At 40.1% G+C, this 144,179-nt stretch overlaps 2 protein-coding genes across 4 annotated transcripts; both read right to left on the bottom strand.

Annotated features, from left to right (window-relative positions):
• Positions 1-15,559: 15,559 nt before the first annotated feature.
• Positions 15,560-23,577, bottom strand: SAP30 (Sin3A associated protein 30). The gene is made up of 4 exons (XM_070948546.1): positions 22,619-23,577; positions 18,847-18,969; positions 18,035-18,133; positions 15,560-15,712 (listed from the first exon to the last, which is right to left on the bottom strand). The coding sequence occupies exons 1-4, from the start codon at positions 22,955-22,957 to the stop codon at positions 15,590-15,592; spliced, it is 684 nt and encodes a 227-aa protein (XP_070804647.1). The 5' UTR covers positions 22,958-23,577; the 3' UTR covers positions 15,560-15,589.
• A 27,159-nt stretch (positions 23,578-50,736) lies between these two features.
• On the bottom strand, positions 50,737-125,646 carry GALNT7 (polypeptide N-acetylgalactosaminyltransferase 7). 3 transcript variants are annotated; one of them, XM_070948269.1, is made up of 13 exons: positions 124,980-125,646; positions 81,953-82,416; positions 70,139-70,305; positions 66,260-66,390; positions 65,984-66,063; positions 63,524-63,706; positions 63,188-63,370; positions 61,479-61,596; positions 60,840-60,962; positions 59,090-59,308; positions 57,086-57,184; positions 55,436-55,564; positions 50,737-53,719 (listed from the first exon to the last, which is right to left on the bottom strand). In XM_070948269.1, the coding sequence occupies exons 1-13, from the start codon at positions 125,103-125,105 to the stop codon at positions 53,582-53,584; spliced, it is 2,160 nt and encodes a 719-aa protein (XP_070804370.1). In that variant the 5' UTR covers positions 125,106-125,646; the 3' UTR covers positions 50,737-53,581. The 3 variants fall into 3 exon arrangements, with proteins under 3 accessions (XP_070804370.1, XP_070804369.1, XP_070804368.1); XM_070948268.1 differs by lacking the exon at positions 63,188-63,370; XM_070948267.1 differs by lacking the exon at positions 63,524-63,706.
• Between the last annotated feature and the right edge of the window lie 18,533 nt (positions 125,647-144,179).

Here is a 144,179-nt window from a genome sequence, read left to right as displayed (position 1 = left end):
CCAAGTAGCTGAGAGGATGAAGCGCCAGAATAGACGCCTAGAGAGCAGTTGGAGATCTAGTCGCTCCGAATCCGACCGAACACTGGTAAGATCTTATATTAAGACCTACCTAGTGGTGATAAAAGTGGCAAAATGTGATTATTTTGCTGCTCTTATCGCATTGGCAGATAACTGCCCAGCCGCCCTGTTTAGGGTGATCCTCTCCCTCCTCCACCTGGGAGCGCGGGAGGATCCCTTGCAGGGTCGTGCTGAGGATTTTGTTCAGTATCTGCACGATAAAATCACTCAGATTCGGGAAGACCTGGTCTCTGACTGGGTAGGTACAGGCGGGATGATAGGTGCCGGTCTTGAGAATGTCATTTGGGATGAGTTCGATCCTGTTGCTCCTGAGGACGTGGACAGGATACTGGGGCAGCTGAATGCGACCACATGTTTAATGGACCAGTGTCCCTCCTGGTTGGTGCTGGCCTTTCGGGAGGTTACGCGAGGCTGGCTCCAGGGGATTATCAACGCTTCGTTGAGGGAGGGTGTCTTGCCGTCCGCCTTGAAAGAGGCGGTGGTGAGGCCCCTCCTCAAGAAGCCTGCTCTGGACCCAGCTGTTTTGGCTAACTATCGTCCGGGCTCCAACCTTCCCTTCCTGGCGAAGGTTGTTGAGAGTGTGGTGGCGTGACAGCTTCTTGGGTACCTGGATGAAGCTGTCTATCTGGATCCGCTCCAGTCTGGCTTCCAGCCTGGGTACAGCACGGAAATGGCATTGGTTGCCTTGGTGGATGATCTCTGGAGGGCTCGGGATAGGGGTTGTTCCTCTATCCTGGTCCTGTTAGATCTCTCAGCGACTTTTGATGCCATCGACCATGGTATCTTGCTGCACCAGTTGGAGGGGTTCGGAGTGGGGGGCACCGTTTTGTGGTGGTTCTCCTCCTATCTCTCTGACCGGTCACAGTCGGTGTTGGAGGGGGGCAGAGGTCGACCCCGAGGTGCCTCGTTTGTGGGGTGCCACAAGGGTTGGTCCTCTTGCCCCTTCTGTTCAACATTTATGTGAAGCCACTGGGCGAGATCATCCGTGGCTTTGGGGTGGACTTCCATCAGTACGCTGATGATATGCAGCTGTACATCTCCACTCCAGGCCATCCCAACGATGCCCTTGAAGTGATGTCCCGTTGCCTGGAGGCCGTGCGGATCTGGATGGGGAGTAACAGGCTCTGATTCAACCCTTCCAAGACCGAGTGGCTGTGGCTTCCGGCGTCCCGATATAGCCAGCTGGTGCCAACGCTGGCTATTGGGGGCAAATCATTGGTCCCCACGGATAGGGCTCGCAACTTGGGCGTCCTCCTGGATACACGGCTGTCTTTGGAAGAGCATATGATGGCCGTGGCCATGGGGGCTTTTCATCAGGTCCGCATGATTCGCCAGTTGCGTCCCTTACTTGATCGGGACTCCTTACGCACAGTCACTCAGGCACTCATCACTTCCCGCCTGGACTACTGCAATGCTCTCTACATGGGGCTCCCCTTAAGGAGCACCCAGAGGCTCCAATTGGTGCAGAATGCGGCCACGCGGGGGATTATGGGAGCAAGAGGGCGCTCCCATGTGATGCCTTTCCTGCATGAGCTGCATTGGCTTCCAGTGGTCTTCTGGGTGTGCTTCAAGGTGTTGGTCACCACCTTTAAAGTGCTCCATGGCATCGGACCTGGGTATTTGCGAGACTGCCTTCTGCCGCCGATAGCCTCCCACCGACCAGTACACTCTCACAGAGAGGGACTCCTCAGGGTGCCGTCAGCCAGGCAATGTTGGCTGGTGACCCCCCAGGGGGAGGGCCTTCTCTGTGGCAGCACCTGTCCTCTGGAACGATTTGCCCCTGGAGATACGAAGGATACCAGATCTCTGGGCCTTTCGCCGTGTCCTAAAAACTTTTCTTTTTCATCAAGCAGGGCTGGCAGGAACCCCCCCCCTTTCTTAGCTCTTTTTAGCTTTTTAAGTGTAAATTGGGTTTTAACTGGATTGTTTTAAATTGTGGGCCAAAGCTGTATAATTCTTTTAATTGATTTTAAATTTTGTATTGGTATGTTTTTTATCCTTGGCTGTGTACCACCCTGAGTCCAATAGGAGGAGGGCGGTATATATATTGAAATAATAATAATAATAATAATAATAATAATAATAATAATAATAATAATAATAATAATAATAATAACAGATAGTGCTCAATTAGCTGGAAAAATAAAGCACCAAATGGAAGATGATGAAAGAACACGTTTGCCAAAGCTGAACCAAGTGAACCGGAAAGAATTGAGAAATGTACTAAAAAAGGTCAATGAGGCTGTGCAAACTATTCGAACCACTACATTAGCCGAAACTAACCAACTGATGTATGCAGCAGCTGTCATAACCACCAAAGAACTGGGGTTGAAAATACAAAAGAACCAAAGAAGCAAGAAGGGGAAGCCTAAGTGGAAAATTCAGTTAGAATTGAAGATGAAAAAAGTACGTGGAGATTTGAGCAACTTGAAGAACCTAAGGCAAGGTCAGCTAAAGAACAAGCAGATCAAAAGCAGCCTGGAAGCAAGATACGATCTAAGGAATAAGGAGATTGCAATAGTAATTGAAGAGCTGAAGCAGAGGGTTGTTGCCATCGCTGAAAAGATTAAAAGGTATGAAAACCGAGTAACTCAGTTCAAGGAAAACTCACAGTTCAGAGCAAATCAGCACCAGTTTTATAAGAATTTAGAAAATGGAAATGGAGTAACAACAAATGAAAAGCCTGATAAAGAGAAAGCTCTGAAATTCTGGAAGAATTTGTGGGAAAACAACAAGAAGCACAACAGAAATGCAAAATGGATCAAACAGGTTGAGGACTCTATTAAAATGCATAAAATGGAAGACGTGAAAATAACAAAAGCAATGGTGCAAAGACAGTCAAGAAAAGTGAAGAACTGGAGTGCACCTGGACCGGATGAGCTGCATGGCTTCTGGTTAAAGGCACTTACAAGTCTGCACAAAAGATTGGCAACCCAGATGAACCAGATCCTAAAAACACCTGAAAATGATGGATGGATGACAACTGGAAGGACATTTTTGATCCAAAAAGATAAAGAAAAAGGAAAGGACCCTGGAAACTATAGGCCAATCACCTGCTTGCCAACAACATACAAGCTTCTTACTGGTATCATTGCAAACCAAATCTATGGATACCTGGAAAGAAATAACTTGCTTCCTGTAGAACAGAAAGGATGCTGCAAAAACTCAAGAGGAACAAAAGATCAATTGCTGATCGACAAGCTAATCCTAAAGAACTCAAAGAAAAGACGAACCAACCTGTTCATGGCTTGGATAGACTATAAGAAAGCATTTGATTCAGTTCCCCATAACTGGATCAAGAAACGCCTGGAAATATTAGGCATCAGCAGCAACATACAAAAATTCATGGAATCTTCAATGAACCTCTGGAAAACAAAACTTATGGCTAATGAAGAAGAACTGGGTGAAGTTGAAATTAAACGAGGCATTTTCCAGGGCGATTCCCTTTCACCCCTACTTTTTATACTCTCAATGCTACCACTGACAATCATTTTGAAGAAGATGAACTGTGGATACGAACTTGCAAAGAAAGGACTGAAAATCTCGCACTTGATGTACATGGATGATTTGAAGCTGTTTGGTAAAACAAAAGCTGAACTGAATTTATTAATTGAAAACACAAAAGAATTCAGCCAAGACATTGGTATGCAGTTTGGAATTGACAAATGTGCAACAATAGCAACCAAAGCAGGCAAGATCATAGAAGAGGATGGAATAGAACTAGAGAATGAAGAAATGATAAAGGCAGTAAAATCAGAAGAAGGCTACAAGTACTTGGGGATTTTAGAAGCCTCTGACTTAATGCATAATAAAGTCAAGGAATTAACTTCAGCCAAGTACATTCGACGAATTCGTAAGATATTAATGTCCAAATTGAGTGGAGGAAACATCATAAAAGCCATAAATACCTGGGCTATACCTGTGATTAGATACTCAGCAGGAATAATTGACTGGACCCAGATGGAGTTAGACAATTTGGACAGAAAAACAAGGAAGCTTATGACAATGAATCATGCCTTGCACCCTAAAAGTGATGTTGACCGATTATATTTACCAAGAGCAGAGGGTGGTCGAGGACTCCTACAAGTAAAGCAGACTGTGGAAGAAGAAAAATGCAGCTTGAATGGTTACATCCAGAAAAGTGAAGAACCAATGATTAAGGAAGTAAATAAGGGAGGCCTTTTAAAGACAACTAAAACAAAAGCAGAATATAAGAAAGAAGTAATTGAGCAGCGAGCTGAAAATTGGAAACACAAAGCTCTGCATGGCCAATACTTGAAAAGTATTGAAGGCAAAGCTGACCAGAAACTAACTTGGAACTGGTTAAGATCAGGAGTACTGAAAAAAGAAACAGAAAGCTTTATTTTGGCAGCTCAAGAACAAGCCCTAGCCACAAACTGTATGAAGGCAAAAATTCAACATGTTACCACCAACAGCAAATGCCGCCTCTGCAATGAAAAAGAAGAGACAGTTGACCACCTGATTAGTGAGTGCAGCAAAATTTCACAAACTGACTACCTACAATGCCATGACTGTGTTGCTAAAATCATTCACTGGAAATTGTGCCAGAAGTTTGGATTTCAGTACAGCAAAAACCACTGGGAACATCAGGTTGAGAAAGTTTTAGAGAATGAGAAACTCAAGATCTTGTGGGACTTTAGGATTCAGACTGACAGGCACTTGATCCACAACACACCTGATATAACAATAGTTGAAAAGAAAAAAGTATGGTTCATTGACATTGCAATACCTGGTGATGCACGAATTGAAGATAAGCAGCAAGAAAAAATCACAAAGTACCGGGACTTACAAATTGAAGCTGAGCGACTGTGGAAAAAGAAATTGTGTGTTGTCCCGATTGTAATTGGAGCCCTCAGAGCAATACCCAAAGGGCTACCCCGCTATTTAGAAATTCTAAATTTGCCGGACTTGAACATTTTGACTCTACAAAAAACCACCTTACTCGGAACAGCTTACATCCTCTGATGATACCTTAACAGTTCCTAGGTCCTTGGTTAGGACTCGAGCTGCTGAGCTATTAACCAGCCTCAAAGGCTGTGAATCTCACTAAAGATTAACCAATAAATAATAATAATAATAATAATAATAATAATAATAATAATAATAATAATAATAACAATAATAATAATAATAATAATATATTTAGCAGGAAAATCACACAAACAAACAAGATGCAGCTAATGATGATACAATGGGAGATGATGGGCCTCTCAGGTGAAATGGCACTCAACATGCTACTGAAGAAAAGCAGATGATCTTTCAAAATACTAATGGTGTTTTATGAGGCAATTAAATTAAACCCCACTGGACATATAGTTGCTGATGTTGCCATCCAGGAAAAGAATATCCTGAGCTGCAAAGATAGAAATGTGGTGGGATCATGGAACATGAACAGAGAAAACTCACATAGTAAAAATGAACACCAATTGATTCCAAACTGACACCATAGACATCAACTGAATTGGAACTGGACATCTTTGATTGGAAGACACAGTAAACAAAGTTGTTTTCATAGTCAGGGTGGATATAACAAAGAAAATATTTAGGTATATTGCAGAATGGACCAAATAATATCAATTAGATATCACAAGCAACCCTTTAATACAACAATTATCCAAGTTTATGCTTGAATCACTGATGCAGAGAAAAGGATGTTAATGAGTTACATAATCAAATTCAATCTGAAATCAACAGATCTGGAAACAAGATGGGTTGCTTGTGGCTGGTCTGGAATGCCAAAGTTTGGAAATTTGTAAAACCGAAATTTCTGTCTTTTATTGAAGTAGTCACAGCTAATTTTAAAATAAATATTTAAAAAAAGTTGTAGTGATTCATTGCCTTTTGACTGTGCTGATCATCTAAAGCATAGAAGAGTCCTTAGAAAAATTAGAATCCCAGAATATCTAATTTTTCTTAACTGAAACCTGTACAAAGAACTGTGGGCCAGAGTCTGAATAGAACAAGCTGAAGCAGATTGGTTCCAGGGTGACAGAGGAATGGGACGAGCCTCTATGCTTTGTGTTATTCACAATTTATATGCTGAATATACAGTATATTGAGAGATGCTGGATTGTAAAAACATGAGTGTGGCTTTAAAATTGGAGGACAAACAGATCTAATGAACAGATCTGTGCTATATTGGTGACCTTACTCTGATAGCTGGAATGCAAATAATCTGCAAGCTCTAGCAATGAAAATCAAGGAACACATTTAAAAAATGGGATAATTAAACATAAAGACTAGAAAAATCAAAACAGGTTCAGCAACCAGGCTCAAAACTGAGAATGAAGATACTGAAGTGATCAATATTCTCTGCCTTTTCAACAGTAAAAGAACCAGCAGCAATAATACACCAAAGACTAAAATTCAACAGGGTAGCAATAAAGACTTCAGAAAAGATCAGTGGTGGGTTTCTACCGGTTTGCCCCGCTTTGGGCGAGTCGTTAGTGGCAATGGTGAGCTGAGAGCGAACCAGTTCGCTCCAACCATCAACTGGGCCCTCCCGCCTGCCCCTGCACTATACCTATCTATATTTGTTCATTTTTAGCCCAGCTGATAGGCGCTACAGAGCGGATTGCCGCGCCTCAGCTGTTCTGAAATGCAATGTGCGCGAAGCGACCCGGTTGTAACACCAGTTGAAACCCACCACTGGAAAAGATATTCAGATACTATGATGGGTCTATGATTACATAGATCAGAATCCTACAGGAGGTAGTTCTCCCTGTCCACCAATGAAAGCTATAGTTGGGCTTTGAAGAAGCTGGATAAAAATGGTACTGATACTTTGGTGTTGGAGAAGATTCCTATGAATAGCCAAGAAAATTAATATATGGACTATAAAAGAAGTTAAACCCAAATTATCATATTTTGGATAAATATCTAAGACTCTTGAATAGCCCATAATGATGGGAAAGATGAAACAAAAAATAAGACAACCAGAAGCAAGATGAGTGTGAACAGATGCATCATTGGAAAACTAGAAGGGTCAGTTTGACCACAGATCATCCTGGAAAACTATGAAAATAGTTGGAAAACATAGGAGACTTACAAATGAAAAATGTCTAGGTATCCTATAAAAATATTTGGCAAAGGTAAAATGATTGCCAAATACAAGATTTCAGTTAACAAAACTCATGTAATGTTCTTCTTAACATATAACCTACTTAGTTTCAAAGATTTATTTGATAAATGCTTAAATATAGATTGTTATTATTATTTATTAAATTTATGTTATCTGACTCCCAGTGATTCTGGATTCAATCCACTGCAGCATCTCATAAAGCTTACATCATGACTGTTATCCAAATATTGTTTTAGCAGTGAATGGATTAATAGATTCAGTGGATGGTTATCAAATACTATTTGAAGGGATAGATAGATACATATTAGATCAGTTCTAGTTCTGAGGGCACACACTGGGTTCTGTCATTGATGAAGCTAGATTTGGTGGGCTTTAAATGGCAGGCTTTCTCACACAATGGCCATATTGTGGAATATCCTTCACCTTGAAGTTAGGTTGACATGGTGATGGAAAAATTATAAAATTATACAAAATTATAAAATAAGATGAAAATACTTCCCCTTCACTTTCTGCCCACACCTTTGCAGACTTTTTCCCCTTTTCCTCTTCTGTCCCTGCTCTCTCCACTTGCAGAGTCCCAGATTACTGCATAACCCAACATAGCCATGTTTTCATGCTAATGTAGCCTTTTAATTTATAACCAGGAGAATAATGAAAATGTCCTCATCAAAAGAACAGGAGGAGGGAACAGGAGGAGGGAAACCACAGATATTCCATTCTAATCCTTAGTGGCTTTCCTTTACAACAGAAAAATATATTTTCCTTCCTGTTTAAATATCTCATCTATTCAAAGTGTCAGCTTCTTTAGATTTCCTGCCTGTTAACCCCAAAATACATAAAAAATCTCCAACTTTCTATTGTTCAGAGTCCCTTTTTCTTGGAAAGTTGGCACCCAATGACAATTGAATAAAGTTTGGCAATTTCCCCACAGCATGTGTTCCTTTCTTTGTCAAAGAATCCACAACAGCATTTTTCCTGACTTTCTGAAAATCTTCAAGATCTGGTTGGGTTATCAGACTTGAAACCCCAGGGAATCAACGAATTAGTGAGGTTGTGCCATTATTATTCACCTATTATTTATTCTTTGTATTTTTTACAGTTTTTAATGTTTTTAACAGTTGCTATTTATGTATTATTGTTTTTTTAACTTTGTTGTACACTATCCAAACTCATTTGCTTTGTAAAATGGATGGGTGTATAAATTTGAAAAATAAATTTGAAAAATAAATAAATTGACAAACCAATTTGCAAGAGCCTAGTTTAAAAATAGGCACATCAGAGGATTAAAGAATAATAGAAGAATTCATTGAAAGAGAATATATAAATATTTCGGCTGCATGAATACACAACCTTTGGGGTGTGGTCAAAGGATACATGTGGCTGCACTTGCCTTCTTGAGATTTCTTTTTCTCCTTCTCTGTGGATGTTCCTATTGTGGAATGAACTGGGGATGCCTGAGAAATAAGTGTGTGCGTGGGAAGAGAATTACAAAGCAAAACACAGCATGTCCAGAACACAAGCCACCGGTTTTTTTTACACTCCATCCATTTTCTTAAACCCTCCCTTTTTCAGTTTTATCCAAGTCTAAAATCATTTTAATTTATTAAAATTGGTGGCAATGGATGAGAGAGCAGGAGACTGCAGAAAACCACAGAAGGCTACATTTAGCCCCACGACCATAGATTTTACATGGGATGTAAAGACAGTCCACAAAAGAGTGGCAACCATGGTTAGAAGGCAGCCACAGAAATATTAAAGAGGAGGACAGCACAGACTTGGTATGCATCGTCCATTATTCACACATAAGCCTTTACCCTTTAGGTTAAGAAAATGAGTCACAAAGTGAAAATGGGATGATTAATTAGATTCTATTCCTTAAAAGACATAACAGATTATTGCCGGACAAAAGGTTGATTCAATTAAGGTAACATTTTATTTAATGCCATAAAGAACAAAGAACAGTTTCTTGTTTAAATTTTTCAGTTTGGGGAGACCTGCAGCAAGTAACTATATTAGTGAGCCCATTTGGAATTTTGAAATCATATTATGGCCATTTTTACAAAATAGCAGAAAGCAAAAAGAGAGCACTGGACAACAATTACTCTATTTTTTGGGCAATGTGGTTATGGGTTAAGTATGAATAGTTGGAAATAAGGTCCATATTTCAATATAATGCTTCGTTTGGAAGCATACCCCATAGACTTTTAGCTATGCACTTTGGGATAAACACTCTTAGAATGGTGTGGAGTGTGAACAGATTTCCAGAAAAATTGCAGACTACAGGAACCATTTCCATTTCAGTTTCAGATGCAGACAACACAGACTCATCTCCAACAGCCTACGCTTGTGCTCAACAGTGAAGGGACACAGGGCAGAAAACAGCCAAGAAGGCTCCACACCCATTTGCGCTACTCAGGTAACCCTGAGGACACAGTTAAAGCTCCAAGTGGCCTCAACGACTTTCTAAAAGAATGCAAATGACCAGCCATCTGCAAAGAATATAAATCCTTCCCTTCCTCACCATCCGGTCAGAGCTGAAGAATCTTCTTGGATGAGAAGCGAAATGTCTTTAAAGAAAAAAATAAAGTCTAGTTGCCTCCTGAAAAAGCACCTTTGGGACATACATCAGAAATGGGGAACCTGTTGCTTTTCAGGTACTTCATCATCCCTTCTTACCTTTGGCCATGCTGAGGTTCCATGAGAATTGTAGTTCTCCAAGGTCTGAAAGGCCATGGATGTCTCCACCGTGGCAACAGTAACCCATGAACTCATCACTATGCAATTAGATGAGTATACTGTAATGCTCTCTATATAAGCCTGACTCTGAAAAAGATTTTAAGCTATCTTTGGGACAAAATGTAGCAGCCAAGATGTTAGTAGGTGATATTCCTATTCAAAATGACTATTTCATTACTAGCAGTGCTGCTTTTGAATAATAAAGTCCTATTTGGCTTGGTTCCAGGTTAACTAAAAGAAATCCCCTTCAATCTATTGGATGTCTATGAATGTTTCTCATTTTGAAGACATTTTGCTCTTCTGAGCACATCACAATCTCCATTTGCAAGTACCATGTTTTTGTTGTTGCTTTTCATTAATTCCCACTTAAAAATCAGAACAAAAGAATTTTGGTTAAACCCTGAAGTGCTTACAAGCATCAAGTTTCTATCCTGAAATGATAACATTTCAATAACTGCTTGGAATTTAAATAAAGGGATAAAGTATAAAACATGAATCAAAGCATTATATTAACATTTCTAAATATAATTAAATGAACTTTATAATTCATTTAAATATAATGCAGCTTGCAATATTGTTTTGAAAACACTTCAGTATTATTGCATCTAATAATTTAATTCAAATGTTGATTCTGTTTTGCTCTATTTTAGGAAGAAGTGGAGAGGTTAAGAACAAGATCTGCCATATCTTAATTGATTCACTATGTTAAGCTAATTGCAACATAAACTAATGAAAATCTCAGTAGCAGTCAAATTATTGCATATATTGAATACTATAACAATTCAACACATTTGATTGTTTTACATTCCCGTCCTATACATCTTAAGTTGGGCTCTGTTGAATTGTTTGTTTTGAATAGATATACTGTAGATTCATACTCAAATCTCGTATCAAAGTCAGAACTGATCATTCATACTGTATTAGCACTCATCATGATTAGAGGAACAAAAGGAATCTTAACATGTTTCAGTGTGAACAATTGAATATGTTTCTTTACTCTGGAGAAAAATAGCTTTATAAGGAGAAAAAATAAAGTATCTTCAGTATTTTTAAAAGCTTTATGAAGTCCTTTTTCAAAATAAAAGTTCTTAGTTCTAGCACCGATAGACTAGGTTTAGACATTAGTCCATCAGTATAGTTGAGTTCATCTGAAATGTTCAACTGTAGGTCTAATGAACATTCATGAAACAGAAAGCAAGAATACACTATTTCTACGTGTATATAGGAAAGCTCTGAAGGAAGCCTGCAACAACAATCCTTAATTCTTATCTTTGGAATGCCCTCACGAAACATCCTAGATTCCTGATATTTCAAGATTATTTCTCTGTTCAACAGGATTTCAAAAATTATTGCCATCAAAAAACCTTCCTTCTTATAAGACTGCTAATTTGACAAATTCTAACAGTAGTTTGACAGGTGAAGACATTCATGCAAAGCAGCTTTTGATCACTGTATCTTTTTAGCTGCTAAAATGTTTTTATTGAATTTATTTTTAGGTCAAGTAGGAATATAATATGCAGTCTGCTTAGCTTTTTAGCATGGAGTAGGAAGGCTACTATAGGCAGCTGTCTTGTTAAAAACACGCTGTTGGGGAAATCATATGCATGCTTATGTAAAATAAGTACCACTGGGTTCAGTAGGATCCACTGCCAGAATTAGCTTTCCTTAGGCTGGCTCTTCCAAATGTGATCAAGCCAGGAATTTAAAACAAAACAAACCCATAGTTGTGGGCCCTCCTAATTTACATGGTACCAGGCTGAAAGCGTCTTTTATTGCTTTTTATATTTTTACATTTATAAAAATGTAAATAAAGTCCACTGTCCCCTGCTAGGTAAGTATTTTTATAGTATTGTTCTATTTTTTGTCTAGGATCATTCTGAGAGTAAACAGAAAGTTTCCTATGGATGTCTGCGTATGTTTTACATATCCCACTGATGCTTAACTAAGGCAGATTATACCAAATAGCAACACTGCAGAATAATTTAATATAAAGAAATTATGCCAAAGCTAAAGACATGGTTTAATAAAGTGTGGTTGTCGTAACATGGAACCAGGATCTGTGAAATTTGGATTCAAGGTTTAAGTTGAGTTTGAAGATCAGTAACTCTTTAGCAAATTTTTATATGACTGTTGAAGAAATGAGGGGGTGACCCATCATGAGGTCCCCAGGCTCTAAATTCAATAATTAAACATATTACTCAAGTTTTGTATAATCCAATCTCTTAGCTTTTGCACCATTTGTTTCAAAAGAGCCTTGGTAGTACAGTGGTTTAATGCACCCTGTTATTAAAACAGCTGCCTGCAATTTCTGCAGGTTCAAATCTTACCAGGCTCAAGGTTGACTCAGCCTTCCATCCTTTCTAAGGTAGGTTAAATGAGGACCCAGTTTGTGGGGGCAATAAGCTGACTTTGTATAAATATACAAAAGTATGAAGGCTTAACACATTGTAAGCCGCCCTGAGTCTCCGGAGGAGGGCGGCATATAAATCAAATTAAAAAAAAAAAAAAAAAGTGTTTACTCCTACGAATATACAGAGAATCCTGTAAAAACATCAGTATCAATTTTAATACCTAAGTGGAATTAGTGGAAATAAATTATAATTATAAATATTGAATTTCAGGTTAAAAATGTAGCATATTGAGAACAAACTGTATTGAACAAAGGGACATAAACATGAATAGGACTGTATGGCCTAAAAATAAATTCTTGTTTAATATTACAGTTTCAATATTAATCTGTTAACTTGTCAAACGTGATATTATAATAATACAAATATAATTCCTCAGCACTCCTCACTCACTGGCTCCATCTTACTACATACGTTGGAAGAGCTAAAGGTAAAGCAATTCAAGACTGGGAGACAATGTGCAGTGAGATACCATGTTTCCCTAAAAATAAGACCCAGTCTTATATTTTTTGGTGGCTCCAAAAGAAGCAATGGGGCTTATTTTTATTTTGAAACACAATTTCAGGGTGATCAGCATGGCTGGGTGTGTCCCCCCCTCGGCACGCACACAAGATGGCAAGTGCATGGGAACCGATGGTATCCGGCAGCAGCTACAACCCAATCTCTTACTTGGCAGACTCTGGAGCTGTGCAGCCTGTGCAGAGCAGAGGAGGCGATTCCCTGTTCAGGCAGCAGAAAGACAGAGGCGAGGGGGGGTGGGGAGAGGCAATCTGGATGCGCTGCACGGACTGCGGGAAAGCCAAGTCAGTGGGCCAAGCAGGCCGCTAGCTGCAGGAGGCTTGTCTTCACATGGCAGCACTGGCAGCAGATGGAGGCGAGGCATGGGGTGAAAGGCAGGCAATCCCAACATGCTGTGTTGACTGCAGGCAAGCCGAGAGACACCGGCCCACTGACTCTTGGCTTTCCCACAGCCCGTGTGGTGCTTCCAGATCATCTGCCTTCCCCCCCGTGCCTCTGCCTCCATCTGCAGCTGGTGCCGCTGCACAGAGCCTCTAGCCTGACTATTGGCTTTCATATGGCTCACACGGCGCATCCGGATTGCCTGCTTCCCCCCACCTGTGCTTCTGCCTCCGTCTGCTCCTTGGACAGGGAATCAACTCCTGTGCTGGCCATGCCCACTCCTTCACTGGGGCTTATTTTTGGGGTAGGGCTTATATTAGGCACAGGGTTTAAAAAACCCAGACTAGGGCTTATTTTCGGGGTAGATCCTATTTTTGGGGAAACACGGTAGACGGGATTGTGAGGAATAGAGATTTAAACTTAACAGGAAGATCTGATAGGGCATCAGTGGGTGAACGAAGTATTTTTCACATCTGGCCATGGTCTATCAAGCTGTACTTCTGCTATATCCTGACTCTTTACCAACATTTGGGTCAAGTAGACTTTTTAAAATTATTTTATTTCTTTGCCATATAACATTTATATTTTATTTATTTGGATTTAAAAAAAAATAATGTATTTTGCTTTTGTTTTTCGTTTTCAGCCCAGATAATATCATGTGAGTTGAGTGGCCTTACAACATGCATGTCATAAAGTAAATATCTGCAATTAATTCCCAAAACACACATCTTGTCACAGCTCTGATGAACATTCCTGAAATATATTGCCCTGCAATGTTTGGCAATGTGGAAGCCAACTGGCTAACTGTTGCGGCAATCACTTGTTTATTTCTGATTGTCTATTCTTTGCTTAGCAACAGAAATTTTGGGCTCAATTGTGGTCAAATGTCGAGGACTCTATTTCTTTGTATGCTACTGAAGAAAATAAATCAGTTATACAAGGTGTAGCAGTTAGACATTCCCAATAAAATTATAGTTTAGTTTCTGACCACAAAATCAAATGGTTTGTTATTGTAGATTGTAATATAATAGGTAAGTAGAGACTTCCAGCACATTATGTGAAAAGTAAAGGTGCTGACATGTTCGAAGAAATACCAAGCATGATTATGCTTCTTGGTACTTCCTCAAAGACGCTGCATAGCAGCCACATGATTTCAAGAAAATATGTATGTCTTGAGATATAATGCGATGCTTAACAATGCCAGTTCCTCCTTAGTTAAAAACTATTCTTTTTCTGAATCTTTACAGACACTGGGCAAGGCCAGAAAACAAATGCAGCATCAAGGCTCAGATTCTGAATGCATTATCATGCATCTCAACAACACCTTTTTTGCTTTCTATCGGGAATGCTACATACCCTAATAATGAGCTTATTTAAAATAAAAAAGAAATGTTGGTTCCTTAATGCCACAAATAAGCCTTAAGTCTCAATAATGTCATCTAAATCATGATTTAGAATAGGCATGGCACAGAGGGCATATCATGCTTGGAGTTTTCAAACAAGTCTACCTCCCTTTTAAATGCATACAGACTTTACAGACAATAAAAGAAATTTAAGATGAAAAAACAAGGACTGTCTTTATCATTACTTTTATCATACAACATAAAGGACAAATGGTGCAAACAAGGGCATCTGAGGTCACTCAGATCTGAGATCAACTATTCAAAATCATACAAATACATCAAGAAATGTTATAGCTAAATATACTTATCCTTGCTCAACCACTTTCATTATAAAATCTGTATGCATTTAAAAAGCATGAACAACATTAAAATGGATGAAGTGTGTTTTGAAAAACAAAAGTAGTTCTAGTGTTTAGTTCAAAGTTTTTCCTTTCCAAGGTGACAATCCTCTGCAACTGCAATGCAGATGCAACGATCAATGAATTCAGACATCATACAAAGCTACTTAGCATAAAACAGTTTGCAAATCAACGTTTCCCAGGCTTTTACACAAACAGGTACTAATTTAGTCAAACGACAAATCTCTAGAAGTGTAAAGTGTGTGGCCTTACATAATCTTTAAATTTTGCTTAGAAAGTATTAAGGATTTAAAAAAATATACCTGAGAAAATATAAGAGCTCTGATGCATAAAGGCCTTAAAATATTCTTTGGACATAATTCTGATTTCAATAAATGAAATGGAGCTTTAATATTAAAGCTTACACAAATGTCAGATATTATTCCGCTGTAGGCACAGGGACATCAACAGTATTTATTTAAAATACGTTCATCATGGAAACCTAATTTATGAGAATAGTATTTTCCCAAGAAAAATAACATCAGAATACTCTGAATACTAATACAAAAAAAGCTCAGCACATCCAAACCAGTCTTTAGGTCTGTAAGTCTTAAGTTTGTTTATTTAGTGAACAGTGCTATCCATTTTTAGATCAGATTTGTTCTTGTCATTCTTCACTGAATAGATGAAATAGGTTAAGGTATCCTTTTCATTCACTGGAATAGTCCGAAAATGACATCCAATTATCTAGAGAGGAAAAAAAAAAGTGTTTGTCTATATATTGAAAAAAAATATTGGACAAGGGTCTCAGAAGTAAGCCAAGTAATAATAATTTATTAAAATGTTAAGGAATTCATGCAAGAATGGCAGCATTAAGATACCAGTCTTCTTGAAAAGTACATTAAAAATAATAACATAATTATCATGCTTTGATTAAGGAATAATAAAAAACTAATATACCCATTACACCATCATGTATCTTAAATGAAATGGTGCAATATATTAAAGACTAATTTATCAACGTAATCTGTAAAAATAAGTTTAATACATTACCAAATATGGACTCATTTCTCGATAATATTTTGAATACTTGAGAATTCAACTACTTATAAAAGCCATCTTTTTTAATTTGTAAAAAACTTTTCTTAGTTTGATATAGTTAAGGATCTAATATTAATTTTTTTGTATCCCGCCTTTATTATGTACTATTCTTTTACACAAATTATAAAAAGCATACACTGAAATACCAAGGGTCCATACTGGGACAATTATGCATCATCACCTTGATAAGGTAGCCAAAATTTTAATTTATGCCTATAAGACAAGAATTGCTAAACAGAATGAAGAACTCGAGAAGTTTTCTAAATTTTCAAAATATCCTCAAGATACACAAAAAGTAAGCTTGATTCAATCAAATGTTCTTGATCAGTAACCCCCAACCTTTTGGGCACCAGGGACCAGTTCTATGGAGAGAGATTTTTCTGCAGAACAGAGGGTGTGTGGTTTCGTGTGCTGCCTGTATCCTGCAGATGGGCCTTTGCATGTTTGCAAGGACCAGTTTTGGCATGCTGAGGACTGGTGCTGGTTCATGGACAGGGACTTGTGGACCCCGTTCTTGATGAAAACCAGAAGTACTGTTTCATATTAAATCTGTGCTGTTTGAATATAATTTATCATTTCCCTTTAAGAGACAGTGATTTAATGACATTGGAGATGATCTCCACCCCAGTGGTTTGAGTTCTAGCACTGCATGTCGGGGTAAGCTCCTGTCACTCGCCTCAGCTAACCCGCTAAAAGTTTGAAAGCACGTCCTATGCGAGTAGATAAAAGAGTACCACTTCAGTGGGGAAATGAGCTGGTGCTTCATGAAGGCAGTCGGATTCCTACCCCCTGAACCTTCCTTGTTGCGGTGCCCCATTGGTGAGGCAGTTCTAGGAGGGAGAGGGCCTGCTGCAGGAAGAGCTGCTTGCCCTTTTTTCTGGTATGAAGCCAGCTTGCCCTCTTGTGGTGTGCTTGAGAAGTGAGTGAGCATTTCCTAAAATAGAGCTGGTACCTTGACAGCCAAACTACTACTCTGCAATAGCATTATGGTCTCCTGGCTAATCTAACACCACCATATGCTAATAATAATAACAACAATAACAAGTAGTAGTAGTTTCCTTCATAATATCCCTTGATAAATTTGGTGATATAGCCTATTCTAATACTTATACTTAGCCTATTAAAATATTTTAATAACTCTATTTCTTCCAATTCTCTATATGTATTCATTCATTCATTTTACATAGCTACCCATCTCTCCATTATGATCTAGGTAGATAAAAGCATAAAACTACTTTAAAAACAAATTGGCAATATACACATAAGCAAGCCAGATCAATTCTGTTTCATTTCTCCTTAATTCAGTTTTAAGACATCTGAAAATTCAATACTCTCCAAATGTAGGTGACCAATACCTGCAGGTTTTTTTTTGCCAAATCTCTTTTCTGATAATTTCCAGGCCTAGATTGCTTTTCCATTGTTTCTATTGTTCTACTTTTTCATTGTTGTAACATTATAAGCCAACATTTATCAATGAGTTTTCTACCATGTCCTCAAGTTGTTTTTCTAGGAGTTAAATCCACTTCAGATTCTAGCCATGTTTATTTCTGAAAAGTTATAATTGCTTGCTTCCATGCTTTTCATTTTTGCAGTTATACCAGTAAATGAAGACATCATGTTTTCAACTTAGAATTTGCCTCTGCAAGTTCTTAACAATCTACATAGTATTTTATTCATATCCAACATAAGTCAAAGCAATAGACTCTTCTTCCACCCAAACCTGGCCAAGTAAACTTATTAAGTGATCACATGTTTTCCCTAATCTTGTTGGAAAACTATATAGACCTCAACATGAAGGAATAGCAAAGATTTGCAGAAATAGAACTTGGAGGGAGATAAAAGCAATCATTGGGACCAAAAGAAGCTCTCAGAATTAAAACATTTAAAATCTACAGTACAATTCAGAAAAACTATGCATTATGGCACATTTAATTTTTTGTACTCAAAAGAAAAAATAGTTCCACTTACTTCAACAAGTTGTGCTTTATTAAGTCCGGGTCTGGTCTGTAATTTGAAGTGCCTTTTGTATCTTCTTAGTGTATTTACTTGCAGCTGAAACAGATCAACCTAAAAAGGAAGAAACATGGTTCTTTAACCTGACAGTTAATTGTCAACCTGTTTTATCTTGCACATATCGTGTGAAATTTTGAACAATGTTGTCTTCGTTTTGTAATCTATAGCAGGATGGTCCACTGGAACTCTTTGGTTAAGGATGGTATATGTTTTACACCAATGAAAGGTCTCAATTTCAATCTCCAGAAACTGTTTTAAAATATCTCAAGTTAGGGACACTGGAGGATAGTGCCACAAACCCACAAAGCTACTATTAGAGTAGGCTAAAAAATAATGAGTTTCATGTGGTAAAGTTAACTCTCTAATTCTAGTAATGAGTTTAAAGTACAACAAAACATATGCTGACCAAAACCTAAAATAATCACCATTCTTTATCATATAAACTGAGATGGATAAATGATGTTCCAGATGTTATTGAAATATAGCTCTATACATTTCAAAGTCATAATTAATGTTTTAGTGACATTTCTTACCTAAAATCATTTATTCTTAGAAGTAAACCTTACAGGTTGGAGTTATTTGACATAGACTGTCTGGAATCAGAATAAAGCAAAAATTGGAATGGATATAAATCTAATAAAAAACGAATATTTAGCACTAAATGAGATGCAACAAATACTAAGCCACCAAGTGTTTGAACAAAGTATTGCTTTCATATCACATATGAATTATGCAGAGACTAATTCTCAGAAAAAATATGAATCTACCTCTGGAGTGTCGATGTCTTGCACTGGTGAATCACCATCATCGTCACTGCCTTTTCTCTTTCTTCTGTTTCTGACACTCTGAATTAAGTTTTTGTGGAAATCACAAATATAAAGATGTCTTGCCTGAAAGTTTAAAGAGATAATTTAATATGCATCTCTGTAACATTTTCTGTAGTCATAATTCATATGCAAATGATTTTATTAATATATAGTAAGCAAAGCAATGATATTAATCACTAACCCATCTGATTGTACTAGTTGATGTAAGAGGAAATTTGGTATCTTAGTTACTGCAGTACATCATGATTTAGTAAATGTTTTTTAACCTTAACTTAATCCTGACTTCAGGAGGAAGAGAAATATATATTTACCCATTGTACATAAATGGTGAGGAGGTGGAGAGGGTTGGTAGTTTTAAATTTCTGGGCATTTGTTTCTCGAAGGACCTCTCATGGACTATGAATGTTAACATGCTTGTGAAGAAAGCACAGAAGAGGCTGTACGTCCTGAGAATGCTCAGGAAGATGAATCTAACTCAGCATCTACTTCTGTCCTACTATCACAGCACCATTGAGAGTGTCCTGACATACGGTATTCTTGCATGGTATGGGAGCAGCTGTGTAGCGGACAAAAAAGCTCTACAGAGAATCATTAAAACTGTCCAGAATATCATCAGGCTCCAGCTACCAGCCCTGGCTGACATCTTTGAATCTCGCAGTTTGAGGAAGTTGCATAACATTCTCAGAGAATCTTCCCATCCTGCTTACAATCTTTTTGGACTGTTGCCTTCTGGCAGAAGATACAGAACAATTAAAACTCGGACCACACATTTTCTGAATAGTTTTTATCCCAGAGCTATAATTGCACTCAACAATGAACTAAAGGGCCACCATCAGTGAGCTGTTGGACAGTATTACTTGGTCTGTTGTGTGGATGTTTGGGTGGTTTAGGGGTGGAGAATTGTGGTTGGATGGGAGTGTGTTTGGGGATTGTTATGTGTGTTGGACCTGGTCTTTGGGTGTTAAGTGAATTTCGTTGTATGGGTATACTGTGTATACACGTACAATGACAATAAAGTTATTATTATTATTATCCTACTAAATAAATTTCAAAGAAAATGAAGTGATACAGTGTTCATGTATATACAAAATGTACAGACAGGAAAATGACAATTGTACAAAAAAAAGTAATGTTCAAATCTCAAACAGCTTGGCAATTTTACTTTCCTTCTAATATGTTTTAGAATATTAAACTGCAAAAGTAAAATTTCTGACTGTTATTTTGGATTGAACATTGAGTAATGAAAAGCTATAAAGTGGTAATTGCCACTTTAAGAAAAAAATGTATGGGTAATTTAATGATGCATACACAATATTAGAATTATTTCTACCACAGAAACAAGTTGTTTCAGGAAAAAAATGCCCACTTCAGTAAAGAACTAAAGAGTTTGGCAATAGATGCAATAAAGTACAGGATATTTTATTGGCACTCACAACTATAGGGATCAATAGGATATTTACTAAAAGAATATTGAAGAGCCTCAAAGCCCACAAGGTTACAAGTTATATATTCTCTGAAATAATACAAAGGATTTACAAAAACTGAGTGAACGATAATACAATTTTATACAGGAATATAGAATCTGATAACGGGGTGGACCTCACAAGACCCATACGCTTAAGTTTTGCTCTTCTAAGGAAGCTCCCGATCTTTCTACTGATATTAGCACCTTATAAATTAGACAGTCCTTTAATTTTTGACTTCCTTCCTACCATGGAAAAGACAATAAATTAGTTTTTGTTTTTGTTATCTACTTCCATCCAATAGTCATCAGACAATTCCAGTTTGCCTCATTTCATATACATTTCAGGATCATATGTACAGATAGAATATTATTTATCCCCTACATTCCTCAATTTTCTTTTCCCTCCTTTGGTGGACAATACTGTGGAGGGAGACCAGAATGACAACAGACAGACTATCCTGGAGTCTTACAGTTGACATCAGGAATTACAAACCATACAACAAGTTCCATAACAAGACAGACCACACATTATCCATACATATATAAACATTCTATCAGAAAGAAGAAAAATCCAAAAAACAAATATTCGTTATCCACTAGGTATTATATGACAGTCATTTATGTTCTAGGACCTGGGTTTTACTTACTTCTTCCAGAGTGTGTGATTGTGAATCAACGCAATGTTAGTTTGCATATGGGTATGATGATTAATCCAAAGCAACATGAAAAATGCACTAATTTTCATACTGCACTTCCAGTACGGTATAAAAAACTAGAATGGATAAAAATTACACATCTAACTATATTTATTTGTTTTACAGAACCTAATAATGCTTCCTGTCAAGGAAGTATCTAGCAGTGTACAATAAAGTAACAATTCTAAATCCATTTGCTAATCCATTTGCTAAGGACAGAGTATCTGGCTGAATTCTAATTTTTTAGTAAAAATAAATATTCTAGTTGTGCTATTAATCCACTAAGGATCACACTGGAAGAGTTTATTATTATCTTTGTTTTGGTTTAGGAATAAGTGCTTGGCAAGCAGTAAAATCACACACACCCCCTCCCCCCCTCCAAATGTGAATCTTCGTGCGATTTCTCAAATTAATCATTGCATACACTGCCAACATTTAACAACACTCTTTAATTCCATCAATACCGATAACGAGACATATCCCAGACTTGTTCTTTCCGGTGAAAAAATCACAAGTATCCGCTCTACATTTGGGAGGTAGACCTGACAGACGTTTACTGTCTGGATTACGTGCTTCGAGTTTAGGAATGTCTCGCACTAAAGGGGTTTTTCTCATTCTTTTGTTTAGCAATGTATGCAGAAGCGACGAATACCGTATATTTTGGGGCATTTTGTATTTTAAAAAGAAAGGTTTTCTAAGAGCTTGATGGCTGCCAAGAGGAAGACGACAGAGTGGCAAAATGGGACGTGCAACGCTGCAGCACGAGGCGGAGGAGTCAAGTACTGTCCTCTCCAGGGGGAAACAAATTCAGTGCTTCATGTAACACATATGCACACCAACGATCGCTACGAACAATATTTGCAATTTCTTGCCCAGAGTCCTTCACAAGACTTTATGCTAATTCCCACCACCATGTTCAAGGGGGAAAGAACGAGATGAAGACAGACAAAAGCATAAAAGAGCAACAAGAGAAGCTACTTCCAACCGCTCACAAAGGCCAGTAGCTGAGGCTGCTCGACTTTTGCAGCGTCAGCCCACAGCCAACTAAACAGCAAGAGCAAAGAAAAACAGAAACAAAAAGGTCTGTAACAGCTAACCCTTCAAAGATCTGCAAGGAAGAAGAGAAAAATCAGATAAATCGCCACTGTCAAGTCTTTTCCAGGTCTAAAGCCTTCTCTATGCAAATAAATGTTTCATACATACTCCTAATATAGACAAGACACAGGTCGCCACAAAAAGCTGGAATGGGCTGTAAGAAAAGGGCAAATTTCCCTCATTCAATAAAGCTGTTTTTCCAGAGAGAGAAAACCAGCCAAAACCATGCTAAAATGAAAGGAACTAGAAACCAACACAACCAGACCACAGAACCTTTGGCTTATCCGGAAAAGCATCTTTCCCACTCATTCCCCGTAGTCGGTTCGCTTTTGTCTTCTTTCCCGTAACCACCACTGCTGAGGTTATATGGGGCTGGCGATGTCGGCTTTTAAAAGGGTCAAGGGATAATCCCAAGTCAACCAAAGCCAGGAGCTCCCCGCAGATTTAAGGCACTTACACTTTTGTCCAGCTCGATCTTCACCTTCTTCTGCGAGATGCTCTTCTGGATCCGCTTGCTGAAGCTAGCGTTGCCCGCTGCTCGGTTACATCTCTCGCCCTCCTCCCGTAAACAGCATAACTGCCCAGCACCGGGTCCTGCAGTCCCAAGGGGACCGGCTGAGCCTGCGGCTGTCGCAGCAGCAGCTGACGAAGTCGCTCCCAGCCCGGCCGTCGGCTGCGGAAGGGGTGGCGGGGGCGGCAGGACTTCCACCGCGGCGGTGGCGTTAGCTACAACGGCCGGGACGGCGGCGGCTTCTCCCCCGCCGCGGGTCACCTCCTCGGGGCCAAAGCCGTTCATCGCCCGCCTGCTTAAGGTGCGGGCTTGCTCCGGGAAGACTAACCCACTGAAGTAAAGTAACTCAACTGGGCGGCGTTCCCGCTATTGACGCTCCCTCCCCTCCCTTTCCAGACACCGCCTCCGTCTCCTTTTGTCAGGAGGGGATGGAAGGAAGGCCACTCGGCCTCTTGCGCTCCCCTTCGGGCTCTTGCAGTCCTTTCGCAATGCCAAGGGGCAAAGGCTACACTGCAATGTGGGAAAGACAAAGTCGGACACGCCCCGAGTCCTGTAGTTGAGAGGGGTACAAAATGCCCGTTCCTCTTGCTCCCAAGACTGACACCGAGGGGAGAACGAGAAACGCCACCCTCCCGCCTCCTTTCTCTCCGTGAAAAGCAAAGCCCAGCCTTTCGCCTGAAGCAGCCGCGGCTCCAGAATCTTGCCTCCCCGAAGTAATTAAAATTCCGTCTCCTTCCTTGCTAAAGCTACGGACAGATCAACTCCGTTTGCTCCTCTCCGCACTCTTTTCAACCTGGTGCAGACTTTTTGGTTGTTTCCAAATTGCAATAGCAACAACCTTCCCCAGTGCTGTTTTTCTCCTCCGCCTTTCCTCATCTTCCCCGGGGCTTCTCGGGAAAAGTAGTTTTCCCGTCTCGCCTTCCATTAAAGGAGCGAGACTACGGACTACAAATCCCAAAATGCACCTCTGGTGTTAAGCAGGACTGTATTTACAAAGCGATCGAACGCGGCGGCTTAGCGGGTGTTCGCTTGTACGCGCGTGCGCAAATCACTTTACTGGCTGTGGCGAGCAGCCTTCGGAAAGGCGGCGAATGAGGGGCCTCTCTTCGTCCCTGTCGTCTCACTAGGCGGAAGCACGAAAACAAGATATCCTTCGACTTATTACGAATGGCTATGGAAAGGTCTTACGCGCAGTACCATGTACTATATCTATCTAACCGACGTTTGTTAGAGGACACCTGGTTAGAAGGGGCGGCGCTTCGTGCAGCCGTTGATGTTTGAAATCTGTACCGACGGTTTCGGGAGGGGGAAAATAGAGCCGTTGCTTTGTCTTTTGTTGCAGTCTGTCTCCTGGAAGCAATAAAGAGCGGCGCTTCAGTTGCTTTTCTCCATGACTGAGCAGATTTCCAACTTGCTGCATTTTCTAGAAGCGCCTTTAAAAGCGTGACTCTTTCCGCTTGGTGTAGACTTCGCTCAAGACGGTTTTGTGCGAAGTCTTTTCTCGGTTCTAAAGGAGGTAGTCTTGTAGAAAATATTCTAGTAACAGTTGAATTTAGTAGAATATTTCCTCCCTACAGGCAAAATACAGATCATTTGAATAAGAAAATACGGCCATTATTCAACTAAATTAACTTTCAAGGTAGTTCATAAATTTTAATGCCTTTATTAACACTAATTTTAATATAGCGCAGTACATACTTTCTAAAATGTATTTTCTAATAGCTATACTAAAGACATATGAAATAGGTATGTAGAATGCAAAAAAAAACTTACCAACATCAGACAGCAATAGGGTTGTCTATTCAGTCATGTCTGACTGTTGATTCTGAGGATCAAGTCTTGATCTTGCATTGCTTTGAGTTTTTCTATGCTTTGGCTGATGTCAGCTTTGATGTTGTCCAGACACCATGTTCTGGATTTATTTATTTTTTTTACCTTCAAGTGTTAATTAATGGGGGAATGCTGATTTAGTTTAACTCTCTGCTGGATTTTAAAGGTTTTTTAATGTTTTTTAAAAAAATTATATTAATAGCTCCCATAAATCACTTCCACTTTTTCCACATGGAAGACGTAAGCTTTGGATAGTGAAAGAGATCTGATTTGATTTACATCTAACGTTCACTACTAAAATGTTGTAATTTATAATTTTTTTTTAAAAAAAAACCCACTAGATGTAATTTTTGATGAAAATCTCCTTTTTTGCTGGAAAACCTCAATGTTTTTTGAGGCTAGTCTGCTACGGAGTTTTTCTTGTCTGAGAGGAGTTGTTTATGACCTGCCAAAAAAGTTTCAGCTGTGAAAAGTTTACTGAAGTGCTTTGGACTATATCAAAATACAGTCAAAATGCAAGCAATACATAAAGCTTATTCGGAAAGCTGAACAGAAAGAATATTTTTCAATTGACAAATCCAACTTAAAAATTTGTATAAAAAGCTTGGTAAAGTTTTAAACCAACTCGAAAATAGTAACTAGATGCAAGTAACAACAGTATAAGATTACAATCTGATGGATTGGAATGTAATTTATCGCTGAAAGACCTGAAAGATGAGCTGGCCTTGGAAAATGCTAATCCAAACTTGGAAAAAAGTTTGGATTTTAAAAACTCAAAGTTGATAGAATTGACCAGTTATGAACTTCACTTTTTCAAGAAGATTGAAGGAGATTGGGGAATAGATTTATCATATCCAATTGGAAAACAAATGCTAAGAGATATTACGTTACAATTTACAAAATACTTATTTTGTACAACAAATGCTGTAGAGATAATCACAACAGGAACTTATGACTTCTGGGAAATAAAAGCCAATTGTTAGGAAAGATAGCAATTAATAGTGTGTTTCCCCCAAAATACGACCCTGTCTTATATTTTTTTGAACCCTGAAATAACCCTTGGGCTTATTATCAGGGGATGTCTTATTTTGGGGAAAACGGGGTATTTTAAGGAAAAGTCTAATTATTAAGAATCAATCGAGGATATTTGATCCCGGATGGACTAAAAACAAAGACTGTGGTGACTTAAGGTAGACTAGAAGCTGTTGTGAATTTTCTACATGTGAAATACTATAAATCAGTGGTTCTCAACCTTCCTAATGCCGCGACCTTTAATACAGTTCCTCGTGTTGTGACCCCCAACCAGGGGTGGGTTCTAAATTTTTTTACTACCGGTTCTGTGGGCGTGGCTTATTTTGTGGGCGTGGCTTGGAGGTCATGTGGCTGGGTGGGCGTGGCTAGCTGGTCATGTGACCGGGTGGCCATGACTATGTGTATAGGGACTACTCAAAGGGCTGAAAAAAGTCATTTCTGACAGGTCCTTGCACTTTTGACCGGTCTTCGTACTTACAACTGGTCATCATTTATGCCCATTGTAGCATTCTTAACAACCATGTCACTCATTTCACAACTGCTTCTCTTCACCATGGTGACAAGATAGGGCAAAAACGTAAAATGTGAGGACAGTCGTAAGTTCGAGGACTGGTCAAAAGTGCGAGGACCAGTCAAAAATAACTTTTTCAGCCCTCTGAGTAGTCCATATGCATAAAAGGATACAGCAATAGAGAGTGATGAAGGAAGGAAAGGGAAATTAGAGTAGGAGTGAGGGTAACAGAGGGAGGAAGAGAGGAGGAGAAGGAGAAAGGAAGAGGAAGTAGGGAGGAGAAGAAGGGGGGGAGAGAAAGTAAGAAGGAAAGAAAAGAGAGGTGGTAGGTTTGAGGAGAAAGATTGCTGTACAATAAAAAAGATGAAAGGGAAGAAAACCAACCCCAAACAAATATAAAGATATTAAGATAAAGAATGAATTGTTAAACTTTAAAGAATAAAAGAGAACAAATATGAATAAATAGCAATAATTAGAAACACACATACAAACATACAATGTATTTTCTTTGAACAGAGTATTTGGCCGGTTCACAAATTTAAACAGTGTTTAGTCATTTCAATTAAATTTACAATTTCTATATTTCCTTTTTGCCATATTTATTCCTCATCTATTTTTTTAAAAAAACAATATTACCCTTCATCCTCATCTCTAATCTTAATCAAATTCAATTTTTCCCTTCTATTCTATATTATACCCCTTCCCATTGTCATCTATTTTTAAATCCATCCTCACATTGGTTAATTATGTAATTATGTAATACAGTTGTTTAATACAAATTCAACATTTTAATATAAATCAATTAGTTATATAACTATCTTTTTTGTATATTAATATGAACATGAATATTCCAATTATTTCCATGCAATCCAATTTCTTACAAATAAATTAATTATATTTACCAATAATAATAAACCAAATAATTTCTCCCATATATTCCTCCAAACCACAATTTAACCATTTCTGCTTTCAACACAATATATAATTAATAGTATCTCAATTATTACAATTCCCTAGTTAAATAAAGCTTTTTTTCTATTGTGTTTTAAAATCTTGAACCTCCTCTTTTGCCCTAAATTTCCCATTGTTTGCAGTTTTGCACCTACCTTTTTTGGTGAGGAAAAAGAAAAAGAAATCTCTCTGTGCCTCATTTTGTCACGTTGCAGGAAAGACCCTGGTTTACTTTCAGTTTCGCTTTTTCAGCATAGCTAGGGGAAAAAAAACATTTGCTCCAGCAATTTACCTCTTTGCAGCTAGCTAGCCCTCCGCAAATCAGCTGAGAGTCGGGAGGCTGATCATATCAACTTGTGGTAATTAACCTATGCTGAAGCTGAAAGGGGCTGTTTTTTTCTATTTTTGCAGGCACCAGTCTACTCATTTGTTTTCTTTTAACACTGATCAGCTGTAGGGCGGCCCTTTGAAGCCCCGCGGCAAGAATTTAAACAGTTTTTTTCCCTCCAGCCATCAGCTGGGACTCAGCAATAGATTGGGAGTGGGCGGGGTAAGCGAACAGGGACCAGCGATCCAACAGAGGCAGAGGGTGAGGGTGAGTGAAAACCGTATATTCCCTTCCCGTTCTCCCGCCGTTCCCTAGCTTGTCCTGCATTATTTCCAAAAATCGGGACTTTTTTAAAACGACGCGGAACGCGGGACAAATTGCTAAAAATCGGGACTGTCCCGCCAAAAGCAGGACGTCTGGTCACCATAGCATATATTCCATTATTCACAGAGACTGTTGTCTGAAAACACTTGAGCCTAGCAGAAATAAAAGGCATAGAAGAAATTTTTTTAAAAGTCAATATATTGTTAGCCACAGAAGTTCACTGTATTACTTTGGGTCAGTCATTTTTAGCACAACCTGTCTTCAGGACTGTTGAAAGGAAAAGTAGAAACTCTTAAAAAGACTGAATATAAATCTAACTAATGGTCGAAAAATAAAGATTGCAATAGCTTTGTCCCGGCATTTGCAACTATTATTATTGGAAGAACATTGTCTATCATGTTGTTTTTTATTCCATTTTGCTGTTGGTAACAGAATCAATACATAATTCTTTACAAGAATGTCCTACTTTGTTTAACAGAACTTTCTCTAGAGTTGCAGTAGAATCTTTATGCAGCATAATAACCATGAACAAAGACAATTCAATACCAGAATCTTCTATATATGGTATGCTTTCATAATCCCAAAAGATAATTGGGATGCCCATGAGCAGAATACAGTAGGGAAAAATCCTACCAGTATAAATTCTTACTTGATGAGGAAAAGAAGCATGTCAGACTACTTTTTTTTCCAAAGTAACCAAGATTATTAAGGTGAAGGAAACATCCTCGGTTTAATTTGGCAACTACTATTTATTTATATATATATACAAATAATATGCAGGTATATACAAAAGTATGAAGGCTATTGCTTAATGCATTGTAAGCCGCCCTGAGTCTCCGGAGAAGGGCGGCGCATATATATATATATATATATATATATATATATATATATATATATATGCGCCGCCCTTCTCCGGAGACTCAGGGCGGCTTACAATGCATTAAGCAATAGCCTTCATACTTTTGTATATACCTGCTTAGTAGGACTTTCAGGCCCCCTAAGTGGTGTTCTTTTTTATACAAAATCAGCTTTTTGCCCCCACAATCCGGGTCCTCATGTTACCTACCTCGAAAGGATGGAAAGCTGAGTCAACCTTGAGCCTGGTGAGATTTGAACTTGCAGTAATTGCAGGCAGCTGGTGCTACTTAACAGCACTTTAGTCTGCTGCGCCACCAAGGCTCTTACAAACAGAATTCTAGATAGCACTGTCTTTTAAGGACTTAGCAACTTTGTCTTTTCCCTGCACAGTCATACTGTAGCTATAAATAACATAGACGAATGTATACATTAGTAGTGAGGGTATGCTTACTCTGATTACCTTCAGAACCAGCACAGATATAAAAAAAAATGTCAACAACTACAGTAGTTATGAAAAGTGACAAGCACGATTCCTCAAACATGTCTCCCAAGTATTTTCTAGTCAATTTAATATATGAAGAACTAAATTTATTTCCTAGATGGTTCTTGTTTTAAAGATCTATTGGTATATCAATAGAACAGAAGAGATCACATCAAATAGAACAGAAGAGACTGGATAGCAATCAAGTATTTTGAAAAACATATAAATATATAACACAAATTTGTATGAAAACACAACTCAGACACATTTAAAAGCCATTATTTTTTATGAACTAGAAGCAAAATTCCAATCTTATAATATTGTCCCTTTTCAGAAAAGGACAAGGAAGGAGATTAGCAAAATACATGAAATCATCTACATCCATACATGGGAAATCCCTATAGCAAAGATGAATGTTAATTGCAAGTAGAATCTCTTCTTGGTGAGATGAGTATCATATAAATTCAATGAATAAAATCAACATGGATTTTTCAAGAACAAATCTTTTTTTTTTTTATTTTAAAACTAAAACAAAACAAAAAAACCATCATCATTCCATACAATTACAGACAGTGTGTCAATCGGTAAGCATTGTTTTGTGCTTAAACTTATTTCCAAGGTACCAATTTATAACAAAAGCTTATTTCTCATAAGGAAGAACTTCACATATTTTATCTTTACATCAACCTCATCTTTCATATTTCATCTCTGTGTTTTATTGTCTTATCCATTGATAAAACAAATCCCATATCAAGTAATATTTATCTTTCTGTTCTCTGATTTCAAATGTCAATTTACTCATTTCAGCACATTCCATAATTTTCTTAATGACTTCATCATCAGTAGGTAACTTCTCTCTCTAATTTTTAGCAAATACGATTCTAGCCGCTGTTAAAACATTTACAATTAGATATTGCAAATCTCTATTGTATATTTCTGGTAAAATCCCTAATAAAAATATTTCTGGTTTAAAGTCAATGTGTTTATCATTTTTTCCAGCCATGTGTGTATCTTCGTCCAATATCTCTTAGCTTCTTCACATGTCCAACACATATGGTAGTATGATCCTGGAGTTTGATGACATTGCCAGCATTTCTCCGATTTATTCTTGAACATTCTGGCTATCCTCGTCGGGGGTAAATGCCACCTGTAAAACATCTTATACAAATTCTCCTTATATGCTGTAGACATTGTCATTTTATAATTTTGTGACCACAATTTTTGCCATTTCTCTTAAGTCAATACCATAGCCAAAATTTTCCCGCCATGCTATCATTGATTCTTTAACTTGTTCTTCTTCTAATTTTACCTCTAACAAATATCCATATAATTTTTTAATTACATAGTCATCAGAACCCATTGAGATCTTATCTAAATTAGTCATAACATTATAAAAACCTTCTTGTTTTAAATCCTCTTCATACCTAGAACGTATTTGCCAATATGAAAACCAATCCATCTTGAAACCCTGTTCTTCTAATTCTTGCTTCAATTTAAGTTCACCCTTTTCATTCATTAATTCACTATATCTAACAATTTGTTCTCTTCTGAATATTACTGAATATGAAAAAACTTCAATTGTTGACACCCAGACTGGAATTTTCAAATAATGTTGTTTTTTAATTTTCTCCCAATTCAATAAGCCTCACGTATATAATGTCTCCTAAAATACCCCTGTATTTTTGTTCCCTTATACCATAGAAAAGCATACCACCCCATCAACAAATCATGTCCTTCTAAATTCAATAATTTAGTATTTCTCAAAGTTATCCACTCTTTAATCCACATCAAACTTGTTTGATAATAAAGTTCCCAATTAGATAAACCAAAACCTCCCCTCATTCTAGCTTCTTGTAACAATTTTAATTTTATCCTCGCTTTCTTTCCTTGCCAAATATATTTCAATACCATTTTATTCAGATCTTCAAAAAATTCTTTCCCCAGTCTAATTGGAATTGTCTGAAATAGATACAAAATTCTAGGCAAAATATTCAGTTTGATAGTTGATATTCTACCAATCAGAGAAAGCTGCAAATTTCCCCATTTCATCAAGTCTGTCCCTATCTGTTGTTTAAGCTTGTTATAATTATTTTCTTTAAGTGAACTATACCTTGCTGTCAAGTATATCCCCAAATATTTTACCTTATTCGAGACCTGGATCTTTGATATCTCCATCAATTCTTCTTTTTGTTTCATATCAACATATTTTTAGTCAAAATCTTCATTTTGTCTTTATTAATTTTCAAGCCAGCCACATTCCCAAACTCTCCAATATTCTCTATCAGTTTATTTATTGATGTTAAAGGTTCCTCAATAATAAAGACCAGATCATCAGCAAATGCTTGCAACTTATATTCTTCTTTTTGAATTTTCATACCTTTTATATCTTTTTTTTCTCTGATATTTCTATTTAAAACTTCTAATGTCAATATAAAGAAAAGTGGGGACAGTGGGCATCCTTGTCTCATGCCTTTTTCTATATCGATTCAGTCAATTCGCCATTTATCATTACTTTCGCCATTTGCTTATCATATATAGCTTCTATTGCTTGAATAAATTTTCTACCAAAGCCCATCTGTTCCATTTGAATCAACATAAATCGCCAATTTACGTTATCAAAGGCTTTTTGTGCGTCTAAGAATATCAAGGCCATCTGCTTTTCAGGGTGTGCTTCATAGTATTCTAAAGTATCCAAGATTATTCTAATATTGTCTCTATCTCTTTGGAAGAAATCCATTTTGATCTGTATGAATAAAATTATTTTATTCATAAAATTAAGTATCTCTTAAGTCTTTCTGCCAGTATTGAAGCAAAAATTTTATAATCTGAATTTAACAGGCCTATAGTTTTTGATTTGTTGCGGGTCTGTATCTTTGTGGATCAATATGATATATGCCTCAGACCATGACTTGGGTACTTTCTTCTTCCTCATCACTTCATTCATAACTTCCAGTAGTGGAAGACTTAAAGATTTTTGTAATGTCCTATAATATTCTGCAGGCAAGCCATCAGGCTCTGGTGCCTTCCCATTCTTTTGCTTCTTGATTGCTTCTGTTTATTCCATCATCATCATATGTCCCTCTAGCATCTCCTCGACATCTTTGGGAATTCGAGGTAGATTTGCTTTTTGTAGGTATTTTATCATATTTTCCTCCTCTATCTTTTCTCTCTTGTAGAGTTGTCTATAATATTCCTGTATTATTTTTCCCATCTCTTTATTTCCAAATTTGCTTTGCCCTTGATCATCCATTAAATGTGTTATTTTTCTTGATTCTCTTTCTTTTTTCAATTTATATGCTAACCATCTTCCTGGTTTATTTGCATTCTCAAAATAGTTCTGTTTACAGCTCCTAATTTTTTGGGCTAATTCTTCTTTCTCCAGTAAGTCCATTTTATGCTTTATTATATCCATTTTAACTTTTACATCTTTTTTATATAGACTTTTCTGGAGTTCCTTTTCAAATCTCTTGCAGTCATCTTCCAACATTTTCTTTGTTTTTTGTTCTGGTATTTGTTTTTTGTTCTGGTTTCTCTTCCTTGTATAGTCCATTATTAAACCTCTAGCATAGGCCTTCATCGTGTCCTAAAGATTTTGTGTCGATGTATCTTCTTTCTTATTCTCCTTGGAAAAAAAAGCCAACTCTCTCTCCATTTTTTGTACAAAGTCTTTCTCTTTTAATATTGTATTATTTAAAGTCCATCTAAGTCTTCTTTTTCGTCCTTTCCAAGTGAGTGTCACAGGATTGTGGTCTGCCCATATGTTTGTTTCTATTTTTGCTTGTTCTATATTCAAAGTCAATTCCATTGTTGTCCATATTGTATCTAATCTAGACCACAATGAATGTCTATCCGAGTAAAAGGAATATTGTCTGTTTTTCCCATTTCTGTCTCTCCATACATCTTTTAGATTTATTTCCTCAGTCATCTTAAAAAAGGATTTCGGTAATGTTTTCCTACTATGTCTTATTGCTTTGTGTATTTTATAATCCAAATTTTCATCCATTATACCATTAAAATCTCCCATCATACAGATATTGTTGTATTCCAATTCAATTATTTTCATATGCAGAATATGAAACATCATCTTAATACCTTATTTTTCTATTGGGCAGTTTTAACAGACATACACAAAACTCAGCAAAATATTTAGCAAAGTATCCCATGACATGTTGATTATTAAATTAAGTTTAGTGTGAGGTGGATGGCATGCTGTTTAAGAGGTGACATTGTTGACTTGGAAAAATTGTATTTAAAGAATACGCACTAATACTTCTTCAACACATTGAAAAATAGTATTAAGTGTTGAAAGATTATTCCTGGTTTCTATAAGCTTCAATACTTTTATTAGTGATTTGGATGAAACAGTGGAAGGAATGCTCATCAAATAACAAATGACTCCAAATTATTTGGGATGGCTAATATCTTCTAATGCAGAGATGATATTAAAGTGATTTTGATAGGTTATAGAAATAGAAATGGCAGGTTATAATTGTGGGAATCATCTGAAAGTAACCAAATAAAATTTAATCATTAAAAGTGTAGACTTTTTCTTTGAGAGAGAGAGAAATCCAATGCAAGGGTATAGGACAATAACAAAAAAACCATGTTTTCATATATAACATATTCCAAACTGAATATAAACCAGTAGTATGGTACTGCTGCAAAAGCTATATAACAGGTAACAGTAACAGAATTGGAAAGGTCCTTGGAGATCATAGTCCAATCCCCTGCTCACGTAGGAGACCTATACTAGGGATTCGAACCGCCAGACCTTTCTGATTGACAAGCGCAGTGTCTTAGCCACTGAGCCACCTAGCTACTTTATTTTTGCTTTGTTCAATTTTCCTCTTAAAGTTCAATGGCCCTTTCTGACATCCAGAGAAACAGCAATGAATATGATGAGGGAAAATGAAATCCTATGAACTAAAGGATAAAGGAGTGTTTAATCTTGCTTAACATGAATGGAATTGTGATAAGAATCAAATTGCACAGATCAGTAGTAGTTTTCTTATGCTAGGTAGCACACAGCATGATGAATACAGGTAGTCTTCAACTTATACCCACAATTGAGTCCAAGATTTCTGTTGCTAAGTGAGACATTTGTTAAGTGAGTTTTGTCCCATTTTACGACCTTTCTTGCCACAGTTGTTAAGTGACTCACTGCAGTTGATAAGTTATTAACCCACTTGTTAAGTGAATCGGCTTCCCCATTAACTTTGCTTAGCAGAAGATCGCAAAAGGGGATCACATGATCTTGGGACACAGCAACAGGCATAAATATGAACCAGTTGGCAAGCATCTGAATTTTGATCACATGATCATGAGGCTGCTACAAAGGTCACAACTGAAAAAATTGTCATAAATCACATTTTTCAGTGCCGTTGTAACTTTGAACAGTCACTAAATGAACTGTTGAAAGTCAAGGACTACCTGCATGATATTCAAGACATTGTGATTTTTTATTTTGCTTGAATAAAAATTTCCTACCACAGTGGACAGTGGAACCAATTCAAATGGAGATGGTTCAGGGGTGGGTTCCAATTTTTTTTACTACCGGTTCTGGGGCGTGGCTTATTTTGTGGGTGTGCCTTGGAGGTCATGTGACTAGGTGGGCGTGGCTAGCTGGTCAGAGTCATTTCTGGAAGGTCCTTGCACTTACAACCAGTCCTCGCACTTACGACCCGACTCATTTGTTTGCTTTTAACACTGATCAGCTGTAGGACGGCCCTTTGAAGCCCCGCGGCAAGAGTTTAAACAGTTTTTTTCCCTCTAGTCATCAGCTGGGACTCAGGAGGCAGCAATAGATTGGGGCTGGGACCAAATAAGAATAACGTGGGGGGGGTGGGAGGGCGGGGGGGGAGAACCGGTTCGGTGAAGTCATATTGTCACCGCTACCGTCTCGGCCGAACCGGACCGAACCGGGAGGAACCCACCACTGAGATGGATGGCTCATCATTGCATATGTTCCGATGGAGGCTATATAGCTGAAAGGATTTAATCTGGCTCTTGCAGCAAATATTGGCTGGATTTAAACATTGCTCTTCTGAGTCTATGACTATTAATGCTGTATCAGATTAACAATAGCAAGCCATCTGGACACCAGTAAAATTTAATACATACTTTCCATAAATAATTCTTCTATAAACTATAGAGTGGAATTGTTTTCAAACATTAATTATCTTACTGAGTACTTTACTAATTGGTTAGTTTTTAGTTTACCTATGTTTCAAATATGCAATGAAGGAAGCCAAAATACACAGAGAAAAATATTCTTTAAAAAATAATCTGTTTTAATCTGAAATGCTACATGTAAAGTCAATTTCTTTAATTTATTTCCAAGTAACTCAATTCATGAAATTAAAGCTGAGAGATTCTTAAATATTTTTATACTTTTCTATATAAATTACTAGCTGGATACCCGTGCTTCGCTGTGAAACTATGTGATAGGGCAGCTTGAAAATTAATGAGTAGTTACGATCGGCCTCTCCTCTCCCCTTCTCTCCCTCAGCCTTGCCCTACAGAAGCCTCCCCTATACTATCCCATGGTTGCTGCTGTGAAAGTAAAACTTAAAGTGAAACTCCTGTCCTCTGCTTGTGTTTTCCATTTGGAAGATTTCTTTTCAGGTAGGAAGGGGGAGTAGAACTCCTTAGCATCAGAGCGTGTAAATCATAATATAGGAAATACTAATGCTGTGATAATCATTTTGAAAAATCCTTTCTTGATTAGCACCTAGAAGCCAAGAAGAACATACGTGGCAAATTTCAAGTTTGTAGGCTTTACGGTTCTGGAGGTTTCGTGATTACGGTGTGAGTAGTTTTCGCTTTTATATATATAGATAACATTGTTTTCAATTTCCAGTAAAAAAAAATCCACTAAATTTTTAAACCTTGTTCTGAAAAATTTAATAGTTTATGGTTTGTTTCAATGAGCAAAACACTTTATGCAAGCAGTTGAAATTAGTGTAGATTAATTTATATTATTATTGTAATATGAATTTATATATTTACAGACACGTGAAAAACAAAGTACACCCTCTTTGAATTCTATGGTTTTACATTTATAGTAAAAATCATCTAGTCCTCAGCTGTTATTAAAAATAGATAAATATAACTTCACATGAATAACACATGACATATTACACAATGTCATCATTTATTTTACAAGAAGAAAACTAAAATGGAGAAACCATGTGTGAAAATATAATTATACCCTTACTGCTGTGTTATATTGCACTACCAGAGTCCATAGGTCTCAGAAGGATAGCAAACCCTAAAAAAGCTACATGAACCAAAGTTTAGGCAGAAAGATTTCAAAGTGTATCAGAACTATTTGTAATCCTGCTGAGCTGTTGCTATGAAATGTGATTGTGCAAAGAACATAGTTTTATTTATTTATTTATTTATTATTTATTAGTTGGATTTATATGCTGCCCTTCTCTGGAGACTCAGGGCGTCTTACAATGCTTTTAAGCAATAGCCTTCATACTTTTGTATATACCTGCTTTGTAGGGCTTTTTGGCCCCCCCTAAGCAGTGTTCTATTTTATACAAAGTCAGCTTATTGCCCCACAAACCAGGTCCTCAGAAGGATGGAAGACTGAGTCAACCTTGAGCCTGGTGAGAATTGAACTCGCAGTAATTGCAGGCAGCTGGCACCTAAGTGCTACTTTAACAGCAGTTTTAGTCCGCTGCGCCACCAAGGCTCTTTTAAAATATATTTATATATATTTTAGGTGTCCTCCTGGATTCACGGCTGTCTTTAGAAGAGCACTTGACGGCCGTGACCGGGAGGATTTTTCATCAGGTTCGCCTGATTCGCCAGTTACGTCCCTTTCTGGATCGGGACTCCCTACACACAGTCACTCATGCCCTCGTCACCTCCTGCGTGGACTATTGTAATGCTCTCTACATGGGGCTCTCCTTGAAGAGCACCCGGAGGCTCCAACTGGCGCAGAGTGCGGCCGCACGGGTGGTTATGGGAGCAACATGGCGCTCCCGTGTGACACTTCTCCGCGAGCTGCACTGGCTCCCGGTGGTCTTCCGTGTGCACTTCAAGGTTTTGGTTACCACCTTTAGAGCACTCCATGGCTTAGGACCTGGTTACTTATGGGACCGCCTACTACCACAAACAGCCTCCCACCAGCCGGTACGCTCTCATAGAGAGGGGCTCCTCCGGGTGCCGTCAGCCAAGCAGTGTCGACTGGCGGCCCCCAGGGGGAGGGCCTTCTCTGTGGGGGCACCCACTATCTGGAACGAGCTCCCCCCAGAGATACGGAGGATCCCAGATCTGCGCACTTTCCGCCGTGCTCTTAAGACCCTCTTATTTCAGCAAGCCGGCCTGGCCTAATTTTTCTCCCCTTTCTTTTAAATTTTTAAACTGACATTTTAATTTGTTTTTAAATTATTGGGATTTTAAATTGTCGTGGGCTAAATTATTTAATTTGGTTTTAAATTGTTTCTAACTTTTGTATTTCTGTATTTTATCCTGTGCCTGTTCACCGCCCTGAGTCCTTCGGGAGTAGGACGGTATACAAATTTAATAAAACAAACAAACAAACATATAGCCTCCCACCGACCAGTACGCTCCCACAGAGAGGGACTCCTCAGGGTGCCGTCAGCCAGGCAATGTCGGCTGGCGACCCCCAGGGGGAGGGCCTTCTCTGTGGCAGCTCCTGCCCTCTGGAACGATTTGCCCCCGGAGATAAGAAGGATATCGGATCTCCAGGTCTTTCGCCGTGCCCTGAAAACTTTTCTTTTCCAGCAACCAGGGCTGGCGTGAACCCCGCTCCCTTTTTTAGTTTTTAATTGTTTAGTTTTAATCTGTTAATGGGTTTTAATTCGCATTGTTTTAATTCGGGCCAAAGTATATAATTCTTTTAATTAATTTTAATTTTTGTATTGTTATGTATTTTAGTTCTGGCTGTGCACCGCTCTGAGTCCACTAGGAGAAGGGCGGTATACAAATTGAATAAATATTATTATTATTATTATTATTAATAATAATAATAATAATAATAATAATAGTAATAATATAGTTTTGAAATATATTAGGAATCAGAACATTGAATCTGTGAGAAATAGGGAACTGAAAGTAGCCGATGGATAGAGGTTTGAGATGTGGAGACTGTCTGTCAGTAAGAAAAAACAAGGAAGTAAGTTGTGAAATGCCTGCAGAAAAGTATAAAAAGAATTTTTTGGCATGAGTTCAGGGCCACTGGCCATAGCTACTCCTTGCTGGACTCAGCTATGTCAGTGGACCTCATTGCAATGGGTTATTGATATAAGTTGTATTATGATGGCTGTTCATGTTCCAAAATGTTCGTGAAATAAACCTGAATCTTAAAGTAAGAATTATTATTGTATTGCTGTTTCCTGTTTTTTTTATTGGAATATTTTTATGACAGCTGCCATAAGATGTAAAGAGGCCAAGTAGCAGTCACGGGCTGATAATCAAGTGCCCTTAATCAATTCATCATCAGCAAGTGTTAGTACCTCTATAAAAGCTGAAGTTTTAGGAGTTTGCTGATCTCCAGCATTAAGGTTTGGGTTAACATAATGCCAAAGAGTCAATGATCTTAATGGGAAGCAGTTGTTTCTGCCCATTAATTTGGGAAGGGTTATAAGGCCATTTCCAAACAATTTAAAATCCATCATTCTATAGCAAGGAAGATTATTCACAAGTGGAAAACATTCAAGTTGCCAATCTTCCCAGGAATAGACATCCCAGCAAATTAACTCCAAGGGCAGACCATGCAATGCTCAGAGAAACTGCAAAAAATCCAAGAGCTACATCTCAGACTCTGCAGACTCAGCATGTTAAATGTTGAAGGTCATGATGGCACAATTAGAAACAAGTTTGGTTTATTTGGAAGGGTTGTCACACATGCTTCTCCCTTTTGCTTTTCTTTTTATGAAATGATATGTCATGTGCTGTTGTTCATCTGAGGTTGTATTTGTCTACTTTTAAGAACTGCTAAGGATCAGATGATTACTGTCTCCTGATGTGAGAAACCATAGATCTCAAAGACAGTATACTTTCTTTTTCATGTAACTGTAAAATATTGTTAGGGTACAATATTAAGGATAAAAATGTCTCAAATGCAATTTGTTAAATAAAACATAATTGATTAAAATCCCCCTATACATGTACTGTATCTCAGTAATATACACAATATTGGGCTTGTTTTATAAGGGATGCAGTTATTAACTGCACAGATTTCTTAGATAAAAGCAGCTCATATGCATAGTAAATGATTAATCTGATATACAGTATGACAGGCTATTATTTCAATCTATGCAATGAATAGTGTAAAATTATTTCATGAAATTATATTTTCAGTAGTATTCATATGTACATAGAACAAAATGAAAAACATAAAGTTGTCTAATTTCATGTTCACTTTATTTCCTATGGAAGGAATACAAATTTTTGTACACCTCACCAAATCTATAATTATAATAAGTGAATTTATTTCAATCCTGTTCCTATTAATTCTGTGCTGTTGGCACAGAATATCCTAATCTGCCAAATCTTAATTCCATTTTGAAATGAGTATTGTAATGTGCACAATACTAATACTTTTCAGAATTTTAATGCAGTAAGCTATTCCACTAAAAATGTAAGCAAACTATATACTTTTATAACTTAAAACTGTAAATTGAAACATTATTTATCTCATTTTATCTGAATTCTAAAGCAAATCTAATTCTAATTCATTTATAACTTCACTGTTAATGATTCAATGCATACTTCCATGAACTGCAAATATACACACATACAAAATGTATCTCTGTTTCCTTTTAATCTCAATATAGGTAATTCTCATTCTACAGTTATTTATTTAACGATGGTTTTTTTTTTTTAATTTGATTTATATGCCGCCCTTCTCCGGAGACTCAGGGCGGCTTACAATGCGTTAGGCAATAGCCTTCATATTTTTGTATATTTATACAAAGTCAGCTTATTGCCCCCACAAACTGGGTCCTCAATTTACCTACCTTAGAAAGGATGGAAGGCTGAGTCAACCTTGAGCCTGGTGAGATTCGAACTTACACAGTTAAGTTTGAAGTTCTGATGATGTTAAAAAAAGTTACTTATGATCAGTCCTTATACTTATGAACAATATACTATCTCTGTGGTCATATGATCAAAATTCAGGCAGTTGGTAACCTGCATGTATTTACAACAGTTGCAGCATCCCAGGGTCACAAGACTGACATTTGTGATCTTCCCAGGGACTTCTGACAAGCAATGTCAACTGGGGAAAGCTAGTTATACAATTTAGTATTTGCAAGTTGTCAGACCTCATGCACTCATTGCCTGTTTTCTCTGCCTATCCAATTTAGTTAAACACATTGATAGCAGCTTATTGTAAGATTCCCAACCAGCAATTTAAACCTTAAACCTGGGTTATATTAAATCACAGCTTGAAAAGAAAGTATTTCATCTCTATCTATATATTACCTTGCCTTGTCTCCTTTCTCAGAATAGAAAACATTCTTATCTTTAATCACACAATAACTGGTAAAAGTTTTTATCCCCTATACAGTAATTTGTTTTGCTTTTTAAAACATTGCAGTATATATCAACATGTTTTAGCTACTCTTGATTGTTCCTAGGCATGACCAGGTCCGGTTAATATCCGGTTTATCACAGGGGATGTGATAAAGATGAATATCTATATATCTATATAGAAATAAATTTCCATGGGATCGTGGCAAACGTCGCAGCGAGACAATGTGACATGTTCTTTGGGGGCTCCTGAAGAACTGTTGACATCTCAGCTATTTGGGGGTCTTAATTGACCTAAGCCATCTCGTAGGGACAGCGAACAAGAGAAGCACGGACTGATTAACACAGGGAAATTGCAAATTCCCTGGTTAGTCGGAAGCAGCTTCTTGAACTGGATGTCTGAGAAAGCAGCCATACGGAGCTGCTAAGAAGCTGGGGTGGTCACAATGGAGCGGAGAAAGCAAAGACAGCGTGCATCATCAGGGTGAGAACTGGCTTTATTGATAAAAGTTTCTTTTCATATCCACTTGGAATCAATATAGAGTGGGAAAGTGGCATAAAGCAAGGAAGGAGAGTGGGGATACATCGGCTCTCCACTTCTGGTATTGGAGCGGCAAGGAAAGCGAAAGTCCAAAGGAAAAAAAATCTTGAATGAACTAAAAAAAAATGTGATTGGGAATTGATTTAAAAGAGCAGATTTGATACCAAGAGGAGATAGGAAATTGATTGAGTATTCTGAGAAAGATGGAATGATTACAAATGAATTTGAAGTGAATAGAAATGGCGTAAAAGAATTGAAGCTTGAAACTGTTTAGTTTTTGTGGAATGAAATATTCTGCAGTGCTATCTAGTGGTATAAAAGACTGAATTGGCCATAAGACTTAAAGTTGACCTTGACAACGCTGGCTGGATTGATAAGAAAACAGATGTTTAAGAGAGAAAGACATATTAGAAAGGAAAGAAGAGATTGGAGTGCTGACTTTGTTTTTATTTTTTGAACTTTTATTTATTTATTTATTTGCTTTCTTGAGTCTTTTGAAGTATTTTGTTTTGGAATTGGTGTTTTTAATTTCTTCCCCCCTCTCTTTTGCCTACTATTTGTTGGTGGGAACAATGTGTGGATAAGATCTTTTCCGTTTTTCTCTCTCTATTTCTTTGTTTGAGCGGAAAAAGAAATACGTATTTGTGGTTCATTTAAAATAGAAGAGAATTTGGATTAAGGCAAGAAGAGCCTGAAGAAGGATAACTGTTCATTAATTTTTATTTTTTCATCGTGCATTAGTTTTTGTTTCTTTTTTCTTTTTTCTTTGGCTTTTGCTTCAGGATTTTTTCTATTTTTTTTTTCTCTTTCTGATTGATAGTATTTTTGGGCATTCCTTTTGGGGGGGGCTGACTGGATTTTTATTTTTATTTTTTCTATTTTTTATTTTTTCTAGTTCATCCAACAGGGTGGATTAGATACTTGGATTATAAATAGAAACCATAAATGGATTATAAATTGGGTGCATACAAGAGATGAAGAAATTTACAGCACATCTGCACTCAGCAGCAAGTCCCTCCATGACAGAAATACAAAAAACATCAGAAACAATAGATTTTAAAAAATCTCATACAGACACTTCACGATGATTTGAAAGAGGATTTAAAAGAAGTGAAGGAAATGATTGGGAAAAATGAAGAAAGAATTCAAAAAGTAGAGGAAAAAGCAGATTTGACAGAAAAGAAAGTGGAAGAACTAGAGGAAAAATTGACATCAGTGGATAAAAATCAAGAGAGAACAATTATTTCCCTTGAGATGGATCGTTCTGATTATTATCTAAGATTTCAAAATATAAAGGAAGAGAAAGGGAAAAATTTGCCAGATGTGATGGCAGAGAAGTTGGAGATTCACAAAGAAAGCGATAAAAACAGAGATACTACAAATAACAAGAAACACTGCAATGAAATATACAGATAAAGAGATAGTAGTGTTGTGACAAATACCCAGAAGAGTTAGAGATTTGAGGAAAGAATACCATTTCCTAACAAAGCTTTTAATTACAAAAGGAGTCAGTTTTAGGTGGCTAATACCAGAAGGAATATTGGTTACATGGCAAGAACAAAGAACAAATTCTATTGAAAAAGCAAAATTATTTTATGAGCAATTTTGGAACCATTGGATGACGGAAAATTGGGAGAAGCAAGAGACACTGGATACCAAGAGGAATCTGTAAAAGAGAAAGAAGAAAGGATAAAGGAACAGGAAGAAAGAGCAATAAGAGAACAAAGAGAGACAAGAGCGACAAGATCGAAAATTAGTAATAAGTAAAATATGGAAGAAGAAATAAAAGCAATATCAATAAATGTAAATAAATTGAATTCAGCGACAAAAAGTAACAGAATCTTAAACAAACTAAATAGATTAAAGATGGACATTATATGTTTACAAGAAGTTCATATCAGAAAACAACACACAAAATTATTAGAATATTCAAAATTAGGAGTTTTATTTACCTCATTGATACAACAAAGCAAAAGAGTAGTAGTATTATACATTAAAGAAAAATTAGAACTTAAGCCAATATTTGTGGATGAAGAAGGGAGGAGTCTGATGATGGAAGTAAGGATGAACTTTAAACAAATACTCTTAGTAGCGTTATATGCACCAAATGATAAAGAAGAATAATTCTGTTACACAGAAAAATATTAGAATTGGAATATGAAAATATATGTATAATGGGTGACCTCAATGCTGTAATAGATGCTGATTTGGATTATAAAATGATGAAAGTAAATAAGAAACCCAGAAAAACACTTCCGAAGACTTTCTTCACAATGATAGAGGAATTAAGTATACAAGATGTATGGAGAAATAGACACTTGAAAGAAAAACAATATATATTTTATTCAAATAGGCATATGCCATGGTCTAGGATAGACATGATATGGATGTCAGCAGACTTAATAGACAATGTACAAGAAGTAAGCATTGAAACAAATATTTGGGCGGATCATAATCCAATTATAATAACATGGAAAGGACAAAAGAAAAAGTCTAGATGGACTTGGAACCAAACAATTTTAAATGAAAAAGAATTTCAACAATTTATGGAAAAAGAGCTGGAGTTTTTCTTTAAAATAAATAAAAAGGAGGATACATCACTTCAGAATGTATGGGATACAATGAAAGCATATATTAAAGGCCTGGCAATAACATATTTGGGGAAAAAGAATAAAAAGAAAAGACAAACACAGAAGAAATTGGAAGAAGAGTATAAGAGGTTAGAGAAGGAATTATAAAAGGATACACAAAATAACAAAGTTAAAAAACAAATGGACTGAAAAAACATGAAATAAACTTAATTAAACAAGAACTTTTGGCATGCAAACTAAGGTTAGCTAAACAAAACTTTTTTGAAAATGCAAATAAACCAGGTAGATGGTTGGCATATAAAATGAAAAAAGAAAAAGAGAGAAAATTAATCAACCAGCTACAAGATGAAAAAGGAATTATATGTTATAGAAATGAAGAAAAGAAAAAAAATAACTCAAAACTACTATGAGAGACTATATAATCAAGAGATGATACTGATGGAAAGATAAAACAATTCTTAGAAAAATTTGACCTGCCTAAAATACCTGAACAATATAAGGAAGCACTAGAAAAAAGAATAACGATGATGGAAGTAACAGAAGTGATCAAAAAACAAAAAAATGGGAAAACATCAGGCCCGGATGGATTACCAGCAGAACTATATAAATCACTACAAGATGTGTTAAGCAATGTAATGCTGGAATTATTTAATGAGCTTTTAGTGAAAGCAAAGATTCTAAACTCATGGATGGAGACGTATGTTACACTTATACCTAAAGAAGATACAGACTTGCAACAAGTTAAAAACTATATTAATCTCATTGTTGAATGTAGACTATAAGATCTTTGCTTTAATAATGGCGAATAGACTAAAAAGGTTGTTAAATGAATTTATTCATATGGGCCAAAATGGTTTCTTACCTAAAAGACAAATTAGAGATAATATGAGGACAATTTTGAATACCTTGGAATACTATGAAGTACATTCAGAAAAACAAATAGCGATGATATTTCTAGATGCACAGAAAGCATTTGATAATGTGAATTGGCAATTTATGATAAAGCAATTACGGATGATGGACTTTGGGGAGAGATTTATAAATATGATAAAAACAATTTACAACAAACAATCAGCAAAGATAATGATGAATGGAGAGATGACAGAAAGTTAACATAATGAAAGGAACAAGGTTACCCATTGTCAGAGGCTTCCTGGGTAAAGAGCGCAAACATTCAAGCTGATCGCCTTATAGCAAAATTCCATGCAGACCACCTGGGAAAGCCGGGAGGGGAGGGTGCACAGCCAGGGAGGGGCTGATGATACTTATCTTGTTGTGGTTTTTCCCTATGGGATAGGTGATGTCGCAGAAGTGAAGGGAGAGGGGCCGGATGTCAGCGTTCCAAATTAGGCTCTCTTCCAGCGCTGACATAACAAGATGAAGCAGAAGCTTGATTTATTGCTGAGATGAACTTTTACCTAGTTTTTGTATGTTACAGATAGTATTTCCTGGGAGACGAGGATGGGGGCTACATTCCTGTGAAAAGAACGTGCCGGGATGTAGAGATGGATCTGCAGGATGGCCAATGGGACATTGGGGTTGGAGAGCGGAAGAGGAGGGGGTTGGAAGGAGGGGCCAGTTTGGCTGCAATTTGAATCAGAAATGTCGGATTCTGCTATTCTTAAAATAAAAATGATTCATTAGAGAGTTTGCGCTTGAGAATGAAGTTTATTCAAGATAGCACCGAAACCTGACAGAAAGTATGTCCATTATTTCCATTGTTATTTGTGTTAACACTAGAAGTATTAAATAGAAATATAAGACAAAATGAGGAAATAAAAGGAATGAAAATTAAAAAAGAAGAATATAAGTTACAAGCCTTTGCAGATGATTTAGTTTTTATTTTGGAGGAACCCCAAATAATGGGTCCTAAACTATTAGAACAAATAGAAGAGTATGGAGAGGTGGCAGGACTAAAAATAAATAAAGAAAAAATAAAAATATTGGTGAAAAATGTCATAGAAAAACAGAAAAGAGAATTAATGGAGAAGCTAGATATTCAAATTGTGAAGAAAGTAAAATACTTAGAAATACATTTAACTTCAAGATGTGTAATGATAAAAGAAGATAACTATTACAAATTAAAAAGACAAATTGAGGAAGATTTGGAGAAATGGAAAAATCTACAGTTATCATTAATGGGAAAGACTGCAATAATTAAGATGAATATATTACCAAGACTATTGTTTCTATTTCAGACAATACCGATAAAAGTTGAAAAGACGTATTTTGAACATCTTAACAAAATATTAAGGAAATTTATATGGCAAGGGAAAAAAGCGAGACTCAACATAAAAACGTTACAAGATGCGAGATTATGTGGAAGATTTGGACTGCCAAATTGGGAATTATACTACCATGCAGCAGTGTTGATTGGATGAGAGAATGGATTGGACTAAGAAATATAAGACTATTAACTTTGGAAGGACATGATTTACAGTTGGGATGCAAGTCTATTTATATAATAATAATAATAATAATAATAATAATAATAATAATAATAATAATAATAATAATAATAATAATAATAATAATAATAATAATAATTTTATTTCTATACCGCCCTTCTCCCGAAGGACTCAGGGCGGTGTACAGCCTATTTAAAAACAGAATAGACATCAATTTAAAATAATTTAAAAATATTAAATAAATTTGGCTTAATTTAAAACCCCAAAAATTTAAAACATCCAATTTAAAATTATGTTGCTAACCCAGCCTGGCGGAACAATAGGGTCTTGAGTGCGCAATGAAATACCCGGAGGTCAGAAATCTTACGAATTTCCGGGGGCAGTTCATTCCACAGGGCTGGGGCTCCCACAGAGAAGGCCCTCCCCCTGGGTATCGCCAGCCGACATGACTTGGCCGATGGCACCCTGAGGAGACCCTCTCTGTGGGAGCGGACTGGCCGGTGGGAGGCTATTGGTGGCAGAAGACAGTCTCGAAGGTACCCGGGTCCTGTGCCATGGAGTGCTTTAAAGGTGGTGACCAACACCTTGAATCGCACCCGGAAGACCACTGGGAGCCAGTGCAGCTCGTGCAGGAGGGGTGTCACGTGGGCGCAACGGGTTGCACCCATAACCACCCGCGCGGCCGCATTCTGGACCAGTTGGAGCCTCCGAGTGCTCTTCAAGGGGAGCCCCATGTAGAGAGCATTACAATAGTCCAACCGGGAGGTAACAAGGGCGTGAGTGAATGTGCGCAGGGCGTCCCGGTCCAGAAAGGGCTGCAACTGGCGAATCAGGCGGACCTGATAAAAGCCCCCCCTGGCCTTTTATAGGTAGTCCTCGACTTACAACAGTTCATTTAATGACTGTTCATAGTTACAATGGTACTGAAAAATGACTTATGACTGTTTTTCAGTTATGACCTTTGCAGCATCCCCATGATCATGTGATCAAAATTAAGACGCTTGACAACTGGTTCATATTTATGACCGTTGCTGTTTGCCAAGATCATGTGATCACTTTTTGCGATCTTCTGATAAGCAAAGTCAACAGAAAAGCGATTCACTTGACAACCGGGTTACTAACTTATCAACTGCAGTGATTCACTTAACAACTCTGGCAAGAAAAGTCATAAAATGGGGCAAAACTCACAAATGTCTCAATAACAGAAATGTTGGGCTCAATTGTGGTTGTAAGTCGAGGAGTACCTGTAAATGCAACAGATCTTAGATCTTAGTTTTGCCTCCTTACATTTAAAACAGGATTACTCAGCTCTCACCAGTTTTGATTAGAATACAAGATTCTTATCATACATTAAGAAAAACTTTAAATTGTACAACTACTATGGAAGAAAAATGAAAAATAATATCTAGTAAGTTCCTTATACTTCTATATTTGAAGTATAACTAAAATATTCCTATTTCCACATGAAAAATATAGCTGTTTCCTATTTTCCCAATTTGCAGCTCCCTTTTCAGATTCATGAAATTCTGTGAATCATTAAATGTGGCAGCATTTCAGCAGAACCAAGATTCAAAATGCTTTTGAATTTTAACCAAGTAAAACCTGGCGAGATCCCAGAATGACTTTATGGAGCAAGCAGGGTCAGACTATGTGTTTTCCTGATGCCACTTTTCTTTGGTGTGTGCTATGTAATTTCCTGACTGTTGTAGTTTCAGCAGAAATCATGGCAGCATATTCTTTTGGCAAGCCTTCTCCTGATTTCCTTAGTGCTTTTCTTTCATTTCTTTCCCCTCATTCTACTTCAAGATTTATTACATTCTTTTAATAGTAGGAAATAATCATTGTAGGGATTTTAATAAGTATTGCATATATGGAGATAAATTTGTAGCAAATTCAGCTTAATTATATACTTTAATTGTGATAAATAATGGATAAGGAATCTATATATATATATATATGTGAAAACCACTCACGCATTAATCATCAAATCTCCAGAACCGTAAAGCCTACAAACTTGAAATTTGCCACGTATGTTCCTCTTGGCTTCTAGGTGCTCACTAAGAAAGGATTTTTCGAAATGACCATCAGAGCATTAGTATTTCCTATATTATTATAACACGCTCTGATGCTAATTAGTTAGACATTCTACTCCTCCTCCCAACTTGAAAAAAACACTGGAGAGAATGGGATAGCATAGGACAGGCTTCTGTGTGGCAAGCCTCATGGAGAGAAGGGTCTAGAAAGCCTGAGGGAGAGAAGGGGATAGGATAGGGGCAAGGTTTCTGTTTCTGTGGGGCAAGGCTGAAGGAGAGAAGGGGAGGAGAGGCTTCTGTGGGGCAAGCCTGAGGGAGAGAAGGGAATAAAGAGAAGAGGTTTCTGGGGGAAAGCCTGAGGGAGAGGAGAGGAGAGGCTTCTGTGGGGCAGGCCTGACAGAGAGAAGGGGAGAGGAGAGGCCAATTGTAACTACTCATTAATTTTCAAACTCTAAGTGTCGATTTATCAAGCCTGATGACATAGTTTCGTAGTGGAGCACGGGTATTCAGCTAGTATGATATAAAACTATGTTCATACTGAACATCTCTTTCTAAGCATAAACCTCAACTTTGAGAATAGAATGGATATGCCAAATGTACACAAATTGTTGATACTTTGTCTGCCAATGAAAAGTTATTAAAAGTTATATTTGCTTTTTGTTCAAGACCTAGTTATTTTTATAGTTAAGTATGCAGTCTAACAATCTAAATGAAATAAAAAATTTGATGGAAAATCTTCATTCCATCTACTCCCATTCAAGAAAATTTGAGTCATCTACAGAATGGCTAGATTGGGAAATGCAATTCTTAAATTTTTAACACTTCCATTTTGTAGTACAGCAAGTCTCAAAATCACATTGATTCTTACCTTAATACCTTACTGCTTTTTAAAACAGGTGAGTACTTGAAAGTTGAATTCCCTTCTACCAATACACATAATAGTGCACACGCCAGCACAAACAGCAACTATTTTCAAGTGCAAATTGATGCAAGAGTTGCCTTCATACAATAAATTGCTTTCCAAAATAAGATTTTGAGCCTGATTAGTGTACTCCTAATGTAAGCCCTACCCCAAAAATAAGCCCTAGTTAAGACTGACATCAGCTGGGGGGGGCATGGCCAGTACTGGAGGCAGCGAACGTGTGGGTGCTGACAATATCCAACAGCAGCTGCAGCCTGCATAGCTACAGCAGGGGTGTTGATCACCTGTCCAAGGAGCAGGCAGAGGTGGGGGGAGGCACATGATCCGAAAACACCGTGGAAAAGCTGAGAGATGGAGGGCCAGAGTGGCTGGCTAGCCATGGGAGGGTCATCTTTGCACAGCAGCACTGCAGGTGAGGCAGAAACATGGAGATGGAGACATCCAGATGCACCGCAGGGATTTCAGACAAGCCGAGACCCCAAAGATAAGCCTCCTGTGGTTGCCCGCCCATTCCGTCCCACTGCCTACCAGCTTGCCTGCAGTGCGTGTCTGGGTTGCTTGCCTCTCTCCCGTGCCTCTGCCGTCTGCTGCTTGGATCAAGTAATCAACTCACCTGCGCTGCATGGGCTGCACAGCTCCAAAATTCTCTGACCAAGGGACCTGCAGGCTGCAGTTGCTGCTGGATGTCAGTTCCCGTGCACTTGGCACCTTTTGCATGTGTGCTGGAGGGGTGCCCAGCCAGGCTGATCAACCTGAAATCGTGTTTCCCTGAAAATAAGCCCTAATGCTTATTTTGGAACCCCCAAAAATATAAGACCAGATCTTATTTTCAGGAAAACATGGGTACTTTAATATTGTCTTAGAAATAAACACATTATTGCATGTATGGATTGCGTATGCTTCTGCATAGATCAAAGCTTATGTGCTTTGTTGGTTCAGAGCTGGATATTTTACCAAAGGCATTCCAGGATGGAAATAACAAGGAAAATGGCAGTGGTGGTAGAAAGGCATGAGAACTGAATGCAGGATGGTGAGGGTAAAAATATAGGGTGCATGTGCTGTAAATTCAAACTATGGGGAAACAAGGTGCTTTGAAGATAGGCAGCATAGGTATACAATGCAAAGGACAGGATGCTGCACGTCCCACATGCAAAAGAGAAGCAGAAGGGTCCCTGAAACACCGTATTTGCCTAGAATGTTGTTCCAAATTTGCCTCAGTTGAAATCTGAATTATTCGGATTTTGCATTAGATGGACCTGGGTTGACCACTGAAGTAGTCATCACCTCCACCTGGATTGACTCAGCCAAATTTCTAAGGCATAATGTTTTATTTCTAACCGTAAACTCATTTTCTACTTCATATATCTCTGACATTATGTAGTTTTCTTGGTAAAAATACAGAGTGGTTGATCACTGCCTTCTCCTGTGTAGTATGAATTGATAATCACTTATAACTTCCTATATTGCTTATGGCCAAGATTAAGTGTCAACTTGCTTTAACTCGGCAGCTAGGATGATCTTCATGAGTTGGGTAACCCTGTTGGAAATATAAATTTCTGGCACACACTCCTGTTATTGTTTGTTCATCTCATCCCGGAAACAAAACCCACCAACTACGCTGAGGCAGCACAACAATCCTTCCATCCATCCATGAATTCTTCTTTCATGTATGCATTAAATATATATACTTTGACAAAATATTTTGATTAATTATGAACATGATCAATTATTGGTGCAAACATATTATAAACCCACAAGTTAAAATTTATTTCTTCATCTAAAAAACAAGCAGCCCAGAAGATATACAGAAAAATCCCGAGATTATTTCTTGTAAAACTTTTTTAGATTTATACAATCTTTACAGAAACATACAGTGTATCAAAATCTGCATAAATCAAATTTATAAAATAAGTAAAAATGCATAGTGATCAACTTACAGAGCAAGAATATGGGATCTACTTCTTAAAAAGCAGGTTACAGTATGAAAAGTCATTAGGAGTAACGGCTTATGTTATAAGATTTACTTTTAAAAATACAGATCCATTCTCACATACAGTTTCATTTTAAATGGATTGCACACAATACCCATTTAGCACATACACACTTGCACAACGTGCAATCTCTTTCACTTATGCATAGTAATATGATTAATATATATTTAAAAATGAAATTTCATTCAAGGAAATATTAAATGTGCCCAGAAATTTTATCACCCTTTCCCCATCTTCTTCCACTTTTACTTCTAAGTTATTAACACTTTTTGATACCCAAAAAACAGATAGTTGAAAAATAAAATCACCCTAAAATTAGATTATATGTATCTGGTCTTAAGGTCAGCAATTATCCTTTTAAATAAAGAATCTCCATCACTCTCTTTTAGGTAGATAAAATCAGTGCCACAGATTTCTATTACTGAAATTATTTTTGTAATTCAATAAACTCCCTATTTATGACCCTGTAATCCTTTAATTCGGGTTAGGGTCGGGGCAACTGGACAGAGCTGTGCATTTACTGGCTGGATCCCCTTACTGATGCTACTAAGTTTGTAGTCGATATTCTTTTTTTTTGCGCTCTAGGAAACATCTGCTGCCACCTAGGATTGAACTTTCAACCTTCCGAGTGGGAGACAAGCGTCTTCACCATTAAGCTACCATGCCGCTCAATTTGTAATTCAAAATAAAAACATTTAAAAACCATCTAATTTTAAAATGAATCTGAATTCATTGATTCTATGCATTAAGTATTTCTGTAGAATACTGGTGTGCAGCACTTCACACCAGACCCACAATGTAATTATTGAAATCACTCTTTAAGACTGAATATTTAATTTGGATATTTTTTCATTCTCATCAAAAATGTATTTTCTTAACCAAACTTTTTTTTTAGTATTCTTTTTTTAATTAGTTAGGGCTGAGCAGTGCTTCCAAAATAGTTTGGAAAAAGTGATTCAGGAAGTACAGGAGTGTGATTATAGAACCTACATGCAATTCTAAAGCAGTTTTAGATTGCACAGCTTCCCTCTACAGCTCTCATGTTCTCAGGAAAAGAAATACATAAAAAATGAAGACAGCTATTATGTTTGTATCACTGAATTCTCTCAAATACATTTCTGAAACTGAAGCAGAGTCATAGCACAATGCTAATGTGCTGTATATATTTAATTTTATGTTTGATTTTGTCTTCATGCTATGGGAAAACCTAATTATTCAAAACATCTCTTAATTAAACTATTTATTTGGAAGAATGAAGTTCTCAAATTATGTACCAAAGAAACAAAAACCCACTCTCCAATTCTACTATACATGGATAGATTTCTTCCCAAATACTGCCTGCAAAATAATTTAGAAATTGTTAAGAAATTGGATTCAAATTTATAAACTGAACTAGATAACTGAATTATTCCATATTAGGCAGATGTAGAAATTTTTCATTTCTAACATATTTTGTTATGTAAGGGATAATATAGCAGGGAAATTAGTGCTTGTATCTGCAACAAATTCCCCTTGAGGCATCAAATTAGAGAAGACTTAATCTATTTCAATCTATTTCACACAAATGGTTCATAGATTTAAGTGCTACCTTTTACACCAATTTAATCATTCAAAATGTTCAAGATATTTTAACATTACTATTTTGGATATTCATATCACATTACTGGTATGCTTTATGCACAAATTATTTAATGTACTAATTAGGAATAAAGAGTATACTAGTAAAATTAGAACATTATTTAAACATAATGGGGGCATTGCAAATTTTCCCTGTTTCTAATAAGAAAAGAGAGACTTCAATATATTTATGCTGTAATGAATTTCTCTGGTTAGTTAAGGAGGAAAAATTAAGGAGGCACTAAATATACTGAAGATTCTTTTTTCAAAAAAGCAGCATGACTGTGAAAAAAGGCCACCTTGGCTATAAACCTGTGGCAGTGCTTAGTAAAATGTAAAAACAAAACAATATATAACAAGTCAATAATCCCCATATTATATACCAAGTTTTTTTTCAAGTGTGAATGTTGGAATTAAAAAAACAAACTGCCTGCAAACCCCTGAGTGTAATCCCAAAGAAGACAACAAATACTTGGATCCAATTCTTTTGCTTGTGCCCAAGTGAAAGGCACTTAATCACACCTGGGAAGTTGCTGATTTTCAGCCCTTTACACCATTCAGAAAGTTTACAGAAGGTCCTTAAAGAGGGCTCTAGGATAGGGTTGTCACCATAAGAGGAAAAGAAAATGACCTCTTACCCATGTAGAAACAACCTCCTACTACTTTGGATCCAAGCTTGTGCTTCTAACTTTGTTCCAGTGAAACAAGTCAAAGCACTTTAAATGATAAGCCAGAGCATCTTAAAACAACATCCTAAAAGAAAGCAAAGAGATGTAAACATCTATTGACGTTTAAGGTAAGAGCAGTTTTTGTAAACATTAACTGCAGATGATAAATCTATCACAGTTCATCTGAGTCCTTCATCCAGATCAGGACATTCCAGGCTCCCACCTATACAAGTTAACAGTTGCAGCAGTTTTCAGGTTATTTTCAGTTCTATACAAATTATATTTGTCAGTAGGTAGATGCAGCTATTTTGTCTACACACTTAGGATATTGTTCATTTCCCATTTTTGTGTTGCTTTATTTGAGTCACAATCTGAAATAAATACTTGATGTAGAACCTCTGAACGGTCCAAGCATTTCCCTGATGAGATGTGAGTAAATCTATGAAGATTCTGAAAAGCAAAAGCAATATGCTATTAGTTTTTAATTAAAAACAACAAATCAAATTTAGTTTTTCTTTAACTTCTTAACAGCAGAGTAGGAATATAGGTTAGGAACTATTTGTTGGAGCAACCTCATTATACAAAGGAATTCAAATCACAAAAGAAAAAACAGACCCAATAAAAATATTCCTTTTTGAGCAAGAAAATAAAATTATGTGACTAAAGCTTTGGGGGTTAGGTATGTAAGCAACTAAGTAAAAGTTGTCTGTTGTAAGATTTGGTTAGGAATAGTGTGACCCTCCTGGTCCTCAAATGACTTTATACCATCTATCACAATCTCCTTCTGGACCAGCTCTGAAGGGTGGAAACATAAAGCTCAATTTTATAATGGTAAAGCGAGTGCGCGAAGCGAACCGGTGGTAACACTGGTTAGAACCCAACACTGTGTGGGACATTACAAACAGTTTAATGTCAGTTGGCTGTCAAGTGCCCAAAACATAACCACAATATGTGTGCGTGTGCGTGTGCGTGCGTGTGTGTGTGTGTGTGTGTGTGTGTGAGAGAGAGAGATATTTTACATGTTGCAAATAATACCGGGGAAGTTCATTAGAACTTCAAACAGTTGTAAATTGAGGACTATTTTTAATTAATAATTGCTCCTCTTCCTAATCCTAGATACACAACAATAAATAAACATGCATAACAAGAGAAACAATGCAGTAAACACTAACAAAGCAATCCTGCCCACTTTATTCATCCACACAATCCATCCCACCACATACTGACTCAACTCTGTGAGATCAACTTTCCCTTCTGAATTCTCACTCCCAGGAGTACACAAAGTTTCTGTATTCGTGACTCTACCACTCTCAGACTGAACTCCTTCCCTCTTGCTGTGAAGGAAAGAACTATGAGTTGATTCTGAGCTGTCGTCAATACCTTTTTGAGAGGAGATGCCAGAGGTCCTTAATGAGGCACTAGTTTGCCAACTCAAAAGGCCAAGTCTGGTACATCAGAATTAAACAACTTTCTATGTTTAACCTTTCTTTTTGGGTAGGCTACTGAGTAAGTGATAAAACTGAAGTTCTAGAAGATGAAGATTATTTACAGCCTTGACAGTATAGGCAGCTCAGCCCAGGGATGGTATGAAAACAGGGTTTTTGCTCCCCCACACAAACAATTAGGAAGCCCCTGCTTAAAAGACCCCATTTACCAATACAGATAGCAATTTGGGCATCCTCTGCCACAGTTTCTTTCCTCTGGAGTAGCTTGCCCTGGAAATGAGGAATATCCCAACCTACAAGGCTTTCCAATCCCTTTGGAGAGTTAAATGTAATCACTGGTACCAGCATCCTATGAATGTTATATTATTACTTTTACTGCTTAATTGCTAATTGCATTATTTAATTATTATAATTTTGCATTGTATTGTATAATGGAAGCTTTACCCGTCCACCTTGCCTTTTAGGTCACAAAATAATACATACATTCATACATATATGTTAGGACTATACTATGTTGTGGATAAATTCATTAAATTTTGTTCATAGCCACTAATAATTTATATGATGGACAAAGGCAGTTACATAAATGAACCTATTCATCCGAAGATAATATTTCATGTCTAGCTCAACCTGTTTTATGCTATGATTTAAATCTATCTAAAATTCATAAACAGAATTAATTATCACTATCCTAATGGAACTTTCAGCACTATTCAGATACCTTGAAGTACTGCCACTCCTTGTGTTCATTTAAATTGCAATGTGTAATCATAACTTTTGATCCATCAGGTCCCTTAATTAAGCATTGGTCATACTGCATGAGTTGGTTAGCTTCATTAATTCTGAAGAGCTAAAAATGAATATTAAAAACAATGCATATTTTGTTCTAATAACTGAAAAATGTTAACATATAAAACATATTGATGCATACAAGTAAGACTGAAATTGGCCTATAAATATAACTAAAGAGGCATTCTTAAATATATATTGGCAAAAATAAATAATTATGACAAAAAATTAGAAAGCTGTATGCTAAATATTACCATTTGAGGATAGATTTGAAAGTGTATCTATCTATTCCTAGCTAAGAAACTTAACTACTATACCACACATATCAAGTATATTAAGATTGTATGAAACAAGCACAATTACAATATTTACAATCTATAATTTGATGCACATAATTGAAATAACTTGGATACGCATATGTGCTTGGGATTGATAAATTGACACAGGCTGAAACAATGTAGAATGTGTAACTCCGTAGCATCAGAGTGTGTTAATATAATGCAACTGGCAGTTGGAACAGAGGGGGAGGGGGAGTAGAATGTCCCAGCCCACAGCATCCATTGGTATTCATCTGGCTAGCATCCTGTCAGTGTGTGAGAGAGTTTAGGGATGTTTGGAAACTCAAACAGTATTTGCTGTGTGCGCAAGAAGGAGATAGGAAGGAGGTTGGGTGTGGCTTAGCTCAACTGTTCTGTAGTAAAGCTGCTTGCTGCTGTGAAAGTAAAACTGAAAGCGAAGCTCCTGTCCTCTGCTTGTGTTTTGCATTTGGAACAGATTTCTTTTGAGGTGGGGAGGGGGAGTAGAACTCCTTGGCATCAGAAGTGTTAATAATAATATAGGAAATACTAATGCTCTGATGGTCCTTTCGAAAAATCCTCTCTTAGTGAGCACCTAGAAGCCAAGAGGAACATACGTGGCAAATTTCAAGTTTGTAGGCTTTACGGTTCTGGAGATGTCGCGATTATGGCATGAGTGGTTTTCGCTTTTATATATATAGATTAGTTCAAACAAACAATTTCCTGCAGAAGGTTCTGGGACTTCTGCAAAATTTCAGAACAAAAGTTTATTTGAAAGACTAAAATAAGGGAAGGGTACCTAGAAACTAAACTGTTAAGTCTTAAGTGCACCCAAATATATAGAGAGAATATTATTCCTGTTTACATGTCATGAAAGTTAAGGTAGTTAAGGTAAAATTTGTGCACTTTGGCTGCTTTAGTTTATTTTTCAAAATCATATAAACCGAAGCAGAATTACAACCCAAATCTCTTTACATATAAATAGTTTCCTTGTATACATTACATTCAAAGCAATTTTTTTAAAGAAAGAAACTATTTCAAATAACTCAATAAAAGAGATTACAGTATATGTAGTATTTATTGGGGAAAGGAATATGGGACAGTAATAACTCTTACGATACATACACATGCACACACACAAATAAGCAAATAAATTTGTGATATGGTGTTTATATCACAAAAATGTCTCTTGGATTGGAAAGGAGAACAGCTTCCAATCTAAAAATCATAAGCAATTTATTTAATATTTTGGCTCACAACTGAAACTATTATCTGACTCTACTTACTTGATTTCCTCCCATTCTATGGCATGGACCAAGTTCCACAAAGCCTCCATTGGTATGACCCATACTATCTATGCAGTATGCTGTTTCAAAACCTCTAATCTGAAATACATTTATGATTTGCACTAATGTTACAATATAGCAAATTAATAATAAATAGAAATAATATGGAAAACTATTATTTGTAAAGCACAACGAAACAGCTTAATATAACCCATGCATATATAAAGGTAAATAGAATATCAAATAACAAAAGATTCAAAGTAAACCCTGTAAATCTCCTTATAATTAATGCATGTTGTGTTCACTCTCAAAGCAGCTTCAGATATGAGGAACATAAGGTTCTCCAGATATTGGTGAACTATAGCCAAAACTTTTTTTTTTGTGGAGCATAGTAAAAGCTGATGAACTGTAGTTCACCAACATCTAGAGGCCACAAGTTCCTTAGCCCTGGATTATGGAACACTAAAATGAAAAACAAGGAAGAGAATTTGTGCCTAATCTTGTTTTCAACTGTCAATTATCAGCACAGAGAACCCTCCCTTTATAAATTCCATTGACTGTCTAAAACATGGTTTCCCAATAAATGACATACATAAATGAATCTGTCCTAATATTCTCCACCATTTCCACAAACTATATTATATATTAAAGATTATCTCACAGAAGCAACCACAATAATCAACCAAGTCTAATGAAATATATTGAAAATATCTGCTGCATGAGAATGGCCCTTGTGTTTTTTCCAGAGGAGAGTTTTGTATTCAGTATTTTGTAATAAATAAGCCAATGGGAGTTATAATAAATATTGTCTTTATGAAATTGAATTTAGATGGCAAAGGAAAGGGTAAGTAAAGAAGTGGTTTATTCATAATGATGCTCATTTATGAGATTGATAAAGATTGAGACAAACAGCAAAATACTGTTTCTTAAGAAAATAGGAAAAAACAAGACAAAAATCTGGAAGATTTTAAAATAAAGCTTGCAGTTATTGCCAAGACCATTTTGCCATTCACTGATTCAAATAATTGGCCACTGACATCTGCCAAGTATAGAGAATTAAATAAAAGCAATAGTTACTGAAAATGATTCAGGAAAATTACATTTTTGCTTTACTTCATAGGATGATATCACACATCATTAACATCTTGCCTACAGATTACTTATTTGAAATAAACTCCCTGTTCTTTGCCTATAACAAAAATAATTCTTATTCTATCCATAACAATTAGTTTAAAAACGTGTTTTCGTTTTGCTGGGAAGCAATTTTCTGTTCATACAACTAATACATTTTGATTCTCTTCCAGACCATAATCCCTAAAATCTGATGGTAATATATCAATATCTGCTACTTTTTGCAATGATTTACAAAAAAAATCTAAATTTTCAGTTTCAGCTCAGGCAACAATAATGGCACATATATCTCTAGTTGGTTGGCAACTCCTACCTGAAAAAAACAGTTTTCTGACAAACTAGTTTTGTTCAGAAGAGCTGAATTTAATTTAATATGGTTTAATATCTGATCTAATATGGTTCCAACAGTTTAAATACTGTAGTTAGTTTTCTACATATAAAACACCTATTTCTTACAAGATTCCTACCGTGTTTTCCCGAAAATAAGACCCTGTCTTATATTTTTTTGAACCCTGAAATAAGTGCTTGGCCTTATTTTCAGGGATGTCTTATTATTTTGGGGCGTGTGGAGCAAAATGGGGCTCCTCTTGTCGTCTTACCTGATTTTCAGCTCTGTCTCCCTAACCCTAACCAGAGGAAATAGCGAGGACCGGCTGCGCATGCGTTTAAATATTTTCGGGGAGGGCTTATTTTCAGGGAGGGCTTATTTTAGCGCATATGTTCAAAAGGCAGATTGGACTTATTATCAGGGGATGTCTTATTTTAGGGGAAACAGGGTATATCCTCCTCATTCAATATACATTCTTAGATAGACAAGGCTAGTGTTAGCTCAGGAGAGTATTAAAATACTGACTTAGATGAAAGAGTAGTTACCTCTCCCCACTCCACATTTCTAGGTGGCAGAGGATAATGAGAAGTTATATCATAGGCTATTTCTTCCATAAACCATTTAAAGCTTTTGCATTTGTGATCTTCACGGAATTTTTTCAGGTCTGATATATCACCATAAGCTAGTGCTTTTGTTTCAGGACGACTAGCATAGAAATAATCTTTGAATTCATCCCACCAGACCTCAACAACACGGACATAGTTCTGTAAAACACAAAATTAATGAATACATATAAAAAAAGGGAAAGCAACTATAGATGGTCCTTAACAACAGTTCATTTAATGACTTGTTCATTCAAAATTACAACAGCACTGATAAAAATGATTTATGGCTATTTTTTACACTTATAACCATTGCAGCATCCCCAGGGTATGTGATCAACTTTTGTGACATTCTGACAAGTAAAGTCAATAGGGGAGCTAGATTCTCTTAACAGTGTTACTAACTTAACACCTGCAGTGATTCACTTAACAACTGTGGCAAGAAAAGTTGTAAAATGGAACAAAGTTCACTTAACAAATGTCTCACTTAGCAACAGGAATTTTGGGCTAAATTGTAGTCACATATCAAGAACTATCTGTATCTTACTTGACTAATTTTATTCCAATCTCTTATTCAAGAAAAGATATTATGAATGAAGGGAATATTTCACACAATGATGTCAATTTGCATCTTCAGTGGATCAAAATTGATTTAAGTAGTTCACTCTATGAATTTAAGACTAGTATGAAGAAGGTTTAATCTCTGTCACATCTCCTGCAACAATATGAAAGTTGGGACTGAAGAATATTGTCCTATTATAAATTTACAGAATGATTAATAAACAATTACATAGAAAACTTTTTATGTATTTTTATTTAATAAAACTAGGGATGGAGAAGTTTTACAGTTTAAAGGCTGTATTTAGAACTTAACTGTCAAGTATCAGCAATACAATTTAGATGGATTTCCAGAGAATGCAAAAAAGTTGTCTAGGATCACTGAATGCTCATCTATTAACTAAATAGGGATAGATAATTAGAAAACAATTATAAGGATGTGCAAAATTGTCCCAATTGTAGGATTAAAATTAGCTTTAATTTTATTTTATTTTACTCCAATAAAGTCAGAAGTTGTCTGTTCAATCTAGATCTGTTTAGCAATATATCTGAATAGCCGAATAGGAATTTCTGCATTCCTATTCATTTCTGGTATGGAGGGGATGCAGCGCGTAGTCTGCACTCTGGTGGCTCGGGCCTGGCTCTGTGAGATGGAATGAGCTCCCGTCACTTGAACCCTAACTCCTGCCCACCCAGCAATTCTAAGGCATGCAAGTAGATAAATGATACCACTTTGGTGAGAAAAATCTAGCTGAGTTCATGTGTGCAGACAGTGGAAGTCAGCGCTGGACCTGGCCGGCTGCGAGGCATTGTGACCCGAGATGAAGTAAGGCAAGACCACAGGAGGAGCCTGGAAGAGCTATCAACCCAGATACCGCTAGCTAACTGGTGTAAAGCCACCCTGCAGTGCACCAAAGGTAGATGTGCAAGTGCCAAACAGAATGAACTAGCAGTTTAGACTGTCCGGACTGCTTTGTGTCTCTAGCATGTGTAGATTTCCCTGACATTGTATGCCATACGTTAAATAAGTAAATAAATCTGGCGTGAACCTATACAGCTTTAATTTAATTCAATTATTAACATGAAATGATGTAGCAGATTTATATTAATAACATTTTAGGGACATAAGCATTACCTTTAACGTAGGAGATGATCCAACATAAGCTGGAGGTGGATTCCCTTGCCATCCCTGGAGACGATATATGTGCCCAACACGAGAACAAGGCACAAACAGTAGCTTTCCTCCACATTGCCAAATCTGAATATACATACAAGGAGATTTTACCAAATCAACACTATATAGAAAGCATTTAACTGAACTGCACTCTCAGCATTACTACCAACATGACCAAAGAAATATGTCTTCCCTAATTAAATCAAATGAGCAGTTACATTTTATCTGGACGAAAAAATATATAAGTAATGTTCAATATTAATAAAATAGTCAAGACTATAAGAACTGGATTTTTTCCAAATTATGAAGTCATGTCTGCAAGTTATTTTAGAGATTCATTTCATTTTGTAGTCTTATATTAAAACTAAAAAATGCAATGTAAGTCTGAACCATATTATTTTTTCAGACCATAGTAAAATGTTCATTAGGTTCCAAGTTGCTATATTAAATTTTAGCACACTAAAGAAATACAATTTCTGACTTTATTAGCAAGATTTAACTGAAATAAAACCCAGGTGTGGCTAGAGACTTGGAAGATATTATATCAATACTGGTTTTTTGTTATCAAAATCTTGGTATCATTCTGAAATGATTGTTTACCTTGTAGGATATTTCAAAGTTTTCACCACCCCAGATTTGTAGACCCGGATCATAGAGGCCTAACTCAAAAAAGAAATCACGTTCAATGGCAAATAATCCACCAGCCATGGCAGGCGATCTAGAAAATAAACGAAAAGAGTCTGCATGTAGCATGTCATAAATTGTTATTTTATTAAAGAAACAGGGAATAATTTAGATATACAGAAATTATAAAGCATTGATTCTGAAGTCACAATAAGATAATTAGAATTTAGGAATACTGAAACAGATTAAATGTTTAATTCTTTCAAAGAATTTTAAACAATAACACATAGGGAAAATGCTAGAATGGAACAGTTCCTTTTCCAAGCTTAAAAGGAAAAAGGTATTACAGTTTGCTTTATTTTTTACATAAGGAGGCTTTATTCACCATGCACCAATAGTTGTATCAATTCAGAATAGATTAAAACATGTAAAGGTTAAAAAAAGCTCTTAGTGGGCCAAGTGACTGGAATGCTATTGAAGTTTCTGCTATAAACTACTGAAAAACAGTTGTGGGATTTGAAAGCAAAAATGTTTAATTCATTTATCAAAGCTTCATAATTTCAATGAAATATATCAAACTTAATAAATCACAAAGTAAAATAAAAACAATGCATCCATTTTTAAAAACTGCAGGAAATGATAAAAAACAAATTTCTTTAGCTAAAGGGAAAGAATCTTTGAAAAGAAAATAAACCAGGTTGCATTGTTAGTGAAGAATAACTGAATCAAAGCAGAACCATAGGCTTATTAATATGGGGACAGGGAAACAGGAAATTAGAATAAACTTATTCCTTTCCAGGTAGGTATATTTTCTTTTTGAACATCCATTTTATTTGTAAAAACAAAGTAAAGGGAATTGTAAAAATCAACAAAATCAAAATATTTACAGCAAATGTATCATGCAATTTGTTGTCATCAGTGTTAATAATACTTCAATTAATCTGGGCAACTCTTCTCCTGACACCAAGCTTGAGAGAGCTCTGTCCAAGGTGTTCTCCTGCCACACAGCTGTTCTGCAGGAGTAACTTTGTCAAAACTCTTTGCCCTGGATATGTTCTCTATTTTCTTTTGGGGTAGGCCCAGCACTGAATAAAAAACTGGGCAATAGCTGCAAGCATAATTTCTGTTATGATTTCTCTTTCAGCATAGCATAACAGAATATTTTTATCCCACAACTACTAAGTAATTGAAACTAATCTCAATGACATTCAAACGTGTTAGAATATACAATGCAAAGTAAAATAATATATAAGGCAATTCAATATACTGGAAACAGGCCCAAGATGTCAGAAGGTCAGCAAGCTTACACTGATACCAACATGCTTTTCTATTTCCCATTTTGATGCCTGAACTGCTTCATTACTTTTCTAGTCAACAAGAATAACCATGCACTGAAATAGGAGACATTAATAATCTGAAGGATGTGCAAATTGCAACATCCATTCTAACCAATTCCTAAAGCATCAATTATGTATTACATGTTGCTTAGAAAATTGAGTAAAGCATACTATAGACAAGTTGCAAAAGTTAATTTAGTTATATTAGAAATGCTTGATCACAGGTTAGTGAAAAAAGATAGGGCTTATTTTAAAGCATTATTTTTAAGAATGGAAGATCATGCAAGTATTTAATAGGTCAGTACATCCTTAAGAAAAAGAAAAACATTTAAGCCATTTAGTGATTACCGATACGGCTCAGTTTTTGTCTTTCTCATTGCCTTCTCACGTTTGGTCAGGGGAACCCTCTTCCAGAGCATGCTCCAATCCCATGCTCCTCTAGCAAACCCATCTTCGTCACCACCCCCTTGGGGTACAATATTATAAGTGTTGCCATCTATGACATCTATAAGCGGCACAGTACATGTGGTTCTGCAGGATTTTGGATGATGATGGTGAGGATGAAGGAAGGCATATGGCACATTTAAACGAACCATGGTTCATGGAAAAGAAAGGGGGAAAAATGAAAGAATTTAGGTAAGCATGAATTAACAAAGATCAATAGAACAAAACAATGTTCTTTACCGATATGGCTCAGTTTTATATTTTCTTTTTGCCTTTTCCTTGTGGCTTAATGGAATACGTTTCCATAGCAAGCTCCAGTCCCAGGCCCCTCTGGCAAAGCCATCTTCATCCCCACCTTGCTGTGGTTCAATGGAATAGTCATTCCCATCTATGTAATCTATTAGAGGCACAGTGCATGTAGTTCTGAAATATTTATGGAAGGGGAAGAGACAAGGTTAAGCTGTCTAATCTAATAGATTACCCACTATCTTTAATGCCTTACCCAAATATTGTTTGAATAAATACAGTACACAGATATACACTTACTTTTCCTAGAAAACAAAACTGAGGAACAGAGATTATAAATTAACAGAATTAATCCAAATTAATGTTGAGAATATGTTTATCTTTATCTGCATAGATTCATGAAAATTAATTGTCAAAGGGAATGATGTAAATTGCATGTTTTACTGGACTATGTGGTATTGTGCTGTTTAACGCCTTTGTCTTGTTTAGTTTCATGAGGCAGAGGGACTGTCAAGTGGTTTTGCCAGTTTCTTAAACATGTCATCGATTAAAAAAAAACAATATAAAGCTTGCAAATATATTATTTTAACAAATACATTTTTAAACATGTCATGCATTTTTTTAAAACATTAGGCCTGATTTAAAGCTAACAAATATACTATTTTAACAGATACATTTATGAATTCTAAACACTGTGAAACAAAAACTAGTGATCTGCTGTAATTACCCAAACTACTTATTTAAAAGGAAAGAGAGGGAACAATTTAAATAATATATTTTATTTCTGACAATTCACATGCAATTCTGCTTTGCGCATTGAGGACTACTTTCTTAGATTTTTATTCTTCATTTCAATGTAGCCTTCGTTTGTGTAAATATGGATATTAACTTGTCAACTGTTTGCATTACAAGTGAAATCAATTATGCAATTAATGTCTTTAGGTAATAACAGAACTTTAAACTATTTACAGTGCTAAGTATACTTTAGATAAAAATTGTTAAGTATTTTTCCTAAATTAGTCTTGTAGAGAAAGCATAGTTTTATCAGCCAACTTGCAAACTTCTACCGTGTTTCCCCGAAAATAAGACAGGGTCTTGTTTTCTTTTGACCCCCTTAAATAAGGGCTTGGCTTTATTATCAGGGGAGGGGGTGTCTTATTATTTTGGGGGTGCAGGAGGCGGCAAGTGTGGGATTGGATGTCCCGTCACTACTGTCACCTCCCCTCCCTGTTCTTCACACCAGGTGAGCGGCCCAACACGTCCCATCCCACCCCAGTGGCAACAGCTGCTTCCCTTCCCCGCAGTCTCTTTATCGAGAGGGGTGGCAGGTGGGGCGGGGGAAAAGTGAGACGCGTGGAGTGAGACGTGGCTACCCTTGCCGTCTCTTCTCCCCTCTCGCCGGGCATGACAGGGCTCCTGCCCCTCGCTTAGCCACCCGCTCCCTTTAGGAATGCAATTTGGGGGTGGCAGGTAGGACGGATGGGAAGCGGAACGCACATCTTACTTTTCCAGCTCCATCACGTTCCTCGTCGTTGTGTCCAGGGAAGCACGTTGTAAAAAAATCCCTTCTCACGAGTTCAATCAAACTTCTTGAACTCGCGAAAAGTTTTCTTTTACAGCGTGTTTCCCTGGACACAATGGCGAGGAAAGCAACAGAGCTTGAAAGGTAAGACATGCGTCTCATGGCCCAACGTGTCTCACCCCACCCCAATGGCAATGGCAGCCTGGCTGCTTCCCTTCCCTGCAGTCTCTTTATCGAGAGGGGTGGCAGATGGGGCAGGGGAGAAGCAAGATGCGTGAAGCGAGATGTGGCTCCCCTTGCCATCTCTTCTCCCCTCCTCGCTGGGCATGGCAGGACTCCTGCTCCTCGCTTAGCATCTCTAAAGGGAGCGGGTGGCTAAGCGAGGGGCAGGAGCCCTGCCATGTCCAGTGAGGGGGGGGGGGGAAGAAGAGACGACAAGGGGAGCCATATCTCACTCCACGTCTTGCTTCTCCCTCATCCCACCTGCCACCCCTCTCAATAAAGAGACGGCGGGGAAGGGAAGCAGCCAGGCTGCCATTGCCATTGGGGTGGGGTGGGATGTGTTGGGCTGCTCAGCCGGCATGAAGAACAGGGAGGGGAGGGCATGTCCCCCCCTTTCCCCCCAGCCTTCCTCAACTCATTTTGGTTGCGTGGCAAGCAACCAGAGGAAATGGCGGGACCGGCTGTGCATGCATTTAAGTAGTTGGTGGGAGGCTTATTTTGCGGGGGATGGCTTATTGCATGTGCTGAAAAGCCCAATTGGGCTTATTATCCAGACATGTCTTATTTTCGGGAAAACATGGAATTTGGGCAGCTGAAAAAATTTGTTAGAAAATTACCCGTTTAAAAAAAAAAATGATTATCTGTCTGGGATACTACAAGATTACAATGTTTAAAGGATTCCTGAGGGATAGAAATAAGCAAATTATTACCTGTCTTTAGATATAGGAGCTATTAGTGGCACATACCAGTTTACTGCCACCTCACAGTGGGCATCAAGATAAATTAAAACCTTTAAAAAACAAAGAGGAAAGGAGATTTCAATTTAGTTTATATTTTCTTATAAAAATACATGTTGATTTTATTTTTTAAAATGTAATTTTGCAATTAAGAACTGTGGTTACAATAATAAAGTGGATTAATATCGGTTAAGAGCAAAATAGAGACTATATGGAAAGAAGGATTTTATTTAGCAAACAGTAATCTACCTTTCCAAGTTTAGCCTTCTGGGCTCCAATGCTTCTAGCTTGAATTAAACCTTCTCTCCTTTCATTTCGAAAAATCTTTACAAGGCCATTCCACTGCTTAATATAATCCTCTAGTCTTTCTTTTAAGTGTTCTATCAAATGATAAAAAGAGGTTTCCACGTATGTTATAAATATTTAAGGTTGAGCTAACAATACAAATTATATCTATATTAAAAACAAACATATATTTGACTAAATATCTACATTCCCCAAAAATCAAGGATGTCAGATTCAATGTGTAATTTAGGTATATTTACTGATAACTGTACATTTATTTAAGAATTGTTTCTTGATTATTCTCCAAAAGTTAAGGATGTCAAATTTATTATGTAAATTTGGTATAGCTGCAAGCTCACTTAAGAATTATTTCTTGATTATTTCACAAGCACAGACCAAAACAGAAAGGCAACATTGAAAATGTAACATTGTAACATTGAAAAATTAACCTATGATATATCATGGGCATATATTATATCCTTATATTATAAATCTTTTACCAACAGAAAAGCAAAAGAAACACTAACCAATTTTCTAGACATGTCCCAAATGTATATATGCCATTTTAAAAACAATGGTGTTAGATTTCATTTTTTAATTAGGCTTCTTACCAGTGTAAAATAGACTCAATTGACAGCAGAAGAGTGATAAAATACTATAGCTGCTCTCTGACATACACCACCCCTCTCAAATCATCAAGACTTTAATTCACAAAATAAAATGCTTCATTTATTAGCAATCAAGATGGGATAAGAGTATATATTAGTACCTACAATTTATTAGTACATCCGATCCTGAAAACAAAAGATTCTAGGATCCTTAAAATACCTTCAATACATAGACATGTAAAAAACTAAGAAGACACTGTTTAACATTTTTTATTCTTTCAACATCTTTCAAGATATAGATATTTGATCCTTATTTCAATTATATTAATAAAGGGATATAACAAATGTAATGCACTATTTACATAATGTGTGTCACTTAAATATTTGCATGTGGAAAAAGTAAGTACACCTTACATGATGAAAAAGTACACTTTAAGTAAACATATTTATCACTACTTCAAATGCCTAAAATTATAATCAAGTGCACCAGATGAAGTGTAAATGATTAGAACAGTCTTAAGAGAGGATCCGAAGGAACTTAAAATCTCAGACATTTAGTTTCATTTGTTGTTTGTTGCTGAAGTTGTGTCGTCACCATGCCCTGCTCAAACGAGCTCTCCAATAACTTCAGGAAGATTATAGATGCCTATGAGTCTAGGAAGGGGTTTTAAAAGATCACCAAACAACTGGTGAATTATGTCAATTGGTGAAAAACAAAGACAGCATTCCACTTGAATAAATTGATAAAACTGTAAAGCATGGTGATGGAAATGTTATGTTTTGGAGCTGCTCTGCTGCATCATGAACTGGGCAATTACATCACAGAATCAACTACAAATTCTTCATTGTACCAGAGGATGCTTAAAGATAATGTCAGACCATCTGTCAAAAGGTTATTTTTAAATTCAAAGATAAAAATGATGCATTTGAGTAAAGACACTATGAAAACTGGCTTTGCAATCATCCATTCAAAATAACAAACAGATAAGCTATTTCTATGTAAAAGTAATTATATCCTTGGTTCTAATACTTGGTATTCCCCCTCCCCAGAAACTACCTCAAGTAGGTATTTCTTGTAACTGCCTACCATTGTCTGACATTTTTTTAAATAAAGTTTTTATTATTATTTTTTAAACAAACAAACATTTAAAACATCAATCAGCCCTTCCCTGTGACATCTCGGTGTTGAATTCTTCAGTTTGTTTTATTCTTCTTGTTCCAACAGTTTCTGCTGTCTTAGTCGTCTTCAAAACCACTGTACAAATTCATTACTATAATCATATTCTTACTATCAGGTTTTTTATACATATTTATAAAATTAATCATATCTCTTTTGCAACCAAGAATAAAAATAATTCCATATTTTAAAGTATTCTGATTCTTCCCTATTTTTAATCAATAAAGTTAATCGATTCATACTCTGGTTTCTCTTCAGATTGTATAAATCTTTCGCCTTTCATTGTCTGACATTGAAGAGCATCTGAAGCTTCAGCTAGCAATGAATGTGACTGTGTGGGCAGTTATATGTATCTCTTTCATGAGCTGCACTAATTGCCAGTTTGCTTCTGGGTGCTAGGTTATTCGAGAGATATTATTTTGGATACATCTATCCATCCCATCATCAGAAGAGCTATGCTCCAGGTCCTGCGCAAAGGAGTTCCATCTGGTGGGACCCAGGATCGTCGTTTCAGCTAAAGAACATATCATTTCCCTTGTGATGAGGTTCACCTTCCAGAAAGCCTTGAAAACCTGATTGTTCCATCAACCCCGGGGATCCCTTGGTGAGCCTGCAATGTGCTTGAATAAGGCTAAATTATGATTGCCCACCAGCTATTCTGTTTTTATGTTTTATTCCTTTGTGTTTTCTTTTTTTTCGTTGTTCTTTATGTCTGATTTTTTTTATATATTGTGATATGGTTGGTATTTTGCTTTTAAGCCCCCAGAGTCACTTTTTATGAGATGGGCAGCAATATAAATTTGCTAAATAAATATGTTAAACAAGAAAAACAGATCTTTACATGGGATGTACTTACTTTTTCTCATGACTCTATGTCTCTTATGATAATTAAAAATACAAGGCAATATTTACATTGATTACTATTTTTTTACTGGAATGCTGTATTTAAAATACTATATTAAAATGATCATTCACAATTCTGTGTAGTCTCTTAACTGTTCAGTGTAGCAAGGAATTATGAATTGGGATTTTGAAGGAGATAAGCATATCCTCCCAACTGCAATAGGCACTATTTCAGCAAGAAAATGCAATATCTGAAATATGTATGATATTATTTAATTAGTCATCTACATGGTTTGACTGCTATAATCTTCCCAAATTCTTCATACTATATCTTAAAAACATCTAATGAAATATGTCTAACTGTACATGCAGCTATCTACAGGTAGTCCTCAATTTACAATCATTCATTTAGTGGCTGTTTGAAGTTACAATGGCATTGAAAAAAGTCACTTATGACCATTACAGCATCCTCATTGTCACGTGATCAAAATTTGCACACTTGGCAACTGGTTCATATTTATGATGGTTATAGTGTGCTGAGGTCATGTGATCACCTTTTGCAACCTTCTGACCAAGTCAATGGGGAATATGTTTACTTAACAATTGTGATATTAACTTAAGAACTGCAGCAATTCACATAACTGTGACAAGACAGATCATAAAATGGGCAAAACTGATAAATAACAACTGTTTCGCTTCGCAACAAATTTTGGGCTCAACTGTGGTTGTTAAGTCAAGGACTATTCTTATTAACTCTTCCTGAAAAGGTTATTGATTTAGGATATCCACTGGATCCACCATTAACCAATTCCATTAACTTATCAATTCAATTAAATTCATTCACACAATATAACTCAAAATTGAAAATACCTAATTATCTCATTATTTATCAAATTAAAACCTTATTTAGAAGTTCATATTGTAGTAACATATAACGCAGTGCAAAATAATTGAATAATAATATATTTATAAAGACCTAGAACTTATAAAGAACTTATTTCATCTAAATGATATTTATGGGCAATACAAAGAACACAAATTCATACAGTCACAATGACAAGCATTCTGTGACATTTTAAGATTAAGAGCCCAATATTCCTCAAGTTACATTCTAAATAGGAACAGAAAGAGCTGGATATCAGCTCAGTATTTCTGCTACTCGTATTTTCTAGATAATGATATCCAACCTTGGTTTCTAATGTTAAATGCATTTACCTTTATTGCTGAAATCATCAATTAAAACAATTTCAGCCAGATATTTTCTTGGAGTTCTTTTAATTACACTATGAACTGTCCGCATGAGTGTAGACCACCCTTCATTATGGAAGACAATGATAACGCTGGAGGTGAGAAGGTTTTCATCATAGTGCCAGTATTTGCACCTGCAACAGACAATTTTGTTATTCAAAATAGTTAGTCTCTTTTAATAATTTAAATACAGTCAAAAGACGAACAGAGGTATATGCAAGCATTTCGTATTGACTCATCACTAACTACATTACAATTGATTTTTCAATTATGTTACTGATTTTTTATGAATACTTATGACCAATATTAATTTCAGTAAAACTAATTTCAATAAAGAACAAATTGAATAGAAATACAAATTCAGAAAAATGGTTATAGTTACAAAATTTAGCATCTATCAGTTGGAAATTCTTATTAATGTCTCTTGCATATGATCTATTAAATAGGTCAAAACTCCATTTTCCCCCTATAGCAATTTATCCATTAAGGGAAAACCTGTTTTTATTTACAGCATAAAATTATACACCAGTTAATATACGTACCATATTGTGAATCAACTGAAATTTCAAAAAGCTGCCCAGTCTTCTTTCAATTTTCACTGGCAACTACATAGCAATAATATAGGATGATTTGCCATTGCCTTTCTAGCCTATCCCGCAGCCCTGGTGACCAAGTACTGATTAGATCTGAGCTTACCTTCTAAGCCAAGACAAGATCCAACAGAAGTTGCCAAAAATATTATCAACTTCAAACTAGTTCAGCTTTGCCTTTATTTTACTGACCCAAAGTTATCATTCTTTTAGTTTCATGCTGACATATTCCTATCTCTAATTCAATTCAGAAATGCTACTAAAAACCCAATTCTATCAACTTCTGCATCTTGACATGAAATCTGTATGTTCAAATGACTTGACTTCTACATTATTTTTAAAAATCTGTAGTTTTAACAGAAGCAGATGTGCTACCGAAACCCAAATTATACTGTTTTATAAACAAAGAATTTTGCATTCTTCCTTTCAACTGGTGACTTTGAATTTTAAATTCAAAAGTCTGAAAGTTCAAGTTTATTTCCGAGTGAATATTTCACTGTTCTATATTTTTTACATTATATTAATAATGCATCTATTTTTATTTTAATACTGAACACAATGCAAATAAATATTTATTGAAATTCTGTGAACTTGGTATGTCTAGTCTAACAAAGAGAAGAACTATGGGTGACATGATAGCAGTCTTCCAGTATTTAAGGGGCATGGAGAAGAGAGGATCGACCTATTCTTCAAAGCACCTGAGGGCAGAACAAAAAGTAACAGATGGAAACTTATCAAAGAGAGATCCAATCTAGAACTAAGGAGAAATTTGCTGACAATGAGGACAATTAATCAGTGGAATGGCTTGTCTCCAGAAGCTGTGGGAGCTCCATCCCTGGAGGTTTTTAACAATAGATTGGACAACTCTTTGTCTGAAATGGTATAGAATCTCCTGCTCCAAGGTCTCTTCTAACTAACATTCTATATTCTGATTTTTTTTTCTTCCCCATTATTCACAGTATCCAGAATTTAAAAATAAGGTATTATAAGTAAAAGAATTAAGACATCTATATCAGGCAAGCGTTTTCTTTTAACTAAATCATAAGCATACCTTTCTTTAAAAAAATCTCATTGATAAATTGAAATGTCTGCTACTATCAAAACAAGTTCTTAAGCATTTTAGAGTTTAATATAAAAAAGCAATCTGCTATTTCACAGAACAAAAGTGACATCTAGTGGCAAGTAAACTACCATCAAAAAGCATGTAATTGTACTTTCCATCACCATGTCTACAAATATATTTATAAAAAGCCATAATGCCATTGCAAATTGTTATTTTATGAATATTATATGAAAATGAGCAAGGGTGGTTAGCAACTATTTCACACTTAGGACTGAATACTAATATTGTAGTTACGATATAATCATACTTCAAGGCATGTTTTGTATTAAACCTAGAATCATTCTGCCACCTAGTGTTAAATTTTTTATGAGAACAAAGGTTCTATTTTAACAGTACTTTAGTTACTACAACAAAGGCAGTGAGTGTGTTATTCAATATTTATATTTATTTATCTATTTGTATCCCACCCTTGTTTTTTGTTTTGTTTTTTACAAATATTATTTTTATTCCACGCATGCATATTTGGAGGCATTTTTAAACCAGAAAATTGTGTACATCACATGCTATATTTATGTGCTTTTTTGTAACATACAGATACACTGACTTGCCACAGGGAGAATTCCATATGCTTTCACCTATACAATATTCAACCATAATGTAGGGATTTTTTTTTTAAAAAAATGGACGTTGCTTACCTAAACGTCCCTTCTACGTGCGCTGCTGGAGAATCCAAAGTGAGGGTTATTCAACAGTCTAGCAGTCGGCACTGAGTGTATGTATCTTTAAATTTTTTCAGGCACGCCCCCTTGCTCGTCTGAGCCTCAGTTTTTGTTCACGAAGAAACAGTTCAATGAGACATATGGAGTCCAAGAGTGGTCAGCAGCTGGACCGGGCGGGTTGGATTCTCCAGCAGCACGCCTAGAAGGGACGTTCAGCTAAGCAACGTCCGTTCTCCAGCGCGCTGCTTGGAGAATCCAAAGTGAGGGATATGCCCAAGCAAGTTCTAAATAGGGAAGGGGAAATGGCTGCTCATGTGTGACTTGAAGAAGAACACACTGCTTACAGAACACGTCGTCCGAATGATGCTTCCGCCAAGGCAAACGAGTCAACCCTATAGTGGCAGATGAAAGAATTCAACGAAGACCATGTGGCCGCCTTGCAAATGTCAGCGACAGTGGCGTGAGTCGCTCAAAGTGCCGTGGTGGACGCGCTCCGGGTAGAGTGAGGTAAGATTATACCCGGAACAGGCTTGTTCCGAAGCAAGTACGCCTTGGAGATGCAGGCCTTCAGCCATCTCCCGATGGTGGACGAGGACACCTTCTGACCCATAGGCGCTGGCAGAAAAGAAACAAATAGCGCTTCCAATTTGCGAAAATGTTGAGTCCTCCGGATATATCTGTGCAAGGCTCTACGGATGTCCAAAGCGTGCCACTGGGCCTCCTGCGGATGCCTCGGATCCAGACAGAAATCAGGGAGAACCAATTCCTGCTCACAATGGTAGAGGGTATTAATCTTGGGCAGGAAGGCCGGGTCCAGTCGCAGGACCACCCGGTTGGGAAGGAAAATACAGAGGTCCTCCCGAACAGAGAGGGTGGCCAGCTCGGGCACATGGCGGGCCGAGGTGATGGCAACCAAAAAAGCAGTCTTCAAGGTAAGAAGGCGTAAGCTGATGGCTCCCAGTGGCTCAAAGGGAGGCTGTGTAAGTACCTGTAGGACTAGCGACGGATCCCAGGTTGGGTATCGATGGATAACTGGAGGACACAGGTTCGCCACTCCCCTCAGAAATCCCTGAATCCTTGCATCCTACGACAATGTTCCCAGCCGAGAGAACTGTTGACAAGGCCGCGACATGTCTATGGAGTGTGTTTGGGGCAAGACCTTTGTCCAGGCCACCTTGAAGAAAGTCCAGCATCTCAGAGATGGATGCAGAGGTAGGGTCCATGTGGGCTCGAGCGCACCATGCACAGAAGGTGGACCAGGTGGCGTTATAGATGTGGCATGTAGATGGTCATCTGGATGCCTGAATCGTAGAGATAGCCTTCCCTGAGACATTGTCCCGTCTCAGGAGGATCCTCTCAAGTGTCAGGCGGTCAACTGCAGCCATTGTGGCTCTGGGTGCAGTATGATCCCCTGGCTGAGAGAGATCCTGTCCCCCGGAATCCTCCATGGAGTGGCAACAGACAGATTCAGAAGGTCCGCGTACCAGGCTCTGCGCGGCCAGTGAGGGACGACCAGTAGGACGTCTGCTTTCTCGGCCAATATCTTGAGGATGAGTCTGGGAATAAGTGGTATCGGGGGAAATGCATACAGTAACCCCGGAGGCCAGGGGATGGCAAGGGCGTTGATCCCCTCCGTGAGGGGGCAAGGATATCGGGCAAAGAAGCGAGGTAGCTGGGTGTTATCTTGTTGCGTGAAAAGATTGAGGACCGGAGAGCCGAAGCGATGGGACAGCTCGCGGAAGATGTCTGGGTAAAGGCGCCACTCTGAATGGTCGAGTTGTGTCCTGATCAACCAATCCGCTGTTATATTCGTCGTCCCGGAGATGTGCTGCGCTCGGAGTGAAAGAAGGTAAGTCTCCACCCAGGTCAGTAAGCGAGTCGCCTCGTCCATGAGTGGTCTCGAGCGTGTACCCCCTTCACGGTTTACATGTGCCATTGTGGTCACATTGTCCATTAGGACTAGCACATGGTGACCCGCCACTGATGATTGAAATTGGCACAGGGCAAGACAAACCGCGCGGAGCTCCAGCCAGTTGATGTCGTTCTGGCGATCCGCCAGAGACCAAGATCCTTGAGCAACTCGGGAATGCATGTGGGCGTCACCGTGATGCGATGTGGCTCCATGAACAAGCATCCCTTTGTCAGAGCTGGCGAGGTCCACCAGCGAAGAGATTGACGAACCTCTGCCGGTAATGAGACCCGAGCGTTGGAGTTGCTGCGCCGGAATCGCTGGTACGGAAGCATGAACCATTGGAGTTGTCGACCATGAAATCGTGCCCACGAACTATGGAGATGCATGATATCATTTTGCCGAGTAAGCGAGACAGAAGTAAGAGAAGAATGGAGTGGAGTGACAGGATTTGAGAGATCAATGACGTTAGGCTGAGGCAACGCTCCGGAGACAGAAAGACCTGTCCCTTGACGGAGTGTATAATTGTGCCCAAATGAAAAATCCGGGTGATGGGGCGCAAGTGACTCTTCGGCAGGTTCAAGGAGAAGCAGTGTTGCCATAGGCACTGGAACACTATAGCCAGGTTCTGTGTGGCTGGAGTCTGTGTGGACGATAGGATGAGAACATCATCCAAATAACAAAGGACCCTGATGGGAATCTGCCGAAGATGTGCCGCCAAGGCCAGTAGGATCTTTGTAAACGTCCGGGGGGGGGCGGATGAAAGGCCGAAGGGCATGGCCCTGTATTGGAAGTGACGATGGTTGTATGAGAAGCGGAGAAATCGACATTGTGACGTTCAGATTGGGATGTGAAGATAGGCCTCCTTGAGGTCTATGGAGGTCATCCAATCCCCCTGTTGTGACTCCGATCCCCGAACCTGTCCTAACAGAGGGAGAGGACTCAGAAGGTGAAGGAGAGGATTTGGCAAGGTCTCCCTTTCCAGGACCCTCCTCTCTGGCAATGCCTCAGGTTTCCTCCGAAGGCCAAGAGATATGCCAGGAGCAAGGCACTTCAGAGCAGCTGCAGATAGAGAGCGAGGGGAATGAATTTTGGCTCCAAGGTCAAACCCAGCCAGATCGTCTGTAGAACCTGGGCATCCATCGTTGTCACTTCCCATTGGGTGGAAAAGTGTCAGAGGCATCCGCCAATGGGAAGGTGATGGAGAGAGTCACTTGCCTCTCAGAAAGGCATGGGTCTCTAAATAGCTGCTTGGCTGGGGCCGGGCATCTGCTGCGCTCTCTGAAGGAGGACCGATCAGAGAAATGGTCAAATCCTGGAGCGGACGATCTGTTAGCGAAGGACCTGCTGGGTCCAGGGTCAGTCCGAAAGGGCTGCCTCTGGCCATACGAGGGAAATTTGCGATTGGTCCGCCAGTAAGACAAGGGCATGACCTTGCGCTTATCTTTGTCCTCAATCAGAATCGGGTCCAAAGCCTCCCCGAAGAGGCAGGACCCTTTGTATGGAGCCAATGCAAGCCTCCATTTTGACTTCATATCCACTCTCCAGTGCCTCAACCAAAGCAGACATCTAGATGTTACCGTCAAAACCAAGGCACGAGATGCGAATTTGGCAACGTTGAGAGAAGCGTCAGCGGAATACTCCGTCGTCGCCACCAGCTTGTTGATGTCTTGGTGGACCCTCGTGTCCTCCGGTGGTAAACACTCCTGGAGTTGGCGTAGCCAAATGAGAGTCGCCCTATTAAAAAAGGATGTTGAGGTTGCTGCTCTGACTGCCCAAGCCGCCGTGTTATGCGTCTTGCGGAATGTAAGTTCCGCTTTCCGATCCTCCGTCTGGAGGCCATCAGCGATGTCATGAGACAGGAGCGAGGAGGAAGATGTTAAGTTAGCCACAGGAGTGTCCACAGCTGGTAACAATAACCAGTCCTGGAGGCACGGAGCCGAACAGTAGAGCTTTTTGTCAAGTCCAGTAAGTGTCGGCAAGGAAGACGGCCGGTTCCAAGAACATTGAACTACTTCCGTAAAAAGTTGTGGACACAGACTGTAGCTTTAGAGATTTTTATAGATGGTCTAAAGAGACTGGTAAAGGCTGGCCTATCCGGATGTAGGTCCTCATCCTCGGAAAATTCCATATCCTTGCGGTCTTCCTCATCCTCCAGTGAGGAGTCATCAGAATGAGCATAGTCCATCTGAGAAGCATCATGGTCTGCAGGAGCATCGTAATGGAATACCGAAGGAGGGGGAGGAATGGAAGGAGGGGGAGGCGGGGGAAGAAGAGGAGGATTTGCACGTGGCATGAGTATGTACTGCACTGGTTGGTGAGCACTAGCCGAGTTTTAGAAATAGTTTGAGCAATGAGTCTCTCAATGTCGCAGGGTAACATCAGTTGTGACGGACCCACAGGGCGGAGCCTCGCAGCTGTGGGGGTGTAGGTTGCCTCTGGAGGACGGCGCTTAGCCGGTAGTTGGGGATGAGACAAATCCACAGGACCAGGCATGCCATGCAACTGGACAACGGGAAGAATTACCACCTCGGTCATTGGAGAGGAAATGGCCACAGGGGCGTGACTCTGGGATTCAGTTGGCAGTATCCCGGGGGGGGGACGGAAGGCGCGATGGAGTGGGCAGCTGAAGCGTCTGCGTGGGAGGCCGATTTATGTGCCTTATGCTGTGCCAAGTTAAATTGTCTCTCTAGCGCCTTATGGCGTCTGCTAGCATCCTTGGTAGCAGCTGACAAGCTTTTACTGCTCTCCGTTGACGTATTTTTGACGGTGGCAGGCCTATGTTTAACCCGCTTCTTTGCCTTTTTTGGTGCAGGACCTGGAGAAACCGGAGCTGCTGGGGACCCCGGACTATGTTCCAGGTCGGAAGAAAGGTCGCAGTCAGCCATGCTGATCAGCGCAGAAACCAGAGTGCAGAAAAACTGGGGGGGGGGTTGGGCGGGGGGGTTGCGCTAGCTAGCTACCCCACTCACATCGGCCCAGCTCTAGTAGGAAGCAGTGACGGTGCCAGGTCAGGCCTTCCTGCAAACATTCCCCCAAGCTTCCAATAAGGACAGGCAGATTGGCAAACTAAGGCAGAGGGCCGTTGATAAGGCTATGAGAGCACTTGTATGAAGTCACTCAGCTGCTCACCCCTGGCTCCGCAAAGGTTGGCAGCACGGCTTGCTAAACCCCCGCAGCCATAGCGTTTGAGGCCCCCAAGTAGCTGGTTCCGTAAGGATGGCAGAACGGCTCGCTGAATCTGTGCGGCCATAAAGTCTGTCGGCCTCGATCGGTGTCGGGAACCCTGCTGCGCAGTCGCAGCGTCGGGCTGACAAGGAGCTGTGAAAACGCTACCGCGCAGCTGTAGCTTCGTTGCCGGGCAGATCAGTCGGGAGCTTACTGCGCAGGCGCAGATTGTTGCTGGGCAGAGAATCGCCGTTAAAGCGGGGCGCGCACTCGCTTTCAATGGCAGCCGTCCGGAGCACAAAATTGGCACAAAAATGATAATTGTCCCTCAGCGCCAAGCCGGCAGGCTCCTGTAAGCAGGCAGACGTGCGACCACTCAGAAGTGGTCCCAGCGCAGCGGAAATCTGATAAAGTGAAGAGTGTGCCACTGAGAGCAGGGCAGGGACTCAATAAGCAGCAAAAGACTCCAACCTGAGGGAGTGTGCCACTGAGAGCAGGGCAGGGACTCCGTAGCTGCTGTGGATGGAATTGCGAAGTCCAGGGGAACCTCAGTAGGCACCAGAGGACTGCTGTAAGAAGGTGCCTTAGGCAAGGCAGAGCTTCTACGAGGCAACGGGGCTCAATAGGGTAGTCGGTCTGGAAACTCAGAAAGACTCACCCTTCAGGGAATAGTGAGAAAAAGGAAAGAGGAGAGAACTCCTCCTGCCTATCCAAAGATAGTCCTTAGAAGGCTAAGTCCATGAAATTACGAAGAAAGAGAATCCAAAGCATTATTTAAAAGTCTATGCACCAGAGTGAGGAAAGTAAGTCCTGATAGCTGACTGAGTGAATAAAAACTGAAGCTCAGACGAGCAAGGGGGCGTGCCTGAAGAAATTTAAAGATACATACACTAAGTGCTGACTGCTAGTCTGTTGAATAACCCTCGCTTTGTATTCTCCAAGCAGCGCGCTGGAGAATGGTTTTTTACTGACATATGATAAAAGCTCTATACTGTACTATTTGTCAAGCTCCTCAATAGTGGAACTAATTTGCATACCAGTAAAATACATTTCTATCCTAGAAAGACAGCATTTATTGAATTAAAATATTTGCTTGTCTAATACAATACTATCCATCTTGGGTCTCCACAATTTCAAAATTTTTCACAGGCCTATTTCAGGATTGAATCCATGCTCTCTGAAAAATCTCTGAATGCCTATTTATGAATTTGTGACAGTAGAAGAATTTGAAATGTTTCTCATTATTTATGTTTATGTGAGAATTGAATCCCAGAAAGAGGCCAGGTTTTAAAGACTTCTATACTGTATTCTAATAAAGACAGAGAAAAAGAAAAAAGATACTCTGAATAGGTATTTACAAAACCATTCTTGTAATAAAACAGCATATTGTTATATACCCAGTAGAACATTTTTTGCCAAGATAACTCAGTTTCTTTAAGGAATTGCAAACTGGCAGTACACTATCTACTCCCCACTTCAAAAGTACATTTTTGTCTTTGAATGTAAAGCATTGCAGAATCGTAACAAAAAACACACTGCAGAAAAGAATTTGGCTTGCTAATAATAGCATAATCAAGAAGTTGACAAATGCCTTACATTAATTAAATGTTTGATAAAAGGATAAAAAGTTTGTTTTATTTATTTTATCAAGTTAGAAAGAAAAAGACATAATTTCCTCAATGAAAATGTAATGCTGATGTCATTCTTGCATTATGTCGCATCAATACTGTAACTATGAAAGTTTTATAGAAAGTTTGTAAAAATGTGTTAAATAGTTAAGCTCATTATTCCTAAACAATTTTCAAAGTAATATATAGCACATGTCATAAAATTATCATCAACAAAACATGCATTGTAAAAATTCCATGTTACAGTATAGTCTTGCTCTTTTTTGTTAACAAGTCCTATGGATTCTACTTATTTTCTCCTCCCAGCAGTAATATCCTCCCAAGGCTACTGAATACTAATGAACCATCTAATATTTTTAACAATTTATACTATAGAACAAAATAGGCCTTCACAATTCAATTGTTACAATGCAAAAATATTATGTAGAAATAAATACGTTAAATGGAGAAAATGAAAAACAAACATTTAGCTGGTAATTTTGTCTTATTTCTAACAAGTGCTCTTAATAAAAAAGTTTAAGCAAGATCCTTTAGCTGATAATTCTCTGGTTAATGTAAATGACCAAACTGGTTTGTTCCATGCCATAATTTCTCCCTAGGAGCAAGAACAAGTTCCCAATTCCAACTGCAGGTGGCTGAACAATGAAAGGATCATCTATTATTTTGACAGAAAAGCAAATGGACTGAAAATTTTATATTGACATAAGGAACTTCCACAACAAGAGAACAAAATAAGATCTGTCTTTGGTTTCATGATATATATATGAAGAAACACTTGTGTTAAGGCTCCCAGCTAATAAGTTGAAAGGAAGCCAGGATTTCAGATCAAAAACATACCAAAACAAGATGGCTATTGAAGATCTTTATTTAATACAAATTAGCAGATCCCAAAGACCTTTGAAGGCTGACCCTCAGATTTAATGCCATATTAGAATGCTTTGCAATTTGATAGTCATAATTGTCCACATACTAACTTTGCTATCTATACTCCTCTACACACATCTAATGCTCCTTACCATCATTTGAAAGCTAGCACATGTATTACATTATTAGATTTTATCCTCACTTTATCCCTTAATAAGTAACTCAAGGTGGCAAACATGCCTAACACACTTTTCTCCTACTTCCCGCATAATAACAACCCTGGACAGTGGGTTGGTCTGGGAGAGAGTGACCAGTCCAAACTCACCCAGCCAGTTTTCATGTCTAAGGCGGGAATGACAGTCTCCTGATTTCTAGGTCAGCAGCTTAACCACCAGATCAAACTGGCTATTGCTATTTTAAATATCGTTATTTTAACATGTAAGTTTTCTAGTAAAATACTACCTTTATAAAAACTGAACTACAAATAAATCATTTTTACTGAAATTAGAACTGCAATTATGCATGTAGTACTGTGATTCACATAACTTTTAAATAACATTTTGGAAATGTATTTTTGCTAGGCTGCTTTGTATACCTGCCAAAATCAACTTATATTTTTAGCTTATTAAATAAAAAATAAAGCAAATGCTTTATTACAAATGCTTAGGCACAGCTAAATGCTATACAAATGCTAAGCTAAATGCTTAGTTGTATTAGATAATGCAGAAGAAAGAAAATTATTGCAGAAAAATATGGTGAAAGGTAGATTATCAAATTTTAAGGCATGGAATACATTACATAGAAGAAATAAAAGATAAATTATGAAATTCTAAGTAAAACTGTATAATGTCCAGGGATTTTGAAGCAAAGATTTCATTTTTTTCAATAAAAAATTGAAAATTTGGGAAAAATTAATGTACAGGTCATGTTTATTTTTAAAATATTGTTTACATATACTTTGTTACTTCATAAAGTTGGAAGAGATTATTTAGACATCAAGTCCAACTCTCTGCTCAGTGTAGGAATTCAAAGTCATTCAAAACAGATGGTTGTGTAGGCTTTGCATGGAATGTTGTCACTATATATTCCTGTGTTTACTTACAAAAGGACGTTTTGTATAAAAATGTAAAATATAGTTTATTCAGAAAATAGTTGACTTTTAAGTCTTTTCAAGTGATACATCTTCCAATCAACTTCAGGTTTTTAACTAAAGGTTCTATTTAACAGCATTTTTTTCTTCTATGCTTTTATCATTTTATTACTGCATATGCTTCTGAACTTTGAATTTTGTCTACGCTAAAGCAAGTTTCTGAATTCCTTCACAAGTCTATTTTAGTTTGATGTGAGTATTCTAAAGACAGATTTCTTTTGTGTAATTTCATTCTGCCTGTTTTATTTTATGTGCTACCTATCTCGTTTACATAACACCATGTATTATTTAAGATCCAAATGGTCCCCATTTCTATTGTTTAAAATAGTCATGAAAAGCTGACCCTTCACCAGACTTTTGATGAGGAAAAGTGAGCCCCTCACTTCATTTCTTCTGTTTAGCTGTGCTTGCCATCTTTTATATTTTCATTTATTTCTTTAGTGGCTGTGAAATTGCCAGACTCATTAAGAGTCAGGTGGTGTACTAGTTTAATAAATCATCATTAGTAGTAAAAGTGGTAGGAAATATTTAGTTCTCTATTTTTTCCTACTTTGGGGGGGGGGCAGCGGATGCCTTGAAAACTGTTACATTTTTATCACAGTAAACACAATATAAGAATGGTGTTATCAGTTTTACTGAAATTATATCACTCTTGAATAAGTATAAAATAGAGGCAGAACTAAAACTTACTCTTCTTGGCGTAAATCATTAATGCTCCGATCTAATGATATCATATCACTTGCTACCATGTTGAACCCAAATTCTTTAATGCTGGCTTGAATAGATTCTTTATATTCTGGTCCTAAAACATATGGCTTGGCTTCCTCACCAGGACCACCTACAACTCCATGGGATTCAGGTTCTTTGAGTTCAAAATTACCAAGAATTCCAGGTCGCAATACAGGGTCATGGTAGATATTTGTCTGTGGCTTAAATGTAAGATACTGTCTCTGCATAATATTTTGCTGATCATTCTTTTCACCAGCATGAGGAAATCTCTCATTTTTGGCCTTATTCCTTCGTCGAATTGATTCCAAGTCTACTTCCACACCTTCAACATGAGGCCAGGGTAACACCGGCTTAAATTTGTCGTTTCCAGGAATTAAACCATTATCTCTATTGTTTGGCATTAGATTGATGGCATCTTTGTAGTCCTACACACACACACAAACAATAAATATAAAACAAAGTGAATTAATTACATGGCAACTTCAATTTCATTTTTCCACATTATTTTCACTGTCAATTTATCAATAAGAATATCATACAAATTGATAAGATAGATCTATATCACAGGCAAATAATTACAGATATTACTTTCTCAGTCATGTTTTATATCACAAATGAAGGCGAATATACACATCCCAGAACATTGTTGAAGGAACCAGTCTGGGTCAGTCACCGGGACCAATGGTTTACTTCTTCCAAGCTTTTGGAATTGTGCTGGAGCCCATGTTCAGGGAATTCCTCTCTGTGCTTTGGGCTATTCTGTGTGTGTGTGTGCTATTCTGTATAATATTCTGTTATATAGTGCCTGGTTGTGTGACTCTTTTTAGTAGTTGATTGGGATGTTGATGATCAGCTATTAAGTCATTAGTTGCCATTTCCTTGTGCTGCCAAGGCCTCACTTCCTAAGCATTGATAAACTGGTGGTAAATCAGCGCTCCTGTTGACTGACAAGGGATCCATTTCCCAGGCTTCAATCACTTCCCTGGCTGTTTTTGTGCCTGCTCATCCAACAATTTTAGTAGCTACAAAATTGAATGTTTGTCCTTGTTCATTGCAATGTGAGGCCACCAATGAGTTCAGATCTCCTTGCCTGACCGCTTGTGTTCTGCAATCTGTCATACATGGTCCATGTAGGTGATCCTGTATATTACATTGGAAGTATCTCTCACCTCCAAGCAATCTTTGCAATGTATAATTGGTCCTCAAATGGTAGCCTCTGTGAGATGCCTACTTGCAGATCTCAGAAGCTGCTTTCTTCCGAAATGTTTTTGATGTATGGCAGGCTGTGCCATATAGTTGGTTTTATACCTTGTTTCTTTCTTTCTCTCCAGGTATTGTGCAAACATCATGTGACAAATGCTTGCGGGTGCCCATTCTGCCTGAATTGTTAACATAAGTACCTGCTCTCCAGGCAAAATTCAGTCACTTCAGAGTTTCCCACCAATCTAAAGGGAGGCTTTGTCAGGAGCCTTATTGATCTCTGAAATGTGGAAGTAATAAAGGCCCCCAACAAGATAGCTCCCAAACATTTTTTCTTGAGTACAAATCCTAGAGAGCTGTTTGATTTACAGAATTCCCGGACATGACATCAAAACAGAAGCTTGGAGTGACATTGGAAGGAGATGAGAAGTATGTCAACAGATAGCATATGGAGAAAGTCCCTATTCCATACGGTGTAATAGGAGGGGACATGGAGGGTAGAGTTGTTTGTAGGTGCTCCTCTTTTATAGGAAAATTTACTTTTAGAAATTAAATATGCACTTTCACTTTTATTTATAAAGCATAGGAACTAGTTTTTCAAAGAGCATTTGAAGATTGACAAATAAATAGAGGATGCATTGAAATGAATAATGGCATGGTTATTTTGGATTTATGAGGTTATTCTGAATATATTTGCACAATTATGTGTTTATTATGTTTTCTAGCAATGCAACGTTTGCTTTGCAAACTACTTATATTCAATTGGTTGAAATAGCATAAAGTCATTTGTAATAAACTGCAGAAAAAAAATCAGGTGACAAATCTAGCCTTGCAATATTTTGTTAAAGCAAGATCTATTTCCCAAACAATCTTTGTTTATTTGTTATTTGTTGTTTGCTATATATTTCTCTAATGTTTATCTTAAGTGCTCATTCAGTCTATAAAAACAATAAAAATAATGGATAATATCACACTATGACAAGGTCTTGTTTATAATCATGGAAAACTCATAGATGGTTTTGTGTAATAATGTATACATGTGAATAAAAATAAATCCTTTTATTAATTTTCAACTTTTAATGCCTTCCGCTGATTTTCAACTTTTCATAACTTTCAAATATTTCTAAAGTTGAGTATCCAATTAATTTTTCTGAAAATCATGTTAACTCCTTGGTACAAGATGATTTCCATTGCTGCTAAAATAAAAACTCTAAAACATAAAAGCACTGAGCTCCTACAGATTTGTTAAAATAATATTTCTGCACATGTAGCACATTTCACTCTCATCTTGGCTAACAAATGAATTTCCCTCTGAGAACCTGAAGAGTCAATTCAAACAGAGAAGAAAAAGAATAAATCTTAATTTAATAGTATCTTTATTTAGTATGTGCTTATATTTAAGCACAGTAGAAGCCTACTTTTAATGGTGAGTACAGTAATTAGTAATAGTTTCTCTATAAAGAAAAACCTCACTATATTATACAACAAGCAAAACATGAACAAATAAATATAATCAAATATCCAAAGCAATTGCCACCATGTTACAGAGATAAAATGAATTACATAGTTTCCCCATCAACCTGGGTCAATAGAATTGTGTGAAAGCGACTATCTTGCTTAAAGCAAGGAAGATGACTTTGGAAAAATTGTTGTGGGTATTATTTATAAATTGGGTATTGCAAAAAAATCAATATGGAATGCTCTGTTCAAGATTCTAGCCCATTCACTCCCAGTCATTTATGATAGTTCTTTCCCTTTCCACTATCTTTCGACATAACTCTACTTTTCATACTTAATCTGCAATGCATTGTTAAAATCTCTTCTATCTTTTATCTGGGTCTCATGTATGTATGTTTGTGTTAAGTCTGTCCAAGCCCAAGTGAGTCTGGCGGTATCCAGTAAGTCCAATACATGGATTTAAAATACACAATAAAAACTGCATAAATGTTTAAAACTCCCAAATATGCAAAAAAAAAATATTGTATTTACTTTTTCACATGACTGTACATGTTACCTTCTTCCCACTCCATTTTATTTACCTATCAACCTGTGAAGATTTTCCCCTTCTTTCACTAAATTAAACCATGTCATTCCAGAAATCAGCAGATATTTCAATCCTGTTTTTTCTTTCCATTGTGAAAACTGTTCTAAATCTTGAGGTTACCAAATTTTTGGTGTATAATGCAGCTTGGCCATATTAGATGGAATACCTTGGTTCTGGGGAGGGGGGAGAAACTGTCCCCCTCAGAACGGGCTCGCAATTTGGGTGTCCTCCTAGACTCAGCTAAGATTAGAGCAGTGGTTCTCAACCTTCCTAATGCCGCGACCCTTTAATACAGTTCCTCATGTTGTGGTGACCCCCAACCAGGGGTGGGCTCTAAATTTTTTTACTACCGGTTCTGTGGGCGTGGCTTATTTTGTGGGTGTGGCTTGGAGGTCATGTGACTGGGTGGGCGTGGCTAGCTGGTCATGTGACCGGGTGGCCATGGCTATATGTATAGGGACTACTCAGAGGGCTGAAAAAAGTCATTTCTGACAGGTCCTCACACTTTTGACTGGTCCTCACACTTATGACCATCCTCACATTTATGCCTGTGCAGCATTCTTAACAACCATGTCACTCATTTCACAACTGCTTCTCTTCAACATGGTATAAGATAGGGCAAAAAACGTAAAATGTGAGGACAGTCGTAAATTCGAGGACTGGTCAAAAGTGCGAGGACCAGTCAAAAATAACTTTCAGCCCTTTGAGTAGTCCATATGCATAAAAGGATACAGCAATAGAGAGGGATGAAGGAAGGGAAGGGAAATTAGAGTAGGAGTGAGGGTAAGAGAGGGAGGAAGAGAGGAGGAGAAGGAGAAAGGAAGAGGAAGTAGGGAGGAGAAGAAGAAGGGGAGGAAGAGAAAGTAAGAAGAAAAGAAAAGAAAAGAGAGAGGTGGTAGGTTTGAGGAGAAAGATTGCTGTACAATAAAAAAGATGAAAGGGAAGAAAGCCAACCCCAAACAAATATTAAGATATTAAGATAAAGAATGAATTGTTAAACTTTAAAGAATAAAAGAGAACAAATAGCAATAAATAGCAATAATTAGAAACACACATACAAACATACAACGTATTTTCTTTGAACAGAGTATTTGGCCGGTTCACAAATTTAAAGTTGTAGGAGGTTAGCATCCACCCCTTTCCTAGAAGAATGAAATATTTTGGGAAATATTAAAAAGGCAGAATATTATATTTCCCTACCTGGATGAGAAATGGAGAAGCATATTTTACAGACAAAGCAACTCCCACCTTCCTGCCCCCCACCCTTTGTTAATGGGCCAGAGGCAGAAACTCAATCCTTTGTCAAAGGACATTTGCAACACAATAGCAACAGAAACTAACACAATGGGCCCCATCAAGCCATGTGATCCTGTCCACCATTAAACCATCTTTCCAAGCAGTCTCCATGTTTCCAGTGTCTTTTTCCCCACTTGGAGCAGAACCCAGAAGGATATTTCTTCCAACACAGTATTTAGTCATTTCAATTAAATTTACAATTTTTATATTTCCTTTTTACCATATTTATTCCTCATCTATTTTTTAAAAAACCAATATTACCTTTCATCCTCATCTCTAATCTTAATCAAATTCAATTTTTCCCTTCTATTCTATATTACACCCCTTCCCATTGTCATCTATTTTTATATCACATTGGTTAATTATGTAATACAGTTGTTTTTATTCAACATTTTAATATAAATCAATTAGTTATATAGCTACCTTTTTTGTATATTAATCAATATGAACATGAATATTCCAATTATTTCCATGCAATCCAATTTCTTACAAATCAATTCATTATATTTACCAATAATAATAAACCAAATTATTTCCCCCATATATTCCTCCAAACCACAACTTAACCATTTCTACTTTCAACACAATATACAATTAATAGTATCTCAATTATTACAATTCCCTAGTTAAATAGAGCTTTTTTTCTTCTGTGTTTTAAAATCTTGAACCTCCTCTTGCCCTAAATTTCCCATTGTTTGCAGTTTGCACCTACCTTTTTTGGTGAGGAAAAAGAAATCTCTCTGCCTCATTTTGTCACGTTGCAGCCAAGACCCTGCTTACTTTCAATTTCCCTTTCTCAGCATAGCTAGGGGGGAATAAATCTGCTCCAGGAATTTACCTCTTTGCAGCTAGCTAGCAACAGAGCCCTCCGCAAAACAGTTGAGAGTAGGGCGGCTCTTTGAAGCCCCGCGGCAAGAATTTAAAGTTTTTTTCCCCTCTAGCCATCAGCTGGGTCTCCGGGGGCAGCAATAGATTGGGAGTGGGCGGGGTAAACGAATGGCGACCGGGCGATCCGGCAGAGGGTGAGGGTGAGTGAAGGCGTGGGGGGGGGGCGAGAGAGGGCTTTGGCGACCCCTGGGAAATGGCCGTTCGACCCCCAAAGGGGTCGCGACCCCCAGGTTGAGAACCGCTGGATTAGAGCAACATCTGTCAGCTGTCGCTAGGGGGACCTTTGCACAGGTTTGCCTGGTGCACCAATTGCGACCCTACTTGGATCAGGAGGCTCTCCTCACAGTCACTCATGCCCTTGTCACCTCACGGTTAGATTATTGCAACACGCTCTACATGGGGCTACCCTTGAAAAGTGTTCGGAGACTACAGTTGGTCCAGAACGCAGCCGCACGAGCTGTCGTGGGTGCACCTAGGTACACTGCACTGGCTCCCTATTGGTCTCCGGTCACAATTCAAGGTGTTATTACCTTTAAAGCCCTACATGGCTCAGGGCCAGGTTATCTTCGAGACCGCCTTCTACCGCATAGCTCCCAGCAACCGGTAAGATCCCACAGAGTTGGTCTCCTCCAGGTCCCATCAGCTAAACAGTGCGGAGTGGCAGGCCCGCGGGGGAGGGCCTTCTCTGTGGCTGCCCCAGCTCTATGGAACCAGTTACCTCCTGAGATCTGGACCATCCCCACCCTATTGGCCTTCCGAAAAGTGGTGAAGACCTGGCTTTTCCAGCAGGCCTGGGGCCGTTGATCTCACTGTTGCGATATGGCAAGATCCGGCCATGAATGGTGTGAATGGGTTTTAATTGTTTTTAATGTTTTAATTTTTAATGTTTTTATATATGGTTTTTAATGCATTGTAAGCTGCCTTGAGTCTTCGGAGAAAGACGGCATACAAGTTGAACAAACAAACAAATAAATATAGTAAGTTAATGATTTTGTCTGATAAACAAATTATTTGATCTGCCCTAACAATGAGATCAATAGGACAAAGAAATAAATGGGAATAGGGCAAAAATTACATTTGATATCTCTATAGAAAATAGATATCTCTATAGCAAATCCCACTGACTTGTACAAACATTATGAACCACAGTTGTGTGTGAAACTTCAAGAAATAACCCATTTGTACTGTGAATTTTTTGGCAGTTTTTTCAGGCTTGGAATCATTTTATACCAAGATCAAAACATTTCCCAAATAACCAAGACAATAATTTATACTTGAAATGGAATGTTATGCACAAAATTAATTGAAATTGTTCAAAACCAAAGCAATCTGCACATCTACGTTCCCTATATATTTAATAAATATATGTTCTCTGACATAAAACATTAATAGAGTCACTTGATCCAGACCTAAGTCTTCTGTGGAATATATCCAGCTCTACGTTCTCAAGTTGTACAAGTCCTCCTGGTGTATTATATCTCTCATCTAATATTGTAAATGTTATAACACTGAAGAAGCTAAAGAAAAGACAATTCTATAGTGTTCTTGGTAAAGAACACTGAATAACTGGTTTTAAGTATAAGGAGTTTTGAAAATGAAATTCACCATTGGTCACGAATGGTCTGCTGTGTGAAATCTAAAATTCTTTAAAGGAATTTGGCTGAAATTCTCTCTAAACCTATGGATAGCTGAGAAAAGAGAGACTACCATAACACAAATTAGCTAGGATTTTTAGTTTCCACCTTGATGAAAAGACATCAAGGATAATTAATGGAACCAGTGAAGAATCGGTGCTTCTTCCAACTCATCTTAACTGCTGCTATTCTTCTAAGTAAAGACAGCTGCAGTTTTTTCCAAGTCTCCATATCTTTCTGCACCTCTCGCCACAAAACCTCATAATTATTTTGAAACAATTTCATATTTAATTCTGCAACCTGAACTCCTAGATATTTTACCTTTGGTACAATCTCAAAACCTGCCCTCCTTTCAAGCTCATGTTTACGATCTTGTGTCATATTTTTAACTATCATCTTAGTTTTTTTCTGGTTCAATCTAAAACCTGAAACTTTACCATAGTCTTGTATAATGTCCTTCATCTGGATTATTGATTCCATTGGCTGTGTTAGGGTAACAACCAGATCATCTGCAAATGCTTTTATTCTGTAATCCTCTTGCCTTATCGTTATACCTTTCAAGATATTAGAGTCCCGTATTGTATTTAACAAGACTTCTAGTGTTAAAATAAATAACAAAGGGGATAACGGACATCCCTGTCTTGTTCCTTTTTCAATTTTAAACTCTGTTGTCAAACTTCCATTAATAATAATCTGTGCCTTTTGCTCTTGGTAAATTGCTGAGACCGCCTGTATAAATTGGTCCCCAAAATCCATCTTTTTTAAAGTCTTTAATAGAAAATTCCAATCCACTCTGTCAAAGGCTTTTTCCGCATCCAAAAAGACCAGCACTGCAGGTATCTGTTTATTCCTCTCAAGATATTCCAATAAATCTATTACTTGCCTTACATTATCCTTCATGTATCTACCCTCGATGAATCCCGCTTGGTCATCATGAATCACCTTTTGAATTACTGGCATCAGCCTGTTGGCTAGTACTTTTGCATAAATTTTATAATCAGTATTAAGAAGAGATATTGGTCTATAATTCTCCGGTTTTTTAGGACCTGCTTGTTCTTTTGGTATCAAAGAAATATATGCTGTTGTCCATGATGGGGGTATTTTACCCCCTTGTTGAATATAACAAAACAAATCTCTAAGTTGTTCCACCATTTCTGTTTGCAAAGTTTTATAATACACTGCTGTCAAGCCATCAGTTCCAGGAGCTTTAGCTGTTTTTAATTGTTTAATTGCCGCCATTATCTCCTCCTCTGTTATAGGATAATTCATTCTTTCCTTTTGTTGGTCTGTAATTTTTGTGACTCTTTTATTATCTAAATATTTTTCTATAAGGCCATTCTGCACATCATCTTTAGCATATAGTTTAGTGTAATAGTCCACAAAAGCTTCTTTAATTAATTTTTGTTGAAAAATTTCTTTCCCTCCAATATCAATATTATCAATAGTCCGTGTACTCTGCTTTTTTCTTAAAGTGTAAGCCAACCATCTGCCCGGTTTATTGGCATTACAAAAAGTATTATGCTTCGCATATTGTAAATTTGTTGCAACTTGTTCCGCCATAAGCATTTGAAATTGATCTTTCAGAAGTTTTATAACACCACGTATTCTTTCATCTGTTGGGTTTTTAATAAGTAGCTGTTCTTTATTCTTTATTTCTATTTCAAATTCAAGTCTTCTCTTTTGTCGATTCATTTTGTGTTTAGAGTTCATGTAGATAAGCACCCCTCTCATATATGCTTTGCTCGCATCCCACACAATTTCGATTGGGGTACCTTTATTCAAGTTTATTTCAAAAAATTCTTTCAAGTGCTTTTTAAGTTCTATTATATTTTTTTCATATCTGAACAAGTTTTCATTCATTCTCCAAGAACGTCGTTCAATCTTACCCATCTCAATTTCTATCCATACTGGGCTATGGTCGGACAAAATTCTTGGAAAAATCTTTGTTCTTTTTGTCTTAACAAGTAAATCATCTGACAACAAAATAAAGTCAATCCTAGAGAAGGATCTATGTCTATCAGAAAAAAAAGTATAATCCAGTTCTTTTGGATTATGTATTCTCCAAATATCTTTTAATTCCAGGTCTTCCTTCATATCAAAAAAAGTCTGTGGTAGTCTAATCCTGGATTTCGCCAAACCCTTTTTATCTAATTTAGAATCAATTACTCCATTCCAGTCTCCCATTATTAAAATAGATCTATAGTCCCATTGCAATATTTTAGTATATAACATTTTATAAAAATGATCCTGTTGTTGGTTGGGAGCATAAATTCCAATCAAAAGAATTTGGCCATTCACTGTAAGCAATTTGATTGCTATAAACCTACCATCTTCATCTGCTTCTATAATTTTAGCTATTAATCTTTTATTTACATAAATAACCACACCATTCTTTTTTTGCGAGGTTGAAGATATAAAATGTGTGCCTAATTTGGAATTTATCAAGTATTTTTGATCTTGAGTTGTGATATGTGTTTCTTGTAAACAAATTATATCATTATTAAATTGTCTCAAATATGCAAATAACTTCTTCCTTTGCTGTGCCAAGTTCAACCCATTCACATTCCAAGATAGACACTTAATCGTCATCTTTATCTTTATAGAGCGACGAGCAGAATAACCGAATATCTTCCGGAATCTTCGGTCTCGCTCCCCCCATGGCTCCAATCTCTTGTGTGGTACTCTTAGCTCCCTTTTTGTCTTGTCTTTCCTGTTGTTGTTGCTTTTCTTTAAGTTGCTTAGATTTTGCACGAGTTATGCGCTGGTCCTTAACCTCAGCCATCCGAACCGGATCCAAGATTGGGGAAGATTCCAACAGGGGCTCATCCAAGAAACCTCCTTCTGCACCCTGCGTTTCCTCTAGCTCCACCTGTTTTGGCTGTTCTTGCGGTTCTTGTTGAAGTTGCTTCTTGTCACTCTCCTTAATCTCCAGAACTGTAGATGTACGTGGAGATGGTGTTCTTTCTTTAAAAATAGTAGTATAAAAATGCTCCGCCTTCTCCACAGTATTCAAACGGTGTCTTTCTCCCTTGTATTTCAAAATTATGCCAGTTGGGGCATCCCATCGAAATGGTATCTCTTGTTTTTGCAGTTCTTTTACAAGAAAGCCAAAATCTTTTCTGGCTTTCAGCATTTTAGGTGGTAGTTCCTTGTAGATTCCAATTTGTGCACCCCCCACTTGCACAGAAGTAAGAAAAGATTTTTGCAGGATATCATTTCTTATTGCTCTATCCGTGAAGTATATAACCACATCTCTAGGCAGTTGTCTTTGTCTGGCCACCCAAGAATTCACTCTGTAAATTTTGTCTATTTTGTAAAAGACCACATCAGGATTAATTTTTAAAATCCTTGCCAGAGCATCAGCACAAATCTGTCTCAAATCCTGTCTATCATCCTCTCTGATTCCTCGTAGCCTTATGGCAAATTCCATTGCCCTGAATTGCATCATAACAATTTCGTTTTCAACTCTCTGCATTTTATCATCAACTTCAGAAATTTTATAATCATTGTCTTTCATCTTAACATTGACTTCTGATTTAAGTTCATCCACTTTAGAATCAACTTTAATAATAAATTCTCCAAGGCCAGACGCCACCTCTGATATTTTTTTAGTCACCTTGCCATAATCCTGTTTCACCATATCTTTAATTTCATTAATTTCCTGCATGATTTCTTGTTGAGATTTTTGAAGTTTATCATCTATTTCCTGTTGAGATTTTTGAAATTTATCATCCAAAGCTTTAGAAATAAATTCTTTTAAATGTTCAATATCAAAATCTTTTTTTTGAGTCTGTATCTGTTGAGCAGGAGGAAGCTGTGTTTCCTTTCCTTCCTGCTTCTTTAAAGCCATCCTGCCACGTAGGCTAGTTTTTCTGAAAAGGGGGGTTCTTTTTCCTTTTCCACCTCCACAAAGACTTCTAAAAAAGTCCCCCAGGTTTAGTCAAATAGAGACTGAAGTAAAGCAAAGTCAAATTACAAAAAAAGGGGAATTTTTCTTTAAATGGAGCAAATTTGTAGCAACTTTGTAACTTTGTAACAAAGCAGGATGACTTCACAAATCCACTCTCACTAGCTCGTTAACTCAAATGCTGAGCGCCATGTTTTTTTCAAATCACTTTCACTCACTCGCTTTTCCTTTTAAGTTAAAAAGTCAACAAAGCACTAATACTTGCGATTCAAGTTTCTAGATTCAAGTTGGTATTTCCGCTGCTTATTAAGGTTGGTTCCTTTCACTTTAAATGTTTGCTGCAGCCGGCTTGTTCTGCTGATTAGCAGAAACGTCCCACGCCGCCCGGAGTTTCAGCAGGTTGGAAGGGAGCCACGCCTGTTTCCTCCCCAGAAACAATTCCCTGGGGGGTTACAGGGGCTCAACCTGTGCCCTGCTGTCTCTTCTCCTTCAATCTTCAAGATTTCGGAGTTTTCGAGCCGCTCCTCGATCGCGGGGCGGCTCTACAGGCGGCGGGGCTGGCGGTCTTTAAAGAAACACCGCCGTCGCCGAGGCTCGCAAACCGGAAGTCCCCATTACGTTTTTGATATTGTCTATGTATCTGAAGAAAAGTATTCAACATATACCTGAAACTCTTCTCTCCAAATATTACCATTCCAAAAGACAGCTATTAGAATCTGCATCTTGATACTTCCTGTCCATGGAATCATGTTCTCCAATCCACATAATGTTTAACGAGAGACATCTTCAATGAATATCATCCATAACAATCCATTTGTCATCATGAGACTGAAGAAAATTGCTGTGCTGAATCTCAAAGTGGTATATATTCAAAATAATTACCATTTAGTAAATGTACTCATGCATAGTAAGGCATAGTGAAGGTATGAAACTGAAAGCCACCAGCTCTGTACATAACAGGAAACTGTCAAATGTAATGCATTTTCTAGAATTGTGGTAGACAGCAAAATGACTTGTCATCCCTTCTGTTATGTATGTATCTATTTTGTGCGGGAAATTCAAATGCAGGAATGCTTGTGATTGGTTAACGGTTATTTCAGAAATGTATATAAGGAGGGCTGTTGCCTGTGTTTCTTTGCTGAAGTCTCACCCTGAATTAAAGAGCTGTTGTCACTAGCTTGCTTGCGCCTCTCGTTATTCCCGCGCTACAACATTGGCGACGAAGGTGGGATGAATGCCACAAGAAGCAAATCAAAAAGCTCTGAGTTTCAGCCAGGATGACGAGCGGACTACGAAGACATACTGCGATGTCTGCCTACATCCCGCCAAAACCCTTCGACCCGACCCGAGAGAAGCGGGGGTCGTATTTGACCAGGTTCGAGTGCTCCCTGGAAGCAAGCGAGATGCAAGGGCTCTCAGGGAACCGAAAAAAAGCTCTCTTCCTGAGCCACTGCGGGCCAGACATCTTCGAGATGGCTGAATCTCTCTGCAAACCAACTCCGGTCCAGATGGTCCCTTGGGACGTCCTGCAAGCTAACCTGAGAGCCCACTATGCTCCCGTTCCTTCGAAGTTTGTACAACGCTACAAACTACGGCAATGAGTACAAAGAGAAGGAGAACCAGTCAGCACATATGTGGCTGCCCTTCGAAAAGCCGCAACACGTTGCGACTACCGGGATCTAGACGACGCACTCCTCGAACAGTTGATTTGTGGCGTAAGAGACACTAGGTTAGAGGCGCCTACTTGCGAAGCCAGATTTGACATTAGCCAGTGTGCTCGACGAAGCTAGAGCACACGAAGCGTCCACTAAGGCTTCCGAAGTGCTACAACGTCCACAGTCGGGCAAAGACGGTCCAAAGTCAACGCCTGTTCATCGAGAGGAGGCGCGGACCAGTACGGAGGAAGAGTCAGATGAGGACGTCTTCCACACTGACAAAAAGAAGGGCGAGCAAAGTCGTCGCCGAGAAAACTGCTCGAGTTGCGGTGGAGCTCTCGAGAGACAGTCCTGCAAATACCGAGACGCCATTTGCAGGCGTTGTGAAAAGAAGGGCCACTTGGCTAGAGTCTGTAGAGCTCAATTTCCTCGAAATAACAAGTCACGTGACCATCACGACCAACCAGAACCGACACATTCAAATCAGCCAACCAGAGATGGCGGCACGAGAAAACGGCGCGAGAATCAAAAGCGAGAGACCTACAGCACGAGAATCGGCCAAGCCAACACGTCTGTAGAGGAAAAGGTCTACATGAGAGTAGAAATCGAAGGGAGAGCATGCGACATGGAAATCAACACCGGGTCTGCCCTGTCAATCATGTCCTGGGCAACGCTTAAATCGCTTCTACCGAAGTTCCAGAGAAACCAGCTTTCACGGCAACGAGTTCGCCTCCTCGACTACCAAGGAAACCGAGTTCCTGTGGAAGGCGTGGGCACGTTCCGGGTCACCTACGGTGAGTTCCAGAAAGAGCTTCCCCTGACCATCGTCAGCAAGTCGCTGCCAAGTCTCCTGGGCCTAGCTTGGTTTCGAGACCTCGGTATGGGCTTCACGGGTGTTCACAGCCTCGGCGGACCGTCTCTAAAGGAAAGCCTCCTGCATGAGTTCCAGGACGTTTTTGAATAGACGCTATGCAAGTACGTGGAGACCCCTATTTCTTTTAATCTAGACCCTAATGTAGCCCAGATTAGGTTAAAGGCAAGACGAGTACCATTTGCCCTAAAACCAAAAATAGACGCAGAACTTGAGAAACTGATCAAACAAGGGGTGCTAGTTCCTGTAGATCACGCTAAGTGGGAAACCCCAATCGTCACGCCAGTAAAGTCAGACAGATCAATCAGAATCTGCGCTGATTATAAATGCACGATCAATAAGGCATTGCAACAGAGCGCGTACCCAGTCCTGATCGTCCACCATTTGCTTCATTCCCTGGGTCCTGGCACAATATTCGCTAAGTTAGACCTTGCGCAGGCGTACCAGCAGCTGCCGGTAGATGATGCTACGGCAGAATCACAAACTATAGTAACGCACAGAGGTGCGTTCAAATGCACTAGACTGCAGTTTGGGGTTAGCATTGCACCAGGGCTTTTCCGAAGCACTATGGAGCGCCTTCTACAAGGACTCCCGGGGGTTGTACCCTATTTTGACGATGTCCTCATTAGTGGTCAGAATGAGGCACAGCTTGAAGAAAGAGTTCGACAAACGCACACCAGGTTTAGAGAAGCGGGACTTAAGCTCAAAAAGTCCAAATGTAAAATTGCGGTACTCTCCGTAGAATTTTTGGGCTACTGAATTGACGGCACAGGCATTCACCCCACAGAAAGCAAAATAAGGGCCATCCAAAATGCACCCACACCAAAATCGAAGGCCGAACTGCAGGCCTTCCTGGGACTTCTGAACTTTTACACCATGTTCCTCAAAGACAAAGCCACCATTGCGGAACCATTACATAAACTGCTAGGAAAAAACATTCCTTGGGCTTGGGGCAAGACTGAAGCGGCCGTGTTTAGAGCTGTTAAAAAACTTTTGTCTGAAGACAGTTTTCTTATCCAATACAACTCGGAATTGCTGCTTGTGCTTGTCTGTGATGCGTCCCCTTTTGCAGTGGGCGCTGTGTTGAGCCATAGACTACCGAATGGGTTAGAGGCGCCCATTGCCTATTACTCTCATACCCTGTCCAATGCAGAACAAAATTACAGCCAGCTGGACAGGGAAGCTTTAGTGGCTGTGGCGGGGGTCAAAAAATTTCACGAATATTTGTTTGGTCGGACTTTTGAACTTATAACGGACCATCAGCCATTGTTGGGACTTTTGGCTGGTGACAAATCAACCCCGGCCACTCTCTCCCCCCGGATGACCAGGTAGTCTATTTTCCTGGCCGCTTATTCGTATAGACTAATCCACTGACCGAGCCGAACTCTAGGTCATGCTGACGCCCTCAGCCAATGCCCCTTGCCCGATCTGTTGGAAAACCTGACTCCGGAAGCCCCTGTCTTCTTGATCGATGTTGTATCCCTGGGGCCCCTCTTGTCTGGCGAAGTGGCAAGGGCATCTGCCAAAGGCACTGTTTTACGAACTGTTATGGGCTGGGTCATGAGGGTTTGGCCTACTAAGGTGGACAGTGGGGATTTTCAAGTGTTATTTAACAAAAAGAATGAGTTGTCTATGCTGGGGGGCTGTTTATTGTGGGGCGATAGGGTGGTTATCCCCTCCCGGTTAAGGCATCGGGTGTTGGAATTGCTACATGAGGGGCACCCTGGTATAGTCAGAATGAAGAGTCTGGCTTGGAGTTATGTTTGGTGGCCACAACTTTACCGAGATGTCACAGAATGGGTGGGGAACTGCAGGCCTTGCCAGGAGTCCCGCCCGGATCCCCCGGTAGCTCCCGTTAGAGAGTGGGAAAAGCCTAAAGGTCCATGGGGGAGGATTCATATAGATTTTGCAGGGCCTTTTCACAGCCAGAATTTTCTAATAATTGTCGATGCCTTTTCCAAATGGCTGGAAATAGCCCTAATGCCATCAACCACTTCCGAGGCGGTAATCAAGGTCCTCAGGAAGCTATTCGCTACCCACGGGTTACCAGACACCCTGGTATCAGATAACGGGCCCCAATTCACGGCGACTCAGTTTGAAAGCTACCTGGCCGAGTTAGGAATAAGACACGCATTATCTGCCCCATTCCACCCGGCTTCTAATGGCCTTGCAGAGAGATTCGTACGAACGACCAAAGAAGCCCTGTCCTGACTCGATGCGGGGGACTGGCAAGCTAGGATTGATCAATTCTTAGCAATACAACATGCAACCCCGTGCACTGCCATAGGGCGCAGCCCAGCAGAACTTTTAATGGGCCGTAAACTCAGGTGCACTCTTGATAGCTTACATCCGAACTATTCCACAGACAATTTTAAGGGGGAAGAGGGAGGATTAAGACAATTCCAAATTGGGACCCCGGTATTTGCAAGAAATTACGCTCGCGGTCTGCTGTGGATAGGGGGAATTATTGTTGGAATCACCGGCCCGAAATCATACACAGTGGACGTAGGGCAAGGAAAAATTTGGAGAAGGCACATAGATCAATTGCGTAAAAGTTTGAATTGTGAAGCCTGTGAAAGTTCCGATATTGTTAAACCTAACTTCCAAAGTTTCCCCGAAACAGCTATCTCAAGCTCGAGTAAACCGGATTACTTATCGGGTAAGCCTGAGTTCCAGCACCGCCCCAACGAGTCAACACTCCCAGCCGGGGATGGCCATGCCTCTGGAGAAATCCAGGAGGTTCCATTGGCGGAGCCAGGAGAGACGGGAGGTCCCTCTGACCGGCTCGATGCCTCACCAACAACTGAACTGCACAGGTCAACCAGAGTGAAGTCACGCCCTGGTCACCTGCGTAATTTTATATGTAAATATGTAAATAGATGGGATAAGTGCCTTCTGGGAATGGAGGGGTGTTATTTATGTATCTATTTTGTGCGGGAAATTCAAATGCAGGAATGCTTGTGATTGGCTAACGGTTATTTCAGAACTGTATATAAGGAGGGCTGTTGCCTGTGTTTCTTTGCTGAAGTCTCACCCTGAATTAAAGAGTTGTTGTCACTAGCTTGCTTGCGCCTCTCGTTATTCCTGCGCTACAACACCTTCTTTTCCCAATGCATTTGTTAAATGAATGTACAGGTCAGTAAGTGGAGCTTGGGGATGGGTGAAACTCTGGAGGCCTAGTGCAGGCACAAGCCCACCTGCTTCAGGCATCTCAAGGCCTCTCCCACCTGAAGACATGCCATGCATTGCTTCCTGCCCCTCGGGTGCCTCACATGCCAGCCTCACATGCCAGCATAACTGATTGTCTTGCCAGTGAGAAAAAATGGGGAAGGATACACTGGCCATGCCTGCCTTCCTCAACTTTTCTTTGTCCTTCCCTCTGCCAAGGTGCCCCAACTTTCTGGGACAAAAATAAAGGACCAGTTCTTTAGCCTTTCAGAGCTTTCTGCACTGATCAGCTGGCTATCAAGAGGCTGGAAAACTTTCCTACTTCCTGCTAGAAGCAAGCCCCTGCATAAAAGGCAGCAGCTTCAGGATGAGAGTCCCAAAACCCTCCCCTTGCTAAACCACTTTCTCTCCCTGCCTCTCACACAAAACCACATTTCTTCAATAAACAAAACAAAAAAAGCTGGTAGGGGCAGACTTGTTGATCTCCCTCCCACACATCTCAATCAGGTGCCAAAACTAAACTCTCCGCCTCTGCTTTCTAACCCTTTTAAAAACCTTGTCTCAGGGCTGACGAATACAAGAAAGGAGCAAGCAAGGAAAGTTAAAGGCCTTTTCCCTTTAATTGGAGAAAAAAAATCTCCAAAACTATAGACTAGAGACATATGTAACAAAATGAAAGATACCGGGTCCCTGCAAACCATCTGACTGACTGCTAGGACTTAGAAGGTAGACTGCAGACTTTCTCTATAGGCAGTCAGACAAACAGCTAAAACTTGCAAAGCTTTTATGCAGGGTCCAGCTTCCCAACGCCTAGCAATGCGCTTTGCAGCCTCCCTGTGGCCAGCTGATCGGTGCAGAAAGCTCTGAAAAGAGCTGCCATTCACACAAGGATTTGTTGGGACTCCCAAAATGGCAACTACTTCCAGGAGGCATGGGGAGCAGGCCTGAGCACTGTTGGTCCTGTCAGGAAAAGATGGGGGAGAAGAGAGGCTGGAACACTTCAGCATCCCAGTGGTCTGTTGTGTCACTGCGTTTTTATATTTACCAGATGAGCTCATATTTCTGGACTGTCAGACTTTCCATAGCTTGCCAATTTTGTTATCAGTAAGCTAACTACGTATATCCACATTCTTTTCTTTCTACTTCACACTTTTCTTTGTTCTCTTGCCAAGAGAAGTCCGGCTGCAGAGAGGTAGCCGGCAGGAACTTTGCCAAAATGTAACAATTTAATTATTTTAATTAGTAAGATATATTATTTTCTTTATAACAAATAAATGAGTTTTTTCTTAGAAAGATATATCTCCGGGTTTATTTTCTTAATGTATACACAAGGAAAATGCCACGATCCACGTCTCTAAATCAAGGTGTGATTACCCAAAAGCAGAATGGGATTAATCAGCGCCCTGACATGTTGTAAGGACAAAGGACCACGGAAACACTGTAGATATCTTAACTTTGAAACATGATTGTAAGTAGTTTGGGCTGTTGATTGTAGCTTTATACCATTGTTAAGTGGCCTACCATTTCTCAAGGACTACCTGTATTATAGCAGGAGAAATTGAATTTCATTTCATTTTATTAGATTTCTATACCGCCCTACTCCCGAAGGACTCAGGGCGGTGCACAGCCAAACAATAAAAACACATACAATACAAAATTTAAAAAATAGAATAAAATCAAATTAAATAATTTTGGCCCCAACAAATTTAAAACCCCAAACTTTTAAAACCAATTTAAAATTGAATATAAAAATACTAAAAGATATTTAAAATTTTAAAAATCTTTATAAAAGAGGGGGAAAATTAGGCCAGGCCGGCCTGGTGAAATAGTAAGGTCTTTAAGGCGCGGCGGAAGGTGCGCAGATCCAGGATCCTCCGTATCTCTGGGGGGAGCTCGTTCCAGATAGTAGGTGCCCCCACAGAGAAGGCTCTCCCCCTGGGGGCCGCCAGTCGGCATTGTTTGGCTGACGGCACCCGGAGGAGCCCCTCTCTATGGGAGCGTACCGGCCGGTGGGAGGCCATTGGTGGTAGTAGGCGGTCCCGCAAGTACCCGGGTCCTAAGCCATGGAGCGCTTTAAAGGTGGTAACCAAAACCTTGAAGCGCACCTGGAAGACCACCGGGAGCCAGTGCAGCTCACGCAGGAGGGGTGTTACATGGGAACGCCATGTCGCTCCCATTACCACCCGCGCGGCCGCACTCTGCGCCAGTTGGAGCCTCCGGGTGCTCCTCAAGGGGAGCCCCATGTAGAGAGCATTGCAATAGTCAAGGCGGGAGGTGACAAGGGCATGAGTGACCGTGCATAACGAATCCCGATCCAGAAAGGGACGCAACTGGCGAATCAGGCGAACCTGATGAAAAATCCTCCCGGTCACGGCCGTCAAGTGCTCTTCTAAAGACAGCCGTGAATCCAGGAGGACGCCCAAGTTGCGAGCCCTCTCCGTGGGGGCCAATGATTTGCCCCCAATAGTCAGTGATGGCGTCAACTGACTATATCGGGACGTCGGAAACCACAGCCACTCAGTCTTGGATGGGTTGAGCATGAGCCTGTTCCTCCCCATCCAGATCCGTACGGCCACCAGGCACCGGGACATTACTTCAAGGGCATCGTTGGGGTGATCCGGGGTGGAGATGTACAGCTGGGTGTCGTCAGCGTACTGATGGTACTCCACCCCAAACCACGGATGATCTCGCCCAGCGGCTTCACATAAATGTTGAACAGGAGAGGCGAGAGGACCGACCCTTGCGGCACCCCACATATGAGGGGCCTTGGGGTTGACCTCTGTCCCCCTGTCAACACAGACTGCGACCGGTCAGAGAGAAAGGAGGAGAACCACCGCAACACAGTGCCTCCCACCCCCAACTCTTCCAACCGCATGATACCATGGTCGATGGTATCAAAAGCCACGATACCATGGTCGATGGTATCAAAAGCCGCTGAGAGATCTAACAGGACCAGGACAGAGGAGCACCCCCTGTCCCGAGCCCTCCAGAGATCATCAACCAACGCGACCAATGCCATTTCCGTGCTGTACCCGGGCCTGAAGCCTGACTGGAACGAATCCAGATACGTCGTTTCATCCAGGTGCTGGGGGAGCTGTTGCGCGACCACACTCTCAACAACCTTCGCAACAAAGCGAAGGTTGGAGACCGGACGATAATTTACCAACATTGCCGGGTCCAGGGAAGGCTTCTTGAGGAGAGGCCTCACCACCGCCTCTTTCAAGGCGGCGGGAAAGTCACCCTCACCCAGCGAAGCATTTATAATCCCCTGGAGCCAGCCTCGTGTCACTTCCCGGGAAGCCAGTACTAACCAGGAAGGACACGGGTCCAATAAACAAGTGGTCGCGTTCAGTCTACCCAGAATCCTGTCCACGTCCTCAGGGGTCATAGGATCAAACTCATCCCAGATAACATTCTCAAGACCTGTCCCTGTCTCTCCCCCTGAGACTACCCAGTCGGAGTCCAAATCTTCCTGAATCTGAGTGATTTTGTCATACAGATACTGAACAAAATCCTCGGCTCTACCCTCCAAGGGGTCCTCCCGCGCTTCCTGGTGGAGTAGGGAGCGGGTCACCCTAAAGAGGGCGGCCGGGCGATTATCTGATGACGCAATAAGAGCAGCAAAATAACTACATTTCGCTGCTTTTATCGCCACTAAGTAATTCCTAATGTGGGATCTTACTAGTGTCCGGTCAGATTCAGAAAGACTGGCCCTCCAACTACTCTCTAGGCGTCTTTTCCGGCGCTTCAACTCCCTCAGCTCCTCGGTAAACCAAGGAGCCAATTGAGATTGGCGCCGGGTCAGAGGCCGCAAAGGCACGACCCGATCCAGAGCACCAGCAGCCGCCCTATCCCAGGCGGCCACCAGGTCTCCAGTCGAGGCGTGTGCCAGAACCTCAGGAAATGGCCCAAGCTCCGTCTGGAATCTGTCAGGTTCCATCAGGCGCCTGGGGTGGAACCATCTTACAGGCTCCACCTCCCTGCGGCGGGGTGAAGCGGTTCGAAAGTCGAGACGAAGTAGAGAGTGATCTGACCATGACAAGGGTTCAGTAACTATATCCCCTATATCAAGATCCAGTTGGGATACAACTGGAGGAATGCTTAGTTACTAAAGCCATTATTTACATTACCAGGCACAGCTTATTTAATTTCTATAACCTAAAACTGATGTGGTTCCTATCTTTAAAAAAAAGAGGGGAAAGCCAGTTCCAGGAAACTACAGACCAATCAGCCTAGCATCAATTCCTGGGAAGATACTGGAAAAGATAATAAAAAAACAGATCTGTGAACATCTAGTAACAAAGTTGTAACTAAAAGCCAGCACGAGTTTGTTAAAAACAGATCATACCAAATCTTATTTCATTCTTTGACAAAGTGACTAAATTAGAAGACCAGTGAAATGCTGTGGACATAGTATGCTTAGACTTCAGCAAGGCATTTGACAAAGTAGACTACAACCCGCTTCTTGGTAAGCTAGAAAAATGTGGGACAGACAGCATCACCATCAGATGGATTTGTAACTGGCTGACAAACCATTCTCAATGAGTATTCCTTAATGATACTACATCTACATGGAGGAAAGTATGTAGTGAGGTATCACAACGTTCTGTCTTAGGCCCAGTACTCTTCAGTATCTTCATAAATGACTTAGATGAGAGAATAGAAGGAAAACTCATCACATTTACAGATGACACTAAACTGGCAGGAATAGCCAACATCCCAGAAGACAAGCTCAGGATCCAAAAAGTTCTTGACAGACCTGAACAAGGGCACGTTCCAGCAAAATGAAATTTAATGTGGGGAAAAGCAAGGTTTTACACTTAGGTAGGAAAAACCAAAAGTACAAATACAGATTAGGGGAAATCTGGCTCAAAAATAGTAATTGTGAGAGGCACTTTGTAGTACTAATGGATGATTACTTAAACATGAGCCAGCAGTGTGCAGCAGCAGCCAAAAAAACTAATATAATCCTTGGTTGTATAAATAGAGGCATAGAATCAAGATCACGTGAAGTATTAGTACAGCTAATAATCGGGAAGGAGATACAGAAGTATAGCCAGCCGCACAAACAGGCTAAAGAACAGTTTTTATCCATCGGTTGTCAGACTCCTGAATGAGAAATAACATCGTAACTATGTAGTATGATGGACTGCAGGGCCGGCGCAATGTGTAACATGTTCACACTGGTGCAATAAGATGGGATGTTTTGTTAATATGATTTATTGGGTTAGGGATTTTCTGTCTTCACTGTGTTGGGGGGGGTGCATTGAGGGAGCTCAACCAATCTCATTGTACATATGTTGTGCACTGACAATAAAGATATGAAATTTGAAGCTTTATAAAGCCTTAGTAAGGCCATACCTGGAATACTGCATCCAGTTTTGATAACCACATTACAAAAAAGATGTTGAGATTTTGGGGAAAGTACAAGAGCAACTAAGATGATTAAAGGCCTGGAGACTAAAACATATGAAGAACAGTTGCAGGATTTGGGTTTGGCTAGCCCAGAGAAAAGAAGGGACTAGAGGGGACATGTTATGAATATTTCAATATTTGAGAGTCTGCCACAAAGAGGAGGGGATCAATTTATTTTCCAAAGCACCAGCGGGCAGGACAAGAAACAATGGATGGAAACTAATCCAGGACAGAAGCAACCTGGAATTAAGGAGAAACTTCTTAACAGTGAGGACAATTAACCAGTGGAACAGTCTGCTGTCAGAAGTTGTGGGTGCTTCATCACTGGAAGTTTTTAAGAAGAGACTGGACAGTCACTGGACAGTCACTTGTCTGAAATGGTATAGGGTCTCCTGCTTGAGCAGAGGGTTGGATACAAGACCTCCAAGGTTCCTTCCAGCTCTATTCTGATTGATTGATTGATTGAACCATATAAAAATGATGAGTAAGAAATTAAGAAATTTCCTGGGTTGTTAAGTGGATGGTGCCAGGGAAAGTGTTTGGGTGCTTAGGGTGGGGGGGTGGGGGAAGAAGCCCTAGAAGGGTATACTGGGATCAAATCCTTATTGGGCTGTAGGGATGGAGCTAAAATCTTCAGGAAGGATCCAATGAAGGATTTATGTTGCCTCTGTCCACTGAAATTTTGGGTTGGAAATGTCAGCTCTGGAAAAGAATCATGGCAATCCTTTTGCTCTCAAAGAGCTGTCCTGTGTGGATCTGAGATTCCCCATGGCAGTCTTTCAGATAGCTGCACATAACTTTCCCTGCAGTATTCCCCATTGACTTTCTAGGGAAGCTAGCATAGAATATTGCAAATCATGATCAGGAAGCACACAGATTGCAATCATGTGACCACGGGAGGGGGGAAGCACAATGCTTTATAACAGCCAGTAGCACTTTAAAAGTGGTAAAGCATCTTTTCTGAAACCCATTATAATTTCAAATGGTCATTACCATATTTCTCAGAGTATAAGACGCACCTTTTCCCCCCCAAAAAAGAGAGTGAAAATCTGGGTGCGTCTTATACTCCGAATGTAACCCCACCCAGCTTCTCAAACGGAGGTTTCAGAGGCTGAAAAAAGCATCAGAAAAGAAGCTTCAGAAAAAAAGCCCCCAAACAGAGCTTCAGAGACTTTTTTCTGAAGCTCTGTTTCAGAGGCAGAAAAAAAAGTTTTTTCTGAAACAGACTTTCAGACATTTTAGAGGCAGGAGAAAAAGCAAAAAAAAGCAAGGCACAGAGCTCACAACCAAGGAACCTGTTGCTAAAATTCACCTCTGGGAACAGCTGATTGGGAGTATTCTGGGAGGCCGATCCACCTGCCAATCAGCTTTTTTCTTATTTTCCTCCCCAAAAACTAAAGTGCATCTTATACATGCGCAAGATGGCGGTCGTGAGGTGAGGTGCTGCGGCTGGATGGAGGACTTCCTCGCCCCTGGACACCCCCGGAGTCGGCAAGGGAGAGTGTGGCCGTGCTGCTCCGACTCCGCCGACGCCGAGTGAGGGCGCTGCTGGGAAGGAGAAGGGAGAGTGGAGAGCGGAGCCGAGCCGAGCGGAGATATGGAGATGTGGCTTGCTGGCGGCGGCGGGGTCAGTCAGCGGAGGTCGGGGCAAGGGTTTTTGAGATCTCCCTTGCCCCTGGACATGCCTAGAGGTGCTGGCGAAGAAGTTGGCCACGCTGCTCCAACGCCGCCGAAAGTGGTGCTATGGTGGTTTGTTCGGCGGCAGTCGTTGGCAGCGATAGCGGCAAGGTGAAGGGGGAAATATGGCTGTGGGGCAGCGAGTGGTGGCAGCCTGTTGAAATTTCATCTGCCCCACTCAGGAACTTCCTCAGCGGCCCCTGGAATCCGGGAATGGTGGTGTGGATATCAGCGGGGGTGGTGAGGCCGGCCCCAACATTAAACTGGGCCATGGCACACCCCATGGAAGTACTGGAGCTGTTCTCAGGCCCTATTGCCGGAGAAGGGGGGCTTCCTAGAGGGTGAAAACTGAGAGGAGCATAACGGGCCTAGGACCGGAGAAGAAAGACCCCCTCCCGGGATATCCGGGTATCTCTGTAGAGGACCTGGAGGCCCCCTGTGACATCCAATGGAGGCTGGGATTTGGATTTGTTATCCCGGAAGAACTGAACTATCTGAAGAATGTAAGGCTGGGGGGCGACGGAGGAGTTTTCCATCACATAGATTCCAGCCCTTTTCTCCTCCCCCTCCCGGGTACTGTGTCCGCCTAAATGGGCTTATTATTTGCCCTAATTGAGGGAATTTTCTCTCTCCCCCCCTTCTCTTCCCCTCTTCCTTCTTCCCCTTCCCTTCTTTCCCTTTTTCATCGGGACCTACTCGAATATGACCTTGAGTATAAGACTTTGCCAAGGATTTTTCATCTTCGCCCCTGGCGTGACTCATAGACTGACTGATAGACTGATAAATCTTTCTTCCGACCATGGTCAGCCAAACTGATGCAACTGTTGAGGGGTCCTCTATTACATCATGACTCTTGTCTGTGGGAGAACTTTTTATATCTACGGCCCCGTGGGGTTCCGCCGTGAGAGGGCGGGCCGGAGGTCGCCCCCATTGGAGGAGATAATTAGGACCCTCCTACTGTTGTGGGAGGACAGTTGAGATACCAACAGCACATCAATGAACAAATAGCTGTGTTACATCCTTTGTGAAGTCCCCTGTCTGAGCTTTGGGCCTCCATCGCTGCATTTTCGAGATGTATACAACTGCAGATCTTCTTGCGCTGCGAGATTCCCCCTTCTCGCAGATGTGGCCCTTCTCACTATCGAGGGCCCACCTCAAGGAAGGGTTTTGGGACTCAGAGAGGTGGCATGTGAAAACGAGGGGATTGAGGGGTTTTCTAACGAAATTTTTAGTCAAATTTTTAAGGGGTCCCAGGGAGGGGAAGGGTCAGATTGGAATTCGGGCTGTGGGTATGGGGGATAACCCACAAGGGGGAGGGTCGGGTCTGGCAATGAAGCGTGGCGTGGGGGGTGGGGGACCCGGGATCGAGGGGGGGTTAGAGCTTGTCCGGATAGTTTTTTGAACATCAGTACTGTAGGTGGGAGGGGTAGATATGGCGGGAGCAGGGGGCCATATCGTGTTAGGGGAGTGCGCACTCGCTGTCTACGAGCGGTGGCGTGCTCCGGCCCCCAAGGCTCTATTCGCTCCTCAGGTTGCATAGACCCTCAGGACCCAGGCCTTCGGCTGATGCTGTGCAATGCCAGGTCCGTAGTAAATCAAGTCCCCCTCATCTGTGATCTTGTTCAGGAGGGGGGTGCGGACCTGGCAGGTATTACGGAGAACTGGTTGGGCCAGGAGGGGGGGTTCCCTTCGTGGAAATGTGCCCGCCAGGTTTCCAAGCATTCCATCAGCCGAGGTCACAGGGGAGGGGCGGGGGGGGTAGCGGTTATCATTAAAGAAGGTCTGAGACCGAGGGAGGCCATTATTCCTCAGACGGCCGGCTGTGAATCCCTTTTTGTGAAATGGGGTCATGGGGTTCAGATGGGTTTGCTGATCACGTACCTGGCTCCCTGCCACGTGGCAACAGCCCTGCCCGAGCTACTCAACGTCATCGCCACGGTGGCGGTTGATACCCCTAGGCTTATGGTCATGGGGGATTTTAACCTGCCGTCCGTGGGTGAGACGTCGGAGATGGCTCGGGAGTTCATGGCTTCCATGACAGCTATGGACCTGACCCAGTTAATTCATGGCCCTACCCACACGGGGGGAAACACGCTGGATCTGGTTTTTGTCTCTGGACAGTGGTTGAGGGATCTTGATATAGGGGATATAGTTACTGAACCCTTGTCATGGTCAGATCACTCTCTCCTTCGTCTCGACTTTCGAACCGCTGCACCCCGCCGCAGGGAGGCGGAGCCAGTAAGATGGTTCCGCCCCAGGCGCCTGATGGAACCTGACAGATTCCAGACGGAGCTTGGGCCATTTCCTGAGGTTCTGGCACACGCCTCGACTGGAGACCTGGTGGCCGCCTGGGATAGGGCGGCTGCTGGTGCTCTGGATCAGGTCGTGCCTTTGCGGCCTCTGACCCGGCGCCGATCTCAATTGGCTCCTTGGTTTACCGAGGAGCTGAGGGAGCTGAAGCGCCGGAAAAGACGCCTAGAGAGTAGTTGGAGGGCCAGTCTTTCTGAATCTGACCGGACACTAGTAAGATCCCACATTAGGAATTACTTAGTGGCGATAAAAGCAGCGAAAAGTAGTTACTTTGCTGCTCTTATTGCGTCATCAGATAATCGCCCGGCCGCCCTCTTTAGGGTGACCCGCTCCCTGCTCCACCAGGAAGCGCGGGAGGACCCCTTGGAGGGTAGAGCCGAGGATTTTGTTCAGTATCTGTATGACAAAATCACTCAGATTCAGGAAGATTTGGACTCCGACTGGGTAGTCTCAGGGGGAGAGACAGGGGCAGGTCTTGAGAATGTTATCTGGGATGAGTTTGATCCTGTGACCCCTGAGGACGTGGACAGGATTCTGGGTAGACTGAACACGACCACTTGTTTATTGGACCCGTGTCTTTCCTGGTTAGTACTGGCTTCCCGGGAAGTGACACGAGGCTGGCTCCAGGGGATTATAAACGCTTCGCTGGGTGAGGGTGACTTTCCCGCCACCTTGAAAGAGGCGGTGGTGAGGCCTCTCCTCAAGAAGCCTTCCCTGGACCCGGCAATGTTGGTAAATTATCGTCCGGTCTCCAACCTTCGCTTTGTTGCGAAGGTTGTTGAGAGTGTGGTCGCGCAACAGCTCCCCCAGCACCTGGATGAAACGACATATCTGGATCCGTTCCAGTCGGGCTTCAGGCCCGGGTACAGCACGGAAACCGCATTGGTCGCTTTGGTTGATGATCTCTGGAGGGCTCGGGACGGGGGTGCTCCTCTGTCCTGGTCCTGTTAGATCTCTCAGCAGCTTTTGATACCATCGACCATGGTATCATACTGCACCGGTTGGAAGAGTTGGGGGTGGGAGGCACTGTGTTGCGGTGGTTCTCCTCCTTTCTCTCTGACCGGTCGCAGTCTGTGTTGACAGGGGGACAGAGGTCGACCCCAAGGCCCCTCATATGTGGGGTGCCTCAAGGGTCGGTCCTCTCGCCTCTCCTGTTCAACATTTATGTGAAGCCGCTGGGCGAGATCATCCGTGGTTTCGGGGTGGAGTACCATCAGTACGCTGATGACACCCAGCTGTACATCTCTTTAGAAGAGCACTTGACGGCCGTGACCGGGAGGATTTTTCATCAGGTTCGCCTGATTCGCCAGTTGCGTCCCTTTCTGGATCGGGACTCGTTACGCACGGTCACTCATGCCCTTGTCACCTCCCGCCTGGACTATTGCAACGCTCTCTACATGGGGCTTCCCTTGAGGAGCACCCGGAGGCTCCAACTGGCGCAAAGTACGGCTGCGCGGGTGTTAATGGGAGCGACATGGCGTTCCCATGTAACACCCCTCCTGCGCGAGCTGCACTGGCTCCCGGTGGTCTTCCGGGTGCGCTTCAAGGTTCTGGTTACCACCTTTAAAGCGCTCCATGGCTTAGGACCTGGGTACTTGCAGGACCGCCTACTACCACCAATAGCCTCCCACCGGCCGCTACGCTCCCATAGAGAGGGGCTCCTCCGGGTGCCGTCAGCCAAACAATGCCGACTGGCGGCCCCCAGGGGAAGAGCCTTCTCTGTGGGGGCACCTACTATCTGGACCGAGCTCCCCCCAGAGATACGGAGGATCCCGGATCTGCTCACCTTCCGCCGCGCCTTAAAGACCTTACTATTTCACCAGGCCGGCCTGGCCTAATTTTCCCCTTTTATAAAAGATTTTTAAAATTTTAAATATCTTTTAATATTTTATATATTCAATTTTAAATTGGTTTTAAAAGTTCGGGATTTTAAATTTGTCGGGGCCAAAATTATTTAATTTGATTTTATTCTATTTTTAAATTTTGTATGTATGTGTTTTTATTGTTTGGCTGTGCACCGCCCTGAGTCCTTCGGGAGTAGGGCAGTATAGAAATCTAATTAAATAAATAAATAAATAAATAAATAAATAAATAAATAAACAAACAAACAAACAAACAAACTCCGGTATGTCTTATACTCTGAAAAATACGGTAAATGATCAGCCGTAAGTTGAAGACTACATGTAGTTCAAAATAATTTGAAGGACTCTTTCTGTTTTATAATATTCCTTTGAATTGTGTAGCTTTCTTTATGGAATTCTACCAACTCTAAGCACTTGCCACTGCTTGCTCCTTTCTGCAGCAGCTACCCCTAATCCACCCACCACAGCAGCCACTTGCAGAGTTTCCCATCCTCCAGAGCTCCCTACGCACACCCATGCCTTGTGTGCCTTCCTACCTTTGGAAGCAACCATCCCCAGCCTTGTGCTTGTGTTAGGCTGCAATAGCTGTTCATGACTGAGCTCGCTCACACTAATTTATTTATGTATTTATTTATTAAATTTCTATGCCACCTATCTCGCTATTCAAGGCACTTCCTGTGCCCAGCCTTGCTTATGTCACAGCAGTTGCTTTTCTTCCCATCAGTCTCCTTGTGAGCTACCCAGGATTTGCAGCTTCTTGCCAGATTTCCCATTGATACTGCTTGTTAGAAACTGGCAGGAAGTAACTAGGACATCTTACAACCCATAATCCTTGTTTAACGAAGGCAATGGAACTGCCAGAATTGCTGTTGCTAAATGATGTGGTCATGTGATGTGCTTTACAAAAACATCACATAGCGATGGAAATTCCAGTCCCAGTTTGCCATTGTAACTTGATGACTACCTGTATTGAGACTAGCTATAATAATAGAACGTTGCATTTCTTATTATGTTGTATTTCTTCCTGTTATTTATAGTTCTGTGAATTAAAGAGATGTCAGACTGAGCTGCTTATGAGTATCATGTGCCTGTTGTGGACTTAAAATATTTTTTATCCCTTGTCACCCTAGTAACAATTTTGCTTCAATATCTCTTTCAAATTGACTACATTTCATGGAAAACATTTGAAAGTAAGTTACACAAAAGAGTAGTGTTAGCATTTATACTATGTCATAAGTCAATAAATCATAATATGTAATTTTACAACCTGTAAAGTACTTCTGGCTGTTGCATGTAAATATGTTTTTACACTAAGGAAATAAGGTACCGTATTTTTTGGAGTATAGGATGCTCTGGACTATAAGACGCACATACCTTTTTTGGTGAGGAAAACAAAAAAAAGAAATCTGCCTCTGCCTCCCAGAAATTTTGCCTGAAGTTGCAGCAAACAGCAAACAGCCTGCTTTACTTTCATTTTCGTTTTCAGCATAGCTTGATTAGCACAAGAAAAAAAAACTGCTCCCAGCAATTTATCTCCTTGTGGCAAGCACAGAGGCCAGCGCAGCAATAGGCAATGGCAATACCTGCAGCCTGAAACAGCTGAGAGTTGGGAGGCCGATCCCAATCAACCTGTGCTAATTAGTATGTACTGAAGCTGAAACGGACGTTGCTTACCTGGACGTCCCTTCTCGACAAGCAGCTGGAGAATCCAAAGCTTCGGGTAGTTCAGTAGTTGGATAGCCTACACTGATTGTGTTCCTTTAAGAGTTTTTCTTCAGACACGCCCACTTGCTCAACCGAGTCCCAGTTTTGTTCACGAAGTAAGGAGCAGTAGAGCGTAAGAAATAAGGTTCAGCAGCCAAGCTGGGTGGGTTGGATTCTCCAGCTGCGCGTCGAGAAGGGACGTTCAGGTAAGTAACGTCCGTTCTCCAACGCGCAGCTTGGAGAATCCAAAGCTTCGGGATTTACCCAAGCAAGTTCAGACGGGGGGGGGGGGGAACAGGCTGCTGCACATCGTCTGAAGAGTTGCACACAGCTTGGAGCACCCGGCGGCCAAAAGATGCCTCCGTCGAGGCAAAGGAGTCCACCTTGTAGTGCCTGATGAAGGGATTCAAGGACGACCAGGTAGCCACTCTGCAGATGTCGGAGACGGAGGCATTAGTGGCCCAAGCGGCCGTGGTGGCGGCGCTCCTGGTGGAGTGTGGAAGTATTCTCTGCGGAACCGGTCTGTTCCGAGCCGAGTAAGCCCTGGAGATGCAGGATTTAATCCATCTCCCAATTGTCGTGGAAGAAACCTTCCGACCCATGGAGGCGGGCAAAAAGGAAATGAAGAGCGATTCAGATTTTCGGAAATGCTCCGTTCGTTTAATATATCTGCGCAGGGCCCGTCGGACATCTAAGAGGTGCCAGTTTGCTTCCCTAGGATGTCGAGGTTCGGGGCAGAAGTCCGGTAGAATCAATTCCTGGGCTCGATGGAATGAAGAATTTAATTTAGGCAGAAACGAGGGGTCTAGTCTCAGTACCACATGATTTGTGTGAAAGACACAGAGGTCGCTTCTCACTGATAGGGCCGCGAGTTCAGATATTCGGTGAGCCGAAGTAACTGCGACCAGGAACGCTACCTTAAGGGTCAGAAAACGGAGGCTGATGGAAGTGAGAGGCTCAAATGGGGGATGCATGAGAGCCTGAAGGACCAGAGTCAAATCCCAAGTCGGGTAGCAATGTATAACAGGTGGGCGCAGATTGGCTGCCCCCCTAAGGAAGGCGCGAATCGTAGGGTCCTGCGAGAGGGGAAGTGTTGCGGAGGCAGATAGGACAGTACTGAGCGCAGCCACCTGTCGACGAAGAGTACTAGATGCAAGGCACTTGTCCAGACCGTCCTGTAGGAATCCCAACACTTCACGGATAGATGCAGACGTTGGGTCCAGGTGGGATTTGGCGGACCAGGAACAAAAGGAAGCCCAGGTTGCATTATAAATGCGGCACGTAGACGGTCGCCTGGACGCTTGAATAGTGGGAATCGCGTTGCTAGGCACGTTGACTCTCCTCAGCAAGATCCTCTCAAGCGCCAGGCGGTCAACTGCAACCATTGAGGATCTGGGTGCAGAATGACCCCCTGGCTGAGGACAACCCTGTCCCCTGGGATCCACCATGGACGTTCCACTGATAGTTCCATCAAATCCGCAAACCAGGGCCTCCGAGGCCAGTGCGGTGCGACCAGAATGACGTCGGCCTTGTCTGCTATTATCCTGCGGATCAGACGAGGAAGGAGTGGGAGAGGGGGGAAGGCATAGAGGAGACCTCTGGGCCAGGGAGAGGTGAGTGCGTCGACTCCTATCGCCTGAGGACACTGGTACCGGCTGAAAAACCGGGGAAGGTGCGTGTTGTCGCGGCTGGCAAATAGATCCACCAGAGGCCTGCCGAATCTGCGGACAATCTCGGCGAACAGATCCGGGTGAAGGCGCCACTCGGCGGGATCCAGGTGTTGCCTGCTGAGCCAGTCCGCTGTGATGTTTGTGGTTCCGGCAATGTGCTCCGCTGTTAGGGACAGGACATGCGCCTCCGCCCAGATCAGAAGCAGAGTCGTTTCCTCCATAAGTGGTCCTGAGCGGGTCCCCCCTGGCGGTTCACGTGCACCTTTGCTGTTACATTGTCCATACGTATCAGGACATGGTGCCCCGACACGATCCACTGGAATCGCTGAAGGGAGAGGCGAATCGTGCGGAGCTCCAGCCAGTTGATCCCATTGTGGCGCTCCTCTGGTGACCATGTACCCTGGGCAACGTGAGAGAGAAGATGACCTCCCCATCCTGTCAGGCTGGCGTCCGTTGTCACTACCAGGCGCTGCAGGTTCTGAAAGTGGGAGCCCTGCCGTAGACTCTGGGAAGACCACTAGAGAAGGGACAGTGAGACGTCCGGAGGGAGGGACACTCGGGTGGAAGAGTTGCTTCGTCTGGTCCTCTGAAAGGGAAGGAGGAACCATTGGAGTTGGCGGGAGTGAAACCTTGCCCAAGGGATGACGGACAGGCAGGATATCATTTTGCCGAGGAGGCGGGACAGGAGCAGCAACGCCACCTTCGTGGAGGAGAGGACTTGTGATGTTAGTGATTGGAGACTGGAGCACCGATCTGTTGACAGGAACACCTGGCCCTTTACCGAGTCTATTATCGTCCCGAGGTGAGGGATTCGAGTGGTGGGCTGCAATTGGCTCTTTGGAATGTTGATGGAAAAGCCATGAAGACGAAGGCAGCGACACACCACTCCCAGGTCCTGAGAGGCCCGGGCCGGGGAAGGAGAGAGCACTAGGATATCATCCAAGTAGCAGTGGAGACGTACTGGATGTTGACGTAGGTGGGCCGCCATTGCTGCCAGGAGCTTTGTAAAGGTTCTGGGAGCGGAGGAGAGGCCGAAGGGCATGAGAGTCTCTTAAACTTTTAGCAGAAGTCACTGATGTCATCAAGGGAGCTAAAGTCTTTATGGCCTGATCTATGATGGCTTCAACAGCAGGTGGCGCAATATCAACTTGGCCATGCTGGTTTAACAAAGAAGCAGGAACATTCGAATCAGGCAGTCTGTTATCCCCCATTCTCCACTTATGGTCTGAGGTGGGGGTTTTAGGAAAAGATTGAAAGTCTCTTACCGATCCGGTGTTTTGTAGGACTTCGATCTTCTTTCCTTTCACGGCTGGATTCTTTAATAATTCGCTAGAATCAGCAGTCGGGTTCTGACTTACTATGGGCAAACCTAAAAACTGAAGGATTGCCTTCCTAAACTCATCATCCACCTCTGTATTTGTTTTCAAGACCTGAAGTGGCGTTCTTCCAGTCTCTACTTCTTTAGGTGATGATGGTTTATTCACTATCTTAGGCACTTCAGAAGTTGAGGCCTCTGCTCCGAAACTTACAGCTCCACTATTCTCTAAATCAATTAGAGTTTGGGGTTTTTCAGCCAAAACATTTTTGGCCTGAGCCCCAGACAGTCCGGTTTGTGACTTCATACTTTTTGCTGCTGCTGCTGCCCTAGTCAACATTTGTTCAACTGCAGACATTCCAGTCTAGCGCGTTACCACATGAGCGTAGGTTCGTTAAGCCATCCTCTGCTACCAACTGTGACGAAATGGGGTTGAGGGGTACCCCGGACCGTGAACCAGCTCATGAGTAAACACACTGAGACTGAAATAATTCTGACAGAGGCATCTTGTGTAAAAATATAATTTACTTTAAAACATTTAAAAAAGCACTATGTCTTTAAGAAAACACATTAAAAACAAAGTCTTATCTGGGTATGTGAAGCAAGGCTATCTCCCTAGATCCCTCTCCACAATACCGAAACAGTTCACAAAAGAATAAAGCTAGCATGAAGGTAAGCAGCTTCGGCGTCGATACATCATCAAGGCCATCATAATGGGAGCAGCACGAGCTTCACAGCTGAAAGTCACCTGAAGTAAAAACAGTTCAAACAGCAAACATTGCTTGAAGCTTGTGGGAGGAAGAAGGTCCAGCAACAGCAGTCCCGATGATAGCTTGCGTGCTACAAAACAGCAAAAGGCAAGCATCCGTGGGAGTCTCTCTGTAACGACGTCTGGAGTCCTTATCTGCATTCTTCTTCCATCTGCGGCGTTGCATCAAGCTTCCTGCAGGAGCTGTGCATTTAGGCCTAGAAGACTAGGCCCGAGTAGCAAGCAAAAGGTCCTTGCTTATATAGGGAGTTAACCTGCAATTAACTAGGGCGGGGAAGGCTTGCAGGTAATTGCCAACAGTAGATGGCTTGATTAAAACCATACTGTTTGTGAGTAGGCAGATAGCCACAGCAATCCTGGAAACACTCGTGACAATAGCCCTGTATTGGAAATGCCTGTTGTCGTAGGCAAAACGGAGGTAACGACGATGGGACGGTCGTATAGGTACGTGGAGGTACACCTCTTTCAAATCGATAGAGGTCATCCAGTCCGATGGTCGAATGGAAGCCAGAATCGAGCGGAGGGACTCCATTTTGAACTGATGGTGTATGATAAATTCGTTCAGCCTCTTGAGGTCTAAGATGCCCCTGTGACCCCCCGACGCTTTGGGGACCAGGAAGAAAATTGAGTAGAAGCCAGTCCCACGATGATGGGGGGGGGGACCAGTTCTATGGCTTGAATTTGGAGCAGATGATGGATTTCTGCCTCCATTAGTTGGCGCTTGTCCAAGTTGGAAGAAAGAGGGCATTGGACAAAGTGGGAGGGAGGGCGGGAGCGGAATTCCAGGGTAAGGCCCAGATGGATCGTCTGGAAAACCCAGGCGTCCGTTGTCGAGACCTCCCACTGGGGAAGAAAATGAGTCAGACGGCCGCCAATGGGAAGATGGGTGTAGTCATTTTCCTCTTCTAAAGGCACGGAAGCCTGTGCCTCGGAAGGGCCGTTTAGGTGCTGGAGCCTTTCGTCCACAGTCTCTGAACGAAGATCTATCGGAAGAACGGTCGAACCCTTGATAGTAGGGCCTGGAAGAGAAGGACCCGGAAGGTCCGGTGTCGGTACGAAAGGGCTGCCTGGTGGAGTATGACGAAGGTTTTCGATCTGCCCTTCTGTAAGAGGATGGCATTACCTTCCGTTTATCCTTGTCCTCGACAAGGATGGGGTCCAAGGCTTCCCCAAAAAGATGGGAACCTTTATACGGAGTTGAGGCGAGGCACCATCCAATTCTTAAGCCATAATAAACGGCGAGATGTGACGGATGACACCAGGGCACGCGAAGCAAACTTCGCGGCATTGAGCGAAGTGTCCGCCGTATATTCAGTAGCCGCCACCAGTTTGTTGACATCTTGGTGGAGGCGTGAATCAGCAGGAGGGAGGCGCTCCTGAAGTTGGCGGAGCCAGATTAAGGATGCGCGGCTGAAGAAGGAAGCCGAGGTGGCGGACCTAACCACCCAGGCGGCCGCATTGTGTGTACGGCGAAAGGCAAACTCAGCTTTTCGATCTTCCGAGCGCAACCCGTCGGCGACATCGTTGGAAATTACCGAGGAAGCAGTCAGATTGGCCACTGGTGCGTCTACGGTTGGCAACTGAAGAAGTTCCTGGAGACTAGGCGCCGAACTGTACAGTTTCTTGTCTAGACCCGATGGGGCGGGTAAGGAGGAAGGCGTGGACCAGGAGCGTTGGACCACCTCAGAAAAAAGCTGTGGGCACGGGATGAAATCCGCTTCCGGCTTGGGCGCCGTAAACAAGGCCTCATGTTGTTGAGAGGAACCAGGCTGATCAACCTGTGGGGTTGGATCTGCCATTTTTGTGGTCAACTTGGCCTTGTGCAGAAGTGACTTGAATAACGAGGGCCTGAAGAGTCCAGAGAAGGCCGGCTTTTCACGTGGCATATCGGTATCATCTGATAATTCCATATCCGACGGATCGGCTTCTCCCTCCTCCGAAGTCGACTCCTCGCCATGTGCATAGTCTGGATGAGAATCGGACACGCGAGCCATGCTGGGATACTGGATAGGGCCCGGCTGCGAGGCCCGGGCGAGAGGCGGAGGAGGAGGAAATTGTGGCGAAGGCCAAGCCGCATATGGCGCTGCTTGTTGAGAGCTTGCTGCCAGGGTGCGGGTAACAGTGTCAGATATGATCTGATGAATATCATACAGAAAAGGCGGGGGGCCCGGCTCCGTAGCGCGCAATCCCGCAGCCGTGGGAGTAAATGTCGCCTCCGGCTGAGAGCGCTGGGAATGAGAGGAGTTGCACGAGAGGTCCACCGGTCCCATACAGTGGGTCGGAATCGCCTCAGGTAAAAATTCCATGTCAGGCTGATGATACAACGGCTGTAAAGGTGGTTGAGCAGCCTGATGGATGGCCTGGATACTAGCTTCAGCCAGAGGCGAAAGCGGGACTGGTAAGTGCGAGAGCGAAGCCTGATTGGACTGGTTGCGCGCCTTCTCAAACTGTCGCTCCAGGGCTTTGTGCCTCCTGGAAGCGTCTTTGGCCGCAGCAGATGAAGGCTTGGTCTTTTTGGAAAGGGGAGCGCCAGACGAAGACGATGGATGTGAAGGACGTTTCCGGGACTTCTTATGCTGTCTGGTCTGTTCAAGATGGCGTTCAGGGGAACTGTGGTTGTCCTCCAGTTCTGATGAGAGATCACGTTCCGCCATATTAGGGCTTCTTTCTTTCTTTCTTTTTTTATAACAAAATATGAATATTAATTTCAAGTAAGTATATATTTATATAGTTAATGATTTTCTTCTTCTTCTTCTTTTTTTTTTTTTAAACAGGAACCAACTGAGGATCAACAGTAATGAATGGACAGAGCCAAACAAAACCAGCAGGTAAGTCCAGGAGGAGAGGGGAGGGGTGGCTGGGAGGAGTACTGAAAAATTAGCAGAGTGCTGCCCGAGGCCAGAAATTGAAGGCTTGCAATTGCCAGCAGAGAGGAAGATCGGCCTCTAAAAGTCCATTGCGCAGGCGTGAAAGCAGTTGCTAGGCAGAAAGTGATAACCGTTGAATCCACTTTCCCTCAGGACTAAGGAAAAGGCGCCAGGCGAGGCCGCAGCCCAAGGGAAATAGGACACCAGGGAGATCCTTGAAATATATAAACAAGGGAAAGTCCAGGAAATGAGGGCTTTACAGGAGGGCTTGCAAAGAAAGCGCGAGCTGCCGCTAAGCGCAGCTCCCAGCGCTGAGGCGGTGAAAAAGGGCGCGAAACTGTCAATGAGTCCAAGCGACGCCGCCGAAAACCCCAGTGGAATGCGGAAGACCAAGCAATGCACAGGAAAGGCAGCAGGAGCCTCAGAAGCGCTCCCCGGGCTGCGCAGCAAACAGGAAGCGCTCCGGCGATCGAGGGGCGCTCCGGCGACCTAGGGGCGCTCCGGCAATTGAGAGACGGCAGGAGGCGGCTGCGGCAATGTCTCTGTGGTGGCTAAGCGTGCGATCACTCAGAAGTGATCCAGACGCGAGTCGAGTCCCAAAACGAGGAGAAAGACGCCGCTGAGAGCAGGGCGTCAATCCCAAGCCGCTAATTTTAGAGTTTAAGTCCAGACGGCGGGGGCGGTGTTGCCGGCAGGCCGGGGAACCTACCCACACGCCTGCGGCTAGTAAGCTAAGCAAAGAGATAGACAATTTGCCAGCTCCAGGGAAAGAAACAGTCACTGACAGCCTGCCTGAGGCAGCAGGCAGACTCACTCCCGGTAAAAACCAAGCGAAGGAAAGGAATTGAAGAAAATAATGATGAAACTCTTGAAGAATCCAAAGCTTCAGGAACCAGGTTTAGAAGGATAGCAGAGAAAAATTTAGACAGTGTCACAGGCTCAACTGAGTGAACTAAACTGGGACTCGGTTGAGCAAGTGGGCGTGTCTGAAGAAAAACTCTTAAAGGAACACACTCAGTGTAGGCTATCCAACTACTGAACTACCCGAAGCTTTGGATTCTCCAAGCTGCGTGTTGGAGAATGGGCTGTTTCTTCTTGCTGCTTGCTACAAGAAGGTAAATTGCTGGGAGGCAGAGGACAAAGGGTGGGGGCCAGTGGGTGGGCGGGGCTACATTCAGTGTATAAGACGCACCCAAATTTTCACCCCCTTTAGAAGGGAAAAAGGTATATGAAATGGGCATCTATATAAACTGAACAAAAAAAAATACTGTATGATGCCCTGGAATTTTTTTCCCACAAACCTTTGTCTTCCAAAATTTCCTCATATCATATATGAATTTATAAATATTTTTGTTTGCTTTCTCAACAATAATCTTTTGAACTCCATATTCATGAATTCAGATCCTACAAAAGCTGGTCATAACGGACAGTTACTCTGTTCATTCAAAATAATCCAGATTGGTTTTATATATAGTCTACTCTATATAAAACCAATCTGGATTATTTCGTTGTACTATAAAAGTTCACACAATTGTTAAACATGCACGTTTCCTTGGCCTGGTCTCATAGAGTGAGATTCTGCCAACACAAATTTAGAAGGACTTTTGCAATCAAAATACTCATTGTTTCAGGATTTCACAATCTCTTTAGTGTTGAAAAGCTGTGATTTGTGGCTTTTTTGAAGACTGCTCTTGCTTTATATTTTTAATATCAACAGAAATTATCCCCAGGAGACCTGGAATTGAACTTCTCATGTATCACAATAAATGTTTCAACACAGTTGGCGAGGAGGTTATTTTTTTTAGTGAACTACTTGTTAACTACAGTAATTTCATGACCCACTGCCCCAAAAGCAGATAGTTCACTACTAAACAATTACTTTTAGACAACAATATTGTACTGAATGCTTATTTAAACACACTGTCTAGCTATATTCTTTTTCTTGGAATTGAAGCTATGATTATTGAAAAAAAATCCAAAAGTTTTTCTGTAGCATCATCAAACTGTTATCTTTTAGAAAGCTCATGTTTAATGGATGGAGAGGGGTTAGCACCATAAATTAGGCAAAGCAGAAGACTATGCTGCTTTGCAATTCAAGCTTTGATTTCCACTATCTGTTTCCTCAGCATTGTATTTCGCATAATGAAGATAGCACAAAAGATCACCCCAAATCACAATACCTGTAATATCTATGAAATCCGGCCCACAATGTTTGATTTTTATAAAAACAGATGTAATTGTTTTCTTCAGAATCTTACCTTTTTCTTTTATGCCATTAGTTCCATTAAAGTGTTGTGACACTTTTTCAAATGGTAAACGATCCAATTATTTTTAATAGCCAAATTACCATAGTACAAAACAGGACAAAAAGCACAATTGGTCTACATGCTATTTTGGGTTGAAAATTCATGAAGTTCTACTTACACCTCATCTATATTATTCTTCAGGAAAAGAAAACACCAGTAACAAATCATAGATGAGTTTACAAGCAAAACATTAAGAGCACAGACTACGGCTTATTTAGGGGCAATTGAAAGATATTATTTTAAAGAGATTCAGTGGAGATTCAGCATGTTTTACATGCAGATTTCAAGTTAGGTCACTTGTTCTTCAAATTAAAAAGATCAAGTTCCAGGTGACAGGAATGAATGTACACTTGTCATAAACTTGACACATTTAAAAATAAAGCAAGAAACAAACATACTTAGATAAGCAAGTTAGTCAACACTTGCTGGATAGACTCCTGTCCTGAATTACCCCGTTTTCCCCAAAAGAAGACATCCCCTGATAATAAGCCCAATTGGGCTTTTGAGTGCATGGCAATAAGGCCAAGCGCTTATTTCAGGGTTCAAAAAAATATAAGACAGGGTCTTATTTTCGGGGAAACACAGTAGTATAAAGTAAGCTATTAGGGTTTTTTTATATAGTCTGCATAATTACAGATTGAGTCTTTTCCTCTTAAGTTGATATTTAAGATGTGTGATATGAAAATTTAACACTGTCCTCCAAGCTGTTTGTGGTTGAAGAAGCAGCTTTTCATAAAACACACTCTAGGAGCAGTACCTACACAAGCAATATTCATATCAACAAAATAAGAATGTGTATGTATAACTTATATCAAAGAATAATTTATTATATGCACTTATCTCTTTCCTTTACTTTTTTTTATTTAGGAATAAATTGCATTAACACATTGTACAACTTCTCATGTAAGAACAGGCTTTGGAATTTGCAGGTTGTTAGTATCTACTATTCAAAGATTTTAATTTTTAAAAATGTAAGTTTGTGGAGCACATTATTGCCATTACTGTATATCATTATTTTAAGTTTAAATATGAATTCAATCTGTTTAAAATAATTTTAAGTCTAGGAGCATTCTTTGTTTAAGAATTACAATATATACTGTAACTTATTTTTAAGCTTATTAGAATCTCATTTTAGAGCAAGACTGCCTTATACTAATTAATATGGGAGCTCATCTATACTTTTTTTATTGTCCTAAGTAGTGTTTGATAAAAAGGAATTTGTTACTCCTGATATTTCAGGAACAACTCCTGACTAAATGTAACATGCCTCACAAAATATTGTCGAAGGATTCCGGTTTACATACAATAGCGTCAAAGTGCTGCAGTTAACCTTCTGGATTTTCATTAAAAATTTCTTTTTTATATGTACATAATTTAGACACAAATTGCTTTAGTATTTTGGCTAACATCCCTGTTTTAGAAGGTTCTCAGTGTGAAACACTTACTGTATTTATTACAGTTTTGACATCAGATTGATTTAAATCAAGGCAATATGTAAATTTTAATTACTTCTTAAAAAGAACTACCAAGGACTCAATTGGAAAGAAACAAATCGTGCTATGGGTGATCTCAAGTTATGACAGCAATTGGGACCATAAAAGTCTGACATCATATAATTACGCTGGTTAGCGATGCAATCCCTTTGTCTTAACCAAACCCCATCAGTCATTAGGCCAGGACCCAACCTGATCCAAGTCATTCCAGCTTGCTCCCTCCCAGCTCCAAACCTCATCGGTAAGGTAAGGGACTGCTCCCTTTTCAGCTTCCCCCACCCACTTACCTCCCCCATCTCTGCCCTTTTGACTCCTTCGGACAATAGAATTCTTAGCGGCAGTGACACTTGAGCTAACGTAGAGGCCTGATCCTTCAGCAGTCTCAGCCAATCACCCCGGTGCCTCTACTTCAACCCCAGCACTGCTGCAGACGAGCATTTCTGTGCAGGGCAATCAAAAGAAGAGAGATGGGGAAGATAGGTGGGCAATTTTAAGCATGGGTTACAAATTTTGATCACATGATGGTGGGGTTGCTGCAACAACTGTGTCAGTATTCCAGAAAAAATCCCAATTCCAAGTAAAGACTCTGAAGCAAGCATTTTTCAAAGTTCTATTTACTAGAATAGGTAAACTGGCACATCTGAGAAAACCCGAATCTGAGAGGTCCTGGTTTTCCCTCAGTAAATCCAAACCCCCAAAACCATCCCCTCACTCCTCAGTCGATCACATGCTCCAATCAACCGCCATCCCATCTCGAGACATCACTCCTTCCCCAGATGCAGGATCGCCCTGACCTTGACCGACTGGAAGAATGCTATTATGTCTTTAGACAACCCCTCTACTAAATCTCCCCTCTTACTTTCCCACAATGAGAAGGTGGCAGCATGGAAGCTTCCGGCCTAATATGGCTTCCAAAGCTGACAAACTGGACATAAGCACCATTTATGGAACATCACCCTATTTTAACTGGTTGCTAAATGAATGGTCATTAAGCAAGGACTACCTGTATTTATACCGTTCTATTGCAAACCTCTATATGAATACATTCCAGATAAGAGATAATTTTCGAATTATTAGATTTACCCTTTCCTTTTGAAATTCAGCAGGTCTCTCTGCCCTCCTAGCCTCCCAAAGAGCACTGAAAAACTGGCTTTTCCCCCAAGCACATGGATAGGGTGAGATGGATAAGAGATTTTATGAAGGATTGTATGTTGGAAGCTTAACGTTGGTGCCATTTTTATGTTCATGGTTTTAATATATTTATGTATTATGTTGTTTTATTATTGATATTGTTTTAATTGACTATTGGGAAGCAACCAGATTTTGATATAAGACAGACGGCTATATGTTTTAAATTAATTATGATCAATGCTGAAAGCAACCCTAAGATTGATGGAACATCGATCAGTGTATAGACCATTAGAAATTAAATGTGTTAATTATGCTGGTTGCATATATTTCAGTCAAAGCTTTGCCATTATAATTTTAAAAAATTATAATTTACCATCTAGTAATCAAAAACAGCTGATGTTTAAGCCACAAAGGCCAGCTAAAGAAGCACAGAAAATGTATGCATGCACTACTGAGTCTTAGTTCAAAAAGACACAAGTGACATTTTATCCAACTACAATACCTGAACAAATCATATTTGCCAACTTTCGGTATAACTGGTACCAAAATTAAAAACCCTACCTTTTACCTTTACCAGCAATCAAAAATATTAATAGTAAGGCTGTTTTGGTTTGGAAAAAGATTTTTAAAATGCACATCTTTTTTGCAGGACTAAAAGAAGCAGGATTAAGTAAACAAAGAAGTAGACACTCTGACATTGACTATTAGTTTCACATAATTTATTTATGAAACTTAATCATCTACATGTATTGTTTTTTAGAAATAAGTTCCAGTGAACTCAAAAGCATAGCACTGGACTACAAGTGTACAAGGCAGCACACAAATGCACCACCTGCTGGACTCCAAGTTCCCTGTATAGTAACAGTACACATGCAAGTAGGTTGACTGTTTAAATGAGATACAATGCAAAGCCCTCTGGGTAAAGATTTTCTTTTCTGCCTACATTTTAATGTTTGTTCTGTGTTGAGATAGGGAGGCTCAGGTTCAAGTCCATCTTTAACCATAAAAAAATCAAGTGATGATCAAATCAACCTAACTACATGATTTGGAGGGAGATAATAGGGGATGAAATATTAAATTCATAACACCATACAGATGAAAAACAAACTGCTAAAGACAGAAGTATTCCATTATATTTCTAGCACATTCCCACGGATCAAAAATAGTTTCCAAAGGACACTAATTATTAAACTGCATGTATCTTTCTATAGGATATTCAGAAATATTAAAAAAGAGAAAATCTTTTATGAATCTCTGTATGTCATTGTTTCAGATAGAAGCACCTGTCATAAGATTCTGTGTTAAAGTATGCCTCTTATTTCCACAATCTGGTTTAAGAGGCATCTCTCACCTGCCCTTCAAGCTACAATATTACTTACGCCTTTTTCACAGCCTTTCCACCTTCCGGACATATTAGTAGGTTGCTAGGGGCAAAGTCCCGCTTCATCTAACATCAGCAAAAGCATTTAAGCAGGCAATGTTCGGCTGCCTCAAGTAACGCCGCCCGCCCGCTGCCACTGCCCACCGCCTCCCCATGGCAAAGGAAGCCCCCAGCTCGTAGCAGAGCCCCTCCAAAGCCGCCACTGTCCTTTCCAGGCCTCGCCAACGCCACAGGCCGCAGCCTGGGCAACAGAACCAACACCAGCTGCCGCCACCGCCCCCTCTCGGCCGGACCCAGATCGAAAGAGGGCTTCGGCCCGACACCCAGGCAGCCGGCGGGAGAGGGCCGCCGAACGGTGCGCGGAGCCGCACTCCGCCTTTCCCCGCGCAGGCACACACCCCTTCCCTTTCGCCGTAGCCACTTACCCGAATCCTCTCCCCCGGGCTGGGCTCTTCGGCCCGGGGGGAAAGCGAAGACCAGAGCAGCAACAGCCCCAGAAAGGAACCGACCAGGAGGACGGCGCGCAAGAGGAAGCCCAGCTTCAGCCGCATCTTTAGCGGCGGCGATACCGGCTCCCCCAGCCGCCGCCGCCGCCACCGGGATCCCGCTGTCTCCCCCCTCCCGGCGACTGCTGCTCTTCACTTGCGCGCCGAGGTTTGCGTGTTTCCCCTTCCCTCCTCCTTTTGCTGCTGCTGCTGCAGCCGCCTCTCTTTCCTCTCACAGGCAGGCGCCTGGCGCCGAGCCCCGCTTTGCTCTTGGTCGCCTCCCCTGCAGCTTCGCTTTTCCTTCTCCTCCTCCTTTCCTTCTTTCTCGGCCTTCCTCAATTTTCTCCAATTGTTACCGCCTCTCCTTCCCGGCCTCTTGCAGCGCACCCGCTTCCTCCCTGTAAAATCACAAACTTTTTTTTTTTTTTTTTTGGTGGCTCCTCTTTCCTAATACGCTGTGCCTGTTTCGTTTTGTTTTTTATTCCCCTGGTTCTCTTTGAATATTCTGTATCTGTCGTTCCTTCTGCTTTCCTTGCTAATCTTTCAGGCCAGCTTGTTGAAGCTAAGCAGGAAGTCACCTCCTGAGCAAAGACTCCACGTGGCTCATTTACAGCCGCGGGGTTGATTTGGATTGACAGTAGAGAACTCGAGGTTCCCTCCTGCCCCCCTTTTTCCTTTGACGCGTCGCCTTTAGGAGGTGGATTTGCAACTGTAAACCTGAAAAAAGTTAGGTAAATACCGGAGTCCTTCTCCCAGCTCCGGTGAGGTGGGAAGAAGGATTAGCACGTTTGCCAATTCTTTCAGAGCTGGCCTTTGTCTTTCTTTGGATTTACACGAGAGAAAATTCGATCAAAAAAGAAACGGTGCGCCCGAGAACTACATCATAAAAAGGATTCTTAATGTTCGTGGTTCTCAAGCATTGCTACACAGGCTAAAAATAATATCCTAGGAGGTTATTTGGGTAAAGGATGAGGGGAGGAAAGTGAATGTTACGGAAAGAAAGGAGCAGCTAATCGGCTCGCCGTGGTTCTTAGCAGCTCAAGTGCTGTCTGCCTCAGGAAACGAAATGCCAAGTGTGGAATTATTCAAATAAGCCCCAAAGGAATTCCTAGAAGGAATTGTACTCACTTCTGGACATGAGTGTCCTAGTTGTCCACTCCTGGTCAGATTATGCTCTGGTAACCTAGGATTCTAGGTAGCCTTTCAAGCCTGCAAAAGGGGGCAGGGGGCAACCTGGAGTTCTTTAGTCTCAAGTAAATAGTTGTATTGATGTCTTCCTAGGGAGAAGGGAGGACTGCAATTGGAAGTGCTGTTTGATCTTCAGAATTTTAAGTATCTCTTAGACCCACTGACCTTTTAGAATAAAAGTGAAATCTGGAGCTAAAAAAGTACCAAGGAGAATTCTGGCAAATTAATTCCCCCTCTTTGTTCCCCCACTTTGGGGGGCTTTGGGGGGGACTTGGATATGTTTTTTGGGCAAGCTCTTAGAATAATTGTTAGCTGCCGCTGAAAATGCTTTTTCTGTCTTTTTGTTATATTATTGATTGACTTGCCTTTTATTTTAGAAATCTCCTATGGATGTTTCTGTAGTAATTATTTAATAGTTCATAAGTGTCAAGGGCATAGCCATCCCATGCAGAAAAACAGAGACTAACTCATTTGTTTTTGATCTTTTAAAAAATGAAAAAGCTGTTACGCTACATATCCCAATTAAATATTAGAGAGCTTTCTAAGCAGCTAAAAAGGGTAAGAGGCAATCACCTAACGAGTTACTTTCAAGCAAATACTTATTTATTCATTCAATTTACAGTTATCCTTTTCCAATATATGACTCTGGAGAGCCAGCAATGCTTACATATAAGATAACAGTACAAACTAATAATATATTCAACAACTGAGATAAAAACCAACAATAATTAACACAATCATGATAAGGGTTCAATCATCCACCTTGGTCCCAGGCTTAGTAACAAGACGATGTCTTCAAGACCTTATGACATGCCTCAGAATTGCAGCAAATTTAATCTCCTGGGGGATAATATTCCAGACAATGGGCCTACAATAGAAAAGAATCTCTTCCTGGGTCTCACCGAATAACCCACTGCAATGCACAAGATCTAGAGCATGCCTTTTCTGCAAGATATGTTTATTTATTTATTTATTTATTTATTATCAAATTTATAGGCCGCCCTTCTCCCGAAGGACTCAGGGCGGTGTACAGCCAAAGTAAAAAACATAAATACAAACATTAAAAACAGTTTAAAAAGATATATATAAATCTGGCCCCAAAATTAAAAAGCAGTAACAAAACATATTAAAAACATTTAAAAAGCATTAAGCCAGCCCGGCTTGCTGAAAAAGGAAGGTCTTCAGGGCACGGCGGAAGGCACCGAGATCTTGAATTCTTCGTATCTCTGGGGGCAGTTGATTCCAGAGAGCAGGGGGCCTGGGGGCCACCAGTCTACATTGCTTGGCCGATGGCACCCTGAGGAGGCCCTCTCTGTGGGAGCGCACCAGTCGGTGGGAGGTCGTTGGTGGCAGCAGACTGTCTCGAAGGTATCCAGGTCCTATGCCATGGAGCATATAATGCCATATAATGGACTAGCTGCAAAAAATTATTGTACTTGATAATAAAAATCTCATATTGACACAATGTTTATTCTACCTCTAAAATAAGTTATAAAGAACAATATGTATCATAAGTTAAAATTACTTAGATATTGTCAACAGGTTCAATGTAACATATCCACAGAACAAAATGTTAATTTGCTTCTACGGGTAGTCTTTGAGTTATAACCATTCTTTTAGTGACCATTTAAAGTTACAACAGCAGTAAAAAAAGTGTCTCATCATTTTTCACACAACCATTGCAGCTTCCCTGTGCCACATGATCAAAATTTAGATGCTTGGCAACTGGCATATATTTGATTGCAGTGTCCCAGGGTCATGTGATCAACTTTTGCAACTTTCTGACAGCAAAGTCAATGGGGAAGGGAGAATCTTTTAACAACCATGTTACTAACTTAACAATTGCAGTTATTCACTTAACAATTATGGCAAGAAAGTTCATAAAATGGGACAAACACACTTAAAAATTGTCTTGTTTAGCAACAAAAATCGGGCTCAGTTGTGGTCATAAGTCAAGGACTAACTGTATATCTTGTTGAGTTTTGCCAGCAAAATGGGCAGTTTCTTCTGTGCACAAAAATGTTATGTAGAATAATTTTCATAAATGGTTCATGCTGATTGTAAAGTTCTCCATTAAAAAAATAATTCTTGTTTGTTTTTCTTTGCTTTGTTGTTAACTACCTGACTTGCAATGTTCAAATTGGATAGTCATATTAAGCCAATAAATGAATGAATAAATAAATAAAGTAAAAGGATATTACAGGTTTTTCAAGAGCTAAGCTTAATGGCATCTCACTATACAGAGTACAAAGAATTACTAGGCACTTAATAAAATTATATATCTCTATTATAACCTGATTCATAAATAATGCTTGCTGGTGCCAACAATCTTAAGCACCATTCCATCATAAGCACCATATGACTTGCTTAAATTTAGATGTGTGTTAATGGAGAAATATATATAAAATTATTTTAATGCTGTTTTTCACACTATAATTGTGATTGTAAACCATAGCTGTTGAATATGCATATAATTATGGTCTAATATCTTGAAATGCTATGTGTAGAAGCACACAAATACAACTTTCGAGGTTAGATACAATATATCAAAATTAATTTTGTTATTGTGTTTTTATTTAAAAGTTAAATAAAATTTAAACTTGCATTACAAATTAATGGATTGATTAATTCATATATTGATGAATTGATGATTGATGGATTGATGATTGATGAATTCTATCAGGACCGTGGCTGGGAGGGGCAGATATGGCGGGAGTAGGGGGCCACATGTGGGGGCATGCACCCGCTATCTCCAAGCGGTGGCGTGCCTCAGCCCCCATGACTATTCTTGTTCCCCAGGCTGTCCAGAGTTGCAGAGCCCAGGCCTTAGGCTGATGTTGTGCAACGCCAGGTCCGTGGTTAATAAGGCCCCCCTCATTTGCAAGCTAATTCAGGAGGGGGTGCGGACCTGGCGGGTATTACAGAGACCTGGTTGGGCCAAGAGGGGGGGTTCCCCTCGTAGAGATGTGCCCGCCAGGTTTCTGTGCATTCCATCAGCCAAGGGCCCAGGGCAGGGGTGGGTGGGTGGCGGTCATTATAAAGGAAGGTCTTGATCTGAGGGAGGCCACTGTACCTCAGATAGCCGGATGTGAGTCTCTCCTGGTGAAGTGGGGCCATGGGATGCAGGTGGGCTGCTGATCACGTACCTGGCTCCCTGCCACGTGATAGCGGCCCTGCCCGAGCTTCTCAACGTTATTGCCGGGGTGGCGGTTGATACCCCCAGACTTTTGGTCATGGGGGATTTCAACCTGCTGTCTGCCAGTGAGGCGTCTGGGATGGCTCGGGAGTTTATGGCTTCCATGACAGCCATGGACCTGACACAACTAATTCTTGGCCCTACCCACACAGGAGGACACACTCTGGACTTGGTTTTTGTCTCTGGTCAGTGGCTGAGTGGACTGGATATAGGGGATATAGTTATTGAACCCCTGTCATGGTCGGACCATTCTCTCCTGAGGCTGGACTTTTTGACCGCTGCACCCCACCGCAGGGAGGCGGAACCGACCAGGTGGTTCCGCCCCAGGCGCCTGATGGATCCTGATAGGTTCCAGAGGGAGATTGGGCCAGTTCCTGAAACTCTGGCTCACGACTTGGCTGAAGACCTCGTGGCCACCTGGGACAGGATGGCCGCCGGTGCTCTGGACCGAGTCGTGCCTTTGCGGCCTCTGACCTGGCGCTGAACCTGCCTGGCCCCTTGATTCTCCGAGGAGCTGAGGGAGATGAAGCACCGGAAAAGACGCCTAGAGAGTGGTTGGAGGGCTAGTCGCTCCGAATCCAACCGAACATTAGTTAGGTCTCTTATGAAGACCTATTTAGTGGTGATAAAAGTGGCAAAGTGTAATTACTTTTCCACTCTTATTGCATCGGCAGATAACCGCCCAGCCGCCTTGTTTAGGGTGACTCGCTCCCTCCTACACCAGAGAGCGCGGGAGGACCCCTTGCAAGGGCAAGCTGAGGATTTTGCACAGTATCTGCATGATAAAATCACTCAGATTCGGGAAGGCTTGGACTCTGATTGGGAAGATCCCGGCGAGGTGACTGAGGCCGGTCTTGAGAATGTTATCTGGGATGAGTTCGACCCTGTGACTCCTGAGGACGTGGACAGGATCCTGGGGAGGTTAAACGCAACCACATGTTTATTGGACCCGTGTCCCTCCTGGCTGGTACTGGCCACCCGGGAGGTAACACGAGGCTGGCTCCAGAGGATTATAAATGCTTCTTTGAGAGAGGGTTTCTTGCGTCCCGCCTTGATAGAGGCGGTGGTGAGGCCCCTCCTCAAGAAGCCTTCTCTGGATCCGGCTGTTCTGGCAAACTACCATCCGGTCGCCAACCTTTGCTTTATTGCGAAGATTGTTGAGAGTGTGGTTGTGTGACAGCTCCCACAGTACCTGGATGAAACCGTCTATCTAGATCTGTGCCAGTCCGGCTTCAGGCCTGGGTACAGCACGGAGATGGCATTGATCGCATTGGTGGATGATCTCTGGAGGGCCCGGGACAGGGGTTGTTCCTCTGTTCTGGTCCTGTTAGACCTCTCAGTGGCTTTTGATACCATTGACCATGGTATCATGCTGCGCCGGCTGGGGGGATTAGGGGTGGGAGGCACCGTGCTGCGGTGGTTCTCCTCCTATCTCTCTGACTGGCCGCAGTCCGTGTTGGCAGGTGGGCAGAGGTCAACCTCGAGGCACCTTGTTTGCGGGGTGCTGCAAGGGTCGGTCCTCTCGCCGCTCCTGTTCAACATTTATGTGAAGCCACTGGGTGAGATCATCCGTGGTTTTGGGGTGCAATGCCATCTGTACGCTGATGACACTCAGCTGTACATCTCCACCTCAGACCACCCCAATGATGCCCTCAAAGTGATATCCCAGTGTCTGGAGGCCGTGCGGGTCTGGATGGGGAGGAACAGGCTTTGACTCAACCCTTCCAAGACCGAGTGGCTGTGGATGCCGGTGTCCCGATATAGCCAGCTGGTGCCATTGCTGGCTATTGGGGGTGAGTCATTGACCCCCATAAGGGGGCTCACAATTTGGGTGTCCTCCTGGACACACGGCTGTCTTTAAAAGAGCATATGACGGCCGTGGCCAGGGGGGCTTTTTATCAGGTTCGCCTGATATGCCAGTTGCGCCCCTTTCTGGATCGGGACTCCGTATGCACCCATGCCCTCGTCACGTCTCGCCTGGACTACTGCAACGCTCTCTACATGGGGGTTCCCCTTGAGGAGCACCCGGAGGCTCCAACTGGTCCAGAATGTGGCCGCGCGGGTGATTATGGGAGCGACGTGGCGCTCCCAGGTAACACCTCGCCTGCACGAGCTGCACTGGCTCCCGGTGGTCTTCCGGGTGCACTTTAAGGTGTTGATTCTCATCTTTAAAGCGCTCCATGGCTTAGGGCCAGGGTACTTACGAGACCGCCTGCTGCTACCAATAACCTCCCACCGGCCAATACACTCTCACAGGGAGAGCCTTCTCAGGGTGCCGTCGGTCAAGCAATGTCAGCTGGCGGCCCCCAGTGGGAGAGCCTTCTCTGTGGGGGCACCCGCCCTGTGGAATGAGCTACCTCCTGGAATACGACTGATCCCGGACCTCCGGACCTTCCGTAAGGCCCTGAAGACCTATTTATTCCAGCAAGCCGGCCTAGCCTAAATGGTTTTTAATGGGATTTTTAAATTTTATAGACTTGGGGTTTTAAATTGGGAGGCCGATTGATTTAATTATCTTAACTTTTGTATTGTATGTATTTTAATTTTGGCTGTTCACTGCCCTGAGTCCCTTTTGGGAGGACGGTATACAAATTATTAAATTAAATTAAATTAAATTAAATTAAATTAAATTAAATTAATAAATAAATATATCTTATTGGTAGTTTTGTGCTGTTACTAACTGAGGTTTGTAATATATATTCTGCTGTGAAGGTAGAAAATTGCAGCAGATTAATTTACTGAAGTCATTTTGGATACTTTAGTTTCTGTAAATGTTTTTGCTTTGGAAATACACAGTTTCACAGCAGCAAAACCTATATAAAATGCATTGCTTCCACAATGATTACATTGTGTTAGAGAGATACTAACCTAAAAATCTTACTTCTCTGATGCATTGACTACCTGTTTGAAGGAGCAACTGCAGTATTATCATTTCTGAATATTTAAAAAATTGAACTGGTCTCTTCTCCCTGTCTCCCAAGGTCATTCCCACATACTTTTACAGGTATACATGAATGGATATAAGAATTGTGTAATTAGAACAAAATAGGGAAACTTGAATGAAAGCCATTAGCCCAATTCAAACAATGAATCAGCAAGGCTTAAGCATACCTTTTTAAAACACATTGCATGAAGAAGTCTTATTAACTGAGGTCACATTAGATTTTCATCATGTGTATCCTTACATTTACTCATGTCAGTTTAATGTTTGCTATAGTTGTTTATCTTTTAACAGAAAATTGAGACACAAAGCATCATACAAACCATGAGACAGAAATTCGATGATAGACAAGATTGGTAGAAAGACTGGTTGACTATCAAGTTGGACTGGTTTATGTAGACTTAAAGAAGATTTAACGCAGGAAAAAATGGGTCTTAGGTTTCTTTGTCCCTGCTATTATAAAAACAGTTGCTTAAATCATAAATTCTATACTAACATGTTTTGAGTTTTTGCCTAGCTGAGTTGTCCTTTCCAGTTGGTATTAAAATTGATAGCCACAGAAGATCTAGTGATCCATTGTGAATCAACAGTTATGGTGAATATGAGTCTTACTCAAAACATGTTATGAAAAGGAAATTCATATATTGAAATTGTAATTGTGTATGTGTGTGTGTGTGTGTGTGTGTGTTTATGTTTTAAATAATTTGAAATATGGGTCATGACTATTTGGCATTGCTGGAAGTTATGGTTCAGCAATAGTTAAAGAATCACAAACTGAGCACCTATGCATGGCTTATTTACATCTGTGCATCTTGCTACATGCAATATTTGAATTTGGAAACTAAACAATAGAGCAAATCTATCCTTTCCAATCTTACTGCTTCAAGGGAATGCTTCACTAATTTAATACATGTAGGTTAGGTTTAGAACACAGTCATTCTTCTTACCCTAAGTTATCATTTTCCTCCAGATAGGAAGTATGTTTCTAATTCATGTTTTCATGCAAGTTAATCGTTTTCTGCAGTAAATTAGTTCATTCTTTAGAATTCATTTTACTTAAGTCCATTATTCTGTGTATTTTTTTTAAGTGTATTTATTTCACATAAAATCATATATAATAATATTAATATTTGTGAAATTACAAGTCAAAGCACTGTTTGATAATATTATGAGAATACAATTGTCATCAATATAACAAGTGCCAAGATAAGAACACATGTATTGCATGCAGAATTCTGGCATTATGGAGAACTGCTATTGTTAACAATACTGGGTTAGATCAGATATGCAAAAACTACTCCATACATTTGTTTTTGAAAATCTCTTAGATCCTTACCATCACTTTAATTTTATATATTGGGGCAAATCTTTGTGATGTTTTAAGAATAAAAAAAAGTTTTGCAGAAATGTAACATGTCCATTTCATCCTTTAACTCCCCTCCTCTTCCCTGAATCCTGTGTGGAGTAATGTGTGGAAGAGGTATGTTCCTAGGAAGGATGATTGAAGAACGTCAGAAGTATGCCAAGAATATGTATTCACAGCCCGGTTACCTAAAAGGACAACCAAGAATTATAGAATAAATCAACCCAGAGTTCTCACTGAACACAAATGACCAGATTCAAATTAACCTACTTTGGACATACTATGCAAAGACCTTGTTCTCAAGAAGACTTTAATGCTGAGAAAAATAGAAGGAAAAAAAGTGGATGACTAACAGCAAGATTGATAGACTTACTTATGAGTCTACTATTGGAAGACCTGAACAAGTTAGTGGCAAATCACCATGAGAAAATCTGTTTGTGTGTTTACTAAAATTGATAACAACTTGATGACATTTAATCAATAAATCAATCCATCCCTTAAAATCCATAAGGTCTCCATCATTCTCCATATAGTGCTCCCATCTACTTTTGGAGTATGTCCTTTTACATCCTGTGCAAAGCCTGCTGCATCCTCAAACCATCAGAAATTGGACTAGGTGGGCAATAGTTTGATTCTCTAAAACAAAACCTCTATATTCCCAGAACATTGCTTGTTGATATAAATAACATTATCTGGCTCAGAATGGAGCATCTTATACTAATGATGTAAATAGCAAAAACGTTCAGAGTAGAATAGAAACATTCTGAAGCCAATATTTCTTTCTTTTCTCTTGATTTTTTGCCCAAAATTATTTAGCAAATAGCATATTTCAGTGGTAGCATAACTCTGAATTTAATTTGTTTTAACATAACACAAGTGAGCAAGTGCCAACTCTTAAATCTGTTTTTCTGTGCTGCTGATTTTGCTATTCTTTCTCTCTAACAATTAGCATCACCCACCTTTCATTATTTGGTATTATTCCTCTTCCTTTGACATAGGCATTAGACTAATTTCAACATGCTGAGGAATGAAAAAATATTTGGTTTTCATTTTAGCTTCTATTATTCTAATGATGGCATCTTTTGTTAAGATAATATAATTTGCACTTCAATGCTGCCTTCCATTTAGAGAGCTGAAATAAGTTCTGTAAGTCTTAATGAATTCAATCTCAAGAGTGGAGAATAAAATGCTATTATCTTCATTTTACATAGAAGAAAAAAACTTGACACACAAAGAGTTCTCCTAGTAGAGCACATGTATGATTGTCATAATGTGAGAATAATAAATTACATGATACAGTCATTTTCTGTATTTAGCTCTACAGCTGCTCTAGAAATTTATTAAGCTGCAGACTTTTAGGGGAATTCTGTCTTTCACCAGCTTCCATAGCAAGAAGTGCTATTTCATACACACACATATTATGTTTATGCTATATAAATGCCAGTTTCTTATTTTTCATTGGTTTTGTCATTTATCTTGGGCCAAATCTTTTCCTCTGTCTCCTCTTGCAGATCACATTTTTACTGAGAAAAAGGGTATGTATTTGATCAGATAGATACTCTTCAAGGGAACGCCTGTTTTCTTCCTAAATACTAACATATTTGGTAAAGGAAATAGATCAGGGGTGTCAAACTCGCGGCGTCGTGCCAGAATAACGTGAAGTATCAGGACATTTTTTCCCTTTGCTAAACTGGGCGTGGCCAGCATATGACGCATCTGGCCCACAGGCCACGAGTTTGATAGCCTTCAAATAGATAGTCACATTGATGACAAAATATGCCAGGGGCATCATGACAGAAACTCCACCCTTTTATACTTGAATTGCAACAGGGTACACAAGTATGTTAGTGTAGAGCTTGCATTGTGAAATTGTGATGCATGTTTGCCACTTGTCCTCCCTTGTTTTTCTTATGTTTATCTGGAACCAAGAATGCCATAGAATCGGTCATCTTTTTGATGGAAAGGTAGCTATAAGAGCATCTGTCCTTCCTTTAATGTCACCTCTTCCCTTTATTGTTAGCATTGCTGCTAAAAGATAATCTGCTATCAACCAGATTTGCCATTGGCAGCTTTAATTTAGTGGTACCACTAATTTTAGTTACTGGTATGACTGAACCATGGAACATGCTTACTCAGGTTTTGAATTTTTCAAATGACACACCTCTCTGATTTGCTCTAAGAACATTAATTTGTACTCTATTAAAATGTCATATTTTGGAATGAGTCAGTAACACACACACCCTGTTTTCCTGTCATCCAAGTAATTTTTCATTAAGCTTGCGCTTAGACAGAACATTCAATTTGGGAGTTGCCATTAAACATACAATACATTATATTGTGGTCCTATGTAGTAAAATGTACCAGCATAATCTTATTCTGACAATGTTTTATACTGGCATTTGTATCCTAAATAACCTTGAAAAGGGTTTTATTGATTTTTATAGAGTGTAAATATGGCTTGTGCTACAGCTTCAGATACTTTTTGCTTTTTCTAAGGAACTGACTGATCAGTCAATGGCATTTCTTCCAACTAAAGTTCTTCATGCTTAAATTTCTGGTACTGACTGGCACTTGTTCATAAATCCCATTTACGTGGAAATGAAGAATGTAGCTTTGCTTGTAGGCAGACATTTTTAGCATTAGAATCACATTCATTTTCAAAATACATTTATTTGTTCTTTTATTTAGTACATCTTTGTACTGTGACTTTCATATTTATTGTGAAGAGATACTGTGAGCTGTTGTTAAGAGGAACATATAATATACTGTGTTTATGTCATGTAGAATGTACATACAGTTATCTTTATTACATCATGAACTGATAACCTAGGCTGCCTGGGCAATTCTGGGAGTTGAACTCCAATGTCGTAAAGTTGCCAAGATTGAGAAACTCTGTTCTAAATATTAGGTCAGGAAAAAAATGAAGTCAATTTTTCTTGTAAAACTGGTAATATGAAGCTAATTACATAGTCGATAGTTTCTTTTCTCTTTGTATTTCTTTCTGACAGAGTGCTATAAAACAGGGGGCTGAGTGCAATGAATGCATACATATGTTTCTCTAATCTGTTTGGCAACATTTGGTAATTGTTTTGCTGAATTGTTGTAGCAGCTATTCCATCAGTTTACCTGATTATCATCTGCTTTTATTCTTTTAGTTCAGTAGTTCAAGAAGTATGTTGCTTTAATTCACCTACATGGTAAAGACTGATATGCTAATCAGTTGAACTGCAACATGGCTGTGAAATATTGAGTGCTTTGCTATGTGTGGTTTGCAAATTAGGAGAAAGTGGAATTATAGGATGTAACCTTTCACAGAAGCATTTCAGAGACATGGAGGTAGAAGTCCTTAATATCCTCGAATAAGGCTTATATTTGTGATTGGGAAGACAGCAGGCAAACCAGGGGTAAAATAGAAAAAAACAGTTTAAATTAAGCATGGCTTTACCATACAGTTACTTTTTAAGTTTAGTGATGCCTCATAGATTACACCCCATTCAGTTGAGTATACAAGGAACTGAAATTTTAGATGACATATTATGTTTGAACTTAAATATAATAGTTTTTCCTATTTCAATTTATCACAAGACCCAGGTACTGGATTCTGTTTCTTTTTATCATTTATATATTTTGAGTTAAAGCTAGACCTGAATCTGAAACCTTCCTCTTGTCAGGGATAAAATAAGTATTATGTTTTTAAAATAAGCAAGCCTTCCTTGTCCATATGCAGTATGAAGATAAACAGGCAGATTCTTCTAGCTGCCAAGGAAGCAAACACAAGAAAGTATTCTGCTTTCAGTGCTACATCAGTGCAGATGTCAAGCTTTTTGTTCATCACTACGAAAAGGGCAGTTTTCATGACGTTTCTTGATTATATAACCTGACTGACTACTTAAGCCAAATTCAGTGACTGCTCAGAAATGATGATGCTGGCAGAGTTGAGGCGTTTCTTCCACATTATAATTCCAGAAGAAATAGGGCTGAATAGTGGTATGGGTGGTGACTGAAATTGCTATTAGATTTAAGTTTGCAAGCATATGCATATTTATCAAAATGAAAGTATCAGGCAGCATTTATTTATTTATTTATTTATTTATTTATTTATTTATTTATTTTCCCCTTATGAAACGTAAGATGATTTTCTTCTGAGTAAACATGTATAAGATTGTAATATCAGGCCCCATTCTTATGCATAATGCATATTTCCCTACAAATAATTAGACAAACAGTAACTTTTACTTTTCTGAATAAAAAGTTAGAAGGAAATCAGTTGTCTGTTGACTGCAAGAATGTCATCTGCAAAGCTAGTTTTGTTAAGTCCTGGAAATGTGCAGATGTAGGCAGTTTCTTTTTGACAGCATGATTATTTTCAGTTGATCCAACGTAACTATAGCAGTCATTGGGAACATGTTAGGCTGAAGGGCTGTTGGGTGTGGGCCTTGACAATTTTTAAATGGGAAGGAATTAGAAGTCAGCATCATGAATGGGTCGTTTGGTGCCTGTAGTTCTTTATTAACACCTTGGCTGATGTTCAGATGGGATACTTGAGAGCAGATTCTGTTTTGAATATATTTCAAAGCACAGATTAACAACTTGTGACAGCTATTGATATGCCTTCACTATCAATTATGCACAGTGGTGGGATTCAATTTTTTTAACAACAGGTTCTGTGGGCGTGGCTTAGTTGGGGGTGTGGGTTGGCAATCATGTGACTGGGTGGGCATGGCTAGCTGGTCACGTGACTGTGTAGGCGTGGGTAGCTCGTCATGTGACCAGGTGGGCGTGGCTATGTGCATAGGGACTACTCAGAGGGCTGAAAAAAGTCATTTCTGACTGGGCCTCGCACTTTTGACCGGTCCTCACACTTATGACCATTCTCACATTTATGCCCGTGCAGCTTTCTTAACAACCATGTCACTCATTTCACAACTGCTTCTCTTCACCATGGTGACAAGATAGGGCAAAAACGTAAAATGTGAGGACAGTCGTAAGTTTGAGGACTGGTCAAAAGTGCGAGGACCAGTCAGAAATAACTTTTTCAGCCCTCTGAGTAGTCCATATGCATAAAAGGATACAGCAATAGAGAGGGATGAAGGAAGGGAAGGGAAATTAGAGTAGGAGGGAGGGTAAGAGAGGGAGGAAGAGAGGAGGAGAAGGAGAAAGGAAGAGGAAGTAGGGAGGAGAAGAAGAGGGGGAGGAAGAGAAAGTAAGAAGGAAAGAAAAGAGAGAGGTGGTAGGTTTGAAGAGAAAGATTGCTGTACAATAAAAAAGATGAAAGGGAAGAAAGCCAACCCCAAACAAATATAAAGATATTAAGATAAAGAATGAATTGTTAAACTTTAAAGAATAAAAGAGAACAAATATGAATAAATAACAATAATTAGAAACACACATACAAACATACAATGTATTTTCTTTGAACAGAGTATTTGGCCGGTTCACAAATTTAAACAGTGTTTAGTCATTTCAATTAAATTTACAATTTCTATATTTCCTTTTTGCCATATTTATTCCTCATCTATTTTTGTAAAAAACCAATATTACCCTTCATCCTCATCTCTAATATTAATCAAATTCAATTTTTCCCTTCTATTCTATATTATACCTCTTCCCATTGTCATCTATTTTTATGTCCATCCTCACATTGGTTAATTATGTAATATTAGTTGTTTAATATAAATTCAACATTTTAATATAAATCAATTAGTTATATAACTACCTTTTTTGTATATTAATCAATATGAACATGAATATTCCAATTATTTCCATGCAATCCAATTTCTTACAAATCAATTAATTATATTTACCAATAATAAACCAAATAATTTCCGCCATATATTCCTCCAAACCACAACTTAACCATTTCTGCTTTCAGAAATATACAATTAATAGTATCTCAATTATTACAATTCCCTAGTTAAATAGAGCTTTTTTTCTTTTGTGTTTTAAAATCCTGAACTCTCCTCTTTTTCCCTAAATTTCCCATTGTTTGCACCTACCTTTTTTGGTGAGGAAAAAGAAAAGAATTCTGCCTGCCTAATTTTCCAACCTTGCAGCAACAGCAAAGCAGTTTCAGTTTCGTTTCTCAGCATAGCTAGGGGAAAAAAAATCAGCACTCTTTGCAAGGAAGCAGAAGAGCCCTGAGCAAAACAGCTGAGACAAAGCAGCTGAGAGCCGGGAGGCCAATTAGCCTATGCTGAAGCTCCATGGGCCAATAAAATTACAAAAAAAAACCACCGAACCCTTTGTTAAATTGCTGGCTCCCCCGCCCCTTGCCCACCACTATTTATTGGCAATAAATAGGGGTGCAGAGGGGCGGGGCAACCCATTTAACAAAGGGTTCGGCTGCACCACTGGCTCTAGGGCGGCCCTTTGAAGCCCCGCGGCAAGAATTTGAAGTTTTTTTTTCCTCTAGCCATTGGAGGCAGCAATAGATTGGGAGTGGGCGGGGTAAGCGAATGGCCGGCGATCCAACAGAGCAGAGAGTGAGGGTGAGTGAAGGCGTCGAAGCTGCTTTCTCCATCCTGCTCTCGTGTCCGGAGCTGGTGGGGAACCACGTGGCAGCCCACGTGGATCCCAGGCAGCGGAACTCAGGCTAGGGAAGGGGTGGGCAATTGTGGGCAATTGTGGCTCTTTTACAACCTGTGGACTTCAACTTCCAGAATTCCTGAGACAGCCAAGCTGTCTCAGGAATTCTGGAAGTTGAAGTCCACAGGTTGTAAAAGAGCCACAATTGCCTACCCCTGGTTACGGTAGGCTGGCGCCGCGCGGGTGGGAGGCGGGGTGAGGGGCGGGCGAGCCAGCAATTTAACAAAGGGTTCGGCCGAACCTCCAGAATCCCACCACTGATTATGCACAGCAAGCTATTTTTATGTCGTCTCTCAATGAGCAGTGATTTTCCCCTATATAACATCTAAACATTTAAAATAGTTTATTTCTTTAACAAAGACAGATGAAGATTACTTCAAAGACAGTTAAATGACAAATACACTGTATTAAAATAAAACTTATCAGATGGTAAGCCTAATTATTACATGTGCAGTTCTTAGGTTGCTTTTTATTGGTATATTTTATTTTCAAATGTGCCATCTTTTCCCATAAGAGGAAAAACCTTCATGTTTTATAGTTATTAACACACATCAAAATAACAATTCAAACATTTTTGTAGCATGTCATTTTTAGATTTCCACAGTACCTCCTTTTAGAAATCAATGAGGGAAACTTCAGATATTATTTTTAAAATTTTCTGTTGAGATTTAAGCAACCCAGTTTAAATATATTTTATAAATATATACTTATAAATATAAGTATATTTTTTACTGTCACATATTACGCATGTAAATTGGATGCAATGCTTTTTATAGATTGCTCCCATCATCATCACATGGTGAGGATGTCTTTCTTGAATTTTCAAATTTGGTGAAAACACAACCCCTTTATGAAAGAGTTGTAATGACAAAATACTTTGGTTAAGATTTACTTTTTAAAAAAATGCAACAGAAAGTTGTATCCATTTTTTTGAAAAATACAACGCCTGTGGTTTTTCCAAGTGCTGCTGAAAGGAAAAAATAGGAGAAAAGAGGCAAATTTCACTGGTTCTTATGTGACAGCAATTGCTTTTTGCCCTCAGAATTTTTAAAAAATGATTTAAAACAAATGTCTGACCTGTCAGCGTTCCAAATTATGATCTCTTTCACTTTGCGTTTGAGAATGAAGTTTATTTAAGATAGCAACGAAACCTGACATGACCTATTTTTTCTTCTTCCTATTCAGTCTCTTCTTCCTACCGGTAATAAATCATGAATTTTAAGAAATAATTTTCTGAATATATTTGCTGCAAAAGAAATCAGAAACTTTCCTTCCTTCCTTCCTTCCTTCCTTCCTTCCTTCCTTCCTTCCTTCCTTCCTTCCTTCCTTCCTTCTTTCTTTCTTTCTTTCTTTCTTTCTTTTTTTCTTTCATGTTAGTTTTTTTGCCTTTTGTAAAAACATTTTAAAAGTTCATGTATTTTAGTTTGAAGATAGGTACTGATATTGATTGATTAACTGGCTTCTCATTTAAGTCTTTATGTGATTTCGGAATACTTTTTGTTGATAAACACAGAACAAGAAATAGTTCTGCTCTATTCTGGATTATTCAGGGCATATCATAATAAAGATGTGCTACAAAAATGTCTTCACAATATTTCCTCTGAATAATAATTTAATTGATGAGTTCAGCTTGTCAACTGATCCACCATATAATCCCCATAATGTCATAGAAGCACAGATTGGCAAAACTGTGACATGCAGCTATTATTACAAAATGTATTACAAAGAACAGTTGAAGACCCCTTTAGCTTGAAGAAAAAGATTAAATGGAAGTATGATTGTAGTCTTCAAATATTGCAAGGACAGGCATATAGAAGGTGCACCAGATTAACTGATTGGTTGGTTTTATAATATAGCCACAAAAATAACATTAGAACATTAATTGAATATTTAAGGAAAGAATCACTAGAAGAAAATTCCTAAAGACATTTTGGACTCAACTAATCTAATCAAGAGGTGGTAGATTTTTAAATAAAAGTTGGTTTTAAAATAAAATATATTTTAAATAACCAAAATATCAATAATAAAAGTAAAATAAAATAAACTTGACAGCCATTTAGCAAGAATCCTTTAGCTACATTAAGAAGGGGAATAGAAAGGAGTTTACAATGGGCAGCTTCCAAAATAATCCCCAAGTCCACGATTCAGTTATAAATTACCCACAAAGGACATTTTCACATTATCCAAATGAAACTATTAAATCACTGAGTTTCCCTGTTATTAAATTAGAACAGTAGATCTTTATGGTGAAAGATTTAGCAAACAAGAGCAGTCCTCTCCAACAATTCTTTGCTGCATAATAGTACTGTTTTTACAAGCATTAAAGCAGTATTCTCCTCCCAGATAAGCCTAAACTCACCTCCAATTTATAAATACATATGAAGCATGTTAATGGCCACAACACTTTTTTCCAATAAATGAACTCTGAAAACCAACAGAAGCTTGATTATTATAACATAATTGAGCTATCTGCATTGAGCTATCTGGAAAGTGTGCAATATGGAGATCACATGACTGTACCGAACAATCTATATCTAATTGTTCACCTGGCTCAACTTTCGGGGTTTGTATTGATTGAAGTTTTAGGATCTGATTATCTGAGGTACCATCTGTGTTATGGTTAATTTGTTTGATTATTAAGGTCAAAACACCATTAAAGCTCAAAGACTCTTTACTGAAGATGACCCTACTGTCAGAAGCCTATCTATAGAACATTTAGATATAATCCTTTAGAACTGCATCTGGCTTTGGCTGGCATTTATTTGTAAAGAAGGAGATCTATAACAACTCAACACCACTAGCTCAGGGTGGCCAGCAGTGTGTGGCCTTCTCACCACTGCCAACTTTCCTCTGCCAACTCGGTGCCACCATTTCTTCGCAGGACATCTCAACACTGGAAAATAGTTGTGAAGATAACTCAGGAAGTTGGCTCTACCCCGAACTGGCAGTTTGGCTGCAGCAGGAGATGGGGCAGAAGCCAGGGAGGCAGCAGCAAGTGGGGACTTCCTATTTTGACACCCCTCACCATTGCCCCTGAGCTTTGGGATGTGCCACTCTACAAGTTTTTTTTAAAGCACTTCTGGCAGGATCCTCACCTTTGACAGCAGGGGAATCTTTAGCTGTCCTACAGACTCTCCACAGTTCAGAGTTTAGAGTGCTTTCTAAGGAAGAAGAAACCCCCCCCCCATGAGATAGGGGGAGGCTTAGGAAATCGACCAGTGGTGGATTGCCCCCGGTTTGGACCAGTTCTATAGAACCGTTAGTAAAACCGGTCGGAGGCTCCGCCCACTGACCCTGACATCATCAGAATGCTTCTGCGCATGCGCAGAAGAGCGTGTGTGTGCGGCCCCATTCCGAGCCGTTAGTAAAGGTAGATAGAACCCACCCCTGAAGTCGACCCTTTTACTCTCCTGGGAAGCTGCTTCTTGGCTGGGGCGAGGCAACCAAGCAAGTTCACTGTGGAAGAATCAGCCATTCTAACGGACAATAAAAGGTGCCACCGCTTCTTAGGCACTAGATTTTTTTTCCCCCGTATTTACCTTTCATGCTGAAAGAGGCTTTCTCTAGATGCAGCCTGCTCTTTCCTTTTTTGTGGAATTTCCATCATTTTTGAGGCTTTGTGATTCAAGATGGCGAAAGGGTGGAGCTGAGATAGCAGAGCCAGAATAAGAAGCCTGATACAATCTAAAACTAAAGCATGTGGAAACTACTGAAACTATTTTTGTAATTTTTGGCTTAAACTTTTCAGTGAATTTGATATTATTAGGTGATTCAACAGATTTGGCTTTTGGAGTTTAAACAATAACTTTTTGTATGAAGTGTGGTGACTGCTGTGAGGGGTGTGTGTGAACAGTTTCATTTTAAACA

Source organism: Pituophis catenifer, unplaced genomic scaffold (assembly GCF_029215685.1).
Source record: "Pituophis catenifer annectens isolate HBS135680 unplaced genomic scaffold, rPitCat1.0.hap2 SCAF_8, whole genome shotgun sequence".
Lineage (NCBI taxonomy): Eukaryota > Metazoa > Chordata > Lepidosauria > Squamata > Colubridae > Pituophis > Pituophis catenifer.
This window is presented reverse-complemented; position numbering and strand designations above follow the sequence as displayed.

Bases quoted from the DNA above. Each gene is read 5' to 3' on its own strand.
- GALNT7 (XM_070948269.1), bottom strand. From the start codon at position 125,105: ATGCGGCTGAAGCTGGGCTTCCTCTTGCGCGCCGTCCTCCTGGTCGGT. The intron at 70,306-81,952 runs GTAAGTTTTAGT...TGTCTGTTGCAG, and splicing joins AATGATTTACGCCAAGAAGA to GTGCAAATACTGGCACTATG. The intron at 63,371-63,523 runs GTAAAGAACATT...AAAATCCTGCAG, and splicing joins TATAAAACTGAGCCATATCG to AACCACATGTACTGTGCCGC.
- SAP30 (XM_070948546.1), bottom strand. From the start codon at position 22,957: ATGAACGGCTTTGGCCCCGAGGAGGTGACCCGCGGCGGGGGAGAAGCC. The intron at 18,970-22,618 runs GTAAGTGCCTTA...TTAAACTTTCAG, and splicing joins AGATCGAGCTGGACAAAAGT to GCAAGACATCTTTATATTTG. The intron at 15,713-18,034 runs GTAAGTGGAACT...TTTCCTCTCTAG, and splicing joins ATAAAGCACAACTTGTTGAA to ATAATTGGATGTCATTTTCG.